Below are 144,179 nucleotides of genomic sequence, written 5' to 3'. Positions count from 1 at the left end.
TTGGGCTTGGCCACCAGGCTTGGCAGCTAGAGCCTTTACCTGCTGCGCCATCTCACTGGCCAGCATCTCCATTTACTAGTCTTATTTCCCTTACGATGCTTTGGATTTTTCAGCCAACCTGCACAGTTTCTGTAAGATTCATCCCTAGATACTTCACATATGCTAGTAGTGGCTTTGCTTTAATTTTGACTAATTTGCTGCTAGTGAATAGAATATGATTAATCTCTATACATCCATCTTGTATTAGCTGAACTAAACAGTTTACTGAGCCAAGGAGGGTTTCTTTATACATTTGCATAAGTGTTTCTCTGTAGCCAGTGATGTGGCCTGAGCATTGCAGCTGGCGTCCGCCCTTCCAGCCGAACACCTGCTCTTCCACTTTCCTGCGGTGTGACTCAGAGCAGGATCCAGAGTTGGAGCATGAATCTTAAAGGTTCTTATTAATAAAATCAAACCTGAGGCCAGTTATTGGGGTGAATGCTGGAAGATCAGAGAAGCAGAACAAGCCACAGCTACCTCGCCTTGCTAGTTCCTCAGGTGATCCTGTTTCCTCAGGCTGGAAGCTTCTGAGTCCTCATCCAAATGGAGCTCAGCTGAACTGTGTTGCTCCAAAGCCTGAATGCTTAACCAACCAAATGCTTAACTAAAACTACATGCTTTACTAACTTAGTTCCTGGTCCTCACGCTTATATACCTTTCTCTTTCTGCCCCCACTCTCTGGGATTAAAGGCTGAGTTTCTGGGATTAAAGGCGTGGGTCACCATGCTTGGCTGTTTCTAATGTGGCCTTGAACTCACCGAGATCCACCTGGCTCTGCCTCCCAAGTGCTGGGATTAAAGGCGTGCGCCACCACCGCCTAACTTCTGCTATGGCTTCCTCTGACCCATTTTCTAGTCACCATTTCTGGCTCTGTTCTAGTGGCTGTCTGTTCTCTGACCCCAGATAAATTTATTTCAGGGAACATACAATATTTCGGGGAAACACAATACCCACCATACAGAGTGGAGGTCAAAGTGGAGGGCCGGGTATCTTCATGCTGTTCCTTCTCTTAGCAGGTGTTAGGGGTTGACTTGATGTCCTGGGCCTTTGTTAATCCACTCACGTTTACTGGGAAGATGAACCAACACAGCATGGGGCATCAGCTGTGGGTGTCTCTTGGTCATCCTAAACATGCTGAGATCCTCACACGTGCACCCAATAAAACAAGAGCAGCACTTAGTCCCCCAGACCCTGGCCAGACGAGCTGGGCCACAGCATTTTGCACTCATGGCTACCACTCTTCCCAACCCCGGCTTGGTGGCACACTGGAGGAGCCCACTCTTCCCTCTGGGCGCCTTGTCTTGGGTAGTTTGCTCACTCTACCATGTCTCCTCAGCCAAGGGATGCAAGGAGGGAGTCATAGACTAGAGTGCTGTCCACCTCCAGCCCAGCTGGGGCAGACATCAGGAGAGCCAGCTGATACACAGTCAGCTCTTCTGGCAGCATGCAAGGTGACTCCTCTGTGTGCCAGGCAGACAACTGAGACGTGGGCAATGCCTGCGTGGAGTGGCCATGTCTACATGCCCTCACTCTTACCCGAGCTCTGGTAGGGTCTGGCACCCAGTGGAGTTTGGCTGGGGTCGGGGTCGGGGCCGGGGGTGGTGGTGGTGGTGGACAGTGCTCTTCCTGGGCCTCCTAAAGCCTTATCTCTCCCCATCAACTGCATTCTTACTGTAACTCTGGCAGCACTAACCTGGTGCAGTGCCATGAGACACTGGTGTTCTGGCAGGGCAGCCTTTGCTATAGCCTCCTGCCAGGCCTCCACAGACCTTCCTTCAGCCTCAGGGCCTCCAGCAAGGATAAAACTCATGGATTTCCAGCTGTCGGGGTGTCTTGAATCTGGCAAGAAGTGTACACTGAGTCACAGGGTATGTGTTGGACCCCAGACAGACACCCACCCTCTGCAGAACTCAAAGCTCAGTGCCTCTGACACCGGCATCACTGTGACCCACGTGGCGTCTGCCACCTCTGCAGGTGCTTGAGAAACAGGTCTGGGTCAGTGTTCTCTGAGCAGTTGGTCTCCCACTTCCAAATCGGAGTCCCATGCTGAGGAGCAGGCGGTGCTGTGCGGGCGGCCGGGAAGAGCTTCCTTCCAGAACAGGAGAGTCTTGGCTCCTGCCAGGATCTCAGTGCAGCTGGAGCCACAGCAATGGAGGGGCTGGCCAGAGATGTCCTTAAAAGGGCAAGGGCCAGTCAGCCTCCAGCTCCCAGGAGGGCAGGTGGGGCCATGGGGCTTTTGGCTTTGTCACTCTGAACTCTGTGGCAACAGCTGCTCTGGTCCTTTTAGAACTCCTGGATCTCTGAGACCCTGGACATCAAGAAGATACTCCCAACCCACCCCTTCCCATGCCTGGAACTGCGGAGGGGCAGAGGGGCGGAAGGCGGTGTCTCTGTTCCGGGAACCGGTTCCTAGAGGCCACCTCTGCCTACCATTGGTCACTGAGCAGGGCCATCAGTCACCTGCCAATCACACGCCTTGCTGAGGGGACTGGGTCAGTCCACACCAGGCTAGAGTGGGAGGTCATTGATGCAGCCTGCTTCTGACCCCCTGTGAACTAAGCCATGAGGACAGTCGTGGGCTTCCAAACCCCACAAGGCAGCCTGAACCTCTCTGCCGCTCTGGCACAGTCCCCCACGGCACCTGGCTTTGCGGGTGCCGTCCCTGGCCTGTCCCTGTTCCTGTCATGGTTCTCACCTGGCAGGAGTGTATTGCCGAGGGGCTCACGCAGCCGCCATCTCCGTCCCAGCTGGACCCTGCCTGTCTTTCTCTGCCTCATGTCTATCTACATGGGTGCCCGGCACAACTAAGGATGACGGGCAGCTAGGGAAGGCAGATCCCCGCATGCTGGGTAGAAGGCAGAGACCCGGCACAGCTGCCCACGCGGAGGTTGCCCTTGAAGTGCGGGCACTGTGGGGCCAACTGCCTTGATCTCCACAGGTGTGGTTGGGTGGGGCCTGTTTCTGAGCCTTCAGCCCCCCTCTCCTTCCTAGGTGACCCGTGCCTTGCGTGGAGATTTCTCCCTGGCTCTCCATCCTGGTCCGGTTCTCTCTTCTATCTCTTCCTTAGTCTCAGAACCTGTAGCTGACAGATGCCCCTTGGCCAGGCCTCACCTGCCTGGCCTCTCCAACACTGACCACAGAGCAGCATCCACGAGGGGACAGTGGAACCAGCAGCACCATGAGGACTAAGCTCCAGGCTATCCACTTAGAGGCTCTCCTGCCTGGCACAGATGCTCAGATGGGGCACGCTTTCAGGCAGGGACCCAGCTTCCCATCCCTCTCTACAGGAACCTCATGGAAAAAGACCCAGGGATGGTCTCATCACACAGATTGGGATCAAAGCCCAGGGGGGAGACAGGAATCTATCTATTGGCATACCCCACCTCCCCCTACAAACATGCTCTTCCTGTGAGTGAATTGATCTGTGTAGTTGATTCTGGCTGGCAAGCCCACATGGGAAGAACTCATTCCCTGTCCTGACAGAGCCTGAATTCCATCTTTCCTTTTGAGGTCAGGGTTTCAGCAAAACTTGGCAGCTGGGATTTTCTGAAGGCTCAGTATCTCTCCAGGGGACCAGCAGGGCCCCTCCACCTACAACCTTGGCCTAGCCCCAGGCCCTGGTTGACCGCCTCTCTGCCTCTCCTAGGGCCAGTTCAGGAAGCCTGGCCACTACCCTGAGTGCTGGGGGAAGCAGCTCCAGGCAGTGGTTCCCTGGGGTGAGGGAGGCACAGGACTCAGCTGGCCACTCTGCCCTCAGGCTGCCTGCTCCCATTCCACAAAGTCACACACACAGCCCAGGAGAACAGTCCAGGCTGCTCCGGATTTACTTCTGGCATGGATCTATGTTTCCTGAACACAGGATTCCTGGCAAAACCTCCCTAGAGAACTGAGAGCCTCTTGTCATTGTTCCTGAGCCACAGGAACACAAACTGGAGATGAGGAAAAGGACCTTGAAAGTGCCTAAGCCTCAGGGCCGAGCTCAGGCTCAGCCTGCTACACACACTTTGGTTTTCCCAACCACAGGTAAGGACAAGTCTTGTCTTCCTGGATCTTGCTCTCTGCCGGACTGGAAAGCCAGGTTTCCAGCATCCTGCCCTTGGACCCAAACTTCTAGAAAGGCAGGCCAAGAGCTTGTGGAGTGTGTGGTGCTGGGGCTCCCTACTAGCTGCACTGGAGGCCTGATTATCCTTGTGGGCCATGTCTGAGCATTGGCAAGTGCTTTCCAGGGGTTTAACCCAACCCAATACTAGGTCCCACCCCAGCCCAGAGGCAGACTCTCCCGTTCCCAGGTTCCAGAGTACCAGTTCAAAAGGAAGCAGGCCAAAAGCACAGGGTACCTCCCTTGCTACAGATTATTGTGGGTGGGAACATCCCCAGGGATGAAGCACACCTGGTGCCGTGTGGGCAGCCAGCCACTCAAGGAAGACCTTGTCATGATCATCCCAGCCAAGCCCCCAGGCATGGAAACAGCCACAGTGTGCTTCTCCACCAAGTTCACAGGGCGGTGACTCAAGCAGCTTGCAACACTGTCCATCCGTCTGCTATGATGGCCATATAGGTATGGAGGTGAGGGTGAGTGAGGAGGATGACCCGTGAAGTCTTTCTGACCTTTCACTTGCCTGCCTAAGCACTACTGCCTGGGCAGTGTGTGGGGCTGAGCACCCAGCTCTGGCCCCGTGAGCTCCTCATGTTTGGAGGTCAGCTGGCTTCCAGAGGGTCATGCTGGCTGCCCCTCATGTATAGAAGAATACCCTTCAGTCCCTGAAGCAGAAGGTTGATAATGGCTTAGCAGATAAGGGACAGGAGCTGAAGACCAAGGCTGCCCCTGGGTCAAGACCTGTGAACCCAGGCCTCTGTTGGGCCTCTGTTGTTAGGGTAGGCAGCTGCAGGAAGGTGCCAATCCCTCCCCTGAGAGAAGGACCACCAATCAGTAGGAGTGTAGCAGCGTTTGTTCCTTGTGGCCCCTGACTGTGGGCAATCTCCCCCAGCCAGGGCCCTCATTCAGTGCTTACTGTTGAAAGCACCGGGCTGTGAGGTGTAGCCTCTTCTGTTCTGGCCCCAGGGCACTTTCTTTTGATGTGTTCTGGCCCTGGCTATAAGCTTGGTTGTCTGTGTTTCTATGGAAAATTATAAAGACTGTGTGATCCCATGGTGCCCATCTAAGTACTAGGAGGGAGTACCAAAAGCATTCTGGGAAGCCAAAGCTATCTCTATGGACTGGCCAGGGCCACCTGCCCAATGTACTTGCAATAGCAAAGATTCTTGTGTACCCAGCTCCAAGCTTTAACATGGTGCTAGGTGGTTTTGTCAACGAGACACAAATTAAGCACATCTAGGATGAGAAACCCTTGAGGAAAATGCCTCCGTAAGACGAGCCTATGGACAATTCTGTGGAGGGATGGTCCTGACTAATGACGGATCGGGGAGGTGCCGTCCCTGGGCAGGTGGTCCTGGGTTCTATAAGAAAGCAGGCTGAAGCCAGGTGGTGGTGGCACACGCTTTTAACCCCAGCACTCAGGAGGCAGAGGCAGGATCTCTGAGTGGGGCCAGCCTGGTCTACAGAGTGAGTTCCAGGACAGCCAGGGCTACACAGAGAAACCCTGTCTCAAAACAAAATAACAACAACAAAAAGAAAGAAGGAAAAAGAAAACGAAAAGAAAGAAAGCAGGCTGAGCAAGCCACAAGGAGCAAGCCAATAAGCAGCTCCCATCCATGGCCTCTGCTTCAACTCCTGCTTTGACTCCTTTCAGTGATGGAGCGTGACCTGAAATGGGTACAAATAAACCCATCCCCCCTCCTCTTGGCCATGGTGTTTTATCACAGCAATAGAAACCCTAACTAAGACAAAGGCTGCGTGCTTTCACCTTTGGCCCTGCTAATTAACAGCTGTGCCTCAAACCCAAATCCACCTGCTTTCCAAGCAAAGCTGAGGAGGCAGAGCTATTGTTCAATGGGGACAGAGTTTGTAGGGTCTGAGGAAAGGCTGGAGGAAGACCCCAGACTCAAATAGTATGTGAGAGCCAAGAATGTTTATTTACTATACTAGCATATGTGGGGTTGTTCACCTGGACAAAACGGCAACGAGCCCGAGAGGGACATGCAGGCTCCTTTTGAGTATGGCTGAGGGGAACTGCAGGAACAGTTGTGTCATCTCAGATATGATTGGTTAAACAGCGGCAGTTATATTAGTATACTTTTGATTGGTTGAGGTTTCATCTTAGCATTTTTGGACACATCTGCACAAGCTTGGGCAAGTTCGGACGTGACTCAGAAGGGGATGCTGGATTTGTCCTTGAGACCTTGTGAGACTGGCTCAGGCCTTGTCCTCAATGTACATCCCCGTCCCCGTACGAAAGGTACTGTGGATAAATGGCCTTTGGTGGGAGAGACCCCTATTTTGCCCTTCTTAGAGAAGTGTAACCTAAATTCAATGTGGGGGTAGGAGAGTTGAACCCCTTCAAGTTTCAGTTTTATAAGGTAAAACCCATTCAGAGGCATATTGATGACAACTGCCCAATCATGAGAATATCTTGACGCCCCAAACTGTGCCCTTAGAAAGGACCCAGATTGTATGTTTCATATGCATTTTATCAAAAGAAAAACCCACCACAAGCAACACTAACACCCACCAACCATATCTAGGAGATGACCATGCTGCTTCTGAACATCCTGGGCTGCAGGGATCCCAGGAAACCAGGCTCACATTCCTGGTGCAGGAGGGGAGGGACCGAGGCACCTCCCCCCAGGCTAGTAGCCACGTCAGCATTCACCACCTGGAGCAGACCCAGCCTCAGCTCTCATCTTTATTTATGTGGCAGTCACAGCAGCCTCTCTGGGCTGCTCTGGAGAACAATGCGCCTCCCAGCCTCCCGCTATGTCAGGGCAGAGCCACTCAGCACAGGGATGGGCACTAGATGGATGTAGAGGTCAGAAGCCCAGTGGATGACTCCAGCGAGAGTCAGTGTTCATTCTGGTGGGGGCAGAGGACAGATGCTAGGCTTTCCAATGCCCAGAGTGCCCTTGGTGTGGGGGCCGGTGACCTCGTACAGGGCACTGGACAGGCAGCCCCTCACTCTAGCCCATAATTTGGTTAAAGTGCAAGCAGCAGAGTGTGAGACACAACAGGTCTATTTAAGGAATTCTCCCTCAACCACTGACCCAAAGACACAAAAGGGACAGCCTTGGCTCAGTCAGTGGGGGAGGGGAAGCTCCCTGGCTTTTACCGTGCTCACTCACTTTTTCATGTTGCAGATGCTTATGAATCTAACCCGCCCAAGCTCCTCACAGCACCAAAGCGAGCTGGCCACTTGCCCCAAGCTCCTTTCCCAGCCCAGCTAGCTGCCAGACTCTGAACTTCAGCACACTCTTCCTCTCCCTACAGTTCAATTGCACGTGCACAGCGAGCTCTGCTTGGTTTTGAGTTTCACCGGACGTGCGTGGGCCACAGGGTACATCTCTGGGGACTTGCTCGCTCTACCACTCAGCCTCCCGTTCCTAGGCAGTGTCCGTGAGAATATGGCCATCCACATTTAAACCACAGTAGGTCTTTGCACTGAGCTGCTTGCTCTAGCTCTCTTCCCTTTGGGGAGAGCACACAGCTGTGCCTGGTTGCTAATGGACACAGAGGGCTTCTGGGACACCTGAGCACATGCTTGGGGGGTCCCAGGAAGGCACACAGTTTTCTCATGTGTACTCTGCTGCTCCCCAGCATCGGGGGGGATGAGAGTCACCTCCCTCTGCTCCAACGTTGTACTTGTTTCTGCAGGTCTGGCTGTAACACAGCTCCCATCACAGCCCAAGTACGCTGGTTCCTAAGCAGAGACTGACCAACTCCTCCCAAATTTGTGGGACAAGCTGCCTAGTGCCTGCTTGTGATGCATGCCCATTTCTCTACTGGGCCACTGGTCTTTTTCTCGATTCTGCGGGGAATTTTTATTTTGCATGTAATTACCCTGTCAGTTTTATGTGTCAGAAGTATGCCTCTTCATTTTATAACCCTATTTTTCAAACCTCCCTGTAACAGTTTATTTGTCTGCATGGCTATTTTTTTACTTTATTATTATTATTATTTTTAATTATGTGTATGTAGGAGGGTAGGTGCACATGTGAGTTCAGGTGCTCCTGGAGGCCAGAAGAGGCTGTTGGATCCTCTGGAGCAACAGTGGGGCTAACCCCACCCCTTTAATAGCAGAGTGTACTTGCAGAAGTCTCTATCACTAGTTGCTTTAAGTAAAACTCTGAGGGCCCCTCTTGCCCCATGACACCCAGAATCCAAAAGGACACTGACCTCTTGAGGGGTAGAAGGGTCTCAAGGTACTCCCTTCACTGAAACATTGAGCTGGGCCTCATTAGCTAGGAATACTCAGCCACTATATGGCTGGAAGGACAGTGCTGGGGCAGGGCTGGCTGGCTGAGTCAGCCAGATGGATGGCCCTGCGGACATAGGCCTGCGATGGCCCTGGGAGATTAGAGCTACCTAGAGGTAGGAAGATCCTCAGACCTGTGGCCTGCAGGCCCAGGAACTTGGGAGTCACCAGACACCTAGAAGAGCCCCCATGGAAGCCCCAGGCAGCAGCTGCAGCAGCTCCCTGGGTAGCTGACAGACACGGCGGCAGCTGCGGCCTGGCCAGGCTCCCACCCTCTCTTCAGAGCAACTCTATGCTGTGGCACTGCAGGAAGAAAATGTGTCGGCAATAGGGAGCCCCCAGGACACAGCAGCTGAGAGCACAGCTCCAGGCTACCTGGGGCTGCCGGCCCACTCGATGGATGCTGAGACAAACCCAGAGCTGCAGCATGACTCAAAGCAACCCCGCCTCACCTATGGCCTGGAAGACTGTATTCATGCAGCTGTAACCCTTCATCACTCTGTGTGTGTACAAGGACAGTGAGGCCCATCTGCACAGAGCGTACATCTGGGGAAGATCAGTGAACTGTGCTGCTTCTGTGGCCAGGGCCCAGCCCCAGCATCTCTCTCTGGACAGACAAGGTAGCCTCTCCCATGTCACCTGCATCCTGCGTGCCGAGTTAGGGCATTATGGTAGTGCTGTTCATTCACAACTCACACTCTCCTCTAGTAGACATTCCACATTCTCCCCAGGTCTCTGGGACTCAAGTCTCCCTCCTGCAAAGCTGGGTCCTTCCTATTGTCCTTCTACACCCCTGCAGCATCCCAAGCACAAGGGCTTGCTGCCTGCACTACCTCCTCCCACTAGCCAAGCCACACAGTTTCCTTAATGAAGAGTAAATGTCATTCTTTCAATGCTGAGTTCCTGGGCAGGACTTTGGGTGGTGCCCAGAACCTCTGCTAGGGAAGCCCTGCCCACACTCGGGAGTCTCAGCCCTGGTCCAGGTGGTCCCGAGAATCAGAAGGAACTTTCAGAGTACAGCTGCACCTGTGTTCTGCCTTCTGTTCCTCGCCACGCTGGGAATGCAGCCAACAGCTCAGACCCTCCAACGGCAACCCACTGCTGGGGAGGGAGCCGCGGAGGCAGGCTAGGAGCAGGAAGGAGGACGTGGTTCCTTTCCATCCTGCGGAGTGACTGTTGTAGCAACTGCTCAGACTGACTCACTTCCTCCTTCGCAGCCTGAGAGGGTGAGTGATCAATGCTCTGCTCACTCTGCAGCAGCAGCGGCAGCATCGAAGCACTAGCTGTTCAAATGGCTTGCCCATCTTAGGAAAACATCCAGGGCCCAGACGTAGCATGTAAGTAAAGGAGGAGGAAGGAGAAGGGAGGCTTCTTCTCAGCATCCTATCTGTTCCTTCTCACCCCAAGAAAAGTGCCCTGAACGCAGGGTCTCTACACCCCGTCCTGCCCAGTGTACTGGTCCCCCAAGAAAAGAGCTTGACTTGGAGAAGCTGAAGCAGGAGAATCACACATTCTAGGTTTGGCTAAACTCTAGAGCTGGTTCAAAGCCAGTCTAGGAAACATAGCAAAACACCGTCTTAATACAAAATACAAAATGGGCTGAAGATATGAGCAACGGTAGAGCCTAGCACTCACAAGGCTTGAGCCTTGGTATCACACACAAAATGAGAGGAAAGCACCTACGCACGTGATACCTGACAGGTGCAGCAGACACAAGAGGAAAGGGTTCCTCCTGGTGCCCAGGCCAGCCTCAGAACTGACTTCACATGAGAATATGACAACAAAGTGAGACCACCCTAGCAGGAAAGGACACTGCAGCAGAAAGTCTCCAGGCTTCCTGGACCTTCCTGAACCCAGCAGGGCTCCAGTCAAGAAGACAGTTCAGGAGAGGGGTCTGGGACAGGGCTGTCCAAAGGCAGAGAGACACTCTACCAGGTACAAAAGGTTCTAAAAGGTCCACAGAGCAAGTAAAAAACACAAAGGGAAAAACTATGGCATCAATGTGAGGTGCAGATCCAAGGTGGCCTGGCAGTAACACACATCTGGGTCAACAGAACCAAGAATTCTCCAGCTGCCAACAAAACCAACCCAGATAGGTTCTGGCTGGGGATCTTTGATGATCAAGGAGCCGTGGCGAAGTGTGCAGCATTCAGGTGCTGCAACAGAGGTGAGGAAGGACAAACCCAGATGATCAGAAAGGACTGTGCTGGCTAGCATTGCTGGTCAGAGCCTAGGAGAGGGGGAGGTCTAGGACTTGAGAAGCAGGCTTTGCACTCCTGTGCCCGTGACTGTAGGAAGGTCCCAGGGAATCTTTTTTTTTTTTCCCCCCCGAGACAGGGTTTCTCTGTGTAGCTTTGAGCCTTTCCTGGAACTCACTTGGTAGCCCAGGCTGGACTCACAAGAGATCTGCCTGGCTCTGCCTCCCGAGTGCTGGGATTAAAGGCGTGCACCACCACCACCGCCTAGCTGGTCCCAGGGAATCTTAAGCAATGAAATATGATGTGATCCGATTGTCACCTTTAAAGGACCAGCTGACCTCGCAGTAGAGAATGACGGCATGGAGGGGCATGTGCGGGAAGAGATGCTCCACGGGAGGAAGTCACATGGCTCTCTGGCTGTTATGACAGATGTCTTTACAGTGGCCTCCAAAGGCATCTGGCAAGTGGTTCATGCGGGCATCACCCAACTTCAAATGAAAGGTCCTCAAGAAGCTGCAGAGGCCCTGAGCACCCCCAGGCTTCCCTGAGGAAGGAGGCGAGGCAGCCCCTCACACCAGGCTTCTGCCTTGGCCTTGCCCCCCCCCCCCCCCCCCCCCCCCCGCTGTCCTATCTCCCATAGACTGAAATCCTTCCCTAGCCAGCCTCACACTGGCAGAGGCCAGTGCCTGGGGTATATGAACCAGCCCTGCTTAGCATCCCAGGATGCTGGGGAAACACTCAGCTTGCAGGCAGGGAGGGGGGGGGAGGCGGGGAGGAGGGGGGGCTTTTTACATAGAGGTGGGTTTGGGAAATCTGAGGACAGACCCAGTCCAGGAACAGTGTCTATCCTGAGACCACCAGGGATGGAAGAGGGTCCTCAAAGCCCAGGGAGAGCTGGCAGGTTAGTGTGGGAGAATGAGCAGTCAGAATGTGAGTACAAAGGAAACAGGAGCCAGGGCTCTGGGAGGAGCCTTTCATCAAGTTCATGCTTCCCTCCAGGCTATGGGGGGTTGCGGGAGAGGTGGAGGGGTGCTGGTATGTGGACAGAAGTGGGAGTGACAGGGTGCACCTGCTGGGGTTGGCCATCTCCATATTCCAGCTGCAGTCTCCAGCTGCAGTCCAGCTGCTTGGGGCAGACCAGAGGTGCAGGGCTATGCTGCACTAGGGCCTGGCATTGCTAGACAAAGCTGACATCTGGCTTGCTGGAGAGGGTTCTAGGATGTCTTCCAAAGGGACAACAGGACTAGGAGCCGGCTCAACTGGGAGGGCTACCAGTAGTCTGGGGCTCCCTGGCACCAACACCAAATAGCTGAAGCCACGGAGATGCAGATGGGGAAGGGCGGTGGGCATTTCCTCTCTGAGACACTTCCACTCAAACGAAGGCACAGGGTCACAGGGTGAGTGACCTAGGAACAGGGCACTCAATGATGTGTCTGCATAGCCCTTGCTTCAAACCACACCTCGGTGTGTGTGAAGAGCAGGCTCCCATCAAAAGACTGCCTTCCCGTGAATTCCAATTTACACATGCCAATGCACATCTGTACACATCTGATATGAACACATGCATACCTTTCTATATGTTCAAGGGCATATGTATGACAACATACACATGCACACATGTCAGAGGCTCCTGGAGGTGGCTCCAGCTTTATATCATGGCCCTCTAACCTTTTTCCAGGATGTCTGGGTGTGACTCTAACATGGCCCCTTAGGGAGGTCTCCATTAGGCTCTCCCAGCTTCCATCAACTCAGGGCACATTTGAGCTAAGGGGTGTGAGAATAAATGGAGGAGTCAGGATACAGGGAGATGAGAAACTAGTGTCTTAAGATGTCACCAACCTGGACCAGCCTGTGATCCTGGAGCTGGAGAATAGATGCATTAAGCCCAAGACAGAGGCTCTTCGCCCTCTTGCTTCCAGAGGAGAGACCTAGACTTCCAGAAAATTCCAATGGCAAGTTTTCTAGGAAGAAGGAGAATTGGAGGAGGGCCACTGTAAGTGGAGGGCCAATCTCTGGGAAGGACTCTGTCCAAGGACAGTAGGAAAGACCCATGGTGCAATGTTCCAATATTCTGAAGCCCCCTGAGACAAGATGCTGCCCTTCCCCATGGCTGCTAATGGAACTGGTGACATTAAGCCATCCAGCTCTGCCTACTTTTCCTGAAACAAAGACCTGGCCTCCTCACCCGGGGCCAGGGTCAGACACTACAATACACTCAACCTTGTTGATAGAACAGATATTTACACTAAAGCAATTTTTGCCAAGAGAGGAGGCAGCTGTGGCTTATGTGTATCCTCCCGACCATGCAAGCCCTGTCCAAGTGTACCAGCCCCAGCTTCCCAGAGGAAGGAGCTGGAAGTCCAGAAAACCTTGAACTTGTGGTAAGGGAGTTCTGCAGCCTTGCTCCTCTCCCTGTTCTGACAATCCTTTCACAGGGTAAGTCCTCTACATTTGGGTGTAAGGATGGACTCCACATATGATGGAGTCCAAAAATGCTACCCCAGCAGGGTCTTCTGTCTTCCCACTGGTCACAAAATGTATCGGACACTATACAAGGCAGAGATGGGCTGGGGGATGGTTCAAAGGGTAAAACATCCTCAGGTGGGAGGACCTGAGTTTGAATCCCCAGACCAACATAAAGTTGGGCATAGTAGCTCACGTCTAATAATCCCACTACTTTAATGGAGTGATGGGAAGAGAATCTCTAAAAGCCTGCAGGCTAGGGAGCCTGGTGTGCACAGCACAGTGGCAGAAATCCAATAGGCCCAGTCTCAAACAAGGTGGGAGGGAAGAGAGAACTGATACCCAAGGCTGTCTTCTGGCCTCCACACACATGCCTTCATGTGACTTCAGCAACATCTGATAAGTCCATTCACACCCCACTGGGTAGCAAAGCCAACAGTTAGAAGAGGAACCACCTGGCCCACCCAAGACACTATGAGGGGACACATCCCATTACTTGCCAGGATGCCCTTCTCCATCAACCCCAACCTCTGGGTCTCTGACAGAACACTGTGTGTCCCTCGGGATACAAATTAAGACACCACACAGCACAGCCTAGCTTCTAGGTCCTTTCCTTGTGACCCCCATCTCCGTACCTTACCAACCCCTAAATATCCTCTGATGACAAGGACTGTATTGCTATGGTGCAAATCCCAGCCCACTCTTTGCAGAACTTGATCTTGAACCTTCAGCTTCCTCCCCAGTTACAATTAATCCTTGTGTTTGCCACATGGTTCGGGAGGCTTGCCCAAGACCAGCCCAGCACCACAGCAAGCTTGGTCTGCCCACAGGCTGGGCTCTTAGGAGACACTGACTGCTCTGAGCCTGACCCTCAGGTTTCTGAGTCACTCAATGTTCAGTCTAGCCTTCTGGAGTGTCACTGACACACCTGCTCACTGGACTGTATACACTCCCTCACTCTCACTCACTGACTCACTGGCGCTTTATCCTGCCTCAGGTAGAAATTACGTAGCAAGGGCTGGATGGCCAGGAACACACACCCTGACCTGCACCAGGCAGCAATGTAATTTAACTTTCTCTCGGATGATCTGGCTTCCCCCAGAGCAGAGCCAGAGGCAGGACTCCTGCACAGGCAGTCCTGCTGCACTTACGAAATCCCAGTGAAGGAGTAGGCCAGGAAACCAGAGAGAAGGGGAGGCCAGTCTCAAAGGTCAGTTCTTTAGCTGTCCATGGCCATGGACAGCAAAGGCTCTGTCTTCAGGGAACCAACCTCTTGTGCCTGCACCAAATATGGGCCTCCTTTGCGACGCTGCTGTCTGGGAGTGGAGAAGGGGTCCTCCCTACCCCGCCTCACTGGAGATACCTAGGAGAGGATCAAGAGAGTTGCAAGCCCAGCTGGGCACAGAAATGGCTGGAGATGTGAGCAGACACAAGAGACAGATGCTTGCAGAGCTGTGGAGAAAAGTTCTGGAGTACAGAGTCTTTGAAGTGCTTAGCCAGAGACTGCAGAACTCTGCTAGACACTATCCCAGCTGTACTCTCTGGGGGACAGCGGGTAGATGACAGAGTCACCCCTGGAACAGCCTGGGAGAGGCTGCAAAATCGTGGGAGCCAGATGAACTCCCAGGTGTGTCCACATGCCAGCGCAGGGCAGGGAGGTGGACCACATTCCTTCACTGTGCTATCCCTGGCTGGAATCCAACTCCCCATTTCTTGTGCTTATGATGCCAAGGACTTGCAGATAGATTTTCACAGTCACCCAAACAGTGCAACTAGGGAAACACAGATGGACAAAACACAGTTTTCCAAGGTGACGAGGGAAAGCCAATGTGAACACTGCACGGCCTTTGGATTCTCCAGCTCTGAGAGCTGCCAGGTCCTCTTAGTTCAAAACACTCTCCCATTTGGAAGGTGAGAGGCCTGCCTGAGGCTACTGGAGGCACTGGTTGGGCAGAGACAAGGTTTCCTCTTGTATGAGGGGCATACACCTACTCCCCCATGTTCAGAGTCTGTAGCTAGAGTTTTCCTGGTCCTACCTGGCCCAGGGTCAGGACAAATCTCTCTCACCCACCAGTCCCGCAGCTGCTCAGATCAACCAAGTAAACACACAGAGACTTATATTGCTTATAAATTGTATGGCTGTGGCAGGCTTCTTGCTAACTGTTCTTATATCTTAAATCAACCCATTTCTATTAATCTATAAGTTGCCACGTGGCTCGTGGCTTATCTTAACATCTTCTCATAGCGGCAGCTGGCAGCATCTCTCTGCCTCAGCCTTCCACTTCCCAAAATTCTCCTCTCTCCTTGTCCCACCTATACTTCCTGCCTGACTACAGGCCAATCAGTGTCTTATTTATTAAGCAACACATTTAATATACAGAACATCCCACAGCAAGAGTCTGCTCCAGACAAGGCTTCCAGACATCACCAGCATGACAGGAGGTTGCTGAGTGCTGCCCCCAAGGCTATGCCTCCCATGGGCCACTCATGACACAGATAATAAGAGGAGACCTCATGCATGGTATGGTGGGTAGGTCACTGAAGCCCTGAAGTACATCACATGCAGATTGTCAGGAGTCCAAGTAACCTCAACTTTTGTTTGCTGTTCTTGGTGCCCACATTCTTTAGCCCCTAGATACCCCACCTTTCTTGTTTTCACTGGTGATGTGGCCACTTCACGTGGCAGGAGCTGGGCATATATTACTCAGCATTACCTGTTCCATACAAGTCCAGAGTTCATTCCCAGCCACAAATACTCAGAAAGAAGATGGGGTCTCCAAGCCTGCACACCAGTCCCTGGAAAGGACACTGAGCCCTCCCAGCACAGAAGCTCTTGCCTTTTCTAAAGTGAAGGCTACATCTCCACAATCCAAGGAAGGCAGGGCCCAGATCAGAATGTTCTGGAAGACTAGGGAAATAATGAAACGTGTGCTAAGTAAGGGTAGGGGTTACAAATTACAAGGAAGAGAAGCCACACTACAATCTGTAGCATGGGTTATGCAAGCCACACTGGCTACAGTATTAATCCCAGGGCAGGCAGGGATTAATGCCAAAGTGGGCTGCTTTGCCCAGAGTCAAATGTGACAAACAGGAAGGCTTTTCACCTGCCTGGACCTTGGTCAGGGTTTCCTGAGACAAGATGATAGCATCAAGAGCCCAAGAGTACAGGCAGCTTTGTTCCTTGCTGGGAGTCTCCTGTGCTAATGACGTCAACAGGATAGATAGGGCCCCTGGAGCTAGCTGGTTGGCAGGTGCTTGGACCTCAGACACTACTCTTACCCCAAAGCCCAGGGTTTATTTGTTTTCATGAGGTTCTAGTATAACTTGAATAAAGCTTTTCTCTTAGCTATTCCCAGAAATGGGATTCTTTCTAGAACACCAGAGAAAACAAGATACAAAGGGAGACTTTAGGTGGCAAGAAAGCCAGAAACAGACAGTAGCAGGATGTGGTGCTCTACTTTAGCCCAGGCTTCTGCTCAGGGCCCTGGTCAGTGAGTCACTCACTGGTAGTCGACTGGCACTTGGCTGGACTCTTGTGAGTCAGGGATTTTAAGTAGGTCCTGCAGGACAATAACTTGTTACCACCTCGGCAGACCTGACAAAGTGTCTGAGCAGGTACACGTCGTCTACAGCCAAAAAAAATAGTTGCGTTGATAAAGGCCTTGTCTGGACACAGAGTTTTAACACCTGTCCAGGCCCACAGACTCTTACAGGCACAATGCCCTACAGCCCCACCAGATGCAGGGAGATGAGTAAAGGGAGATGAGACAGACATGTATAGTACTCCTGAACCCTATCTAGTCTACAGGCAAGGCAATACCCCACACCACAAAAAGTTTAGCCTGGGGCCCCTTAGTGCCACAGTAAATGCTGGTTGGAGTATAAGTAACATCACCATGGAACAATCAATCCTTCATGACTGTGCCACTCACAACTCGGGTGAAAAGGGCAGACCTTATGCACCAAATGGATGCTCAGTGGCCCAGTTCTTACTCAAGACTACAAGAACATGCCATATTCTCAACTCTGGGGCTTCTCTCTGAGGGAAAAGCTAGGAGGATATTGATTCTTTCAAACTGTTAGTCTTTTTAAAATGTATTCTTTGAGAATTTCATATATGTGTATAATGTATCCACATCATTATCATTCCCACTCTTACATTCCCCTTCAATTCCTCCCGGATTCCTCCAACACATACCCTCCCAGATTCATATCCTTTTTTTTTTTTAATGACCCACTGAATCCTATTAGTCTGCCCATATGTGCAGAGCTCTGGGATCACCACCAGAGTATGGGCATCCTACTGGTGGCCACACCCCCAAAGGATGCCTCTTCTTCCACTATAAATGGTCCCTCTTCTATGTGTTTCTATTCCTGCAGAAAAACTTGGTGGGCTTGAACAGATAGAATAGGGTAATCTTGCTAGACACAGCATGTGTAACATATATGACACATCACTCATTCAACCTGCCCACATGCACATGGAGGTGTACATACATACACATAAAGCCAGATAAGCACACAGACATACACACATCACAGAGACAGACACATACAGGAAGCCCTTCAGGCATATGTGACATCACACACAGATACTTAAGAATACAGACAACACACATGAAGACGGGCATGGAGACACATGCAACATCTGTGACTGGCTTTGTTGATTTGTCAAAGACATCAGAGTCCAGGGCTGTGTCCACATTTGATTCAGGCAAAACAAAACCAAAACCAAAAAGCCAACCTGTTTGGAGTCAGGGTAAGAGACTGTAGGGAGATCCAACAAGGGTCGGAGGAGGGGCGGGGCAGCTCAGCAACCACAGCTCCTGAAAGACCTCTTTTCTTTTTCCTTGGTTCCCAGGGAGCCAGGACCCTGAGGATGAAGCTGGTCTGGGGAGTGAGGACAGCCCCCAAGAGGCTGCATCGAGGGTGGGAAGGCTTGAGCCAGTCTAGGCATGGGTGACTCTTTCTGAGGTGAATCACAGCCACATGACAGAGTTCTCCAAGAGCAGGCTCACAAATAAAGGCCACATGCTCTTGAGCAGCTTTAAAGGTGCCTTTATAGACTTGAAGGCCTCTGGGAAGGAACAATCTCTACTCTTGTGAGCGGGGGAATTTCCTCTATGCACAAGGATGCTCATTCCCTCTCTCAAGTGGTAGAAGGCAGGACATCGGTACATCAAAACGAGGAAATGTCCTGAGCACAGTGCATTGTGTGAAGAGGTTTCGCTGTGCCCTGATAACATTGTCTTGTCCAAACACCAGCTGTGCTGCTTCCGGGGCCTGGGCCCCCACTGTCCTAGTTGTCTCTTTTGAACCTGCCATCCCTTCTTCCTCCTCTAGCAGCATTTGGTTGTAAGACAAAAAGGAAAGAAACCTCAGAGGCATAGCAGTTGCAGTGTTCTCCCTCGGCCCCTCAGGTGAGGTCTTATAACCTGGGCTGGGTTTAATATGCAGAGGACAACTGCAAGGCCCCAAAAGCTGTTATCTCCAGGCCTGACAAGCCTGTTTCTGGCTCTCTCTGGCTTAGGTCAGGGGTGTGTGTGTGTGTGTGTGTGTGTGTGTGTGTGTGTGGTGTGTGGTGTGTGTGTGTGTGTGTGTGTGTGTGTGTGTGTGTGTGTGTGTGTGTGTTGGGGGCGAGGGGCAGGGGATTTGTCTTGATCCAGGCAATGATTTATTTCAATTACATAAAATTGCAAACAAACACTGAAAAGGAGGCATATTTGGTTATTCCAGACAAGGATAAAACAGGAAGCAGTGACCAGTGAGCAAGCAGGTGAACAGGAATAAACATTAATTTCACAAGCTGATCTGCAGGTACTGAGTAGATCGTCTAATCTGGGTTTAGTATTAATAAGTCCATCTCTCTCTCTCTCCCTTCTTTCTAAATTGGCACCACATCAGGCAGCCACAGGAGCCTATTACAAGTCAGCACATGCCTAAGTGCTAGCCTAAGCAGGGCACAGAAAGTTAAAGCCCATGGAACTCGCTGCCCAGGTCTTACTTCCCTTCTTTCAGGCTGATGGCCTGCTGGGAGCAACAAAGCAAGCTTGCTGGCCAGAGGCTGGAGAATGCTGAGGGTCTCAACGCTTCACCACCAGAGCCACAGTGTTCTGGAGTTCAGGGGGCCAGATGTGGACGCTGGCCCAGGAAGAGGCAGATGACACCAGTTGTGACCTAGGGCCAACACAGACAAGCGCAGATATAAACTAAAGTGCTGCCACTGGGGCTCGGCTGTCCCCTTGAGTAGAATGTGGCTAACAATGCCACCTCACAGAGTGGCTCTGAGCAGTCAGTTGAAGCAAATTAAGTACAGAAAGCCACCGTTCTGTACAAAGCTTCTGGAATACCCATGACAGGGAAAGCTTCAATTTCACTGCAACAGTGACACCATGAATATGCCTCATGATGTGCCTAACACTGCACTGTGATCCAGAGTCAACCAATGTGGTTCTTAAGTACAGAGCAAAGGGCTCTTGCCAGAGGGCTGGTTCCTGGGATCCCACAGACTCCCAGAAACTGGACACACACAGTTCATAACACAAAAAAGAGCAGATAGTCATGAGGCACACCAGGGAGATAGGATAGCTAATGTGACTAGAGAGGCAAACCTGAGATGTTTTCCTTAGGGGTGAGCAGGTAGACGGGCAACAGTCCCCACCCTGGTAGGAACATGCTGCCTCTGAGTTGGCCCATGCTATTAAGGTACATGTTTATGCAAAGTAGCTGGGCAAAGGCAGTAGCCAATAGGAACCCACAGAGTGGGACTTGGGTATAGTCAGCAGGGAGGACAGGAAGAGGAAATGTCCTGAGCACGGTGCATAAAGCAGTGGGGATACAATACAATGTATGAGAGGAGCCCACACACTTGGCTGCTCAGGAGCATGTGGCCTTTACTTGTGATGTATGCTCCTTGGAGAACCCTGTCATATGGCTGGGAGTCACCTTGGAAAGAAGAGCCATCCATGCCCAGGCTGGCTCAAGCCTTCCCACCCTTGCTGCACCCTTTTGGTCCTGGCTCTCTGGGAACCAAGGAGGAAGAGGCCTTTATCCTGGGGAGGTGTTTGTGGACACCACAGCTCACTGCTGGTCTTGACATCATGATCTCTGATCATGTATAAGGGTAGAAAAAGGCAGCATGATCAAAGACAGATACTGTGCCCATCTGATGCTCAACATAATCATCTTTTTATATTTAAATGCAAATCCAAAGTTGTCCCTGCCCCCACCTTCCAACACCCATCTATCATAGAACATGCATTACAAAGCCTCCCACAGCTGCATTCAAGCTCACCCTACCACTGTGGGCCCTGGATAAGTCTGGCCTTCTGCCTCTTCCTGCTGCCAGGAATGTCCTTCATGGACACTCACAGAATTATTCTGCAAAAAGATGGAGCTATAAAAATGCCTTCAATTAAAAACCACATTAGACTATGTGTGCGGGCATCACTCTTCCAACTGCCAGTCACTGTGCCAGGTGTGTTCTAGGAACTTTAGACTCACCTTTGTGGAGAACAAGAGGCAAATCAGGGGGCACATCTGGGCATAATCCTTAGAACAAGGGCTACTCATGAGGGCAAATTAAACAAAACAGAAAGCAAAATATACATCAATTTCTAAGTTCTGAAAATCGCATTTGTGACGACATGTTAAAATGACAATTATAGCCGGTGGTGGTAGTGCACGCCTTTAATCCCAGCACTCGGGAGGCAGAGGCAGGTGGATCTCTGTGAGTTCGAGGCCATCCTGGTCTACAGAGCTAGTCCAGGACAGGCTCCAAAGCTACAGAGAAACCCTGTCTCGAAAAACAAAAACAAAAACAAACAAATAAAAAAGAATTATAAAATTGAACAAATAGCCCTTGGAAAATTGCATATCCACATATCCAGATCATTGCCTTATACTCTATGTAAAAATACTTGAGCTTGAAATGGTGGCAGATTCCTCAGCCACTCAAGAGGTTGGGGCAGAAGGACTGCTTAAGTCCAGGAGCTCCAAGCAACACTGAACCATACAATGAGACCCTCATCACACACACACACACACAAAAAAAAAACAAATCAAAGTGGATGAAAGCTCTAACGCAAAGAGAGATAAGCATAATGTCAGATGAAAACAAAGGAAGGCTGGCTGCCTTCATGAGTGCAGGAAATAAAGTTAAGCTGGATGTGATCAAAACAAACAACTCCTCTATGTCAGCGGACACCATAAACAGTGGAGTGACAATAAATAAGCACTTGCAATCCTGAGTCTGCAGGATCCTGAACACGTGAAAACTTCTGCAGCTCTGCAACAAAAAGCAACAGCCCAACTCAGAAAACAAAAAGCACATTCCGAGGACCTCGGCAGACCTCTCCGCAGCAGCCATGCTAGTGGCCACTAGAGGCAGCACTCACCATCAGGGATGAAAACAGAAGCGGTTACAGTGAGACCTGATTCACAGCTACTGTCATCAATGGTCTATCAGTAAGACAGAAAAGGGAAAGTGTTGACAAGGAGGGGGTAGATGAGGACTCCCTGCCTTGCTGCTGGCGAGAAAAGAGATTGTGTGCAGCTGCTCTGTGGGCAACAGTCTGGCAATCATCAAAAAGTTAAACATGGACTGGGAAGATGGCCCAGTGGATAAAAATTTGCCATAAAAATGTGAGGACCAGAACCCAGATCCTTAGAAACACCAGGTGGATGTGCCAGCTACCTGTAATTCTTATTACTAAATCAGGGGATCCCTAGGGCAAGCTGGCTGGCTAGACTAGCTAGAATCTGCAAACTCAATATATGTGGTGGAGACTAGAGGGAACATCCGACATCAACTTTAGGCCTCTAAACTCACACATACACACATGTACCTGAACACAACACATTCACAGGTATGTGCAACCACATACACAGTTAAACATAGTGTTACCACATGGTCCAACAATTTAATACACTCAAAGAACCAAGGGCAGAGACTCAAGCAGACCTTTGTGTACCCATGTTCTTGGAAGACTTATTCACTAGTAGCTAAAAGGTGGAATGAACCCAAGTGTTCAACAACAAATGGAGACAAAACTGTGGCCATATAAACATGGCTGTCCAGCCATGAAAACAGTGAGGCTCTGACACATGCTCAACACACACGGACCCTGACAATATTCAGAGGAAATAGCCAGACCAAGTGGGACAAAAGTCTCAGTGAAATCCAGTCACACCAGAAGAGGAATACAAGGGCTGGGAGAGAGAGACTTGGGGAGTGGGGAGTTGTTTACAGGATTTTTTTTTTTACCTGAGATGAGGACAAAGTCGTAGAGTAGTGATGGATATATGGCTGAGTTCTATACTTAATACAGTGATTTATGTTAAATTTATTTTGTGTCTTTAAAAACATTTTTAAAAACCACAAAGACAGTTTTTATTGTATAGCACACTCTGATTTCTTATCTTAAATCTCTGCATAAATCTAAATGTGAACACGTTTGGAGCAGAGATAGCCGAGACCATACCAATTGTTTCCTGCCTGCCCCCCCACCCCACCGCACCCCCAGCTTGGGAGAGTATCCAAGGACCTTTCAGTGGATCCCCACCATCTTCAGAGCTCACACTGTCCTAGTAGGATCCTGAGTCTGACACTACACCCTTTGCTACCCTAGGACCATTATTCAGGATCATCCATGGGTCAAATAAGTCAGTCTTTCTGGGACACTCGAAGCAGCTACACTATGGGAAGATGTAAAGCAAATGTCACTGCCATGACTTCTCAGGAAAGCAGAAGTCTTCAAAGACACCTGCCAGCCCTTTCTGTTCAGTGTGATGTCACAGCAGCACACAATGGCAGGTCTGGAAGAACAGGTACAGCAGGCAGTCTACAACCTTTTCCACATTGCTCCTTGGTCACGGACTGACTTGCAGCCTTGGCGTGGTTTTCCTCTGGCCACAGACTTGCTATTCTATGCTCTAACTTCTGGTACATGGGCTGCACATCTCTGTGACTAGAACTCTTGCACACTAGGCCTATCTCAGTCTCATCCCATGAAGAGGAGAGACAGGTCTCAAAGCCATCCCCAGAGATGTCACATGACTTTGTACAAGATCTGCTTTCAGGTCTGACAGAGCAGATTCCAATGCTAATAACAGAGCCAGAGAGGCTCAGTGGGGAGGAGCTGGTACTGCCTGGCTTTTATTCTGCTAGGTTTCCCACCTTCTCCTATAAGCTGGTGATGCCAAGGAAGAAGAGCTCCTAAACTCTACAAATACAAGAAGGCTTCTTTAAAACAGTTAAATTAAAAACACATGTATGTATCACTTTACAGATTTATCTCTGATTTTTAAACACACAAGGGCATATGCTTCAATGTATATTTTTTTAGTTGAGTGGGTTTTCTTCAAGTTACCAGATAAGAAAAAATTAAGGAAGCCATGCTTTCCTGCTAGCTTTGAGTGAAGGGCAGGGACACTGGCCTGAGCCCTTTGGTATTCACAAAGGAAACCCGTGCATAGCAATTCTAGGAGAATCTGCCTGGGAACACTTGCCTAGAATGTAGCTCAGAACAGAAAGAATGATCAAGTCCTTACCCTTATGACCATCTAATAACCACCAAACCACATGGTATCCATAGGGCTAGTGGTTTCTTCTATCTACATACAGCTAGGTTTTTCTTAGCAGAGAAATCTCAGCCATCCTGAAGGATGCACATGTCAATCACAACAGCTCCTCCCCCTGCTAGGATAGCAAGCAGAAAGAAGGGAATGCCATTCTGAAGTGTGTACTCATTCATCCTTACTAGGGACCTGACTTACAGAGCCACCAAGCACAGATGGACCCTCATCTGCCTCACACCTCCCTGGCTCTGCTGAGTTAGTGCTCCACAACAGGCTGCCTTGTGAGATCCAAGCAGCCATGCCTTTCTCTGAGTTCTTCATTCAACATAAAGTACATGTCCTCTTAAAAGACAATGAAGTCACTCTACAACACCACACACAGAGAAACAGCTCAACGTGTGTGCTGAGGCTACCACTGCACGGGGACATAAAGATTCACTTCTTCCCTTACAGGACGGCCAAGCTCAATGTCCTGCAGTAACTTGCCCTGCTTTGAAGGAAGCAACCCAGAGAAAGAATGGCATATGCTGACTTAAATGGAATTCTCTCACACACTTCACTATCTGTGACAGGTGCAGCATGTTTTCTTTTGTCCTCTGTCAGTGTCTCAGAACATAAGCTGGAGACACACACACACACACACACACACACACACACACACACACACGAGTGCAGAGGCAGATGGGTGGCTTCATGGAATTTACTCTCATATTTCTTATCTTGAGGCCATTTTCCCATGCTTGCTTTAAGTTCAAAAAGGGCCAGAACAAAGTAAGGAAAGTGTGTTTTGCTACATAAATGACATTGTTAATGTACAAAGGACACCAACTCCCAAACTCCAAGTTTATATTTCACGATGTGATAGTTAATACTGACTCAACTTTATTCAGAAATAAAAGCAGCACCAAAACAGAGATCAAATGTCCAATGTCAAGTGAAATACTAGGTTCATCTAAGGGTTACCAAAACAAGCCTGGGTAGTGGGGGCGATAGTTACTAGAGAAAGATGTTGGCTATTACAGAAATGCTTCTGGGAAACACTGATCACATGGTAGACAGTGATCTAAATTCCCATTAGAGTGGCCCTATTGGTGTGGGCAGCCTCTCGGGCAGCAAGAAGCTCCTCTGAGAAAACTCTGGAAGAATTTCCAGGTGTTAAGAGGGGACCATCCTGGAGAACGCAACCTTTTTTGGTCATTGCTCTGGCAAGATGAACCATAACCAACTATTTAACAAGCATGGCCTTCCAGGATGGAAATGCAGGATGCTTACCCATCATGTCTATCTCTAATCAGCCAAGACCTGTGGTCTCTAACACGTGACATACAGCGACATCTAGTTGTGAGCACAGAAGGTAAAGAAGGCCCTGGAGAAGAAGGGCCACCGGCACTTTCACCAAGCCCCTGGTAGTCAAGCACACCTAAACACTGCAGTCCAGGGCACGGAGGTCTTCCAGGAGCTCCTGGGCAGCATTCTGCAGGTGGGAGTTGCGGCTCTTGGACATGGCCAGGATGCGCTGCAGGGGTAAGGAGCTCCGCAGCTCCAGGGCCGCCTTGGAGAAGACCTCTGGTTCTAGAACCACAGACTGGATGAGCCGTAAGGCATGAAGGCATACTTCTGCATCTGGATCTGGGGAGAGGAGACAATCCTGGTTAAAATCAAAGCCTCTTGAGGAAGCCACCCCTGAAGGGCTCTTTCGGAACGACAGGTCTGACAGCTGAGAAAGCTGTGGGCTAGTCCAGAAACAGAAGGCCTAGCTTGCTATTTTCATGACTGAACACAATTACCACCTTTTATAAACCGCCATCTTCAAATGTCATGATTACATAATGTAAAACACTAAACTAAAGCATAGAGAGATGGCTCAGCAGTTAAGAGCACTTGCTTCTTACAGATGACCTGGGTTCAATTCCCAGAACCCACATGGTGGTTTACAACTATCCATAACTCCAGCTACCAAGTGAGTTCCAGGAAAGGCGCAAAGCTACACAGAGAAACCCTGTCCCCAAAAACCAAAAAAAAAAAAAAAAAAAAAAAAAGGAAAGAAAAGAAAAAGGAAAAGAAACTCATTAAGGAGTTTGCTTTCTTTGTGGCAAAAGATAGCCACTGGGCAAAATAGTGCCCTTGCTTTGACTGCTTGACAGGATGTTGTATAAACTGGATATAAAAACCCATAGGAAAATGACCACTGAATTTTGCCAAAACAAGGCGAGATGGTCCTTCAGTTTCCTGCTTTATAGAGGAGACTGCCAGATATTATGCAGGACACAGGGAGAAGCAACTGAGAGACTCTAGGTCTATAGGCTGTAGATGGATGCCCCAACATTGCAGAAGAACTTTGGATGACTATCCAGGTTGCCAAACTGTCGCTGTCATTTCTAGAATTATACAAGTTGCTTACAATGCACTTCCTGTTTACTTAGGTAATATTATATACTTCTGGGGTCTTTGACGTAGTTGAAGACTAGATAGTTATAATTTTCCTTAGTTATGATAAAAGATGAATTAGATATAAAACTTTAGACTCACAAAAATAGGATACATGATAGGATATTTAATTTTGCCAAATACAAATTGACTAGATATTGTAACTGTAATTCTTGCTTGATAACTGTTTATTATATGTAATTTTACTATGTTAAAGTTAAAACATTCCTTTTTTATTACACAGAAAAGGGCAAGTGCTGTCTTTCTGTACATTATGAATATGTGTGTTGCTCTGATTGGTTGATAAATAAAGTTTTGTTTGGCCAATGGTGAGGCAGAATAAGATTAGGCAGTACATTCCAAATAGAGAGAGAGAAGAAAGAAGAGTAGAGCAGATGCCAGCCCAAAGCCCAAGGAGCAACAACTTTCAGCAGACCAGTAACACCACAGCCACGTGGCAACATATAGATTAATAGAAATCAGTTGCGTTAAGAGCTAGCTAACAAGAAGCCTGACCTACAGACCATACAGTTGGTAAATAATAGAGCCTCTGTATGTTTACTTGGGATCAAGTGGCTGTGGGCCACTGGTGGGAGAGATTCATCCTGACTGTGGGGGGGGGGGGTGGGGGGCACTGGGGCGGGAAGGACCAGGACCAGAGAAACTTATGGCTATATAGATACATAAATAGTTATAGTTACAATCTTCTCATATCTTAGCTAGAACCATGTACTAGAGTTAGAATCTTCAAGATAGGACAGCTATTGGCGTAATCTCAGTAATTTGCCATTTACTTATGTTCTGGACATTTCTGGACATTTAGCATGTCTTTCTTGTTTGAGGTTATTCTTGTTGGTTGTAGTTCCATTTTTGTTTATGTTATTACTCTTTGTTTTTCCTGGACAATACTTGATAATCATTCTTATTGTATATGGTTTGCATTAAGTTTAGAACCTTCTTATTTAGACAAAAAGGAAAATGTAGTGGTATTCGTCCTGCCCATGACCTTGAGCTATAAGGCCCAAAGGAGGCAGAGCTTCCTGCCATTGTACGTGACCTCTTAAAATGAGAGGGAGAAGGGTCACACTCCCAGTCAGATCAGAGGACTACTTCAGTTGTCTACTCTGTTCTATATTTGTGAGTGTATTTCCTCAATTTACCTTAATAAATTTCCCTAATACTCCTTAATCAGACTCCCATGGATTTATCGCTTTATCTTTATTTTTACTTATATGTGTATGTATATTCCATGTGTGTACAGGTGCCCATATAGGCCAGAAAAAGGTGTCAGATCCCCTGGAACAGCAGTGAAAGGCTGTTGTGAGCCACCTGATACATGAGTAATGGGAACTGAACTCAGGTTTTTTGCAAGAGCAGTAAGTACTCTTAATTGTTAAGCTATCTAACGGTTACATTAAAAGAAACAGTATGGGGTAGATGCCCTCTTATGGCCTCCATGGACACTACACACACACACACACACACACACACACACACACACACACAAGCAAACACATATACACACAGAAATAAAGACAAATTTTAAAAAAGTTTTTAGAAACCACATAAGCACAAGAGACAGAGAATGCTCTGTGTATGGAAGAAAGTCTCTAGATGCTTTCTGGAGATGAACATAAGAGTCAAAGGAGCCGGAGCCTCACCTGTAATGACAGTTCTGAGGAGACCAAGGCAGGACTGTCCTCTATACATATAATTTAGCACATAATTCTACCAGACTTTCAAAGAAGAGCTAATACCAATACTCCTCAAATTATACCACAAAACAGAAACAGAAGGAACATTGCCAAATTCATTTTATGAGGCCACAGTCACCCTGATATCCAAACCACACAAAGACTCAACAAAGAAAGAGAATTATAGAACAATACCCCTTATGAACACTGCTACAAAAATACTCAATAAAACTGAAAACTGAGTCCAAGAACACATTAAAAAAGATCACCCACCATGATTAAGTAGGCTTTATTCCAGAGCTGCAGGGATGGTTCAACATATGAAAATTTGTCTATGTAATCCGCCATATAAACAAACTGAAAGAAAAAACCCTGCATATCTCATTAGATGCTGAAAAAGCCTTTGAGAAAATGCAACACCCCTTCATGATCAAAGTCTTAGAAAGATCAGGGATACAAGGGACATACCTAAACATAATAAAGGCAATATAACAGTAAGCCAATAGCAACATCAAATTACATGGAAACTCAAAGTAATTCCACTAAAATCAGGAACAAGAAAAGGCTGTCTATTCTCTCCATATCTCTTCAATATAGTACTTGAAGTTCTTGCTAGAGCAATAAGACAACTAAAGGAGATCAAGGGGATAAAAATTGGAAAGAAGTCAAATTATCCCTATTTGCAGATAATATGACACTATACATAACTGACCCCCAAAATTCTACCAGGGAACTCCTACAATTGATAAACACGATAAACACCTTTAGTTAAGTGGCTGGATACAAGACTAACTAAAAAAAACAAACAAAAACCAGTAGCCTTCCTATACACAAATGATAAATGGGCTGAGAAAGAAATAAGGGAAACAACCCCCTTCACAATAGCCACAAACAACATAAAATACCTGGGGGTAACTCTAACCAAGCAAGTGAAAGACCTGTATGACAAGAATTTCAAGTCTTTGAAGAAAGAAATTACAGAAGATATCAGAAAATGGAAAGATCTCCCATGCTCATGGATCAGTAGGATTAACACAGTAAAAATGGCCACCTTACCAAAAAGCAATCTACAGATTCAATGCAATCCCCATCAAAATCCCAACACAACACTTTACAGACCTTGAAAGAACAATACTTAACATCATATAAAAAAAACCCCAACAAACCAAAAACCCCAAGATAGTTAAATCAATCAATTCTGTACAATAAAAGAACTTCTGGGGGTTGGGGATTTAGCTCAGTGGTAGAGCGCTTGCCTAGCAAGAGCAAGGCCCTGGGTTTGATCTTCAGCTCCACATACATAAACAAACAAATAAATAAATAAATAAATAAATAAATAAATAAATAAATAAATGAACGAACTTCTGGAAGTATCACCATGCCTGATTTCAAGCTCTACTACAGAGCTATAGTAATAAAAACCGCTTGGTATTGGCACAAAAACAGACACATTGATCAATGAAATCAAACTGAAGACCCAGACAAAGAAGCCAAAATTATACAATGGAAAAAATAAAGCATCTTCAACAAATGTCGCTGGTCTAACTGGATGTTAGCATGTAGAAGAACACAAATAGATCCATATCTATCACTCTGTACAAAACTCAAGACCAAGGGGATCAAAGACCTCAACATAAATCCAGATATATGAAACCTGATAGAAGATAAAGTGAGAAATAGCCTTGAACATATTGGCACAGGAGACAACTTCCTGAACTGAACACCAATACACACAGGTACGAAGATCAATAATTAATAAACAGGACTTCATGAAACTAAAAAGTAAGGCAAACTTCTGTAAGGCAAAGGACACCATGTATAGAACAAAATGGCAGCCTACAGAATGAAAAAAAAATCTTCACCAAACCTCCAACTGACGAAGGGCTAAATTCCAAAAACAACTCAAGAAACTAGTCATCAAAAAAAAAAAAAATCAAATAATCCAATTAAGAAATGGGGTACAGATCCAAACAAAGAATTCTTAGTAGAGGAATCTCAAATACTTAAAGAAATGTTCAACATCCTTGGCCATCAGGGAAATGCAAATCAAAATGACTCTGAGATTCCATCTTATACCTTGTCAGAATGGCTAAGATTAAAAACACAAGTGACAGCTCATGCTGTCGAGGATGTGGAGCAAGGGGAACATTCCTCCATTGCTGGTGGGAGTGCAAACTTGTACAGCCACTTTGGAGATCAATGTGGTGTTTTTTCAGAAAACTGGGAACCAATCTACCTCAAGACTCAGCTATAACCACTTTTGGGCATATACCCAGAGGATGATCCATCATACCACAAAGACATTTGTTCAACTATGTTCATAGCAGCTTTATTTGTAATAGTCAGGAACTGGAAACAACCTAGATGTCCCTTAACTAAAAAATGGATAAAGAAAATGTGGTACAATTACATAATGGAGTATTACTCAGCTGTTAAAAAAAATGACTATTGTTGGGTGTGGTGGCCAACACCTTTAATCCCAGCACTCTGGGAGGCAGAAGCAGCAGAATCTCTGTGAATTCAAGGCCAGCTTGGTCTACAAAGCAAGTTCCAAGACAGCCAGGGCTGGAGAAACCCTGTCTCAAAAAACAAAAAATAAAAAACTAGACTTTATGAAATTTGCAAGCAATTAGATAGAACTAGAAAAAAATCATCCTGAGGTAACCCAGACCCTTTGAGACAAACATGGTATGTACTCTAGTCTAAGTGGATATTAGCTATAAAACAGTAAAGGATAACCATCTCCAATCTGCAGACCCAGAGAAGTCAAGTAACAAGGAGGGCTAAAGGGGGGACACTTGGATCTCCTTGGGGAAGGGGAAATAGATTTCGAAGGTAGACTTGGGGAGCGTGGGAATGAGAACAGGAGAGATTAGGTGGGGGGACACGGAGGGGAAGAGTATTGGAAGAGACAACTGGAAAGGGGAGCTATTTCAGGGTGAAGTAGAAACCTAGTGCAATGGACACTCCCAGGAATCTGCAAGGATGACCCCAACTAAGACTCCTAGCAATAGGGAATATGTAGCTTGAACTGGCCATCTCCTGTAACCAGGCAAGATTTCCAGTAGAGAGATTGGGACACCAACCCAGCCACATAACCTTTGACCTACAATTTGTCCTGCCTACCAGATGTGCTGGGGTAAAGTAGGGGCACAGAAATCGTGGGAGTGGCCAACCAATGACTGGTCCAGCCTGAAACCCATTCCATGAGAGGGAGTCCATCCCTAACACTGCCTGGGGCACCAGGACCCAAAGGGAGCATAGCCTAGAGACCTAGGATAAAACCAAACGTAACTGGTCAAAAAAAAAAAAAAAAAAAAGTCAATGTAATGAAGTCTAATGATACTCTGCTACACTCATAGATTGGTGCCTAGCCCAGTAGTCATCGGAGAGGCTTCACCCAGCAACTGATGGAAAGAGACGCAGACCTACAGCCAAACATTAGGAGGAATTCGGGGAATTCTGTGGAAGAGGGGGAGGAAGGGTTGTAGGAGCCAGAGGGGTCAAGGACACCATAAGGAAACCCACAAAATCAACTAATCTGTGGCACTTAAGAGATCACATTGAATCAACAGCCAGGGAGCCTGCATGGGGTTGACTTAGGCCCTATACATACATGACAGTTGTGCAACTTGATCTTCTTGAGGGACTCCTAATAGTGGGAGCAGGGGCTGCTTCTAACTCTGTTACCTGCTTTTAGGACCCCTTCTTCCTCCTGGGTAGCTTTGTACAGCCTTAATACAAGGGGAGGTATCTAGTCTTACTGTAACTTGGTATGCCATGTTTGGTTGATATCCATGGAAGGCCTGCCCTTCTCTGAATAGAAATGGAAGAGGAATGGATGTGGGTGGGCAGAAGGAAGATGCAGGGAAGGGACTGGGAGGAGAGGAGGGAGGGGAAACTGAGGTCTGAATGTTAAAATAATAAATCATTTAAAAAATTTAAAATAATAAAAAAGAACACACGAAAATAATGGTAATAATAAAGAAAATTATGCAAAATGAAAAAAATTATTAGCCAAAATAAGAAACTAGAAGACAAGGAAATAATATAAGACTCAGGAAATAATAGCATCTATAATAATGCAAAAGATGAATGTTAATCTGACTCAAGCTATGACTGTTCTGGGATGGTGGAATGATGGAAGACTCTCTTCTATTGTTGTTACCAGAAGTCAACAAGCAATGCTGAGATTAAGTTTCTCAGGAAGGCTGTCACAGGGAAAGCCGGAGAAGCCTAGCCCCAGTACCAAGTAAGAAGCAAGCAGCAGTGTCCACAGGGCATAGGAGAGGGACCAGCAGGGCTCTAATATGGAAATAATAAATGAATTTGCACAAAGCTTTTAAATAAAATATGAATTAATTTAATGAGAACCCTATTTCTATGCATATATTCTGTATATTAGATTTCATATTCCAAATCACATGCAAATTAACTTAATTGAGAATATGCAATGAATGTGTAATAAAAAATTCTTCACAATCACAAAAAAAATCATCTCTGTCTATATATTAGTAATAGTTTACGATCCTTTTTCAACTATCCAGTGTGTTTAACAACTAAAACTTATCCTAAAGGAATCCAGCAGGCCTTGCCCCTCCTCTGAGACAAGGCCATGTGCTTCAACGGAAACCATACTCATTCCCACCAGGACTTCCAGACAATGGCCACGCTCTCAGGGAACACATGTGCAATCATCCTCCTCTGGGATCACTGGCCACTTTCACGACACCATGGATACCTAAGAACACAGTCTGATCCAGCAGCAGCCTGAGCCTTGTGCTTCCAAACTTTAGAGAACAGGGGGAAAAGGTAATGAGTCATCCTCCAGAGCCCCAATTCATGTCCAGATCCTGCCTGCCATTTGCTTCCTTTCAAAAGACTCCAGGGATCGGCTGCTGTTGCCACATTCCTGCCCTGCCTCACACTGCTCCTTTACCTTCCAGTCACAATGCCATCTCTTCTTTCCCTCAGGTGGCACCTCAAGGTCACCACTGCTTTCCACATTGCTGCTGCTCAGTTCTTATTCAGTGCGGACATGGCTAACCTCCACTCCCAAATCTCCTGGAAGATGATCAGGAAGATTGTTCCACGGCTTCTGCAGCATGTCTTCCTCAACGGTCTTTTTCCATGCACTTGCCTTTCCCGGTGTCCTTCTCTCCCCTTTTCTCCTTAGGTGACCTCACCCATGACAAGTCTTCAAATCCCACATGCTTACCAGTGATGCTCAACTTCTCTAACCTTCTGCTCTCTGAATTCTGAACTTCCTATTTACAAACCTGCTGGAAAGCTCACCTTGGGCACCTGATACCACATCTGCTTGAACAACATCAAATTCCAACTCACAGTTCCCCATGCTCCTCCCCAGACACCCACAGACAGAGAGGTGGGTATTGACTCTCTCAACCATCAGATGTGTTGCCTGTTCTTCCTCCCAGCACACCCTAGAGCCCAATTTGACCACGCCCCAGACGGAGCTCCCTAGCCCACTGAGCTGCAAAGGCCTTCTCAGTTAACACTTCCACTCCTGCATCTTCCTGTGGCAAGAATGATACTTTCTAAATGGAACTCAAGCACAGCCTTATGGATGGCAGGAGAAGCCTTGACCAACCAGCTCTACTGCTTCCCCACAGTTGCCCTCATGTTGTGTGGTGCCCTTTATAAACACTAGGAGAACTGGCTTGCCTTTGCTTTCCCCAATATGCCTCTGTCCTTTCACCCAGTACACCCTTCCCCTATTTCAAATGCCCTTCCCCTCAAGTTCAGCTGAGCAGTTTCATCAGTGACATGCACAGCACCTGAAACTATCCCTCCATCTTCACAACAAAATCAATGACCTTTTAGTCCATCACTGTGAAATCTGCAGTCAGTGAAATCTACTGCCCTGGAAAACAAACAGCTGGGGCCCTGGGCCCTCCTGGGCGGGGGGTGTCTTAGGACTGGGTTTGCACAGGGATCTGGCAGCTGTGACAGGGAAAGGAAGGATTCCTATCATGCAGCATGCTCTGAGTACTCTACATAGCAAAGCTGGGTTCTCAGGAAAAGATTTCAGGGCCTGAGGAAAGGGCATCCCTGACTCACCTAGAGGAGAAATTGGTGACAGTCACAGCCCACAGACACATGCCACTAAGGCTGAGATTTTGTCTTTAGACAGAACATTTCTGCTCCTCCCCCACACTGTACTTCACACCAATAGCAACTCCAAGGTACAGTAACATGGGTGTCTACAGCTGAAAGAACTGACAGACACAGATCCCTTCTCAGGTACAAGTCCCAGGAAACCCAAAAGGCAACAGGAGAAGAAACAAGAGCCCAACATTAGGCTCAGCTAAATCCCAGCTAGATAAACAGAAAATCTCAATGTAAGGGCCTATTTCTCAGTTCCTGTTACCCAATAAAGCATGCCTGCCCCACACAAAAGCTGTCAGAATCAAAACAGAGTACTCTGCTGAGCTGTCAATCTCAAACCAAAATAATCAATGAAGCTTGGATGGTATGAAGGAGGAGGTCTCATGATGGTGTGCCTAATGGCAAGAGCCATTCACAACAGACTGCTGAGACCAGTTTTGCACTGAGGTCACTGTAGCCTTGCCCAGAAAGTAATTCTACAAGAACAGCCTGCCAGCAGTATGCTGAACATTGGATTGTCGTCACTGTATTGATCCTTGTAGCCATGGAGTATTGTTTCACAAGATCTTATGTAATCTTCACTTTACTTTTGAAAACTTCCCCTTGTTTCAGCTCTTTAATATGCCACAGTTTACTAGGACACACCTGTTCCCATTGCAATCCTCTGCTAGTCTCAAATAAATGTCATTATTCAGGAGCATTGCTCTGTTACTTACTAACCAGCTTTTAACTAAAACTTTACATGGCATATTAAGAAGAAAAAGAAGGGGCTGGAGAGATGGCTCAGCCACTGAGAGCACTTACTGCTCTTGCAGAGGACCTGGGTTGAGTTCCCAACACCACATGGCAGCTCACAACTACATGCAGTTCCAGAGAATCAGATGCCCTCTTTTCTAAGTGTAGGATGTGCATAGACATACATACAGGCAAAAACCCATGAAACAAAATAAAACAAATAATAACAAATAAAGTAAAACAATTCTTTAAAAAGAAGAGGAGGTGTGAGGAAAGACTGAGCATCAGATACAGATGCAGACACAGCACAGGGAATTTATATAGCTGACTAATTTGCTCAGGGCATCTCTGGCTGCCACAGCAATACCACACAGAAAGAAGAGTGTAAACAAAAGAAAGTTGTTCATCACAGTCCTGGAGGCTGAAGTCAGAGAGGTGGGTGCCAGCAGCTGGCTCCTCCTTTAGGCCTCTCCTTAGTGTGCAGCCGGCATCTTTTCCCTGCGTCCTCATACGGCCGGCCATCTGCATCTGTTCTTTTCCAGGAACAGCAGTCAGACTGGACAGAGGACTACCACAGTGAAATAATTAACCTAATTAACTCTGAAAGACCCTGTCTCCAAGTACAGTGACCTTCTCCAATCAGGGCTTCAGCTTATAAACTTCGTAGAATGAAATTCAGACCATGGCAGACTATAATAGAAAAAGTTGAGAGCCAGGTGTGGTGGCACACATCTTTAATCCCAGCACTTGGGCGGCACAGACAGGCAGATCTCTGTGAGTTTGAGGCCAGCCTGGTTTATAGAGTGAGTTCCAGGACAGGCAGGACTGTTACACCAGAGAAACCCTGCCCCGAGAAATAAAACACAACAAAACAAAAGTTGAAAACAGATGGATTTAAACAAAGATGGAAACTCCAAGAATGGATCAAATATCACATCATCTCCTTTCTTGCTCACCAACCATCTATCTTCATTCCCTAAAACTTATATGACTTTTTCTCATCTCTGTGACAAAATATCTAACAGAAACAAACTGAAGAAAGATTCCTTTTGACTTGTGGTTTTGGAAAGTCTAGTTCATGGTTGCATGGCTTTGTGTGCTTGGGCAGAGCATCGTGCTAATGGGAGCATGTAGTGGAGGGCTTTTTAACCTCATGGTGTACGGAGTAGAGAGAGGGGAAGAGGCCAAGGACAAGACACTTCCCAGGAACCTTGTGACCTACTTCTGCCAGCTAGGCCTCTCCACCAAAATTCCCAGACCCTCTTAAAACAGCACCAGCAGCCAGGGACCATGGGGCACAGGGGACAGCGTTCACATTTGGTGCACACCACTTCTACAAAGGAGCTTCTCTCTTTTCCCACCAGACTGAAAGCTTCATAAGAGCAGGGCTTCGGCTGTCCTGCCAGTGCTTAAGAGTATCCATCGCATGTGCAATAGTCAGAGTAAGGCTCATTTACCCTGTAAGGAAAGAGACTCTTACAGTGGATAAGGCTACTGTAACAGAAATACAAAGAAATTAGAGGATGAACAAAATAACTAGGTATTGGGTCCAAATGGCAGTGCTGCTGACAACGTCCTGAATGACAGTCAGGACTCAGCTCAGGCTGAACTCTGACAAGGTCAACAGAAGGATTGTTATCGGATAAACAAAAGCCTAAACTCAACATTCCTCAGAAACCTTGTAAAGTGGGTTTCTGTCTGTCAGAAGAGGCCATCACTTCCCTTATCCTCCCTTTCCAGCTAACCGCCTCCAGCAGGGGCATCTAGTTCCTGATTAACTCAAACAAGCCTGCAACAGATTAAAGTGCCCAAGCCAGTTCCCAGGCTGTTCTGGCCCACACCACACCTCCCTTTACTCTAACTTCCAGGCTGTTCTGGTTTACACGCCTCTCCACCCCCCTGCTACCTGTCCCCTTAAAACTGTCAAGGCTCCTCCCACTTTTTTTTGCTGTTCTCCCCTGAGATGGCCCTGGCTGTTTGATTCCCCAGTAAGCCTTTCTTTCTACCTATGGAATGGTCTAGCTGTTGGTTTTACTGCGCCCTTGCTTACTCTAGGCATGCTAAAGAGATGGCTTGTGTGGACACCACAAAAGATAAAACATACTACTTAAGTAATGTGACAAACGCAGCCAATGGTGAGCCAATAGGAATAAGCTCATAATAGCACTGTAAGAGCTCAGTCACTGTGACAATATTTGAGGGGAGACAGATTATGGAGGGAAAATATCATAAACTATGTAGATAGGGAGTAACACAGAACTCAGTGCAATCAGGCAAACCTGGAGCTTAGAGACAGGCGAGGCATGTGAATGACAGGTGGGGATCCTTTGTCACTGAAGATGAAGATAGGATTATTTCACAAGGGTCTAAACAGGCCTCTCCCTGTCTCCCAGAACTCCTCTGAGTCTAACCACCAGGCAGAAGTTAATGGTGTTAGAGTGTAGGTCATCTATGGATGGCTTTTAGAAGTAAGGCCTTGGGGAAGTGATTCAATCATTAGGATGGAATCCAGAGACGGACCCTGGGAGTTTCATTAGAAGAGACAGACACACAGACACAAAAATTATGAGATACAGGGAGAACAGCAAAAAAAGTGGGAGGAGCCACCACAGCTTAATTTAGCTCAGGGGTCCCTCATAGAGCTGATAGGACACTGAACCTCAAACCCATGAACCAGAATAAGCATTTTTTTTTTTTCTTTACAAATCAGCCTGCCTTGGATATTTAAGTGTAGTGACAGACCAATACAATGGTTTTAAAGCAGCCACCATAAAAGTTCCTCAGTGAACAAAGGTGTAAAGTTTAAGAAATAATCTCAGCAAATAAACAGAAGGTATCCAGAGTAACAAAAGGAGAAGCTGGAACTGAAAACATAGTTACTGAAATAAAGGTATGTTTGGGTGGAGAGAGAATAAAAGGGACAGATCGAGAAAACCAGGCGGCCAGGGAGACAGCTCAGTGGGTAAAGGAGCTAGCCTGACAAGCCCAGTTTGATCCCCAGAACCCACATCAAAAGCTGGATGTGGTAGTTCACACCTTCAGGGTGGGACATGGGTGCCTGTGTGCCCACACACAGAAAAACAAATGAAAAAGACCAGTGAGGGGTGGGGGTGGGAGAGACAGGAAAATGGAAAGGAGCCAATGTGAGTTAGCAAGAGAAAGACGATGTTAAAACATAAAGGGAACTGGTGAGATAAAATGTTCATCTCACTGAATACAACAAGAGAAGTGACCCCCCCCCCCCCCATGTAGTGACACTGGGCTTCTCAGAGGAAGTGATGCTGCACTTCCCACAAATTGAACAAAAGAGAACTGTCAGTTCTAAATAACTGTTTCCAGGGGAACAGTCTTAATAAGAAGGAGAGCTCTAGTCATGCTCAGGTAAGGGAAAACTGGGTTCCTCGCCTGAAGGCCCACTCTAAAAGAATGCCTAGATCACACAAAAACTTGTGTAGGCAGCATGGTTCACAGCAAATGACCCAAGTGCCCATCAAACAATGGTGGACATCCATACTGTTGACATTATGTAGCCATAAAAAGGAATAAAGCACTGACCCATACACATTATAACATGAGTAAACTTTGAAAATGCCAGTGAAAGAACATCAGGGGAAAACCCATCTGATGTGGGTTAACAAAGCAGGCAGTAAATTCCACCAGAGCTAACTTCCTGGTTCCTGTAACTATCTTGCCACTGTGTAACTCACTAACACTCATGTGAAGCTAATATTGGTTGGCAGTTTGATTACATTTGGAATCAACTAAAACTCAAATTTCAAGGGCATGCCTGTGAGGGATTTTCTAGATCAGATGGTTTGAAGTGGGAAGACCCGGCCTAAATCTGGGCCACACCTTTTATTGGCAGCCCACATAAAAGGACATGGAAGAATGAAGCTTTTGCTTTTGTCTACTTGCCCCATTCTTAATGGCAAACTCATCTACCCTATTGTTGCAGGTGGTATTAAATCCAACTTCTTGCTGGGATGATGGCACACATCTTTAATCCCAGCAATTAGAAGCAGAGACAGGTGGATATCTGAGTTCCAGGCCAGTATGGTCTACAGAGCGAGTTCCAAGACATCCAGGACTACACAAAGAAACCCTGTCTCAAACAAACAATCCAACTTCTTTAGGAACCCAATGTAGACTGAAAACGAGCAGCTATCCAGATATTCTCCCAGACTCCAGCACCAGATTGGGATTGCAGAGACATCCAGTCTCTTGGACTGAACAACTTCCAGATTCTTGGCCTTTCTCTCTATCATAAGGCAGCCATTGTTGGAACTATCCAAACTACAGTTTCTAAACCAGTTTAGTGTCTGTCTGTCTGTCTGTCTGTCTGTCTGTCTGTCTCTCTCTCTCTCTCTCTCTCTCTCTCTCTCTCTCTCTCTCTCTCACACACACACACACACACACACACACACACACACTCATTCATTCTATTAGCTCTGCCCCTCTAGCAAGCCCTGACTAATAAAACTAGACTTGCAAGTTTTCTAGAACTCTAAGCAATGAAACAGGAATAGAGTGGTGGGAGGAAGGAGGAATCTTGGGCAAGAGAAAGAGAAGCTGTGCTGTAATGAGGAGGGAAAGGCTGGCAAAACTTTATGGGGCTGGTGAGAGTTGCTGCCCATGGACAAGGATTAGTGGTGTGTATAGTGTGGACTTCAGCAGTTAATTACAGTTTTCTCGTATGGTTTCACTGAAGCAAGATTAGAGCCTACAGACGATGACCAAGTTCTGACACTCACTTCCCCTCATCCCCTTTCTTCAGTCAGTCAACCTGTCAGCAACTGAAGTTCTTATCTGCTTTGTGGATGAGTTTTCATCTGCTCTTAAAAACTGTGTAAATGGTTTCTATAGTTATGAACAAAATTGCTGAGAAAATATTTAAAGAGAAGAACCACTGAGTTTGCTCATGGATTCAGAGGTTTCAGTCCATTATCCTTGGCTCTGTTGATTCTGGGCTTCTGGTGAGGCAGAGCATCATGATGTCAGGAGTACGTGGCAACAGTTACTCACTTCACAGTAGACAGAAAGCAAGGGATGAAAAAATACCATCCCGCAAAACACACTTTCAATGTTCCACTTTCTTCAGCTGATCCCTACCCCCAGAAGTTTCTAGAATCTTCCCCAAAACAGTGCTACTGACTGGGGATGGTTCTTTTAACACCTAAGGTCTTCATAAAGGCATTTCACATGTTATGATTCTGCCCTTGGGACCCAAAGGCTCATGTCCATCACAACACAAAATACCTTCAGTCCATCTCTAAGAACCAACATGGTCTTAACAGTTCTAATACTATTCAGAAAGCTCAGTTCAACATCTCCTGAGACCCAAGATGCAAAGCACCAAGTGAACAGCCTATTCCAGATGAGGAGGAAGAATGTATAGAAAGGAGGGACTGACCAAAGACTGAAATCAGGAAGGGAAATGGTAAGTCCTATAGCTTCTATGTCTACCATCTAGAGCAAGTGATGATGGAATGTGGACCTCAAAAATCTTGAGGCACCATACCCCTATGGCCTTGCCATTCACAGCCTACACAGTCTCTCCTGAGGGCTGGGTCACCTCATTACCTGCAGCTTTCTTTCCCTGGCTCCTCTAACTTCTTAAGGTCTCCATTTCATGTTTACACTCCCATCCTCTCACGAGCTTCTTGTGAGGATTCCAACTGTGCTACATATTACCTGGACTCCTAGGTTTTCCTTTGAAATCTGGTGGATACCTCCATGAGCCCATAACTCTTGCATTCTGCTTGCCTGCAAAGTCGGCATCAGGTGGATAACAAGGCTGCCACTGGTTCAAATAGTAACCATGCTCCCTTTGAACCACAGTTGCAGCAGCTTGTGAGAGCCCGCCACTGGATGGCTGAGGGGAAACACTTTTCTAAGTGATGGTACTCCAAAAGGGTGTCTCAGAGGCACTGTCTTCTGGAGGGAAAATCTCAAGTGAATTCATTTTTTCATGCCCTTGAGCCTGCCACAGCTAGGACTAACCCAATTTCTGAGACAACATCAAGTCATCTTTCCTATCGTCCCTGTGAAAAGGAACTTTATAAAGGGCAATAGTCTCTTTTAACACCCTTACTCACCTCAGGCCCAACTTTAAATTTGCTTCTCTGGCCAAACGCTTTTCAGATCTTTCTGCTCTCTCTTTCACCCCTAATTCTCATTGCAATTTGCTTATGAGCAGTCAGCAAAGCTCTTGATACACCCTAGCCACTTTGAAACCTCGTTAGTCTGTCACCTGTGAAATTAGCTTACTCTAAGTCTTAGGGCATGGACAAAGCACAGACAAGTTCCATACCACAACGAACATGAGTGGCATCTGGTCCAATCGCTAACACAGTCTTTATTTCCACTGGAAGCTTCAGAGCACAAGGCTCTACAGCTTAGCATTCCTGTGGACTAATGCTGGTCCTCTGCGTTCTGTTGAGAGCATTCTAGTGTCTCTCTAGCCTCATCCCTCCTGCACACCAGCTGTATAGGCTGAGAAGCATAGGTAAGGTTTATCATAGGCAAAGGTTCCACCCCAGCACCAGCTTTCATTTTTCTGTAGCTGTGATTAAAATGCTTGAAAGAACAACTTAAAGGATGGACTTTTGTTCACAATTCCAGTCCACAGTTCATGGTTGATTCTGTGCCTGTGGTGAGGCTGTGTGAGCATATGGTTCCTATTTCCCTGGGCATGGGAGGAGGGGGTTGTGGGATACAGAACAAGGTATAGCCCCTAGGAACTCAACCCTAAAGATACTTTCTCCACTTATGTCCCACCTCCTAAAGTTTCCAGAACCTCCCAAAGAAGTGCGACCAGCTGGGAACTAAGCCTTTAATACATGAGCCTTAGGGGGAAATACTTTATGTCCCTATGGTAACACCCAAAGAACACAAAACGAAACAAGCTGCTTTATTACAAAAGCCCAAACAATCAAAGTATGAAGAAACTTCTGCTTGTGTGTTTTTCCTCTGGTTCCTCAATGTGTATCATCCCCCACTCCATCCTCTGTATCAGAGGGGCTATTTTCTCTACACGGTCCTTTCAAGAATCTCCTGACATGGGACAGGTTCCCTGTTGGTATTTCCAGTGTCTAAAGCATGTGGGGGTGTGAGGGCAGAGCATGGGGCCAAGAACATGAGTCAGCAATCTGGGGCAAATATGGCAGGAGGGCACTGACAACTGTGGCATGATTTTAGCATCTTACACAAAAGTGCCCATAGCAAAGACACTGGTGCCTCTGATGAGAATGGTGCTGTCTTGGTCACTACTGTCACCAGCTCCAGCAGCATCAGTTAGAAGACAAAAGGTTTTTATCTTGTCCTGGCACATTCCCATGTCCCTTTTTCTGCCTCCCTGCCCACCATGGTGAAGAAGCTCATTTGCCATGTCCTTACTTCTGTGCTGCTCTGCCCCAGCACACAAAGCTAAGGAAAACAAATCCTCTTCCATCTTTTTCAGATGGCCCTCCCAACCAATGGGAGTATGCTACCCTAGAGAGAAGCAACACAGAGGACTACTCCCAGGGCTGAGGACATGGCTCAGTGGTTAAGAGCTCTTGAGGCTCTTGCAGAAAGCCTGAGTTCAGTCCCCAGCACCACGTCAGGCAGCTCGAAACTGCCTGAAACTTCAGCTCTGAAAGGGAGCCACTTTTTGAAAAGAAAACCCATGTTCACAAACCAAACAAAACGAATCGTCTTAGTAATCATTAATAAAAACAAATTACAGCAAATGCTAGAGGATGTGGGGGAAAAGGAATCCTTATTTATTTGCTGGGAGTGTGAACTGATATAGCCATTATAGAAAGCATCGTGGAAGTTCCTAGAAAGGGAGGGAGGGGGATTTCTATATCACCTGGCTGTATCCCTTTTAGCACATATCCAAAGGGCTCTAGTCCTTCTACAGGAATGCTTACTTATACATGCTTATTGCTGCTCTATTCACAATAGCAGAGAAATGGAATCAGCTACATGTCTAACAACTGCTGAATAGATAATGAAAATAAGGTACATATGAGGCCAGCAAGATGGCTTGTGAGTAAAGGCACTCACTCCCCTTGAAGCCTGAAGACCTGAGTTTGATCCCTGTGACCTACATATTAAAGGAGAGAAACAACTCACATAATTTGTCCTCTAGCCTCCTCATATGCACCATGTCCATGTGTATACATGTAAACATGTGCATTAATAAATAAATGCAATAAAAATATCTAAAGAAAAATAAAGATTAAAATGTGGTATACATATACAGTGGAATTTTATTTATCCAAAAAGAAAAATGAAATTTGCAGGAAAATGATTGTGGGGAACAATTTGTATTCAAGCCATAACAAAACCTTACCCTGTCTCAGCTGAGAGCTGATGAGAGAAGAAACCATACTGAGGATGCAGGAGGCCCTAGGCTCTGTCTCCAGTCTTCTTCTCCTAGCCCCTCTGCCATGTGACCTTCTGCCCAGCTATAAGTCCTTTCTGTATAACAGTGATTCCCAAGGTTACATCTTCTGGAGCACCAGTACCTTCCCGACTTTCAGTTCATACACCCAGCTATGGGAACAGCTAGCTGATGTCTTGGACTTAAATGAAGCAATCTAAAATCCTGGTTCTTTCCTGCTCCTTATAACAGCATTACCATTCCCGCTGGCCCAAGCATGTGGTATTGAACGAACTCCCTTTGTTCTTCTGGATCACTCCCCAAGCTCTAGGCCACACTGGCCCTCTCGCCTTACAAGGTCCCTGTGACTCCTCTTAGTTCCCTCGCAGGAGTCAGAACCAGCTCTAGCCAAGGCCTCCTCTGTTCAGAGTATTGCCTGAGTCTTTACAGGCAAGTTGGTCCATCAGTCCCTCTGGGCACCCTCTCCTGATACTACTCTCTGCAGCTACACTGGCCTACAGTCACTCCTAAAATGCCCACTGCTGCTCAGGTCCTCGCCAGTGTCCACCCATCATCCTATTCCTCGGCTCATAGCCCTCTACATGGTTTGTTCCACTCAAACACAAAGATGAGCAGCTTCGTGTCTTTCTCTAGCCCACTTCCATTTTTTCTCGTCACTGTATGATAAACATTTCCTGTTTGTCTACTGTCAAACCTCAGGATATGAATTCCTGAGGGAAAAGCTCAGTTTTGCTCACTTAGAATACTGCAGTAATAGGTGGGGCTGGCCCCTCTGAGTGCCACCCTGACAAGAGCCACCCACAGCAAGACTCGCCACAGTGCTAGTAAAGCAATGGAGACTCTCACTTTACTCTGGGAGAGACAGGAAACATGACCCAGAATGCTAGCTCTCTCACCAAGCCAGCAACTTTCAGGGTAGCAGCACAGGTATCAACCAATGACAGATCAGTCATACAACAGTGAGATTCCCTAAGAAATATAAAACAAGGGAATGTGGAAACGGTTCCCAGTGAGTGGTTTCAAGAAGGATTGTGATGGTCTGGGAAGATAACAAAGCAAATCATTTAGACACTTAGGAGACATGCTGGTAAAACCAGCTATTTTATATTTTTAATGTTTTCTTTCCCAAATTCCAAACAACACTATTCTTCACACGTTAGAGTAAATTAAAACCATTTTATGATGGAATGTAGCCTCCCGACTTACTCCACAAGCAGTGCTTTCTGCTTCTAAATCACACTCTAGCAACAGATTCCTCATTTCTCTCCCACAAATCCCTACTTTTCAAGTGATACTGCAGTTAGCAGATCACACGGAAGGCAGTGGAAGAGGGGCTGCTTAGCCAACTAGGCAGAGAGACAAGGCTGCTCTTCCAAACACACTGGCGTGGCAGGTGGCTCCATTGTGATGCACGTGCAGAGCCTGAGTCCCACTCCAACACATGCAAGGCACATTGAAGTGGGCAGAAATGCCATGGGAACAGAGCTCTCAGGATGGTATGCCATCTATTAAAGTGGCAGCAGCATGTAATTTTCACATTTCACAATAGATGTAGGTTTCACTAATGAATTCAGCCTGGTACAGAAAAATACACCAGCTCAGGCAGAGGGACCAGGACAAGAATGGTGCCTCCTGGGTAGGCAGAGCAGGGAAAGCAGTGTTCCTGTTCGCTGAGTTGGCTTCCTAGTAGGAAAAAGGAGAAGTTCCTCTCAGTTTCTTTCTTCACACAGCCTGATGGATCATGCTGGGACAGGGTGTCAGGCACCAGCAGGATTCTGTGGGGAGAGGCCTTTAACACACTCCCTGGCTACTGTGCTCCTTCTGGTCCTGGACCTTATGGAATAGGGAAGGCATCTGAGCTAAGAGGCAAGCTTCATTGCTGCTTGGCAGTGGACATGATGAGAGGAACCACCTCAAGCTTCTGGTGCTTTGGCTTCACGCCACAGTGGACTGCTTCAACTGCAGAGAATAAACCTTTCCCCTTAAGCTGTGTTTGTCAGAATGCTGTGTCACAGCAAAAGGAAAAGAAACCAAGACAGGATGATAACAGCAGCAGAAGGCCAGAAGTCCACATCTGTAAGCTTCCTGATTTCCGATGGGTGTAACAGCATCAGCATGTGGCTAGAATACATTAAACAGACTATTTCCTAACCCACCCAAACAGAAAAAACTAAAGCCAATAAGCCAACAATGGAGAGACAAAGAATTACTACTGTTAGCCACTACTAAATTAATCCAGAAGAGAACAGGAATTTAATGGAGTAAGGAACAAAAAACAGGGTAAGTGGAACATAAGCCAGACCTACTGAAACAAGCCTATATCTCACGATATTTAGAAGGCTGAGGCAGGAAGATCACAAGTTCAAGGCCAACTATACAACTTAGTAAGATCCTGATTCTAGTTATTAAATGTTTTAAAGATTTGGGGAGCTGGGCAGTGGTGGTGCATGCCTTTAATCCCAACACTCTGCTGTGGAACAATCTTTGTATACTATAAATATGTATTGCTCTCATTGAAAATAATAAAGTCTTTAAAAAGGGTGTAAAGTAATATATAAGAAAAAAGCCACACAAAGATGTGAAATACACAGAGAGTCTGCATCCTGTATGTTATTATGTTTTAATTATTTTTTTGGCTGCTAAGAGACATTAGATCATGAAAGCTGCTAGATTAAACTAACCTATATATTTTAAAAATAATTTCAATTCTGTAGGCTGTCGCTTTATCTTGTTGACTGTGTCCTTTGCTCTACACAAGCTTCTCAGTTTCAACAGGTCCCATTGATTGTTTCTCTCAGTGTCTGTGCTACTGGTGTTATATTTAGGAAGTGATCTCCTATGCCAAAGCATTCAAGACTACTTCCTACTTTCTCTTCTATCAGGTTCAGAGTAACTGGATTTATGTTGAAGTCTTTGATCCACTTGGACTTAAGTTTTGTGCATGGTGACAGATATGCAGCCTTTTACATGTTATGCCAGCACATGGATTGCCATGGGATAATGCTCTTGTACACTGTAAAGATGTGTCACTCAAATTGGTTTAATAAAATGCTGATTTATTGGTAGCCAGGTAGCCAGGCAGGAAGTATAGGTGGGGTGAGAAGACTAGGAGAATTCTGGAAAGAGGAAGGGCAGAGTCAGGAGTCACCAGCCAGACACAGGAAGCAAGATGAGAATGCATATTAAGAAAAGGTACCAGGGTTGGGGATTTGGCTCAGAGGTAGAGCGCTTGCCTAGTGCAAGGCCCTGGGTTCGATCCTCAGCTCAAAAAAAAAAAAAAAAGAAAGAAAGAAAGAAAAGACACCAAGTCACGTGGCTAAACATAAATAAGAATTATGGGTTAATTTAAATGTAAGAGGTAGTTCGTAATAAGCCTGAGCTACCGTCTGAGCATTATAAGTAATATTAAGCCTCAGATTCACTTATTTAAGAAGCAACTGCTGGGTATTTGGCAACAGGCAAGCAGGAAAAAACTTCCACCAACATATGTTACTTTGGAGAAGAGGTTATGCTTTTATTTCCACAGGAAATGAGAGGCTGTGTGGATTCATTCCAGGTTAATATGGATCATGTATGATAAAGAACCCCTGAAAATCCTGACTATAAACATAAAAGAAATAAAACTAGAAAAACTACAAAACATGTAATGTATATTTTATCTGCTCAAACATAAAACAAAAAAAATCATCTTTGGCTAATTTGTGTACAACACACAGTCTATCTATACTTGTATTAATACAGACATGCGTGTTACTGTTAAAAATTTATGTACTTTCAGAACAAGGGGACCAGACACCAATGAAAATGGATGGCCCAGGTGATCCAACATTTCAGAACGCCTCTGTTACAGTTTGTATATCTAGAACAGTTTCAAGGCTGTTGGCTGAGATGATCCAGCTCACAGACTATTCCAACCAAGACTTGGCCATTCTAAATTTTCTCAAGGTTCCCCCAAAGATTTCAGTGCCCCCAGACAACAGGAAGCAGTCTAAAGAAAACAACACCCATATTCCCAAAAGATGGGTTATGGATGTTTGTTATCATTTAAGGGGGATTGATTACAAATTGTTATTGGTCGTAGTCAAAAAAAAAAAAAAAAAACTAAACAAAAGAGATAAATTCAAAGATCTCTTTCTAAAGAAAAGAAGGGGAACATAATATGGAAATGATAGGGAAAAGGCGTAGATTATTAAATCTACCTTAATCCAAAAAACAACTATTTATCTCAAAATATTTTTCACTGGTGTGGAGTTTGGGTTATTGATACAAATTTAAAGTTATTTTTGTTATACAGTATGTATGTTTCTACCCTTGTTTGGGGTATCATGTTTATGCAGCTTATTTTAAAATGTAACATATAATTAAAAAATATAAATTAATCACCATCTGAAATAGACAGTCATGTTAGGTATGTTTTCAAGGTCATACAAAGATATATTTAGATAGAGAGATGATCTTCAAACACTTTGAAGACCTAAGGATATGGCATTTAATATGTTTAATAACCTAAGGCTTTTCATGACAGTGAGACACATCTGCTTCTGACAGCACCCATTTACTTCAAAAGAATCAAAGAACCTCTGTATGAAGTTTACTTTCTTTATGGTAAAGGTTACCCATTTGGGCAAAGAAACTTCCCTTGCCTCAACTGTTGACTGTATACTGTCCAAACTGGGCCAGGAGGACACAAAAGAAAGCAACTGCCAAACTTTTCCATGACAATGTAGGACAGTCCTTTAAAATTCCCTGCTTCTCAGAAATATCTGTCAGATATACTAGGCCTGTGGGCCAAAGTTAGATATCCCAATGTTACAGAAGAACCTAGGGTGATTGTCCAGGCAGCCAGATGTCCCTGTTGTTAACATTTCACCCTTCGGGTCTTTGATGGTGTTAAAGACTGAATAATTAAAGTTTTCCTTAGTTATGATAAAAAGGTAAATTAGATATGAAACTTTAGACTCACAAAGATAAGACAGATAATAGAATTTTTTCTGATTTTGCCAAATGCAAATGGACTAGATAACTGTAATTCTTTCTTGATAACTGTTTTTGCTGTATATAATTTTACTATGTTAAAGTTAAAACCTTCATTTTTATTTATTTAGACAAAAAGGGGGAAATTCTGTGGAATAATTCTTCTGTACATTGTGTAAATTATGCTGTGGTTGGTTTAATAAAGAAGCTGACTGGCCAATAGCTGGACAGGATAAGGTTAGGTAGGAGAACCAGACTGAGGACAAGGAAGAAGGGTGGAGTCAGAGGAGTCACCAGTGAGACATGAAGAGGAAACAGGAGGTGCAAGATGAAAGAGAGGTAATGCCAAGTGGCAGAATGTAGATGAATATAAATGGGTTAATTTAAATTGTAAGAGCTAGTTAGTAATAAGCCTGAGCTATTGTCTGAGCATTTATAATTGGGTCTCCATGTTGGTTATTTGGGAACTGGTGGGCAGGAAAGAAAAGTCTATCTATAGCACTCAGGAGGCAGAGGCAAGTGGATCTCTGTGAGCCAATGCTACACAAAGAACCCTTTCTCCAAAAAAAAAAAAAAGGCTTGGGGATATACAGTGAGTGGCACGTTTGTCTAACACATATAAGGCCCTGGTTCAACCCCAGTACCAAATAAATAAATATTCAAGTCCCAACTACAGAATGGGGGACACTTTTAACAGACTTAGTGTGATGATCTGAATGAGAATGGTTCCCATAGGCTTGTATATTTGAATAGTCAAGGATGTAAGCTCTTAGTCAAGCTCCAGTGCCATGCCTGCCTGCCTGCTTCCATGCTCCCTGTCATGATATCATAAACTCTAAGCCCCCAGAACTATGAGCCCTCAAATTAAATGCTTCTTTTATAAGATGTCTTAGTCATGGGGTTTTGTCATAGCAATAGAAAAGTAAGACACGTTGTATGCTGGAAGTACAGAGATGAAAAGCGGGTATGATATCCAGCAATAAGCCTGATATCAAAGCAGTCTGCATTCAGAAATGGTAGCAGGGCCAGCTCATCAAGAGGACACAACAACAGAGAGGACAGGGTTTTAGCAGACAAGCTTCAGAGGAACAGGGCAAAGTAGCACAGAAATAATGGTCAAATGACTTCAATCATCAGTAGAGCAAGTGGAGAGAAAACCAGCCAAGACATACAAAAACAATCTACAAGCATCATCAACTAACAAGAAAGCATTAATATATACAAAACCCCCACCCAAAAACACCAGAACATACCCTTCTCCATCACGTGTACTCAGGACAGTTACAGAATGGACCAGACTTTGAACTATAAAACAAATTCAGAAGGACTAGAATCATGTTCTCTGGTACAAATTTAGGAGGACTAGAATCATGTTCTCTGGCACAGTGGCCTTATATTAGAAATCAGTAACAGAAAACTAGCAGAAAAACCTCCAAACATTTGGAAATTAAAGATGCCAATTTAAATTAGAGTATATGCCAAAAAAGCCAAAAACAAATAAATGGTGTCCTAATTCTGCTAAAGTTAAGAAATATACATATTTCTAATATCTGCCATGGTATGCTAATAGAGCACATTATGATAAACACATTCACATATGCTGATTAGTCGGGTGTAATAAATTATTCACAGCATCAGCCTCATTGCAGATCAAGGCTCCTCCAGGGACTGCCCAGATGCAAATGATGACCTAAGAAGACCACAAGCTCGCACAGGCCACAAGTCTCTTGTACTCAAACATGCTTTGAGTGCTCTCTTCCATGCTCTACCCTGTGGCTGTTGACAGGGTAGAGTGCATGGTGGAGCTGTGGCTCCTGGGGACTGGAGTGCTCCACAGGAGCAGAAGCCTCCCCCCAAGAATCTGTGAGCAGTGCTGCCTTATCAGTGTGAAGCCTGGACAATGCACATGAGAAGAGGCCTCAGAAAACAGAACCTGGGCTACCCCAAACTCCAATCAAAGTGGCCTTAATATAACCTCCAAAGACTGAGAAGTTCATTTGTTTGATAACAATGATGGAACCCTGATATGGGGACATAGCTGAGTAGGGAGCAGGAAGCATAGAAAGACTGGGAAGGAGGCACTATATTAGGGGAAGACTGTGAAGGAAGGGTATTGAGGGCCACGTGATAGCGTGTGTAGAGGATGACAATCCATACTATTGAGCTCCTCTGCCTCTAACTCTACATGCTTTTCTCTCAGTGCAACCTTGAGATGATGGATGGTCTGATTTCCTTAGGACTAAGATGTTTCAGATGGAGGTGGTAGCACAGTTGCTAGCAGCCTTGATAATCTCAAAGGCCAAGCTGGTATTTAGCTCCTTGCTCTACAAACCATTTCTGGTAGTGAACAGGAATCCAGGCAGCCTCTCATTATTGAGATCATTAAGATAGATAGGGGAGGGGGCAATGCAATGGAGACCTGAGTTTGATCCTTGTAACCCAGAGAAAGGTAGAATGGGAGAACTGGTTCCTTCAGTTGTCCTCTGACCTCCACATGAGCTGTGACACTCACCTTACTCCCTCCCCAGCACACATACATACATCATACATACACACAATTTTAATAAGAAAAAAGGAGTTTGCTGTCAGGTTCTACTGATAACTCTTCTTGCTGTGGTTGAATCCATGACACGAGCAGTGTGAGGAGGAAGGGCTTACTCTGGCTCACTGTTTGTGAGGACAGAGATCATCATAGGGAAAATTAGGCTACTGGACACGTCCCCTCCAGAGTTAGAAGACTAGAGATGTGGATATTGGTGCTCTACTCTACTTCCCCCTTTTTATTCCGTCAGAGCCCCTCAGTTAACCCAATCTAAAATTCCCTCAGAGACAGGCCAGAGTTTTGTCTCCTAGATCATTCTAGAACCTGTCAAGTTGATAATATTGATTAGATCCTCTGAAACTGAGGCTCTGGTTGTGAGCCACCATATGAGTGCTGGGTCCTCTGAAGGAGCAGCCAGTGCTTTCTGCTGAGTCGTCTCTCCAGCAGTATTTTCTCTACCCAACTCTCTTTCCTTTTCCTTTGTGGGTGTGTATGAAGCTCAGAAAACAGAACCTGGGCTATCCCAAACTCCAATCAAAGTGGCCTTGATATAACCTCCAAAGACTGAGAAGTTCATTTGTTCGATAACAATGATGGAACCCTGATATGGGGACATAGCTGAGTAGGGAGCAGGAAGCATAGAAAGACTGGGAAGGAGGCACTCTGTTAGGGGAAGACTGTGTCCTAGTCTCTGTCCTTTAGACTGGATACTCACTGATTCTCTCTACTTCTCTCAGATCTGCTGTTGGGCCCACCTAGAAACATCCTCTCCTTTCTGTTTCTACTTTTTCCTTGTGGTTCTTTCGGCTTTAAGTTCTTTTTCAAAATTATTACACTCATTTATTCATTGGAAAGGCACATGCTACTACATGCCTGTGGAGATCAGAGAACAATTTGCAAGGGATGTTTTTCTTTCATCATGTGGGCCCTCAAGCTTGGTGGGTCCTCAAGCTTGGTGGGCCCTCAAGCTTGGTGAGCCCTCAAGCTTGGTGGCAAGCACCTTTGGCCAATGAATCATCTTACCATCACTTAATTTCTTAAGTTCTTACAGCAGTTTAGTTCACTGATTTTTCATTTTTTTCTTTTTTGATATAAGCACTTAATCCTTCTACTATGTACTGACTTAAATGCATCTCACTGGATAGCAAGGTAAAGGTGCTTGCAACTTAGAGCTGAAAACCCAAGTTCCATCCCCAGATCCCACAATGGAAGGAAAAAAAGTGATTCCTGAGGGTTGTTCTCTGACATGTTGAAGTAGTATGTATGCACACACACTCGATATACAATACATACATACATACATACATACATACATACATAGAGAGAGAGAGAGAGAGAGAGAGAGAGAGAGAGAGAATTTAAATGCAACTCTTCCATTTTGATGTGCTATTTTTATCACCATCTGGCTTCTATTAGGACTACCTCTCTTACTTTGTGTCTGCCTGAGGCAGTTTACTGACTTCCAGCTTCATTCTGCTCCACCCTAAAAAGACACTCCATATGATTATGGCTGTCTAACATCTGTGGAATTTTCCTGATGTGTAGCCCATAAACTGGCCAATTCTGATGGGTGACCATGTGTGCAGGAAACACACAGATATTCCCTAACTGGACACAGTGTTCTATGTATTCAGCAGTCAAATTATTCGCATCCTTGCTGAGCTTTTGATAATGCTGATCTGTCAGTTACTGCCCATGGAGTACTAAACTATCCATCATCACTGGAGCCACTTCTGATACTTCTTATAGTTTTTCTTAAGACTATGTACTCTCATCATTCAAGCATCTCCTTTGCCACTGCCTCTGATCACTGTCCTGTGCATCTTATACCACCTATCCAAGACCACAAATATCTCAAAGCATCCCTTAGAACTGTCCATTGCTACCAATGGCTTATGGCTAATAGGTTGGGGGTTTTCTTCTGTCTAGAATGTTCTTGAAAGATATTTGATGGGTGTTACGATTTGAATTCCCTACAGGCTTATGTGTTCCCAGCTGGTGGTTTTTCGTTGTGCTGGGGGTGGGGCAAGAATTTAAGAATTAGGGCCTAGCTGAAGCAAGTAGATCACTGTGGGCATGTCTGGTTCCTTTTTCTCCCTGCTTCCTGTCTGCCATCAATGGGAGCTACTCAGCCACCCCTACCTGTCAGGAAGAACTAAAAACTCTGAGACCAGGAGCTAGATAAATCTTCCTTCACTTTAAGTCATTTACATCAGGCATTCTGTGACAATGAGAAGGGTGATATACAAGAGAGAGATGGTATACAGATCATGGTTGGCAGTTATTTTTTTTCCAAATAAGAGATCACATTATTGCTCTGAGAGACAACTATCAATCCATGATATTTCTTTTAAGGTTTTTACCTTTTATCCACCTGCTTCAAAGGTTAATATATTTAGTGGTAGTTTTTTTTCAGAATTATTTTTATTTTATGAGTATGCGTGTCTGCATACATGTGTGTGCCTGCAGATGTCAGAAGAGGGTGTTGAAGATTCTAAGAGGCAGAAGAAAAGGGAGTTCGCTGTGAGGTTGTCTCTCCTAGGAATGTCAGAAGCTACAACCCATGAAGTCCCACCAACATGATTGCCTAAAAATGAGCTGAATAAGGACAACAACAGACATGCCAAAGTGGATTAGGGAAAACCAAGGAGTATTCAACACTACACAAAGAACTACAGGCAACCAAGAAATGCTGAAAGTGGGGAGAATAGTCATTCCCAGGAAGAACACACCAACTGTTAATTATCCAGCACCACGGATGCTGGGTCAGTCCTGAAAACAACTTAACATTTTACACACTGAGTAGGTTGTACTTGTGTATTTTGGAATATATATGTATACACATACATGTATATAACAACAATTAATGAAAAGGAGGCCATGAATTTGAAAGAGAGCAAGGAAGGATAAATGTGAGGGGTTATATGGAGGAAAGGGAGAGGGAAATGATGTAATTATATTATAATCTCAAAAAATAAAAGAAATATTTTTTTAATCCTGGAATGCTATTTGTAAGAATTCATTAAGACCTTAGCTAAAATAAAAAGTTTCTCCAGAAACTTTTTCTAAATGGTTCTCCTGAGAAATGCAGCCAAAAAGATGTGAGGGAGATGAATGGACAGACTGGCAGATGGACAGTGAGATAACACAATTAACTCTAAAGATTGGCATACAGTAATAAAGACTGCCAAGTACCAAAACCACAGGCAGGAAATGGAGACCTGGGAGAAACAACACACAGTTTCAGTCTAGAAGCCATCAGATCATGACCTAGCGCTAGCATTTCTGGTGAGGCAAGAAAGGGCCAGGCTCCAGCTCAAGCAGCAAGCCTCTGTGTCCTCCACAGGCCTCCCTCTGACTGGGCAAAGCTCACTGCACCAATCAGGGCCCTCTGCTTTACTTGAGTCTACTGATTCCAAAGCTAATCTCATCTCAAAACATCTTTTGTGAGAATGTCTAACTAATGTATGGATACAGCAGCCTAGTCTAATTGACAGGCAGATTAACCACTACAGGATCCAGCCAGGTAGTTAAGAAACAAGCCTTCAACCCAACATGAATATCAGCCTGGCTATTCATTCTTGAAAGAGACTTCCCTACTGTACTCAAAGGTCAAAGAAATGTGTTTTCCTGAAGACCAGAGTTGGGGGAGCACCTCTAGTAAGGACCTTTGGGTGTTCTCTATCAGGCTATTACCTAGAATTGAACTTAGGCTTTATCTCCTGTTCTCTGAGCCCTGAGCCACAAAATCTGAAGGTCAAATTTGAGTAAGAAGTTCAGTTATACTGATACTTACACCTCTAATCCCAGCACACAGTAAACTGAGGCAGATGGATCACAAGCTGGAAGCTAAATTAGGCCACAAAACAAGTAGTTCTCAGTTAATATCTGCCCTACTCGAGTTTTATTCTTTAGCTACATTTCCCTGTTCTAGTTCAAAGGAGGATTTTTAACAATATTTTCTCTCTCTCTGCTCTTGGTTCAATGAAGAAAGCTGGTCGATGATCTGTTTCCTTCTGTTCCTGGCTCCCAACTCACGCACTGGAAGACGGACCACAAGGAGACCTACAGAAGGTTCTCACATGAGATGATGGTGGCTCAGAACAGGGAGGGGAGTGGTAGCTACTACTCTAACCCCAGGTACAATCTGAAAGCACAGTCATTAGGACTCCAAAAAAACTAGATCTCGGTGTGACAGATTAGAAAGAAATCAAGAGTTTCTGGGAAGTTTTTTTCGTTTTGTTTTTTGTTTTGGTTTTTTGAGACAGGGTTTCTCTGTAGCTTTGGAAGCTGTCCTGGAACTCACTTTGTAGACCAGGCTGGCCTCAAACTCACAGAGATCCACCTGCCTCTGCCTCCCGAGTGCTGGGATTACAGGCGTGCGCCACCTCCCGGCTCTGGGAAGTTTTAAACAGCCTGATAAATTGAGAAGGAAAGTTGCAATCAGTAGGACTGGGAAGACTGGGCAGACTGGTGTGGAAAAGACTGGGAGTCTGGTGCAAACACTGGATGTGAATGTCCATTCGATGTGCATGTGGATTCATCCAACAGCTGACTCTGAGACTGAGCTCTGGAGGAAGGAAGGTCTGAGCTAAAGACACGGTCTGGAAAGCTTGCCGTGCTTCAGATCACTCAGAGAAGTAGATATGAGATGGGGTGTGAACGCCATGTGCCCATTCAGCACTGTGTCCTCGGGCAGGGGATGCAGCAGCACAGCTGCAAGTGGGACTCTAACACTAGTCCATATTAGCAGTTACATAACACGGGTCACCACCCAAACACACATTGTCCTCATCAGCTATTTGCTAGAGTTCTGTGCCAGTTCTGTGGTTTAAGAGGAATGTGGAGAATTTGGACCCAGCCTGGGAAAAAGGCAGCCACGTAGATGAACAAATGAAAGGAAACAAAATCCAGCAAAGGTTAGAGGGAACGAGATGAGCTTCCCAGAGATAAGCACAGCAGCAACTTTTCTCTGAAGCAGAGGGTCTGACAACTCAGAAGTAACTTGCCTAAGTCAAGCAAAGTAAAGGGGAAGAAGTTTCCACAGGCTATGTAGATCAGACACAGGAGGGAGAGCCACCACCTGCTGTGCTAGGGGTAAGACCCGAGTGGACTCCCACTGCAGAGATCCAAGAAGTGAAGTTCTAGCAGATTAGATCAGTTCACCAGTACAAAAGCTTCAATTCACATCTGTGTAGTGAGTCTGCCGCTGTTCTCTTTAAAGCATCAAGCGCTGTAATGGGATTATATGATAATGCGGGGACTGATTTCTGAGTTAGCAAGCTCTTTGCTTCAGACTTTTCAAAAATTATTAGAATCTCAAAATCAAATACATTTTCACAAACTGGGTCTACTTAATGGCAAAAGAGTATAGGCAGCCAGTCTTCAAAATCTTTCCTGGCCCAAGGTCACAGGGTCAGGCCCTGAGAGCAACAGCATACTCGCCATGCACAAGCAGTACCGTTTCCCAGGCAGCCAGTGTGTTCCTGTTTCCCTACTTGATGACAATACATGTTCTCAGCAGGGCTGGGGCAGCAGCTCAGGAGCGGACTTGCTGAGCACACCTGCAGCCCCAGGTTGCAGTACTGGCAGCAACAAAAACAAACTGACAACACATGTTAAATTAAAGTGGTATGAACCAGAACCCACATAACTCAGAGATGGTGTCTGGGACTTGAGTCCAGCATGCTTTGTTTGAAAGCCATTGAGTGAGATGAGCTTGCAACAGATCCCAGGATCTGGCTGTGTTGCTATGTTCAAAGAACAGGAACTGTCTTCAAGGACAAGAAATCCTGGGATGCCCCAGTAGCAAAATGGTACATTAAGAGACCTTGGGAACCACCCCCATTTTGTCCATGACCCAAAGTCAAAGCAGGAAGTCTACCAGCATCAGAGAACACCCAAGAGAGAAGCATAAACTCAGCTCAAGTGCTGAGATTCTCACTCACCCCACTAACACTCTGGATTAGCACAGCTAGGGCATCAGAGAACACTTAGCTTCATCTCTTCCTTCGTGAACAAACAAACCAATCACAAAGGCTGCTGGAGGGTTACTGGTGCAAACTGGATTAAACAGAGCCAGGCATACTGATTGAGAGCAAAATTCTCTGCAAAACCAAGCAAAGCCAGTTCCAATGGCTACTAAAGTAGGCCGTCTCCAGAATGGAGGTTTATGGCCCTGACTAGTGCCTGTAGAGCAGCTAGGGTAAGGGACAGGGCCACAGAGCAGGCAATCAGTGTTCAAACCCAGCTCCACTGCCACACAGCTGCTAACCTCCAGCATGGCACTTGGCTTCCTCGCCTGAGAAACAGGCAGTAATGCCTTGCCTTACAGGAGACTGACAACAATAAATCAGTACAAATGTGGTCTATGTGCTCAGTTGGGACTTCCTCTTCAATTCTCTTCTCCCTAACCACCTCCCCTAGCCCTATAGGCTAGTACTGTGGCCCTGCACACAGATATTAAGGCCAGGAATCACCTGGTTTCATGATGTATTCTCAACAGGAAAAAAAAAAAAGCTGTTTAGTTGAGTATCTAGGCCTGGGGGCATGTGGATCTAAAGCTCCCTAACTAGCCCTTAAGCTGTGGAAGCCTAGGTTTTCTCCCCACTTGTAGGTTGAAAAGCTATATGCTACATTTTGAAGGCTGCTGACAGAAAATACACTGCTGTCTGAGACAAAACTTCTTAAGTCATAGCTACAGCTAGAGTTACCCATGTTTGTGCTGGTTCACGATCCTATGCCACAGACTATGCACAGACTGCATCTCAGTACAAGGGACCCCAGGCTCAGAGAATCCACATTTCTCCACATAGATAGTAAGTAGCATGCCTGGCCTGTGTCCTGGAGTTAAATATCTTCATTATAAAGGTGCCAAACACATTCTGTTCTAGAGGGAGAGAATATCTCTACACCCACTGCAAGGATGTTCACTCTACATACATCCCTCAAATGATAGCCAGAAGCCAAGGAGGTCAGTTCACCCTGTTCCTAGGACATACAGACACAGGAGAATTCCCTACACATCTGGGCTATAGGCTTAAAAGACTTAATATTGCTAATATGTCGAATCTCCCCTAAATAAATTACAGATTCAACAGACTCCCAATAAATTTTCTAAAAGGGTTTCTTTTTAGTAATAAGTGACACGTTTATTCTCAAACTCATGGTAACGGCCTTAAAAACAGCCAAAACAACTTGGAAAAAAAGAATCTAGTTAGAGGATTTATGCTTCTTCTTAAAAAAGAATTTATAATGATTTATTTATTTATTTTTTATACACACTGGTATTTTCTTGCCTGCATGTTTGTGTGAGGATGTTGGATCCCCAGGAAATAGAACTACAGACAGTTGTAAGCTGCCATGTGGGTGCTGGGAATTGAATCCAGGTCCTCTGGAAGAGCCGCCAGTTCTCTTAACCGCTGAGCCATCTCCAGCCCTTGAGGATTTATGCTTCTTAAGATGACAACACCATCAAGATTGATTCAAAACACATGAAAAGTTGTTCAATACTATTAGGTCTTAAACCTTTAACAAATGGCTGAGGTGCCTATTTAACATATCAAAGTAGACCCTGGCCACCAGTTTCCCCAGCATCCCTCAGTCCCTACCTGTTATGGGTCCTGGCTGATATGCCCTGCACCCTACTCTACCCTTCCCCCAGCTGCTCTTCCCTATACAATCCAGCCATTTTGGCTGCACTATCCTTTTTCTTTTTTCTTTTCTTTTCTTTCTTCTTTTTTTTTTTTTTTTTACTTATTCTTTTGGCCTTTGGCCTCTTGGTCTCCTGGCTCTCCCCTCCCGCATCGCCTCACGTGACCCAGCTCAAGGTCATTCTGGGCTCTCCCAGATGTCTCTGCCTCTGGCAATGCTCTTCCTCATATCTACAGTAAATCTTTGCCTAGGAGCAGTTTTGTCCTCCTTTTTATTCTTTTTAAAAAAGACTTATTTATTTATTATGTATACAGTAGCCTGCCTGCATATATCTTTGCAGACCAGAAAAAGGCACCAGACTTCATTATAGATGGTTGTGAACCACCATGTGCGTGCTGGGAATTGAACTCAGGATCTTTGGAAGAGCAGCCACTGCTCTGAGCCATCTCCCCAGCCTCCCTCTTTTTTATTTCATTCAAACACTATTAGTAATAATGAAACAATGAGGTACCAAGACATCCCTACTGGAATATCTAAACCTAAACAGTGTGAGCAGACCAAGAACTGTGAGGACAAGCAGCTGATACTATACCTCTGGTGGGGATGTGAATGGCAGAGCAGTTGACAGTTTAAAAACATGAATATGCCTCTTCCATCTGACCCAGCCATTCTGTGCCTAGGATCCACCCAAAAGAAATGCCAGCACATCTCCATGTGCAAAGAAGACTCCAGCATCTATGTCTGTAACATGTCAAAGCTGTATAAACAGCCCAAAAGGTTCATCTACATAAGTGAACAGTGTGTGACAGGAAGCAGTGAACTAGTAAGATACAATAATCACTATAGAAAATAGAAACTAAACTGGGTGGTGGTGGTGCATGCCTTTAATACCAACGCTCAGGAGGCAGAGGCAAGTGGATCTCTGTAAGTTCAAGACCAGCCTGGTCTATGAAGTGAGTTCCAGGACAGTCAAGGCTATTACAGAGAGAAATCCTGTCTCGGGGGAAAAAAAAAAAAGAAAGAGAGAGAGAAAAAAAGAAACTAAACTACAATGTAGAAAAGAGGCTCTGTGGAAAGTGAGGGGCAGGTGGGAGAGAGGGAATGTGCCTTGTGGGATGATGCTTTTGTTACCTTGACTATGGTAAGGTAGATACTTATAATCAAATGATCTTTTTTCATTTAAGATATATACAATTATTGGATCTCAATAGAACTTTTAGAAAAAAATATATTCATATCAAGAGTAACTAAAGTTCAAAAACATTAATTTGAATTGTGAAAAAACAAAAATTCCATTTTTTTGTCATTTGAATATTTGAATGACATGTATACCTTTTATGCTTTACGATTATGAGGAAATTGGGACAAGCTTTTAGGCTAAATTAGTGGTAAAGGTAAACAAGAAAGGAAGCAATAAGGAAAGTTTTATTTTATTTACAACTCTGAAATTACATCCATATGCAACTTCATGTGTCTCCCATTTCATTTTGCCCAGACTTCTGGACTTTTCCTTCCATGTCCACCACATATCTACTACTCTGTTTAGAGAAGGAGCAGGTTGGTACTCTTTCATAAAATAATCTTTGTGTCAAAGGTCACAATTAAAACTAAAACCAACAGGTAAGAAACATAACTAGGAACCACTAACATGCCAACTGGCTTTCTAGAGTAGGAAGTCACAAAGCAGAGATAGGCTTTGAGAACCCAATGTCTGAGGGTACCAAGGCTTGAAAGTTGCCACCATGAAGAGTATTCCTCTTCCATTTCTAGAAGCCACTCCAACAAAAGACAGAAGCCATTTTAAATAGTAAACACTGTAAGATAATGGCTCCTGATTTCTAATACACCAAAACCTCCTCCAGCTGTGGAGGTAGAGCATATGACTATACAAGAACATAGCTGAACACTCCTTACCACTTAAAAGCCATCGCAGCAAAGGGATAAATCCAGGACTCTCACTGATGTATTTCAAGCCTTTTGAATTGATGCTCACATTGTATAGGGACATCAGCATTAGACTGAAACGAAAAAGAATACAGTGTTGACATGCTGGGCTATCCACATTGTATTTCACCTTGAATTCATGCCCTACTCTGAAGGACATATTTACATCTCAGATGACCAACGATAGCATACAGGTATAACAATTACAACGTGGAAGACATTTAATGGTTTTTATCTGCAGAAGGCCATAACATCAGGGGAAGTTTTAGCAATAACATTTTGACACTACCTTCTGTGTATAGAACCACAGGCAGAAGAGTCTCAAGGGAAACCTCACAATGCTATTTACCAGTGTTTTAGCCCTTGCAGTACCAAGCCTGTATTTATATTTAGGCAACTTCTCTGTTTATACGTGTACTGTGTTCTATGGGTTCAGTGAAGCCATCTAAAGACTATTTATAGCTCTAATCCAAGGAATGCATGGTGGTCTGAATGGGAATAGTTCACAGGCTCCTATGTTTAAATTCCTGGTCCCCATTTGACAGAACTATCTGGGAAGGATTAGGAGGTGTGGCCTTGTTGGAGGAAGTGTGTCACTGGGAGCAGACTTTGAGGTTTCAAAAGACTTGTGCCATTCCCAGTGTGCTCTCTACTTCCTGTTTGTGGGTTGAGATGTAAACTCTTAGTTGGGGCTCCTTTGCCATGCCTGCCTGCCTGCTGTTGCCATGTTCCCCACCTTGATGGTGACAGACTCTTACCCCTCCTGGACCATAAGACCCAAATTCCTTTTGTGAGTTGCCTTGGTCATGGTGTTTTATCACAGCAACAGAAAGTCACTAAGACAGAAGTTGATACCAGGGAGTGGACTATTTGCAGTGACAGATTTGACCATGTGGGTTTGGAGGCTGTGGAAGGCTCAAAGCTCAAAGTTCCAAAACTTTGGGGTAGAAAAATGGTTGATCATCATAAGCAGACCTTAATGAGTCATCCTAGTAGGAGCTTGGAAGACAGTGCTGAGTGCAACAAGGATTATGGAGGCCCAGCTCAAGAGGTTTCTTAGGGGAACAATATTAGCAACAAGGCTAGAGAACATTCTTGTGATATTTTGGGCAAGAATGTGGCTGCTTTCTACTCTCATCCTAAGAACTTGGCTGAGGCTAAACTGAAAAGTAATGGACTAATTTCTTTAGTAGAGGAGATTTCAAGGCAGCCTATTATCAACTCTGTCTCATGCTTATTATATAATCACCTTTATGCAAGTCTACAATGAGAAAGAGCAAGCAAGGCAAAAAGAAATAAAAATGCAAAGTTTGAAGAGAAAAAGAACAACCAGGAAATTTAATGTTGGAACCAATGCTTGTGCTGAAAGAGGTAAGAAATTTAAGAAAAATCCTGAATCACACTGGAATAAAGGGAAGGGTATCTCAGGGCAAGACTCCAGTCAGATAAGCTTCTGGGTGTGAAAGGAAAAGGCCTAAGGAATGTTCTGCTCCTGAAAAGGAATGGCAAATCAAAGCTGCTGCAAATGTGATTGTAGAGGGCCAAGGCTCACTCCAAATTGGTAGTCATTATCCATGTGGTGCTAGCTTTCATGCCACAAAGGACACACCAGTAAAGGGATCAAGGAATCTTCCTCTGTGGTTACAGAGAGCTGCTGAGGTTAGGCATGTGGCAGTAGAATCCCTGCATGGAGGCCCTGAGAAGCTGTCCTATGAAACTATGAAAGTGAAGTCTGGACTGCATTGGAGGTCCCAAGGTATTGGAAATGATATAGCCATGAAACATCTGCCCAGAAGAGCTGCAGAAAGAGATGGGACCAGCCCAAGAGTGAGAAGTGTACTGTAGGCAGCAAAGCTGGAGGAAGAGCCACCTGAGCTCTTTGACATCAGACATGGAGCTATAGGGTTTGGAATTGCCCTGCTGGGTTTCAGTCTTGCTTTGGTCCAGCATTTCCTTTATTCCTCCATTCTGGAATGGTAATATATATTCTGTGCCACTGTATGTTATTATAAGTATATAATTTCCTTTTTTATTTTATAAGGGGTTACAATTAAGAGATTGCTTTGAGTCTCAGAAAAGGTTTTGAACTTTGGACTTTTAAACAGTGTTGAGGCTAAAACTTTGAGAAACTTCTGAAGTTGGACTAAATGCATTTTACATTATGATATGGCCTTGGACCTATGAGAGCCAGACAGTGGAATATATTTACTTGAATGAGAATGTCTCATTAGCTATTATGTTTACTTGGTCCCCAGTATTGGAGGAAACTGTTTGGGAAGGATTAGGAAGCATGGCCTTGCTGAAGAAGGGGTGTCACTGGTGTGGGCTTTAAGGTTTCAAATGATTCCATGTCATTCCTAGTGTGTTCTCTGCTTCCTGTTTGTGGATTAAGATGTGAGCTCTTGTGATGATTAAGACGAGGCTCAATCACCATGCCTGCTTGCCTGTTTCCATGCTCTTTGCAGGGATGAACTCTTATCCCTCTAGAACCATAAGCCCAAATTAACCCCTCCTTTTATAAGTAGTTTGGTTATGGTGTTTTATTACCACAATGGAAGAGTAACCAAGACAGTATGCGGCATGTAACATCAGCCAGGCCAGGCCAGACCGCTTAACCCACAGCAGGAAGAACCCACTCTATCACAATCCCATCATCTGAACAACCAACCAGGCAATGACCCCAGTAAAACAGGATTTTCCACACTGTTCTGAACAACTGCCAATTCAAGTGTCCAGTGGAAGCTAGAAACTATACCCCTTTAGTTTCTGGAGGTGTTATATAATATAGAAACTCCCAGGTCCTTCATACTGCTAAGCAATAAAACAGGCCAGACAACAGTTTTGAGAGATGGCTTCCTCAAATAGATAAAAGTGCTTGACACACACACACATCAGGAGCTGGGTTCAAATCCCCAGAACCTGCATAAAGGTATATGTAGTGGAGCACATTTATAATCTCAGTGCTCCTACAGCAAAATGGGAAGTGAGGACACGAGAATCCCTAGAATCCCTCACAGCAGCAAACAAGAGACCCTGTCTCAGAAAGAGGAAGCTGAAGCTCAACACCTGAAGTGATCCCATGGCCTCCATATGTGTGCCATGGCACGTACATGCTCACATTCAAAAGCATACATGTGCTCCGTGACATGCACATACCTGTATTCCACAGACACCATACATACACACACAGAGAAGAAAGGCTAGATAACAGCTAAGGTGTATCCAGTGGCAGAGCACTACGTAGCATGCCAAGGCCTGGGATCTCATGACAGCACTGGAGGGAAGGCCAGACAAATTCCATGTACGACCTTCTGACACAGGCACACGCAGCCACGTGAACTAAAAGCTGCAGTGCCTCTCCTGTTTCCTTTTGCCCACATTGTTTAGTCATAAAACTTCATTTTAAAATTGCAGTGAGCTTGCAGGAAACAATCAAGTCAAAAGTGGGAGGTGAGTACAGACCATGACAGATTCCAGAAGCTGAGAGCTTCCATTACAGAGCTTTCATGTGGAGAGACAGAAGAAAAGCCAGGTAGACACAGATGCAGTCATAGGACATGCTGAGAACCAGAAAAGAACACACTTTCAAGCCTGGCATCAACCCAGTCAGCAAGCCTGAAACACTCACACCCCAACAACTTAATATACAGTTTACAGTAGGCCCAGAAAGGGAGACTCCCTAGTCTTCCTGGGCATTAAAAATCAACCAGGTCTTCCAAGAAGCACAAACACAGTCCTAACAAATGTGGGTTTGTACCACAGACCACTGTATAGTGCATGAAAAAATTACGATTACACAAATAATAGCCAGCATAAGGACAGAGCCAGAACCAATAGTTTTCAGACATTAGAGTTATCAACTGCAAAACAGAAAACAGATCTCCTAAGTAAAAAACATGGCTAGTTTTGGGTTTGTTTGCTTTGCTTTATTTTTTAAAACAGGGTCTCACTATGTAGTCCAGGGTGGACTGGAACTAGAAACTCAGATCAGGCTGGCTTGGAATTCACAGAGACCAGCCTGCCTCTGCCTCCTGAGTGCTATGATTAAAGGCGTGCACCCCTATACCCAGTAGTAAAACACAACCAAGAAGCTAGGGCTACTATTATGAACCACCAGGCCAAAAAAAAAAAAAAAAATTGAACCTGGGTTGGGGGGATATCTCAGTCTGAGATATCCCCAAGAGTAGATAACATTAAGAATGCTGAGAGTCACTCTCAGAAATAAAGACTGGCTAAACTACCTGGAAAGGGCTCAGCCCAATTGAACAACCTGGAAACAACACTCCCCATCCTGTTGAGCACCTGCAGGCCATGCAATATGCTTCAGGTTTCCAGTTTGGTGAGCTGTCACCCATGGTGGAGTGGGCTTTGGTGATACAAATGTCTTTGGGTCATTTCTGCTCCTATAAGTAACCAATATTCCTGTAAGTGACCTCAATAAAACTCACTGGTTCATTGAGTTGAACTTTGATGGCATCTGTACTTTGGTCCACGTGGACTCCCTATCTGGAGTGAGTAAATGTGTATATTGCACCTCTTAAGAAATATCTGTCATGCAACAGTACATCTGTAATCCCAGCATTCATACAAAGAATTTCTAAAACTGTGGGCCAGCCCCACACACATCAGAAAGAAAAAAAAGACACCTTATCTCAAACAAGGTGGAAGATGAAAAATGACACTTAAGCCTCTACATGTACATTGTAGTACGCTTGCCCACATCCACACACATGAACTTGCACACACATACATTGCATGCATGCACGCACACGCGCAGCGCACATATGTGCACGCGCGCGCGCGCGCGCACACACACACACACACACACACACACACACATACACAGAGTACACACCGTTTTTTTTTTAATGGATATCAGAAGTAAGGCAATATGTGCTTTCAAGGGAACAGAGGAACCACTGTAACCTCAGAATTAAAAGCTCACCAAAAAGAAATCACAAGAGATTTTACCCCAAAACAAACCTGAACTACAAAACTTTGAAGAATGAACTTCAGAAAAAAAGAAAATGACCTCAAAAAAAATGTTCTGAGCTACAAAGAGAAATGGGAAAGGGCACCATGGTCCAGGGATACAAACAAGGAAGAAAACACTGGTGGTAAAGGCAGTAGGAATAATGTCTAACACTGAGACTAGCCTTCTTCCAGCAAAGCAGGACACAGTCTACATACACATGTGGACCAGGATGTAAGGACTGAGTCATTCTGAGGTCTTTCTATTGTCAGAAGAGAAAGGCTTTCATTACTTTCAAGTCTGCACCAAACATATCCGAGCACACTTTAATGGGAGCTAATCACTGAGGCAGAGAAGCAGAGGTCAACTTTTAATACCCTAGGGGGAAAAATGAACTCAGAAAAGAAAGGCATCAGAAGTAGAGTGAAGGAACAAGAAAAGAAAACAAGGAGGAGATGGAGACATTGAGGGAAAAATTCAAATAATCCTAACAAAAACAAGACAAGATGGAAGGAATAAAGCCAAGGATTTCAATAGTTGAAAATGTTAGCAGGCAGGATTATTTAGCCAAAAGGCAAATTGTTGGACTGGAGTCCATCACCACATAACAATGTAACACACCTAAAACAAAAGTTCACGCAGAGGGTGGAAGTAAAGGAATAGCAGAAGATACACCAAGCAAACACTAACAGAAAGAAAGACTGAGGCAGCAAAATTAATAAGCTAAATACAGAGCACTTTCCAGACAAGAAGGGTGACTGCAATGCCAAACACCCAGTTCTTCAGGAAGCCATCATTCTAACTTGGCATGCATCTCATCTGGCTCCCCAAAAATGTGCAGTGGCAAGCTGGTGGTGGTGGTGGTGGTGGTGCACGCCTTTAATACCAGCACTTGGGAGGCAGAGGCAGGTGGATCTCTGTGAGTTTGAGGCCAGCCTGGGCTACAGAGTGAGTTATAGGACAGCCAAGACTACACAGAGAAACCCTGTCTCAAAAAACTTTAAAAAATGAACCACATTTTCTTTATCCATTCTTCAGTTGAAGGGCATCTAGGTTGTTTCCAGGTTCTGGCTATTACAAACAATGCTGATATGAACATAGCTGAGCATTCCTTGGGTATATGTCCAAGAGTGGTATAGCTGGGTCTTGGGGGAGATGGATTCCCAATTTTCTAAGGAAGCGCCATTTTGATTTCCAAAGTAGCTGTACAAGCTTGCATTCCCACCAGCAGTGGAGGAGAGTTCCCCTTGCTCCACATCCTCTCCAGCATAAGCTGTCTTCAGTGTTTTTGATCTTAGCCATTCTGACAGGTGTAAGGTGGTATCTCAGAGTCGTTTTGATTTGCATTTCCCGATAATTAGGGATGTTGAGCAATTTGTTAAATGTCTTTCAGCCATTTGAGCTTCCTCTGTTGAGAATTCTGTTTAGTTCTATAGCCCATTTCTTAATTGGACTGCTGGGCATTTTGATGTCTAATTTCTGGAGTTCTTTATATATTCTGGATATCAGCCCTCTGTCAGATATGGGGTTGGTGAAGACCTTTTCCCATTCTGTAGGCTGTCCCTTTGTCTTGTTGACCGTGTCCTTTGCTCTACAAAAGCTTCTCAGTTTCAAGAGGTCCCATTGACTCATTGTTTCTTTCAGTGTCTGTGCTACTGGTGTTATATTTAGGAAGTGATCTCCTATGCCAATGTGTTCAAGACTTCGTACTTTCTCTTCTATCAGGTTCAGAGTAACTGGATTTATGTTGAAGTCTTTGATCCACTTGGACTTAAGGTTTGTGCACGGTGACAGATAGGGATCTATTTGCAGCCTTCTACACATTGACATCCAGTTATGCCAGCACCATTTGTTGAAGATGCTTTCCTTTTTCCATTGTAGAGTTTTGGCTTCTTTGTCAAAAATTATATGGTTCATAGATATTTGGATTAATATCAGGGTCTTCAATTCAATTCCATTGGTCCACATGTCAATTTTACAATGGAGTACTATTCAGCAGAGAAAAACAATGACATCATGAGGTTTGCAGGCAAATGGATGGATCTAGAAAAAAATCATCCTAAGTGAGGTAACCCAGACTCAGAAAGACAAACATGGTATGTACTCATTCATAGGAGGATACTAGATGTAAAACAAAGATGCCACTCACAACTCCAGGGAGGCTACCTAGAAAACAGGACCCTAAGAAAGACACAGCGATAACCCAATGACAGAGAAATGGATGAGATCTACATGAACAACCTGAACATGAGTGGGGATAATGAAGGGCAAGGTTTGAGGGAAAGAGAGCTTAGGGGAGCAAGAGATCCCAGCTGGATCAAGAACAGAAAGGGAGAACAAGGAATAAAAGACCATGATAAATGAAGACCACGTAAGAATAGGAAAAAACAAAGTGCTAGAGAGGTCCACAAAGGTACCTCCACTGTAGGCTACTGGCAATGGTCGAGAGAAAGCCTGAACTGACCTAGTCTGGTGATGGGATGGCCAAACACCCTGACTGTCATGCTAGAATTCTCATCCAGTAACTGATGGAAGTGGATGCAGAGATCCTCGGCCAGGCCCCAGGTGGAGCTCCAGGAGTCCAATTGGTGAGAAAGAGGAGGGACTGTAAGAGTGTGAATTGTTGAGACCAAGATTGGAAAAAGCACAGGGACAAATAGCCAAACTAATGGAAACAATTGAACTATGAACCAAAAGCTGAGGAGCCCCCAACTAGATCAGGCCCTCTGGATAAGTGAGACAATTGAATAGCTTGAACTGTTTGGGAGGCACCCAAGCAGTGGGACCTGGACCTGTCCTTAGTGCATGAGCTGGCTGTTTGGAACCTGGGGCTTACACAGGGACACTTTGCTCAGCCTGGAAGGAGGGGACTGGACCTGCCTGGACTGAATCTACCAGGTTGAGCTGAATCCCCAGAGGAGTCTTTGCCCTGGAGATGGGAATGGGGGGTGGGCGGGGGGAAAGGCGGGGGCAGGAGCAGGAACGGGAAGTGGGAGGACAGGGGAACCCATGGCTGATGTGTAAAATTAAATTATAAAACAAAACAAAACAAAACAAAAAAACCACTTAAAAAAAAAGTGCAATGGCTCAACAGGTAAAGGCACTTACTTCCAAATCTAATGACCTGAGTTTAATGCCAGGGACCCAACACTATGGAAGGAGAGAACAGACTCCCACAAATGTCTTCTGACCTCTAACATGCATGCATGCTGTGGCACATACATATGTATGTGTACCTACACATTAAATGTAACTACAGTTCTTAAATACATACCATATTAAAGTATATCAACAGAACCACAAAGCAGCCAGTGCACAGCAACAGGATCTCACAGTACCTGGTACATTACACTGATTCTCTGATTCACTATGCAATTAAGTTTTAAAATTTTTTTAATTGCTTTGAAATAGAATCTGAATACATAGCCTGGGCTGTCATCCTCCTGTTTTGGACTGATGTAAAAATTATTTTTTCAAGTAAGTTTTAAAACTCCAAATAATATTTGAAAAATTAAAATAATGTCTCTGGGCTGGAGTGATCACTTAGCAGTTAAGACCACTTGCTGCTCTTTTAGAGAAAGAGTTCAGTCCCCAGCACCATTTCGGGCCCCTCAGAACCATGTGGAACTCCAGAGGATCCGACAATACCCTCACTCAAGTATACATACCCACACATACAGTTTAAAAAGTAATTTTCCCCTCCCAGCTACAAAGAATGTCTCTATAAAAATAAGCTAAATAACTTAGTAGGAGTAAAATCAGGCAACAGTTAGAATAGAACAATAATGAATACAGAGCATAAAACTTTTAAAGTAAAGCTAGTAAAACGCATACAGTTTTGGGGGGAAAGTCAAAACTTTATGAGCAGCAGTAATGGTAGTCCAGGTTGCATGGCAACAGCCCTCTCATTTGTAGTACTATGAATTCTGGACACAATGAAAGAACACTCTCTTAAGAGGATCTGTAAAGCAAACCCCCCCCCCAATGCTCTATGGCCATAATTTTTCAATATAATTAATATAAAAATTCTAGGAGGGCTACAAGTTTATAAATAAAGGTGGAATGGGCAACAGCACCATGCCAGGATGTACTGCAGCCTGGAGCAAGAAGAAATCAGGAACACTGATGCAGTCTATTTAAAGAGGCGAAGAAAATGATGGCATGTGCATACACACCACAGACAACACCTACTACACTTTTCTGATGGAATGCCAGGCTTCCCCAGGACTTTACTCTGAGAAAGGCAGGCTCTTGGCTTGTCTTTACCATATCACAGACTAGCACATGGATACAGAAAGATAGTTACACCAGTAACTGAGAACTTCAACAGGGCACAATGCACACAGACAAGGTCTTCCTTCTTCCCATATGTCCATGGACAAGTTTCAAAGCAACAGCAATACCAGGAGTCAGAGAGACAAAAGACACCAGCACTTTCCAGAGCAGTGTCTAAAGTTCAATTTTCTATTGATGTCATAAAACATCATAGCCAAAAAAACTTGAGGAGTAAATGGTTTACAACTCTCCATACTCTGTTGGAGGTGAGGGCAGGAACTCAAACAAGGCAGGAACCTGCAGGCAAGAACTGAAGCAGAGGCCACTGAGAGTTCTGCCTGCTGACTTTCTCCTCCTGACTTGATCAGTTTGCCTTCTTATAGTATCCAGGATCATCAGCTTAGCAGAGGCATTGCCCACAGAGAGAAGGGCTCTCCCACATCAATCGTCGATCAAAATAATGCACCACAGCCTTGCCCACAATCAACCTGGTGGGGGCATTTTTTCAATTGAAGTTGTCTTCCCAGGCGACTCTAGCTTGGGTCAAGTTGACATAAAGCTACCAGCACAGCAAGGAGTCTCAGTCCTCCCAACAGGCTGCAGGCCATCTGAGTTTCATTAGCAGTATCACAAGGACTACAAAGTTGCCCACTAATAAACTATGTGGTAGGCTTTTGGGCTGCTCAAATGCAGTGCTCCTGGAGAAGTCAGCCCTGAGACCAGCTTTCCTGGAGTCTCTCCTCAGTATCTCAAGAAGGGGAAAGTCTGTACTTCAGGTCACAAACACACAATCACAAGCCTTCCATCTTAAACTATTGTTACCAATTGCTGCTTTTATGAAGGTCACAAGAGCAGGCCTGAGTAACAACAAGAGCCACACTGTGACCCACCAAGCTCAAAACATCTCTCAAACATTTTTACAGAAAGGAGCATGAAAATAGACCCGCCAATCTTCTTGAGACCTCAAAAAGCAAAGCTACTAGGTGAGGATGACTATGGTTCAGGAAAACCTTGGCAAATGTGTCCTGCTGATTCATCACTGACTGTCATATAGCTTGAAAGTGGCAAAAATTACTCATATATCAGCAAATGTCTTGGAATTTTCATATTTTTCTCAGATCAGTTGTCCTTAAGATGCTAAAATGGAACCAATGCAATTTTGACAGATGTAGTGTCACCTGAGCCCGGTGTCTTTGTGAGGGTACAGGTCTGGGAAACCAGAGACCCCAAGTCATGAAGGAGCTACCACCTAGAAAACTCTTGTTTCTTGTGCAAAGTGCTTTCTCTATATGACATTTCCATTCCAACAAAAACTATTTATAAATGATGATCAAGTTTCTAATTGTCAAGTGGCCCAGTATCTGCTCCCCTGACCCTATTATAAACCCAGCTGACATTAAGAACAAAAGGAATGAAGGCAAAACAAAAAGCAAACGTGTTGCAAGATCTGTCTGTTGTTAACTCTGTGGCCTTAAAGTGCTTAGCTGTACCCAGATTCCCTAGTAGAGCAAATCTTTTGTAAGGTAAGTGTTCTAAGATTCACCTTAAGGTTTAAAAGAGAAAAAAAAATGTTTTCAATGGGAGGGGATGGGCTTGGAAAGCCACCCAAACAATTCTGCTTAATGAAATGGAAGCTATCTGCTTCAGGGGACAGGCCTGCAACAGGGCAGAAAGCACTCCCCTGCTCTTCTCCAGCCTGACCTGCAAGTGCGTCACCAGAAGAGAGAGTGACACAACAAACCACCTTCTTCACTCTAGATCAAGACCTGCTCCATGAGCAAGAAGCAATAATAAACACCCCGTACTAGAAACGAGGCAGCCAAAGATGGAAAGAAGAAAGAAACGAACTTGACAGACTCACTCATCCTCAGCCAGCTGAACCCAACAGACAAAACAGCACCATCGACCAAGTCTAAGGCATAGAAACAAGCTTCTCCTCAAAGACAGCATGTACTGTGAGAGAGAACTGGTTAAGATGTTTAATCTTGCTGGGACTGGAGACAGGACCCAGTGCTTACACACTTGGCAGTACTCTACCACTACACTCCACACCTAGTCCTGGTCAGATGGTTTATGGCAGAAACTAACAGAGTTCTACTCAGTTTCAAAAGGAGCACAGCAATGAAGTACATTTTCTACTGTGCTGGGGCCCAGTCCCAAGACCTTGCGCATACTTAGCAGCCAGATGCTCTACCACTAAGCCAGCCTCAGCTCCAGTAATTAACTACTTAACATACTTACTTAGATTTGGTGTCCCCAGCCCTGCCAACTAAGAACCTAAAACTGTGATTTACACCTGATGGGCTCCTAACATACTATCTATATGCAAAGGCTCATCCACTGTGCAACACCAGCCCTGCTGGTTACAAATCTAACACAACGCTTTGAATATCAGTTTTCTGGAAAGTAGTTGTTATGGTTTGGACCTTCAGTGCTACCCAACGGCTATGTGGTAAAAGCCTAGATACCAGCCTGGGGCAGTACTGGGAGGTAGTGAAACTTCTAGAGGATGGGGCTTAAAGGAAAGAAGGTCATTAGGGATGTCACGGAAAGGGGTAGCCATAAGCTGAGTTTAAAGTGCTCCTCACCTGTAGGGAAGAGATCCCTGCCAAGTGTCATGGAATAGGGTTCCAGGGAAGGACTAGTTCCTAAGTGACCACTTGGTTCTCAGCTGAAGGCTCCACCCCAGGTACCAGCTGAGTTGCAAGCCCAATAAAGTGAATCCCCTATGGAACCTAAGTAGCATTTAGAATGTATGACAGAGAGGGGTTCCAGAACACACATACATGTAGCAAGGGCATACACAGACATGGGCAGGAGGGAGAATTTTACAGGTCTAAGACAGTTTTGGTTGCCTGCTTTCATCAAGTCAAATGGAAATACCAGTATCACATGACAGCAGGGGAGAAAAGAAATCAGGAATTAAGCAAACTTATACTCCTTGGGAAGTTCCTGAAACTTAGGGAAGCCTCTTCCCAGGTTATATAACAACCACTGGAGGATGAGCCAAGCTGCCTACAAGTTATGCAAGGAACTGAAGGAAAGTAGTTTTTGTGAGTCATCATTCCTTCTGGGGTCAGAAACTCAGTGATGGGGTTGTCTTTGAGTCATCCATGTTTCAGTAAGCAATCCCAATAAAATTTGGTTCACTAAAGGCTAGACTTGGATATAATTGTTCATTTGGTCTGTTGTCAGTGCCCTATCTGGGCTGAGTAGGCATTTGTTCCTATACCCCCCACCCTAAAAAAAAGTAATACAACAAAGCCATCCTTTACATTTTGGCAAAGAATCTATCTGCAGTCTGCCCCTATAATGAGAACTTAAGAAAGGCTGGATTTGAAAGCAATGGAATTGTTTGGTGGAGGGAGTGTGAAGGCAGAACAGCATTCAGGTTGTGACATGATTTCTGGCCACTACTCTTATTTAGGTCTACAGTTAAAGTGAATGGCAAAGATGTGATCTGATCCACAAGTATGAGGCAAAGAGAAAGCTACTTGGGAATGCTGTGGGCTACTGGAACCTCAAAGTCTGCCCCTAGTGATACATCTCAACCAATAAGGCCACACCTCCTAATCCTGGCTAAACAGTTCCACTAACTGGGGTCACATAGTCAACCATATAGCACCAATTTCATTCAAACTACCACACAACCACTGAACTCTCTCTTCAACTCAAGATTCTTTTAGAAGGTTTTACATGTAAAAACCAGCAACTGGGAGAAAACTGAACCCATTTCTGGGCCTGAGGCACCAACTCTGAAAGTGAGTAGCTTTTGATGTGATAAGAGAGCAAAAGCCCCAGAAGAGAAGTGAGTCACTGACATTTAAAAAAAAAAAAAAAAAAAGCTCAGCACAGCATAGCAAAGGCCCTATTCAAGAGGACTTAGGCTGCTGTCAAAAGCAAAGCGACTTCAACAGGGGAGAGCCTAAAAAACAGAGAGAGAAGGCAAGCAGCTTGCATGGAAGACAGCCAGCCACGTGAGGAAGCCACCTGAGGCTGGAACATGCCAATATCCCGCATGGGATTAGAAGCTGACTGTATACAAACCTGGAAAGCTGCTGGGAAAGGAAGCCAATGTGATGGCTCTGCAGGCAGTTCTGCAGACAGCCCCTTCACCATCACTGCCAGCACCAAGTGCTCACTGAGATCCACAAGCACAGATGCCAAGGAAGGGAGGCAGCGAGGCTGCCAGAGAACCAGCACTCACACAACGCTTACTGGGATGCTGAAGAGGATTAGCTGGCCCATAAACACTGACCTTATAGAGGACACAGAAGAAAAGGAGGCAATGGGTCAGCATTCAGGACCCACACAGACATCAGCACATCACCATGGAAACAGGTGATGGATAAGGGGTACAGACAGGTAATTCACAGAGATGGGACAAGCATGAAGAAAAAATGCTTACCTCACTGGTATTCTAAATCAAGGGAGGGAAGCAGGTAGATGACTGACTTCTCAATTGACTGATGATACATATATTCTCTATAGGAATAAATAACAAAATGCTGACAAGGATGCAGGAAACAGTACACTGGCAGCATCTTACAGAGCTGTATGTACTTCTCAAAAATCCCACTTCTGGGGAAACTCCTAGAGGAACTCACACATAGGTCCACAGGGATATTTACCAAGTGTTCACTGTAGCAGCATATGTGTAGAGAAACAAAAAATATCCTAAATGTCCTCAGAGGCTGAGAAGGGTGATCCAAATGTTAGGACTTCTGCAATTATTGAGACCCCAAAGAAACAAATCAAATTCATAGTCAAGTTTTAACACTATCATAAAGAAAACTACACGCCACATTACAGCACACATTGTCCATGCACATAGAAATGTCAGCATAAAACACCAGGGCAAACTACAGTGTGTGCACACAGGATGCCACAGTACACACACCTCTCATCTCTACTGAACACAACTATAAGTTCTGAACATAATGTCGGAAACAGCTACTTGAGATCGAGGACAGGTAACCAGCTGAGGAAATGAGAACAGAAGCATGCCAAACAACTCGCTTTCCTGGACCTGGACTCACACTACACGGAAGGCTCTAGCTCAGTCTTAAAGAGAAGAGAGAGGTAAGTCTACTGACAGCCACAGTGATAGCAGGAGCCCCAGGCTGCAGAAGGGGATGGATGCTTCCCCATCCTGAAGATAGCTATAGGCAGAGTTAAGCAGCAGCCACAGTAATACTTTAGGCCACATCAAGCCTCAGCGTTCTAGATGGGGACTAAAAGGGGAGCTCTAGGGGGACAACAGAGCATCATAGGCATCATGGAGAGTCAACTGCCGAGGAAAGTGACCCCACAGAACTATCTGTACATTTCCAGCCTCACCTCAAGCTGGGTGTGTGGACCTCACCCCTCATCATATGCAGCATTATTCCCGGGACCGCCCACGGATCCCTGGTACATAGGGCAGCTCCACTAGCATGGGAAACACCAGGTAAAGGCACTCTAGACATGGAGTTGATACTGAAACAACACTTCGACTTGTAACTCAAATTTAACTGGACTGCTGCATTTTTTCAAAAGCTTTAAACATGAGGCTTCTAACATAATATTCCCAATTCCCAGGATGTATCCAAAATTATTCAGCATACAAAGAGAAAAAGAAAATCTCAACAACATGGGGAAAAGATAAGAGACACTAAGGCCAAGATGGCACAGATGTTGAAAGTATCTGTCACAGACTTTAAAGGGGCTACTGAACTAAGTAAGATAAACCTGTAATACATAAGGCACACACTTGGAAGAATGGCCCCAAATTTTCTTGCCACAGGGCTATATGTCAGTACACTTGCCTTGTGAAAAGCACTAGGTTCCATTCCCAGCACTGCCCCCCCAAAAAGAAAAAAAATATTTTCTGGCCTAATCCCCAAGACTATATATACATCATACTCTGATAAAGTTAAATTATCTAGCAAAGGAGGTTCTAAAGATGCAATCACCATTACTAATCAACAGGCTCTGAGCCGATTAAGAAAGTTTATCTAATATGCCTTTCTAAATACATGAGCCCACAGAAAGCAGAGATGACTCTGGCTAGGAGCAACAGAGAAAGTCTGATACACTCTGTGATGGATAATCATTATCAACTCAACTGGATTTATAATCACCATGGAAAAACAACTCTAGGATGTTTCCAGAAAGGTCTGAGGGAAGACCCACCCTGAAAAGAAATGGTACTATCCTATGGTCTGGGGTCCTGGACTGTATAAAAAGGATAAAGCAGGCTGGTGAGGCGGTTCATTGGGAATTTCCCACTAAGCCTGGGTGGCCTGTGTTCAAGCCTTGGAGGGAACCACACAGTAGAGGGAACCGATGCCCACTAGTATGGTGATATTGTATTTGTACTGAAATGTGATTTTATTTGTATATTAATAAAGTTGCCTTGGGGTCAGAGCAAGCCATAGCAGAAGCTGGGCAGTGGTGGTGCACGCCTTTAATCCCAGCACTTGGGAGGCAGAGCTACGTAGGATCTCTGTGTGTTCAAGGATACAGCCAGCATGGCGACACACACCTTTAATCTCAACACCAACCATGAACAGACAGGAGTCATGTGGCTGGGATTACAACCAATCAGAAGGTAGAACAGAAAGTCTATATAAAAGACAGGACACAGGAAGTAGGTCTCTTGCGGAGAGGAAAGACAGAGCAGCAGTGAAGGGTAAGGTTTTCAGCTCTCAGCTATTGCTCTGACCTCTTGGGCTATTAACTCTGCAATTGGCTCTGTATTTCTTATTTAACAAGACGGTTACATCTACACATTAGCTGTCCTCTAAGCTCTCCATGCATGCGATGCCATGCACACAAGTTCATGAGGAGCACACGTGTATACAAACATAAATAAGTAAATAGTTAAAAGTACTTTCAAAAGGAGAAATCGAGTATCAGCATTCTCCATTTCCTGACTCTGGATGCCATGTGACCAGCTGCCTCACATTCCTGCCACAATGCCGCCCCTGCCATGAGGACTGCACCCTCAGACTGTGAACATCAACATCAAGCTTTTGTCACAGCGACCAGAAAGGTAAGTAATACCGTGCCAAGCATAAAAACACTGCGGCATGATATGTCGCATGGGAGAAAGATGCAGTTAGCCCTGGACAGGATTCAGCTGGCCAGGTGAAAGAAGAAAACAAGGAAGCAGATTCTTCCAGAGCCTCCCCAAAGTGCCCACCTGAGCACCACCTTGACTTTAACCTCATGATTTGCCCAGCAAAGGACCTGGTCAGGCCACTTCAGATCCTGACCTAAAACACTGTGAGATACTAAATGGAAGTTTGTCATGATTTATTAGAATGATTTTTTTAAAAAATAGCTACAAATTTTAATAACTGGGTAGGAAAATGCCATAGCAAACACCCACCAAAGTTCATTCTGAGGCCACTAGAAACACAATCCTGAAATATTTAGGGTCCATTGATTATTCTAAGAGGTAAGTGTTCCTTATCTTGATTCATTATTTTCCCTGAAATACTATTTAACCCAACACTCAGGAGGCTGAAGCAGGAGGAACAAGAATTCAAGGCCAGCCAGGGCTATACATCAAACCTATCTCAAATAAAATTAGATAAAATGTGACCTAAGATATAACACATCCCTTATATCCTCAGGCAATTTGTTCCCTGTTTTTTAGAACTACAGCTAGGTCAACTGTGTTTACTTGAAGAGAGGTTCCATGTTGACTCCCCATGGGAGCCTTACCCTCTCTGAGGAGTGGATGGTGGGGGGTGTGTAGGAGGTGAGCAGCGGAAGGAGGGGAGGAAGGGGGAACTGTGTTTGGTATAAAATGAAAAAAAAAAAAAAACTTTTAAATAAAAGGGTGGGGAGGTTCCATCAGCATATTCTAGACACTATGGAAGTTGAGAGATCGTGAGCCATTATCTACATACACTTTGAGTTTAGTGCACTGGCCAGGCTTTAAGTCCCCCAGCAGCTGCAACATGGTATCCAAGAGCACCCGACTGGAATTCACCAAGAACTCACGACCACATGCAATGGCAGCAACATCTGCAAAAGACAGAACAAAAGCATCAAGACCACAGGCACAGCACAGAGCACATAAGGGTGGATGGAGAAGTGACTCCACAGGTTCTCCTCCAACCTCCACACATGCATACATACAATTAACATTATAAGGACTGAGCAGTTGCATTTACATATTTGGAACACACATACACACACACACACACACACACACACACACACACACACACACACACACAAAATGACTAAAGAAAAACAGACTGGGCTGGGGAGATGGCTCAGCTGTTAAAGGCTAGACTCAAAACCAAAAATATAAGAAAAATAGACCATGAATTTGAGAGAGAGCAAGAGAAGACACATGGGAGGGATAGGAGGGAGAAAAGAGAAGGGGGAAAATGATGTAATTTTATTGGAATCTCAATAATTTATTTAAAACTGAAAAAAACTAATGTTAGAGCCAGGGCTGGAGCACAGTGGTGGAAGGCCTGGTGGCGTTTGCATGCACAAGGCCAGCCAGCCCAGTCAATCCACAGCAACATGGAAAAATTAATATATAAAAATCTTAGAGGCTGGGCATGGTCATATATACTTATAATCCTAACATTTGAGAGGCTGAAGCAGGAGGATTCCAAGTTTGAGGCCAGTTTGGACTATTTAATAAAACCTTGTCTCGGAAAAAAAAAAAAAAAAAAACTCATGTTGACAGGGCAGTCACTACCAAATGCTTCTAAATGCACAACCAGAATTAGGAGGCAGGGTATGCAGTTATTATTTGTGCGTCTCCCTAAAGCAGGAACACAGGCAGAAAACTAAGTTTTCTACTTGTGAGTTAAGTGGGTCACTCTTCACAAGATCTTTCTTCCTCTGCTCCCTTACTCAGGCTGTCCTACACTGAACAATCCCTCACTTCACATGTGCTAAGACTTGCTACAGTCCAGCAGATGCCAGGATGTAAGGCATCAGAGCAGGTAGGGTCCTCCCAAAGATGAAGAAACCCTGTCTAAAGGAGTTGTTAACCTGGGAAGTGGGCCATCTTGTCTTAAAATCCAGACTTTTACTGCTGCACTAACCTGTCATTAGGAATTGTGATAGTGTGAATAAGAATGGTTCCCATAAGCTTAACCACTAGGGAGTGACACAATTTGAAAAGATTAGAAGGATTAGGATGTGTGGCCTTATTGGAGGAGGTGTATCACTGGGGATGGGCTTTAGGGTTTCAAAAGCCCATGCCAAGCCCAGCGTCCTCTTCACCTGCGGATGTAGCTCTCAATTACTTCTCCAGCACCATCCTGCCATGTCTGCTGCCATGCTCCCAACCATGATGATAATGGACAAAGCCTCTGTAACTGTAAGAAAGCCCCTAATTAAATGCTTTCTTTTATAAGAATTGCTGCCGGGCAGTGGTGGCGCATGTCTGTAATCCCAGCACTCTGGAGGCAGAGGCAGGTGGATCTCTATGAGTTCGAGACCAGTCTGGTCTTCAGAGCTAGTCCAGGACAGACTCCAAAATTACAGAGAAACCCTGTCTCGAAAAACCAAAAAAAAAAACAAAAAAAAAAACGAATTGCCATGATCATGGTGTCTCTTCACAACAATAGAACACTGACTAAGACAAGAACAATGACTGGACAAGTAAGAAATTAATATCAGTTTTTGCTTATACTATGGTAAATTGGTAAGAGCTGCTCCAGTCTTCCTGGGGCGGGGGAGGGTTCTACAAAATCACAGCTTTTTATAAATACATCAGAGCGCTAAGGCTTGCTGTGAAGCGCCTAAGGAAAGAGGCTGGGACTTCCAGGCAGAGATTAGGGACAAACAAGCTCAACCTGGAGCAGATGCTCAAAGCCACATAAGCCAACCACAACAAACCAGATCAAATGTTTAACTTGCCACAAGGAGAGCTGCTGTGTGAGGCATAGGCTGTGTGACTATGGAAGAAGGACAGGACTCCACTCCCTAGCTGGGGTGGTATACTACCACATGGGTTTACTGGAAGTCTCAGACCTTCTAAAAGATGAAAAGGAATTGGGAGAGCGTTTGCTGTGTGTAAGACTGGAGGATCAGCTTGACAACAAGAGGAGCTGTGGACTGCTAGTCCATGGCCTCCACAGTGCTGCCATCCCCGGCTGGTGGCTCCAGTAGCTGAAAAGCACAAACCTATGTCACAAACTAACCTCAACAATGCACCACCAGTCTGAAACCTTTTTCAGGCAAACCTCTAAGTCCCCCTTTCACATGTGCACTACTGTGATTTTAGCCAAGTGAGCTTGAATGCTGAGCAACACGATGCTCCACCCTCTAGCTACCTGCCTCATGGCACAACAGCCAGAAATTCATGCAGCTTAAATTCTCAACCTAGCAAAATGACAAAACACATGGATTATAGACCTCTGAGGTCACTTTTACAGAGAACTAATCAAATGTACAAATGCCTTCTTTTTAAATACAGCCTTTAAGGTCTGACACTCAGGAGGCTGAGACAGGAGGACTGAGTACAGCTGCTATGATGAATGGGCAGAGAGCTGCCCTACTTCAGATAAAGTGCCAGTCACGCTAGTGGACTGGACTCTCAGCATCCACCCAACAATAACTATCACTGGAGGCTGGAGAGATGGCATAGAAATTAAGAGCCCTGGCTACTCTTCTTGAAGACTTGAGTTCAACTCCCAGCACCCAAATGATGGCTCACAACTCCAGTTCTAGGGAATCCAACAGCCCATTCTGGCTTCCACAGGTACCGGGCACATATGGTGGCGCATAGGCATATATGCAGGCAAAACACTTACGTTGCAGGATAAAATAAAAAATAAAAATAAATCTTAGAAAATGAGTAAGTACCACCAACTTTTAAAGGGATTTTTTTTTTTTTTACTGTCATCCAGGTATGGTAGCATCCATCTATAATCCCTGTGCTCAAAAGGCTGAAGCAGCAGGATCACCTCAAGTTTGAGTCCAGTTTGTCTTAGATTTAAAGGAGGGGAAGGGGAGGAGAAAAAGAAGTCTCCATAGGCCACGGCTGTCAGTAAAAAGATAGCACAGGGCTGGAGAGATAGCCCAGTAGACAAAGCACTTGCCACACAAACATGAGGACTGGAGGTCAGATCCTCAGCATCCCTATATGGGCAGGCATGGCAGCTTCCTGTAATCTCAGCACTCGGGAGGCAGAGACAGATCACTGGTGCAAGCCGGCTAGCTAGACCAGAATCAGAAAGCTCCAGGTTCTACAAAATCCCTGCTATGATAAATAAAGTGGGGAGTGACCAAAGAAGACACCCACCATCAACTCAGGCCTCTGCACACATGGCACACACATGCCCTTGCACATGTACGTATACAAACATGTGAACACGCATACACCCATAACAATAATGCAATGAAAAACAGACAATTTTGTCTCATATTAACAGTAGACAACAATCCTAAGAGTACATAGGATACAACAGAGAAGAAAGGTGAGCACTTTGCCCATCTCAGGAAAAAAGAGCTTCCCCACCCACTGGTGCTCCCTACCCACTATACTAGGAGTCACTGGTCTCTGGCTTATTGCTCACAAAACTTTTGAAGGTTTGGAGTGTTACTTTTTATTTTAAAGATTTGGAGTGTTACTTTTTTTATTTTTAAGACAGAATCTTGCTATGTAGCCCATAGCAAGTTGAGGTTGGTCTCAACTCTTAATCCTCCTGCTTCGGGGCCTCCTAAATCTTAAAATTGAAGGCTTGTGCCACGTGCCCAGCTCCTTTATAGTTTTGCTAAGAAATTCTTTTTTAACACTTCTTCGGTGATAGGTTCTATTTATTAGCTTCCAGGAAACATTTACTAAAAACAAAGTTTTTAGAATCCTTTAAGTGGAGTTTAATTTAAGCTTAGCTCACAGCTTTCGCTTTAGGCAGACATGAGTAAAACAGAAATGATTCCAAATGAGAAGTAGTTAAATGGACAATCTGAGGCTTTTATTCTCTTATGTCTGTCAGATGAGTGTAGCGGTGCACGCCTTGATCCCAGCACTCAGGAGGCAGAGGCAGGTGGATCTCTGAGTTTGAGGCCAGTCTGGTCTACAGAATGAGTTCCAGGATAGCCAGGGCTACACAGAGAAACCTTGTCTTAAAAAATCAAAAATAAATAAATAGAAATAAAAATAAATAGCAATCAAATGAACCTGTGTTTCCTTTAGATCAGTTATTTCTAATAAGTAATGGTGACCACAAGTCCCTGTGTGCTTTCCTATCCTGGAGACACCTGACACTTCTCCCAGCTTACTGAGGTAGACTCCAGGGTAAACAGTCTTCCAGACACTGACACACATACTCACACAAATCCCTAACTGTAATTACCAACCCTGATATATGGCACTATGTCTGAAAAGTTACCTACTTGTTACAATTCCAGCCAGTGCAAATACAAACTGATTTTCATCAGAATCAACCTCCCTAACGTCCCCATCCAATGACTTCACAAAACTCTCCATCGTCTGACCAGTGATGTTGAAAAACTTCAATGCTTTGTCCTGAAAGTTTAAAAAAAAATAAAAGAATACAAGTATCACATCTTTCCAAAGAAGCCAGTGTAACAATATCACAAATGTGCACACCATGCAGAAGGACAGGTTGCAATTCCAGGAGCAATCATAGAAAACCTGTGCCACCACTCAAAGTTCCCAGAGAGGGAGCAGTCAATGCTGAGACTCATTCCTGACCACAGTGGAAAGAATAAGTGACTGGTCATCCCTAAATGGGACATCTGTATCCTCCACCACCACCACCACCACCACCACCACCACCACCACCACCACCACCACCACCACCACCACCACCAAGGCCAGGAACTTCACACTAGACTGGGTGGAAAGAATGTCAGAATTGGAGGGTAAAAAGGATGGCTGTGAAATGCTGTCTTCTGGACACTCATAAACTCACAGCAGCTGTGGCTACCTGCACAAGACCTGCACAAATATGCCAGTCCACATTTTAGCATGGATGAAAGATGGATTTACGGGGTACCATGCCTCACTGAGGAGCTACTAACCACTGATGGCTGCAGGGGGTGTCACTGTTCTTCAGGACTGTGGGCACTGGTAGGTCCATACTCTACTGGATGGCTATACCCATACATATACACAGCACAGACTTAGTGAACTATGCATTTAAAAAGGAAACAAAGTAAGAAATAGGAGGGGGATTTGAGTTATCTACGACTGAGATATACTGTGCATGTGTGTGTTTGTGTGTATAAAATTGTCAAGAACCATTTAAAAACAAGGCGTGAAAACAAAACCTGAGGAAATGGCATAGGAAACTTCCTGGGTGATAGAATGTTCTAAGACTGGACTACAGGGATGGTCTCCCAACTCTAAAAATTTTCTAAGAAACCAGTCAGAACTGTGTAAGTCTAGTGGGTAAATTACAATATAGAAATCATCCTTATTTTTAAGACAAAAATCTCATGCAGTCCAGGAAATTACACTTTAATAAAGTTCAACAAACTTTTAAGGACATTTGAGTCCTCCCTCAAGCCAAACACCACGTCCTCTAAGCATTAACTGATGTAGATCTGGCTTCCTGCCAAGCACCCTGCTATCCACTCTGTCCTTTCCCCAGAGTGGAACCCAGGCGCAGCCGGAGCTCCTCTCAGCTGTCAACTGTACCCTGACACCATGTGTCTCAGTCACACAGCTCTGACATGCCTCCCCCTTCCCCATCTGCGTGAGGAGAGCTGCACACCCCACTCAAAGCACTTGAAGACGCTAAGCCCTCTACCTACAGAGGTTGAGGGAATGGCCCAGCATCTGCTTACCTCCAGGCACAAAATGACACTCCAGGAACAGTACATGAACTCTCCACTTGGTCAAGTGACCTCCCCTCCTAAAACAAGCCAGACTTCTCACCCTATACCTGTGATTTGACTGATTCTGTCTTCTTGAACTGTCCTTACCATTTTCTGCCATTTCTACCTACTCATCAAGACCCATTTCAAATTCCTCTCCTTATGGGAAGTTCCCTAACACACACACACACACACACACACACACACACACACGCGCGTGTGTGAATTTTGTTTATTTTATATATTACCCATGAGGTAAAACACATAGGAGTACTGTGAACACTGTTAAATTTCTTACACAGAAACCTTAAAGTGGTTAATATATCAAAGGCTCCCCTTGGGTGTCAGGACAGAGGATGGTGCTTCATTCCACACATCCCCAGAGCACCAGGTGATACAATGAACACAGCAGACACCTGGCAACCATCTGATGGACTAGAGCAAATTTACATCCTGGCAGGCTCAGCTGCCAATGTCACAGGCAGACATGCTGTCTCTTCCAGGTCACAAGGCACATCAACAGTGCCCGACAACTTACTCCCCCCAGAATGGCTTTGACGACATCCTCACTGCTGGAGACTCCCCAGAGAAGGGTACAGGTAACTGCTCCCATTTGTGTACAGTACTCTGCCTGCTGGAGGAGCTGCTGTTTCGCCTCATTCAGCTGCTGTCGAAGGGCCAACTTCTCCTAAATTCACAACAAATAGAACAAGAAAACAGATCACTAGCATTCAATCTCAAAAACCTCTATTACACCTCCTCTTTCACAAAGATACTTACTAGAGAAAAAGCATTAGGAATTCTAGAAAACAGCTGCAACTAGAATCCAGCCCTTCCCGAGCTTCAATCCACATCTAAACAGTAAAGTTCCAAGCTTAGAGATGAACACATGGCTGCTTTACAGCTTATGGATAACTGCAAAGAGCTAAATTCATCCATTCAAGGAAAGAGAAAACTAGAGGTGGCTTGTGTGCTGAGTGACCACATCCAGAGCAGTACTACCAGACTCGGAAGCAAAGTAGCAACCTAACATGCAGCCTACACTGCACATCATTTCTAGTCAGGGAGCCTGTTGTGCCAAATATTCATTCCACTAGCAGACACTACACTGAGTTTAGAAAAACAAACTGTAGAGCGGCTCCTTCTAGGGCAGTGTTTCTCAACCTGTGGATGATGACCCTCTCACAGGGGTCACTCAAGACCATCAGAAAACACAGATATTTATATTAGGATTCATAACAGTAGCGAAATTACAGTTATAAAGTAGCAATGAAAATAATTTTATGATTGCAGTTACTATAACATGAGGAACTGTATTAAAGAGCTGTAGCATTAGGATGGTTGAGAAATACTGATCTAGGCAAACACCAGGCAGGAAAGGTGTGAAGGTGGGTACCCAAATGTGCTCAGGCCCAAATGAGTGGATAACAAGGCCACTGAGGTCAGGGAAGGTTTCCTGCCCTCCCTCCAGCAGCTTCTAAGAACACCTAAAGCTAGGCCAGTCTCTGACAGGACCATTAAGGGAAGAAGAGAACCATTCTCCCAATGATCCTCACATCAGTACATCCCAAGGAGTTCTCTTCAGGTGGTCCTCCCCAGTGACCATGCTTCTCTGGTGTTAAAATTCCCTTTAAGGATACAGCATTTACTGAGAGATGACTGGGACAGGGGTATCCCTCAGTCATACAGCACTTGCCTACCATACATGAGGCCCTAGGTTCCACCCCCAGCACCACCAAGAGGGGAGCAAGAAACTGAAAAATATAAAAACCTATAGGTAAATTCATTTCTATCAAATATAATTAGTTTAATCACAATTTTAATTATACTAGATGGTTGAGTTATTTTTTATTTTAAAGAAATCAATATTCAATAATGAAAAGAGGCATTTTGTCTGGGGTTTCAAGAGAATGGGTGTGTGTGTGGATGGCTCAGTGGTCAAGAGCATGGACTCCTCTTGCAGAGGATGCAGGTTAATTCCCAGCACCCACACTATGGCTAACACAATGCCTGTATTCCAGTTCCTGGCACCCTCTTTTGACCTCCATGAGTACCAGGTTCACATGTGGTACACATAAATACATGCAGGCAAAATACCCACACATATATAATAAAAATAAATAAAAATTCTAAAAATCACAATGTAAACTATATGCTTTTCAGGTCTGACTTAATGACATTGCAGTCTGGATTCCTAGACTGCCCTGCACACATCTGTAACTGAACTGACAGACAGAGCAATGGGCATGTTGATATGCATCACTACACTTTGTTCTCATTTCTTCCTCCCATCACACCCACCATCAATAGCGGAGAAAAACAGATATACCCATACTTGCTCCTTTCCAGCTAGCTTTCTTCACTCTTACACAGACCATGAAATGGTACCATCAACATTCAGGTTGGGTCTTCCATCCTAGCTAGATTAAGGCAACCAAGACAATTCTCCACCAACATGAACTGATCTTGGCAACTGCTGCTCTCTTCCCAAGTGATTCTAGGTGGTGTCAAAACAGCTTACAACAGCATACTTGTAAACTGTCATGCCTTTTAAACTTACTGAAAGCATACTGGGAAATGGGAGGCCCTCCCTTGTCTCAGACTCCAATGTTTTTGTCCAATGTCCCCCTAAACTCCCTGTATTGGGTCAGCCCTCTCACCCGAGCTCTGTAACAAGAAGGAAAAACAGCAAGCAGCGAAGGGGATTAAAACATTTTGTCCTTGAGAACATAGGAGATGAATCCTTTCCAACAGAGGTTATTATTGTTGATCCCATTGTATAACGTGCCTGCAGTGGGAACTAAATGGAGGACCTTCTACCCAGTAGCTCCAGCTGCCTGCTTCTTCCCCAGTCCATTTCTGCTAGGTGTTGCAAGTCTCCACTGGATGGTAGTACCTTTGTTTGCTCTCAATCAGGCTACACCAGTCACGTTTGATGGTGTTATCTCTTACTGTTTGTTCTTTTACTTGTGATTGATATTCATTCTCTCTCTCTCTCTCTCTCTCTCTCTCTCTCTCTCTCTCTCTCACGCATGCGTGCGCGCACACACACACACACACACACACACACACACACACACACACACACACACAGAGCTCAGGGACCACTATGGAAGAGGGAACAGAAAAGTTTTAAGAACCTGAGGAGTAGGGTTTGTAGAAAAACAGTATCTGCTGGACATAACAGTCCAGCTGCACACATGAACTCATGGTAGCTGGGGCTACATGCACAAGGCTTGCACAAGGTCAAGTCAGCTAAGATTCCAGCATAGATGGGGAGGAACTCATAAAACCCCACCCCTATCTGAAAAGCTTTTAACAACTGATGACTGCTGGAGGAAGTAGAATCACTTTGCTCCAGGAATATGGCCCCTGAGAGACTACGCACATACAGACAACACCAAATGGACTCAGTGGGTATAAAGAGAGGTGGGAGACAGAGTGAGAGCAAAGAGCATGTGCGGGCTCAAGAGTGCACATGAAGCTAAAAGTGAAAGTGGAGCAGACATGATAAGAGAAGAACTGGAGAGGAAGGAACAGGTAGTAGATTTGATCCAAACACATTATATGCATGGATGAATACCACATAAAATGTTGTTTAAACTTTTAAAACAATTATCAAATATAGAACCCTTCTAAAATCTTTCTATAGCTCATTTCAGATTTTATCTGGATTATACTACCAGCTAATTTTTCTTTAAGAGGTTTCTTGAAGGGCTGGAGAGGTGGCTCATCAGTTAGGAGCATATACTGTTCTTGCAGAGGACTCAGGTTCCATTCCACATCAGGTAGCTAGTAACTACCTGTAACTCAAGTTCCAGGAAATCTGATACCCTCTTCTGGCCTCCAAGGACACATGCACATACATGCACACAAACTCACACAACAACACATACACATAAATTTAAAAATAAACTTTTAAAAGCTTCTTAAAGCACTGTATTAATGTTCGCAACTTCCTTTTTAGCATCCTAAAAGTAGCAACTCTTTCCTAACAAATTAAAAATTTTAAAAATAAAATATTAACAGAAAGCTGGCAGTCTCTATCCTGGCTGGTTTGCTAATGGGGAAAGGTATATGCCATTGGATAAAAGTGCATGGAGCCAAACATACTGGTGAATGTCTTCCATTCCAGCACTTGGGAGGCTGAGATAGGAAAAATAAAAGTTCAGTGCCGGCCTAAGCTACATAGAGTTGAAGGCAGTTCAGGCTCCATATCAAGAGGAAGAGCAGCACCTTACAGCTGCCTTTCAGTAAATGCCTGTATTGAATAATAGAATGATCAGGGTTTCAAACCCTTCAAGTATTATCATTGTCCTAGTACTCTGACCTCAGTGGAAATGAGGGAATATTTTAGCTTTGACTATTTTTCTATTTCCAGTGAACAGTCCACTGGTTGACCAGGGATAAGCAAGCTAGCTATAATAAGGCCACTTGTCTCTGGCAGCTGTCTTTCCTGTAGCACTGTCTGTGCTCCATGCCCGGGCCTGTACAGATCATGAGGCAGGACTAGAAGCTTATTTTAGAGCTGAGGAACCAGGAAAGAATCCAACAACTAGACGACTGAATTAGATTACTGCCAGTAAGTACTTCAGTATGGGTAGAAATCATTACAAAAAGACTGAAATGACTGAATCCAGCATGTAAAAAAAGTAGGGAATCAAAACCATGAGTGTGCTCGGCAAGCAGCAATTTGTGGGGGTTGAAGGGTCCTGCACAGGGGCTTTGATAAAGCTATAATGAAGCAGTTTCCTCTTCTTCGGTGCAGCAACTTAGTTGGATCATGGAAAGAACAAAGTTGGGACTGGGTAGCTCTTGGGGTGCAGAGGCTGCTTAGAGGAAGAATCTTGGCAATGGCAAAACACCTCAGCACTGTGGTATAGGCACAGCTATTGGGGATACAGAACACTTGTGAAGGACTTAGCTGCTGTATTTGTTTGGGGGTTTGTTTATTTCTGAAACAGGTCTTATGGAGCCCAAGCAGATCTGGAACTCACTATGTAACAAAAGATGATCTTGAACTTCTGACCTTCCTGCCTCCAACTTCCAAGTGTGTGGTATATACCACCATGCCCAGTCTATGCAGTACTAGAGATCAGGGCCTCATTCATGCTAGGCACTCTACTAACAAGGTATAGGTCCCAACCCACTTGAGTTTGATATGCTTGTTCACAATGTGATCCTTCTCAGTAATGACCTGGTACACTGTTCGCCTTTTGTCACTGACCAATGCCTGACAGAACAAGGTAAAAGGATAAAAGATGTCTTGTCCATCAGGGTTTCAGAGTTTCAGCCCATAGTCAATCCATTCCATGGCAATCAGGATAGCAGAGCACAGCAAAGTTGCTCACCTCATGGACACCCGCAAGCAGAAAGAGAGTAGTTCTGTGCTTTCTCCTTCTTGCCTTTGAGGTCTGTGCTTTATTCCATCTGGGTTCTCAGACTATTGTATGACACCATAGCATTCAGAGAAGCTGCTCCCCACTTAATCATTTCTAGAAACATCTTCACAAGCACAGCAGAAATGTACCTTACAAATGTCCTCAGTATTTCTCAGTCCAAGTTGACAATCAAGATTAACTGTCAAAAGTCCATCCTCTGTCAACTTGACACCCAAACACACCTCCTTAAACCACATCTCCTAAAACCATACCTAATTTCCAAAGGTAATGACAAGGCCATACATAATTCATAAAACATGACAGAACCATCCTATGTGTACCCCTAAATACTTTAGTTCATTTTCCCTCAGTAGCCCCAGAATTGCTCAACAGACAAGTACAAAGTTTCCTGAGACTCAGGACAAGCTCTCACCCGTGAGCCCTTATAAGACCAAAAAGAGAGTTTGAAATTTCCCAAGTACAAGGCAGAGTAATGACTTCTATTCCAAAAGGGGCACATAGAAAGTGGGAGGATACCAAAGCAAGATGGGTGGGAATCAGCATAGAAATTATAAGCTCCTGCAGCTCCATGGCTGGCATCCCAGACATGAAGTGTCATGATCTGGGTGCCCAAAGGCTGGGTCAGCCCAGCCCTACAGTGTACCACTGCAGCCACAGGGCTCTTCCAGATTGACCTTGCTCACTGTCTAGAGCTTTCCTTGGCAGACAGTCTAAATTCCTAGCATCTTCAGCTTCTCGAGGTCTATCCCACCACAGCTTCATCTATTGCTCTCCCAAGAGCTACATCCAAGTACTCCTACCACTGTCATACATCACCTGGCCTCCCAACATGCCTTTGATGTCTGAGTAGAAACCTCTATGACCTGTCCTGCAAAAACAACATCAAATTGAGGACAGTAAGGTCTGCCACTAGCTTAAGCTATAGCCAGTTCCCAGTATAGACTAATTCACTTAATATTCTCTAGTCTGGTTCCCATTTCAACACTCCTAAGCAGAGTCTTTACTCTGTGTGTGTGTCTATAATCATTCTGGTCTTCTGAATTCCTCCACCAGAATCACCCGTAAGTTCTACTTACAGAATGTTAAGCTGTGCTGGCCCATAAATATCTGGGTAATTGAGGAGGTTGGAAGAATCCAGGTAGGGCATGACTATATTATATCTTGGTAGGTTAGTTCTTGCCTAACATGCACAAGGACCAAGGTTTGATCTCTAATATCTAGCACAAAACAAACAAACGGGGTATAATTCCCCAGGTCATTCTGCAAAAGGGTACTTCTGCAGGTCAATCTTTTGTTCATCTTTTCAGTGAACTTAAACGTCTATGCTCTTTTTTTTTTTTTTTTTTTTTTTTTTTTTTTTGAGACAGGGTCTCTCTACATAGCTCCAGCTGTCCTGGAACTATGTAGAACAGACTGGCCTCACACTCACAGAGATGGGCCTTATACTCCTGACTGTAGGATGAGTGGGCTCTCCTTGATCACTGAGATGACCTCAAAGCACCTTATCGATTGACCTGGTATATACAATGGTGCTAATCTCTAATGATTATTCATTTATTAGTCCCAACTTTAAATGTGACTTTTTTTTACCAATTTTTTTCTCTATATGCTCATTGTAAATCTGGCTAAATGGGTTTGTTACACAGCAAAATGCCTGTGGTAGCTCAAATGCTGAACTACCTTAGCATTTCCTTTTCCAAGGATTGGAAAGATTGTAAGAACCACAGGGCCACAAAGTCCACTGAGAAACTGTCTTATAAATATGACAGGGAAACTATATCATTGAAATGTCTACAATATGGCTTCCTAAACATGACCTGAACAATTCCAATACTAGTTGACATACTAATGTTAATGAGGAAAGCTCACAAGCCCACCCATCCCTAGATGAAGACTACAAGAAATTTACAACTGCTGACAGCGGGAGAATTAGTCTTCTCCAGGGAAACGGCCCCTAACTGACTATCCAATACCAAGTGGTCAGCCCTAGAGCCACATAATGCAAGCAACACTAAACATGCTCTTGTGTTTATTTGTGTGTGTGTGTGTGTGTGTGTGTGTGTGTGTGTGTGTGTGTAACAATGATAATTAAAGAAAAACAGGTCATGAATTTGAGGAGCAGGGGCTGGGGGACATGAGAAGAGTAAAAAAAGAGGAGGAAGAAAAATTATGCAATACTTTAATTAAAAATAAAATAAAATCTTCTTTCATATTACTCAGCCAGGCACCTTTGAACTCAACTCCCACAAAGTCTTAGAGCACTGACACATGAGAGACAAGCTCTTTGCCATACTGGAATATGAATGGAACAGCCCTCTAGTCTAATTCCCTATAGAACCCTTGATACCATCTGAAACCTCACGAGTACAGTCTCTACTCTGCATTTCTTTTTTTAAATATGTTTATTTGTTAAAATTTTTTCCATTTTACATACCAACCCCAGTTCCCCCTCCCTCCCCTTCTCCCGCCTCCTCACCTCCCTCCCACTCTGCCCCCATCCACTCCTCAGAGTGGGTAAGGCCCCCCATGGCAGTCAACAAAGTGTAGCATACCAAGCTGAAGGAGAGCCTAGCCCCTCCCCATTGTATCAAGGCTGAGCAAGGTATCCCACCACAGGGAATGGGCTCCAAAAAGTCAGTTCATGCACCTGGGCTAAGTCCTGGTCCTGCTGCCAGGGACCCCATAAACAGATCAAGCCACGTAACTGTCACTCACATTCAGTGGGCCTAGTTCGGTCCCATGTAGGTTCCTGAGCTGTCAGTCCAGAGTCAGTGAGCTCCAACTAGCACCGTCAGCTGTCTCTGTGGGTTTCCCCATCAAGATCCTTTTCTCCTTCTCCTTCTCCTTCTCCTTCTCCTCCTTTTTTTTTTTTTTAATGCCAAATGCCATTTATTGAAGGAGGGAGGAGGTCTTAAATACAGGCTTACAGCACAATGGGAGAACCCCGGAGGGCAGAAGTTCGCTTCTGATGTTTTGTTTTGTTTTGTTTTGTTTTTTGGAGTTGAGGATTGGACCCAAGCCCTGCTCTACCATTGAGCTAAATCCCCACCCCCGCTCCTGATGTTTTACAATCTTGCATCTAAGCTGTTAACACCCAATATGCTGGATACACAGAAAAGGAGCTTCCCTTAAACTAGGAGGGTGGAATCTCGCAGGGAATTAGTATAGGAAGGATATCAAGGTCAAGTCGGCAAGCAAGGCAACAGTTACCCAAAACAGGGGCCAGGGACCCCCCACCCCTTTTACTAAAAAAATGAGCTTCTGACTTAGGTTGCATGGGACATCAGCAGGTCACCTTACCTGTCATAGAGACACCTGTCCAGGCCACACAGGCATTCTGTCTTAGGTTGGTGAGCGCCCCCCAGGCATTACCCATCTCTGAATACTCATTATCATACAGGCTCAATCTTGTGAGAGCTGCAGAGTTAACTGTTGCCAAAGATCTCTAAGTGGCGCTGGGCTTGCAATCTGTGTTCGACACAGAAAAGACCAACAGAAGTCTTAACCCACCCATAGTCAGTAGGCTAAAGGCAGCTGAGCCATTCCCTTCCTTAATGAGCCTTACTGCAAACTGGAGTCCTTGTAAGATGGTATCCTGAGAGCAAATGGAACTTGAGTTTGTAAATTTAAAGCTTTCAAAGCCAATCGAAATGTATATAACTATTGATTTAAATCTGTCATGTCCCATAGAATGAAAACTTAGTTAACTGTGGTAGCTACTTTTGCTGCCAGGGTCTCCACTGTGCTAGCTGTAGTAACCAGTTATGAAATGGCAATCCCACAAACAGTAGTAGCGGTGGTCATCACTGTTATAACAGCAACAACGGCAGCAGCGATGTCAAATTCTCTTCTGGAGCACGTGGGTATCCATTGGCATGGGCGCAACTCCAGGAACTCTACTCTGCATTTCTTCTGAGCTCCCACCACAATCTTCATTAAGCTCTACTTACAGTATTTTAAATTTTTTTTCTAGCTTCTATGTCCAGTTTTCCAAATTCCTCCTACAAACTAGTTTCAAAGGCTTACAAACCACATGACCAGGTTTAATCACAGCAATGACCCCGCTCCCAGCACCAATACTCTGTGTAAACACAGTATTTCAATTGCTAAGATGAATGCCTGGGAGAAAAAAATCAAAAGGAGGAAAAAAACTCATTTTGACTCACAATTTCACAGACTTCAGTCCATGGTCACTTGGCTCACTATAGCTGTCCTAGAACTCACTATGTGTACCAGGGTGGCCTCAAACTCACAGAGATCTGCCTGCTCCTGCCTTCCAGGTGCTGGGATTAAAGTGTTTTAAATGTCTATCAATTCCTCCTTGCCTACTGGTCAACTTCTAGGCCATAAAATGTTTAGTCTGAAACTAACCAGACTACCTTGCAATTTATCACCTGGTCTTAATAGATTATGGCAAAACTAAAACTTCAGTCTAATCTAGGCTTACAATTAAACTCTTCCTAGCATTTGCTAGTATTAAAATATAAGCCAACTCTCCCAGTTTTCAAAATACTACAGCCACACACATTCAGAATTTCTTAACATGTGTGAGCACACAGGCAGTATGACCTTGGACCAGCTATTCAACCTCGTGTACAATAGTAATACCTGTTGATATGCCTGGGATAGGAGAAGCATGCGGGACACAAATGGCTGTGTGCCTGCTAGCAGATAGCAAATATCCAAAACATACTAGCTGTCATGTTCAGCACTATTATTGCTTTATTGTTTTAAAATAAAAAGGTACACAAGCCCAAAATTTTATAAGTGGCAGCATATAACTAGTTTCAGAGGAGATGAAATAATGTATGCCATCCATTGTAAAAAATCTCAAAGAATATTATAGGGACTACTAGAGTGGTGGCTTGGCAGTTAAAAGCACTCGCTGCTCTCACAGCGGACCTGGTTTCAGTTTCAGCACCCACAAGACAGCTCATGGTGGTCTGTAACTCCAGTTCCAGGGGCTCTGGCACCCTCTTTTAGCCTCCAGGGAAACCAGTCGCACACATGCTGCACAGACATACATGCAGGCAAAGCACTTGTACACATAAAATAAAATAATTTCTAAGGAAAAATATAATCTCTTCCAATAGTAAAATAAAATACAATTCCTTTTTCTTAAGTACCAATAAATCATACCCAAATTAATTAGAAATACTTCTAACTTAATGTATCTATCTCCAATATTTTTTTTCAGATTCTTACTATGTTATAAGCATATAAATTAAAGCAGACTTTTATTTTGTTTGAGACAGAGTCTCCCTACATAGCTCTAGTTGCCCTGGAACTCACTCTGTAGACCAGACTGGTCTCTAAACTCAGAGATCCACCTGCCTCTGCCTCCCAAGTGCTGAGATTAAAGTGCTTGAGACATCATGTCCAGCTGAAGCAGATTTTTAAATACAAAATTTAAAAGGAAGACAGAGAGATACTCAGCAGGTAAAGGCACTTGCTGCCAAGCCAGAGCCCCCATGGGAGAAAGAGAATCGACCCGCACAAGTTGTCCTCTCACCTCCATACAGAAAGAAGCACGCACAAGCCTGAGTACATACACATACACATACACATACACACACAGACGCTCTCTCGTGCATACATACACTCTAAATGTACAAAAAACTAATTAAAAGGAAGTGAATAACCTACATGTTAAATGGTTATTAACTCTATTAATAATTCATCTACCTTCTAACCTACTTAAAATACATACATTTGAAACTACAGTCTCCTGAGGGTTAACAGAGAAAATGTGAGACTAGTCACACCTTACGAGCAAAAGGCAGCAAACCAACAGCACCTTCTGGACCAGTCACGAGCAGGAGCCTCGCCTAAGTGCCTACCTTCTTCTCCCGCCCGCTGTCTGCCTGTGCAGTTTCTAGTCGGGCTTTGAAGTGTTCACAGTCCAATCTCAGCTGCTCTAACTCTTGTTCTTTGCTTTCCAGGTCTAGAAGAGACAGAAAAATACTCAAGACATGTCAAATCACATTCAACATTCTTACAGGCCTGTTTCTAAGCCCTTGCGGGGAGAGGGGGAGGGAGATGCTGGGGAGTAAACCCTGGGCCCATGCACACTATGGTACTAAACTGCCTCCAGTCCCAAAAGAAATTCTGCTGTTATCTTACTTGGTGATTTTTAAGACCTCATTTACTGCCAGACATGTACTCAGGGCTTCAAGAAAATGAGTTATTTAAAGGACTGAAGGCAGAGCTGAGAAGCCCGACTGTCTCATGGCACAAACCTGTATCTGTGCCATAAAAAGCAGAAGGCATCTCATGAGTGGCTGGTGCCAGCAGAAGCTGACTCACAGAGCAAGTCCCACCAACTGGCAGCCTGACTCAATGGGAACAACTGCAGTAGTAGTCAATGGAGGCGGGAAGCAACAGAGAACAAGACCAGAAAATGCTACAGTGAGGGGGCAGTGACGACGTAACACTTCCTCTCCACCATAATCATTCAGCTTATGAGTCAAATGCCCAACAAAAAAACCAAAAGACACCCACAGCAATAAATCAATGAAAAACATTATCAACTTTAAATACAGTCATACTGCAGAAATACTGGTGCACAAGAAAATTGGACACTTTATTCAAAGTTTTAAGAGTTTGGTTTCAAGACTAAGAAAAAAATTTTTTTTTCCAACATGTACCAAGATTTGAGAACAAGTATTAAGAGTACCTAAAGCCTAATGTGCACCAGGATCCCAGGGGACTTGGGTCTAGTGCATAGTGTGTGGCTCCATGGGTCTGGGTGAGCCTCAGAACTTACATTTCTTCTCTGTAATTTTTTATTAATAATTTCATGAATGCATGTAATATATTTTGCTCATTTCCACCGTAATTATCCACTCTCATGCCCATCCCACTCCTGATGACTGCCTTATTGCCAAGAAGTCTCAGCCTGCTCTCATGTCTTTGTTGCTGCTGGCTTTTTGGGGTATTATTGTGTGTGTATGTGACCTTCTGAGTTTAATTAGTGTTGCATGAACAAGGATCATGGGCAACTTATCAGGGACTACACCACTGAAGAAAATTATTCCCCTCCCCCCTGCAACCAGTAACTGCCAATAGTTCCTCAGGAAGGGGTAATGAGAATTTACATTTATTTTTATTTTTTAAAGATTTATATGTAGGGGGCTGGAGAAATGACTCAGAGATTAAGAGCACTGGCTAGTCTTCCAGAGGTCCAGAGTTTAACTCCCAGCAACCACATGGGTGGCTCACAACCATTTGTAATGAGATCTGGTGCCCTCTTCTGGTCTGCAGGGATACATGCAGGCAGAACACAGATAGATAGATAGATAGATAGATAGATAGATAGATAGATAGATAGATAGATAGATACTTTTTAAAAAAGATTTATATGTGGGGACTGGAAAGATGACTTAGTGGTTAAGAACACTAGCTGCTCTTGCAGAGTTGCAGAGTTTTGTTCCCAGCATCCATATGGCAGCTTATAACTGCCTGGAACTCTGACTCCCATTTCTGGCCTCCTTAGCACCAAGCATGAATGTGGTACGCATATATACATGCAGGTAGTCACATATCCACATAAAAGGTAAATGAATTTTGTTTAACCATGTAAGTGTTTTGCCTACAAATATGTATGTATGTATGTGCACCATGTGCATCTGGTGCCGATGGAGGGTGTCAGATCCCCTGGAACTGGAGTTACAGACAGTTGTGGGATACCAGTCCTCTAGCCTTCTGCAAGAGCAGAAGTACTTTCAACCACTGAACCATCTCTCCAGCCTGATGAAGCTATATGTCTAACAAGGTTCCTGGGTGAGACTTTATGGAAATCATACTTTAAAACCATCTGCTTCAAGTCAACAGCCCCAGCTCTCTTCATCAGCAACAGGAAAGGAACATACAGTAGACAAGTGAGCTTAGCTACAGCAATGTGAGAATATGCATGGAGAGTAGTGGGATTTGGGTAAGGGAGAGCTCCTCTAAGAACATAAGGAAGACCATACACCCTCCACCCACAAGGAGGAAAGGTTTACAGGCTGCTGCTCCATGAAGTGCAGGGCTTTGGGCTCCCGAGATCTGAGAAGGCAAGGGGATACTTGCATACAAAACCCCAGCGACTCCCTAGAGCTGCTTGGCATCCCAAGCATTCTGGAGAAAGAAACAAGGTCTACATTTCTTTGAGACCCTGTCCAAGAAGGAAGAGTAGAACCCAAAGGTCAACAGACAAGTTGGAGATTGTGAAACTGGCTGGCAAGCTCATATTCACATTTCCTAGAAGCATGCAAGCTATACTGGGCTATTTATTCTCCCCTATGTCAGAGCTTTCTTCTGACTTTTCAGGTACTACATGAACTCTATTTTGTCTTAATAATCATGACCACACAAGAAATCAATGAGCAGCGAAACTTTATGCCTTAAAAATAATATTGCTGAGTATGTAACCATGCTGAATGTTAGTTACACACACATATGTACATTATAATCATATGACTTAAAATACATACCACATAACTAGACAGAAACTAAATAATTATCTTAGATTTTTTTTCTTTACAGCTAACTCTTAAAGTCTGCTTCTATTATTGAACTGTGCTACTCAAACACAGCCAAAAGGAAGTGGGTAATTAAATCTCTACAAATCTTGTCATGTAAAAATATACAGGGATTAATTCTAACCACTCAACGCTTTCGTTATGGCAAATTCTTCTTTGTGTGTGGTTTTTGTTGTTGTTATTGTTGTTGTTATTTGTTTTGGTTTTGGTTTTTCTGAGACAGGGTTTCTCTGTGTAGCTTTGTGCCTTTCCTATAACTTACTCTGTAGACCAGGCTGGCCTCAAACTCACAAAGATCTGCCTGCCTCTGTCTCCCGAGTGCTGGGATTAAAGGCATGCGCCACCACTGCCCGGCCTGTGTGTGGTTTTATGTGAACTTTCTACAGGCTTAACAAGGCTTTTGTCACAATATGGAAGCCCAGAAAATTCCAAGCCATTGCTCCCAAGACTACATAGCCAGCCAGCCGTACACCAGGTATATCGGCTGTGTCAGACTGCCGCCTTGTGGCCAGATGGGAGCATTGCTTGCAACTACCACCACCAGGACATGTGACTGCCATGTTTTGTTTTATGCAGCACCCCAAGTGCCTAGAAAAGTGTGTGGAATGTTGCAGGCACTACTTAAATATTTTTCACACAGTAAGTATCATTTGTTTATACATTCTAGACCTTTATCACCGAGTAGAAAAATACAGGTTTGGTTAAGACAGAAGATCTTCCAGGAAAGGCACAAAGCTATACAGAGAAACCCTGTCTCGAAAACAAAACAAAACAAAAACAAAAAAACAGAAACAGAAACAAAAACAAAAACAGAAGATCTTCTCCCTTAAGAATAATATACTGCTTTTCAAGCTGGGCAGTGGTGGCACGTGCCTTTAATCCCAGCACTCAGGAGGCAGAGGCAGGCAAATCTCTGTGAATTCGAGGCCAGCCTGGTCTACAGAGTGAGTTCCAGGACAGCCAGGGCTACACAGAGAAACCCTGTCTTGGAAAACCAAAAAAAAAAAAAAAAAAAGAATATATTACTTTAAAGCCAGGAGTTGTGACCCACGATTTTAATCACAGCACTAGGGAGGCAGAGGCAGGTGGACCTCTGAGTTCGAGGTCAGTTTGTCTACAGAGTGAGTTCCAGGACAGCCAGGATTACTCAGAAAAACTCTGTGGTGCTGGGGGGGTGGGGCAGGGTATACTACCCTTGGCCAGGAGTGATAACACACTCCTTTAATCCCAGCACTCAGGAGGGCAGAGGCAGATCTCTCTGAGTTCCAGGTTAGCCTGGTTTTCAGAACAGCCATTAAAAAAAAAACAAACAAAAAATATACTACTTTTGCAAATTTTTTACCTAGGAACAGAAATAATATATACAATGATTGATATACAGAACTGAGATGAATTACCCAAACTCTATATGAAAACAGGGAAGAGTCTATCACACAACCTAGCTGTTTCCACTGCTTTTGGTATTCAAAACAGAGAAGAGTCTCTAGCTACATAAACTGGATGGAGGGCAGCACAGTAGATAGACTAGTGATACACAAAAGCCATTTATACCACAGACTGTTTCAACAGCAACACATCTTCTGGAACAACTATCACTCTGGCTTTGTTTGTGGGTTTAGATGACAGAGTCTCACTGCATTTTCTAGAATTCAGCTGCCTCAGTCTCCCAGGGCTGGAATTATAGGTATGCACCACCACCACCACCACCACACCTAGCCTGATAGGTTTGAGTTTGGGGATTTTATGGTGGTGATGATGGTAGTTGGCTGCTTGCTGACACTGTGGATTGAACCTGAAGTCTGATGAATGTCTGGCAAACCCTCTATCACTAAGCTATATCACCAGCTCTCTTTTCTCCATTTCAGTCAGGGTTTCCCAGTTAAATTTACTCCGTTGTCCTAGTAGGACTCAAAATCACCATTCTCCTGCTACTGCTCTCTCCAAGTATCTGGCATGGCATGCACTACCAGACCTAGCTTTGACAGTTTTGAAAACATGAGAATGACTATCTCTGCATTCAGCCTGTTCAGAGAGGAAAGAGAGCTATCAGTGAAAAGCAAGGGTTCTGAAACATAGACCAAAAAGTTAAGATTCCAATAGGGTCTGGTTTCTCTTACCCTGTTACCTGGCATGTTCATAATAAATCATCAGTCATTTTCCATTCATGTGAAATGCCTTTTACCCAATAACTGTCTGAAAGCAAAAAATACTTTGAAATAACCATTAACTTTTTCTTTCCTTCACTCTGGCAGGTTCAGAAAAGTGGGTCAATACTGACATGCTCCATCTTTATTTTGAGCTGAGATTTGGGTGGTATATTTATTTCCCAGCACATGTAATAAAGTAGGAGTTGGGTAGCTTAGAACAGCCAAAATGTATGTCTTACAAGTCTAAGGACTTTCAATCCAAAGTCCAGGTGTTGGCAGGGCCAAGCTCACTGTGAGACCTTTGCAGGGAGGACTGATTGTTCCTTGCCTCTTTCTGCCCAACATTCCCTGGATTGTAGAAGCACTTTTGCAGACCCTCCCTCCACCTCCACATGGCCTCTTCTCCAGACTGCCTTCCCTTTTTGGCCTCTCTATATTTTCACACAGACCCCACTCCACAACTGTGTTCAAAATTCTCCTGACAAAAATGTCATATTGGAAAAGAAAAAAAATATATTGGATGGACTAGGGCCCAACAGGCCTCACTTTATTTCTGTGAAAACCTTTTTCTGTGAATCTAGGGGCTAGACTTGAAGGATCTTTTCAGGGAAACACCTGACAGATACTTCTACAACTTGCCAGGGTTTCATCAGATTATCAGCCCCTTGTGAGACATTCCTACTCACATGGTTTCCCAAAGCAAACAGCCATCCCCAGAAGGATTCTGCATTCTACAAGGTTCCCAGAATAAGTGGTTGCAGTGGCTCAGGGGCTCCCAAACTAAAGACCCAAATCTGGGCCACTACCAACCAAAGATTCCTATTCCAGAGCAGCTGTTAAGTATCGCAGGTTCACAGACTAATACAGTGGTCTTCAGATGGCCACTACATAAGTTCACCTGCTAACACTGCTTCAGTCTAGCCAACCCATTGCTAGAGTGGACAGACAGTACAAGAACAACCTACATTTTCCAACATGCTAAACTGAAACCCATTTGCCTACCATACCAAATGCTGTCCAATCTCTCTTGAATAAACTACTTCTAGGATGCCTTTAACTGTCTAAGTCTACTTCTTCATACAGTTGTCTTTGGCATCCCCCACTCCATCCCCTTAGGGACTCTGGTGGCCTTTTCTAGTTATGTGGCACCTGTGACATACTTCCCCTTAGATTGTCATTGTGTTTCTTTTCATTTTCCTTATTGTTTCCTAAGATTACAACCATCTCATGTACTTGTGGATTCCTTCAAGTAACCAGTAGAGGGCCCTCACAAACCAAGATCTTCAGGCTCACAAACTGTTCTCTGTTCTCGTAGTATTTAAAAATCCCAATCACCTGCCCCATTTCAAATCATGAGACTCTTGGATGTAAGGGTAGTGTGGCTTTGGCATTTCACCCCACTCCTCGGAAGGGTTATCTGGCTGGCTAGGTGGGAATCTCCTCCCTCACCATTCCATGTGTATCCCTTCCTAAACTGAATACCCAGATGAAGAGGACAACCTCCCTGATTCAGAAGGACCATTCTCAGTCAAGGACATATGTAGTGGGCAGCCATCCCAGCATTGGCCTGGAAGTTCCAACCCCCATTGAGGCTTCGGTAATGGTCACACCCACAAGGCAGGGCGGAGGAGGAAGAGGAAGACCAAGGATCGGGAGGAGGGCTCTCTCTCTTGGTTCCGGGACCCTGGATGCTGGAGGTAGACCGAGCAGAGTTCTCCAGAGAACACCACTGGAGTGCGCTACACCTTTGCCAGACCCTGCAACCTACCCCTTCATTTTTAAGTTACCCCACAAAATAAACCTCCCTTTTAACTACGTGGAGTGGCCTTAATAATTTCACCAATAGACATATAAGCAGCTGCGCTTCCCTGCTAGAACTGCCAAACAAGTTCCCTATCCTCTTAAGGCTCTGCTCTGTGAGGCTGGCTCTGCCCAGGACCCAGTTGCCAGCAGCCAACCCTTTATAGTACCTCCCAAAGACAACTGAGGGCACCAATCACTGCAAGAGACAGGAGAGTACAGACTATCTCAGTCATGGACTCTGACCTATTAGCTGGATGGTCTTATATGGTTACTGAAAGCCCCAATGTTCTCATTCCCCGTCTCACTCTCAATTGAGGTCTCAACATGATAAACAACAGTGAAGGACTCTTTACAAGAACTTTCCTCCAATGTTTAGTACTGAAGGGTGTTCATAATGTTTTAATGGGAGTATTTTATATTTATACACTTTCCAATTTGACAGCCCTCAAGTCAAGGCTATTCCAAGTTCACTATGTGATAGTGCCTGAGTCACAGCTGAAGCTGCTGGGCTGAAAATCTGCCAGAATGCTCTTTCCATTATGCCAGAAGCTCAACAAGTTTCCCAGATGGAAAATACTCTTTCTTCAAGATTCCTACAATACAGGTACCATTCAAACCCTTTAGAAGGATTAAGTCATCTCAAACATGCCACATCCTAGGACAGCAGTTCTCAACCTGTGGGTCACAACCCCTTTGAGGGTTGAACAACCCTTTCACAGGGGTCACCTAAGACCATCAGAAAACACTGATATTTACATTATAACTCATAACAGTTCCAAAATTACAGTTATGAAGCAGCAATGGAAATAATTTTATGGTTGGGAGCCATCACAACATGAAGAACTGTATTAAAGGGCTGTAGCATTAGGAAGGGCGGGAACCACTGTCCTATGAGACTTTGGAGTGGGTAGCATAGTCCTGGATTTCTTACTCTGAACCCTGTAACCAGGCAAGTGCTCTACTGTCCTTAGATGAATGCTTTCTAGTTCCAGGAAACACAATGAAAGGCTGGTCAGCGCCCTCCTTATTCCCATCGTGCCCGATCCTAACTTAGAAGGCTGTGGCCTCACTTCATCACCAGAACCAACCCATCATGTTTCCCATGTTCCTGCTGTTCCATCCATACAGTCAGAGTCCAATGGCACCTAGGACTTGCCTTGAGAAACACTCATTACTTCCCTCCACCCAGCCAACCCTTCACACTCATCTCATAGTCCAGCTCAAATCGTTCCCCCAAAAACATCACTTGATCAATCTTGGTATCATTCCATTTAGAAGTTCCAAGTGCCTCTCACCTCAAGTAAACCCCCTCCCATCCTCTATAAACATCCCACATTTACCATCTTTACTTCTGCTATACCCAAGTCCTTCAAAAGCAGGAAAATCAGCTCATTAAAAAATAAAAAAATAATAAAAACAAAAAAACCTTTACCTCCACTTGTGACTTTCACATATCTTTTCTTTTCCTTCTAAAGAAAAAAAGATTTGTGCTTTGGCAGGGAGAGAGAGTTGGCTCAGTGGTTAAGAGCACTGGTTGGTCTTTCAGAGGACCTGGGTTCAATTTCCAACATCTTTATGGCAATTTACAACTGTCTCTAACTCCAATAACAAAGGATCTGAAACTCTCTTCTAAGTTCCTCAGGCATGACACACAACATGGTATACACACACATGCACGCAGGAAAAACACTCATACATACAAAGTTATATTTTTTTATAAAAAAGAAACTGTGCCTTTTCTTCAGTGTTTACTCTTCAATGATGCTTAGACAAGACACTGATCAGTATTATTCCAAATCACTACTTACCTTTCCAGCTTCTCAAAGGCAATTGTCCTGATAGCTCAGAACCAGGTTCTCCATGCTATCTGATACACATCTCATCAACTCAAGCACTCAGGCAGCCAGGTGGATCTCTGTGCATGAAAGGTCAGCCTGATCTACATAGTAAATCCCAGACTAGCCAGGGCTACCTCAAGTGAGACCCAGCCTCAAAGAAGGAAGGAAGGAAGGAAGGAAGGAAGGAAGGAAGGAAGGAAGGAAGGAAAACTCAAGAGCAAAAACTAGGTAAAGGGTGCTCTAGAAGGCCATCTCTTCAACCATGTCTCAGCCAGAAAATTGAAAGTAGTCAGGGTAAGCCTAAGTTGAAATTTTACAATTCCTCCCCGGAGGAAAAGCACAGCGGCCATGCCCAACATAGAGCTCATGTCTGGGCAGTCAGAGCAGACAGCCACTCTGGACAAGGCTTACCAGCAATACAAATGCTTCACAGCAATAGTAAGGCCTGTTTAGGTCCCAGTGTGGCAGCAGTTTGCTAGTTGGTCTTTATCCTAAGGACAAGGAGCAGCTATTTTAACAGCTGAACCTGAGGAGTGAAATGATAGAATCACACACAAAAAAGCCAGGCTGGAAATAGTAGACACTGCCTAGAGGCAAGTACAAGGATCCCGCCAAAGCAGGAGAGATGAAGACAGGCTAATACAGTCATAATGCATCTCCAAGGAAGAATATACAGAACTCACTGGAGAAAGGGAGAACTCCATGCAAGGTGTCAGATCTAGGGTTGTTCTCTAAGGAGACCAAGGCAGGCTAGTGATAAAAAGCACAGGGAATCGTAAGTCAGACAGAAGAAAGTAAAAACAGTCTTGCTAAGTGAAAAGATGCCCTGCCCATTTGACTGGCTAGAACAGCGGGCATAGACAGAGCAAGCTGCCAAATGAACAGAAAATGGTATGCCTCCCATTAACTGCAAAGTGTCACAGTGCCCCTTTCTTGGAGTGACTGCTCATTTCTTATTCATCAAATTTATGTTGAATCAGAAGCGAACTTCTGCCCTCTGGGGTTCTCCCATTGTGCTATAAGCCTGTATTTAAGACCTCCTCCCTCCTTCAATAAACGGCATTTGGCATTTAAAAAAAAAAAAAAAAAAAAAAAAAAGAAGAGGAGGAGCAGATCAAGATCATGATGGAGAATCCCACAGAGACAGCTGACAGTGCTAGTTGGAGCTCACTGACTCTGGACTGACAGCTTGGGAACCTGCATGGGACTGAACTAGGCCCGCTGAATGTGGGTGACAGTTGTGTGGCTTGATCTGTTTGTGGGGTCCCTGGCAACAGGACCAGGACTTAGCCCAGGTGCATGAACTGGCTTTTTGGAGCCCATTCCCTGTGGTGGGATACCTTGCTCAGCCTTGATACAATGGGGAGGGGTTAGGCTCTCCTTCAGCTTGGTATGCCAGACTTTGTTGACTGCCATGGGGGGCCTTACCCACTCTGAGGAGTGGATGGGGGCAGAGTGGGAAGGAGGTGAGGAGGAGGGAGAAGGGGAGGGAGGGGGAACTGGAGTTGATATGTAAAATGAAAAAAATTTTTAATAAATAAATAAATTTAAATTAAAAAAAATCATGTTGAAAACTCCCCCACTTTCAGAAGGAAAAAAACACGACCTACCCTGAAGATTACAGTGACACATAGAAATAGCCTGACTCCCCACTAGCCTCAGAGGTGTGGGTAAGGTATGTCTAAACAGTGTTCTACATTTATTTAAACTTCACTGTTAACAGGCAAACAAGACTGGGTCCACTTTCCATTCAGATTCTAGTTGCCTCTTTACACATGCAGCTCCACCTTGCCATGAGTTTTCAAAACATTGCTTGAGCACTTAGGCAGAGACAAGAATATCCACATTTTGCGGCCAGCCTGGGCTCCACAGAGAATTCAAGGTTAGCCCAGGATATATGGTGAAGCCATCTCTAACAAAAAACACTGCTTCATTTCCAAACCACCAAATTCCAACCCTGCCCCCAAAGCCTGATAGGGCCTCCCCATTCCACTGGTATATGGTCATGCATAGCTCAATAAGACATAAACCTGATCTTGTCAAATGCAGATCTGTTCCTGACTAGGTTAAGACAGACATTTAGAGTCTGAATGGTAACAGAACAATTGGGAAAAGATGCCAAGTAAGCGTAAGGGCAAGGCAGACGCTGGAGACACAGACACATCCAGCAGTCACCAGCATCAAATAGTAACTAAAGCTGTGTGTGTGTGTGTGTGTGTGTGTGTGTGTGTGTGCGCGCGCGCGCATGAGACGGCCTTGGAGGCTACAGCGAAAGTGGGCTAGGCTGAGCCTCAAGCACCTGCACTGTCTAAAGACTATTGAGAAAGGTAAATGGGCAAAGGAGACCTGAAGGACATCACCATAGATGAGAAAGTGACAAAAACCCTGGGAAGGCCAGGAACCACAAGCAAACATGACTGATCAAGTTACCACAGAGTCATATGGGGCCCTCAGACTGACTTGGAAGAATACTGACCCTAGTGAATTTTGCAGAATACTGGTTCATGATGTCACAGAGAAATAATCAACCAGGAGGCTAATGATGTAATTTGCTGCCAGGCAGCATTTTCCTTTTCTGGAAGAAAATGCATAAAGAAAGACTAATAATCTCAAAACTTGCCAGCTGAGCATGAGATCAGAATGAAGCAGCTAAGAAGTCAACAACCAGGAACAGGAAGAGTAAAGCATCCACAAAGAATGGTGGCATACCCAGGGAAAGGCAACAGCCCTGTAGCTCTGGGGGAGAATGGTTACTGGAGCCCAGTAAGAGGTAGACTGTGAAGGAGGCTACTAGGAGAGAGCACGTGTTGTAGAGGACTGCAACCACCTGAATAAGAAGCAGGGGCAGAGGGCAGATCAGTATACCCTTCCATCCACTCCCTCTTTGCTCAGCCCTGCCAATTCCAGTTAGCAGGGAGTCGACCTCCCTGAAAACAGTACAGGGCAGAAAAGTTAACTGATGGGAAGCCTCCTGAAAGACTAGGGCGTGGTGCCATGTATTCATGCCCATTTGCCCTCCTAACTGGATAGGGCTGGCTATCTAGAAACCCATATTCTGATCCCTACTGGCTTACTCCTCCTTAGGCAGCCTGATGGTCCCCCACTCCCAAGGTCATCATATTGCTGGTTTCATGTATTACAGGGTAGGGCTGAACACAATATGCAGAGGAGGATGGCCTTGAACTGATCCTCGTGCCTCCACCACCCAAGCACTAGATTACAGGTACCACCATGTCTGGCTCAGAAACCAGCATATTTGAGTCAAGATACCTCCTTACCCAGACTTACCTCTGGAAACATTGCTCAGGTCTTTGGGGTACACACTGTGAAGCCACACTGTGAGGGCTGACAGTCAAATGTGAAGTGAGAAATCAGCTTTAACCACCAAAGACAAATCTAATGGGAATGCAGACCCAGCCGGGAAAGTGCTGACTCGAACTCCAAATACCTCCAAGAAATTCAACAGGGCTCTGAAGTATGTGATGTACTAGTGTCAAACGTCTGAATGGGCAAGTCCTAGCAATCCTGGACTTAGCTCAACACTGAAAACAGACTCCCCCACCCACGTGAAGACATACATGAGGGAAGACTCACTTTTTTCTACCTTCTTTAACTTGTGGAAACTTTCCATTAACTCTCCGTTTAGCAGTCTGGGTAAGAAGTCCCGTATCTGCATCACTTCAGTCGTCAGCCGTTCCAGGTCCTTCCTTCTAACTCTAACAAATTCTTCTTTAGAGTCTGTGTACTAGAAGAACAAGCAGGTCTTCACATTGTAATGCTTCTCTTCAGATGGCCAAAACCAGCACCCCAAGTCAACTCGCTTCCTTTCCTTCCAAGCCTCTTACATTCGTAAGTACCTCACCAGTTAAGTTCACATATGTACCTATGCCTGCTCAATTTGGGGTTTTGGTTTGGTTTTGGCTTTGTTGTTTGTTTTTTGTTTTTTTTAGAGGGAGGGTCTCACTATGGAACTGGTTCCCTGGCTGTTCTGGAACTATGTAGACTCTGCTGGCCTTAACTCTGAAACACTGTGCCTGCCTCTGCCTCCCTAGTAATGGGGGTTACAGGCCTAGTCCACTACCCCTGGCACCTGATGCACCTTCTGCTACACATATATGGATATAGATGTGTGTGTTGGGGGGTGGGGGCATATACAGAGAGTCAAGGGTGATGATGTACACCTGTATCCCTAGCTTTTCAAGAAACTGAGGCTGAAAAATGACTCTGCCCAAGAGTTCGAAGCCAGCCTTGAGCAGCAGCACATCAAGACTCTAATTCGGTAAGAACACAGATAACGGAAGAGGGGGTGTAAATACTGAAGAGGGGAACCCGCACCCATGAGCCTACAAGCCAAGGAAAATGCCTGCAGTTTAAGGTGCCCAAGGCTGATCAGCTCCAGGGTGGGATAGGCATGCCCTGCAACCCTAACATTCACCACCACCAGCTAACGGCGTCACACCGGAAGTAGGCACCAACGAGGCCCTCTCTTGACCTGAGTCACCAAGCGCAAAACCCGAATGACTGAGTCCCCCGCAAAGTCTCACGGCCTGTGACCTGGACCACGTTTCATCTTGACCGAAGGCCTTCAGAGGACTCAGGGACGGCGCCTCGAGTCTCCCGCCCCGGGCCGCCCTCGCCCCTCGCGCTGCCTGGGCCGGGGCCTGGGCCGCCTCACGGCCACGGGGACATCTCCCCAGGCGCTGGGCCGGCCCGGAGAGGGGCGAGCGTCGGCATCTCCCCGGTGCAGGACACCCGACCATCCCACTGACCCGGCAGGCTTCCTCAATACCGGGCCCCTCGCCCACGTTCGTGGCCATGGTCGCAGCCTCTGCTTCGTGCGCCTGCGCGGAGCTCTCTCCCACGCAGGTCAGAAAAAAGCGCGGGAACGGGAAGATGCTGGGACCAGACGGGAAGCCGCGAGGTTCAAATCTCGTCAACTCTGCGCAGCGTTCTCCGCCTTCGGGTCCAGGGATAATAAGGTTGGCCCGAATCTACTGCTGCGCTTCTGCTTCGGCCGTGCTTCAAATTTGTCACCTGCAAAATGAGGCCTGGGTGTCAAAGTACGCAGAGTCCGCCCTTTCTCGTTTAGAGAGAGGATGCCACAGCTAAACCCACGTCCTCTGTGTGAGAAACCGCGCGGCTGCCGGCAGAACACCGTCCCTCGGCCCAAAGCGCTTCTGTGTTGAGGGATGCATTTTTGTATCCACGGGGAAGTTATTTTGGCCAGGTAACTGGGGTCTGAAATAACCGAAGCTGGATGTAGTGGCGCATACCTATAATCCCAGCACTTGGATGGTTGGAAGGAGTTCAAACCCAGCCTTGCTACATGGCAAGGGAGTCTAGCCTGGGATACATGCGGGGTAAAAAATCAAAATTAAATAACCAAAGTTTGGAAGAATATCCTAATCTAATAATTACCCCCAATGTGCTACTGAATCCACAGAGTATATGTTTGATGATCTAGGGTTTTGGATGTCCCTAAAGTTAGCCCAGTTGTTAAGACTTCTTTCTTGAATGGAGAGGGAGAACAAGAGGATGGGAGGGGGGGGGTAAAATAGAGGTGGGGGTAAGGAACCAGAGGAGAGGAGGGAGGGGAACTGTGGTAGGTATGGGTATGTAAAATAAATGAAAAAAATAATTTAAAAAAAAACAAAAGACTTCTTTCTTGTGGGATTAGTATGTTCCCACTTGTGCTGGCTAGTTTTATGTCAACCTGACACAAGTTAAAGTCATCTGAGAGGAGGAAACCCCAATTCAAAAAATGTCTCTGTGGGGCTGTGGTGGCTCACGACTTTAATTCTAGCACTTGGGAGGCAGAGGCAGGTGGATCTCCAGGTTCGAGGCCAGCCTGGGCTACAGAGCAAGTTCCAGGACAGTTAGGGCTATACAGAGAAACCCTGTCTCAACATCCAAATAAATAAATATTCAAAAAATAAAAAATAAATTAAGAAAATGTCTCCATAAGATCAGGTTGTAGGTGGGCATGTAAGAATGGGGGGACGGGTCAAAACAGGCTTTCTCTGTGTAGCCCTGGCTGTTAATCCTGGAACACTGTCTGTAGACTAGACTGGCCCGAAGTCAGAGATCTGCCTGCCTCTGCCACCACCACCCGGCTATAAAAGCATTTTCTTAATTAGTGATTGATGGGGGAGGGGAGGACCCACCATATTGTGGGTGGTGTCATCCCTGGGCTGGTGGTCCATTGTTCTATTATAAAGTAGGCTGACCAAACCGTGAGGAACGAACCAGTAAGCAGCACCCCTCCACGGCCTCTGCATCAGCTCCTGCCTCCAGGTTCCTGCCCTGTGTGAGTTCTTGTCCTGACTTCAGTGATGAATAGTAATACGGAAGTGTAAACTAAATTAACCCTCTCCTCCCCAAGTTCCTTTTTGGTCATGGTGTTTCATTGTAGCAATAGAAACCCTGAGACACCACAGCTCAGAACTTTGTGCTTTGCACGCAGGAGGACTTCAGAACAGCACCAAGTTCCCTCCCCGTTAGATTCCCAAATCTCCCCCAGCTAGCTGCCAGGGCAGGTCATTTCCCTCCATTGTCGGGGGACATCCCTGCACCTGACCCAGACGCTGTGGGTATGGGTTTGATAACTCCCCATTCAACAAGCCTGCACCTGTCCGGAGACGCTTCAGGAAGGCTTGCTTGCTCTCTTGCCACTACACACCCCTGAATCTGTCCCAGGAGTGGACTGCTCTCTCCACACGACACCCCTTACGTGCCCATCTTGATGCGGCAAGGATGGGTTGCTCTCCCTCCTCGCCAAACCCCGCACCTGTCCTAGAACGCTGCAAAGGTCTCCCTCTGCACCTGTCGCGGGACATTGGGGTGGGCGTGGGGGGACAATCACTCTATAATGCTGAGCCTGCATCAGGACTCTAGGCACTGGGGGATGTGGAGACGGAGAAGCACTGCCCCTGTGTAGTCCTCAGGCCTGGGCTTCCTGAATGACGGCCTTCCTTGTGGGTCTCAATGCTGCGCAGGAGAGAGTTCTGCAGACACTGAGCGAGTGGAGGTCGCTGGAGCGCCGCTCCCCGGACAGAGCTTTGTTAGCTGTGCTTGGACTCTACACTGCGTCAAACCAGCCGTAGGCGGCTTCCTAGCGGAAATCTGACTCCAACTAACCTCGACGCCAACGGCCCAGAACTCAGACCACCTACAGGACGTAAGCCAGGCAGCGCGGTTGCGGCGCCTACTCGCGCCACAGCCACGCGGGCTCCCTGGGCGCGCTACGAGAGGCGCGTCTGTGACGCCATCACCCGCGCGCCGCTGCCCGTGCGCAGGCGCAGTACAGACTGCTCGGCCGCGAGCTGCACGCGCGCAGCCCGGGGATGCTGGAGCGGGCGCGATGGCTCCCGCCATGCAGTCGGCCGAGCTCCAGTTCGCCCAGCGGCTGGCCTCCAGCGAGAAGGGTGTCCGCGACCGCGCAGTGAGGAAGCTGCGGCAGTATCTCAGCGCCAGGACGCAGAGCGACACAGGTGCTGGCTGGGGTCCGCGTCGCTGTGCTCTGCGGCGAGGGTCGCGCCTGTGGGTGCGGGTGCGGCTGCTGCGGGCTGTGCGGCGGAGCTCCAGGTTCAAGCTCAGCTAGCCGAGGCTCATTTTTTGTTTTTGGTTTCGTTCCTTGGACAGTGCCTGCAGGCGCTGGTGTGCGGAAGAGAGTTAAGGCTGCATTCCAGCCCCGGAGGAACTCTGGCAGTGTAGTGTCAGGACCTGTGGCTGTGGAGCATGTGTGAATGCGGGAATGTGTACCAGTAGTGTGGAAAAGTGCAGGGGAAAGTTTCTCCAAAGGAAGCCGCCTGTGTTCTGCGAGGTTTGACAGGAGGAAACCAGCTAGGCATACGCAGCAAAGAGTTAAGGGTGCCCTGGGCCAGTAAAATCAGAAAGTTGGCGCGCAGGGCGAGTTGAGATGAAGTTGAGCCTGGAGGCAATGTGGCCAGATCACAGGCTTTCTCATTTGGATTTCAACTGCCGTGGAGTGCATTTCAGGGTTTTACTTAAGTGATCCAGAATAGCTTCTGTAAGTAACTCTTGAGTGAACACATAGGTCTGGACTGCAACATACTGTGGAGGTTTTAGGTTGCCGCCAGTTGGCTAAAGTTTAAGTTACTAAATCTGCATAAGATTGAAGTACGCGGTGGGGGGAGGGGGGAGGGGCTGGAGAAATAGCTCAGCGGTTTAAGCCCCAGTATCCACATAGCAGCTCACAACCAGTTCGTGGAGAAGAGTCGCCCCCTCTGACCTCTGCTGACACCAGGCATGCACGTAGTGCACATACATAGAGGCAGGCAAAACATACACCTAAAATAAATCTTTAAAAGTTTTTTTTTTTTTTTTAATTGAAATCCGCCTCATATGATAGCTGTCACCCTTAATCCAAGCACTTGGGAGGCTGAAGGCAGCCAGGGCCACAGGACAAGCAAGATTTTGTTTTCAAAAAAAAAAAAAGAGAGAGAGAGAAACTTTTGTGAGAAATCTGATAGAGGAATAAAAACTAAAAAAAAATTTTTTTTTAAATTATTACGTGTGTGCACGTTCTGGCACTCATGTGGAAGTTAGGTTTTGAAAGTTGTCTGTCTTCCACCCTGGAATCCAGAGGTCAGACTCAGGCGGTCAGGCTTATGCACCAAATGCTAATTACCCACAGAGCGGTTTTTGGCAGCTGCAATCCCTCCCACCCTCATAACACTTCTGTTAAGGACTGCCGCCCCCCCCCCCCCCCCGGAAATTCAGTTTACTCTCATGTTTACAAGTTTCCTGGATACATGTGCTGGTAGTTCCTATGCCTAACCTGGTAGCCCAGGTGGGCTTTTGCTACCCTCCCCTCACGTTAGTGCTACTAGCCTGGTACTCCACCTGGCTGTCCCATGAGTGCCTCCGTGTCTAAAATGGGATCCACTCCCCCGAAACAACTATTCTTTCCTGCTGCTCCTCCCCTACGGCTCATACGTCCTTATTTTTTCCACCACACAGACCCACCACATTGCCATGGACTCTTCTTCATCCCCACCCTGTCCTGCCTTCTCAATAACCTGAATTACTCTGCCTTAACCTTTATCTTACCTAAATTTCTGTCCTGTCTGTTCCCTAACTGGTCTCCTTTGCTCCATTATGCCTTTTGTTTTTGTTTTCCAAAGACAGTTTCTCTGTGTATCAGCCCTGGCTGTCCTGGAATCCAGGCTGGCTTCAAACTCCCAGAGATCCGCCTGCCTCTACCTTTTGAGTGCTGGGATTAAAGACTTGCACCACCAAGCTGGGCTTCCATTGTGTTTCTTTAATCTGCCCTCCACAAATCAGCCCAGGTCATTCTCCTAAAACAAATCTCATGGGACCACTGCTTTCCTTGAAGGTCACAGTCTGTCAGTCATGGTGTCCTCACTTACTTTTCTAAGTCGTTGGTAGTCAATAAAACCTTCCTTGTAGGCTGAGGACACCAAGCCCACTTTCTCACCTCCATGCCTTTTCATTTCCTGCTTGTTCTGCAAAGAATTCTACCCCTTCTCCCTCAGCGGTATCACTTCTGAGAAATCCTGCTTTAGTATCTCTCCCACCTCCGGGTTACCTCTAGAGTTACAAAATATGTGTCCCTTTTGTAGTACTTAGATACATGAGGTGGGGGAGCTATTTGTTTGAGACAGGGTTTCCTGTAGCCAGGATTGGTCTCTGTTAGCTATGTAACTGAGAATGACCTTGAACTCCTCATGGTTCTGCCTCGGCTCTGAACAAATAACTTTGTTTCTGAATTCTATGGCTTATATCACTCCCCTCCCCCCAGCACTGTAAGCATCAGTCGGTTTGTTTTCTTAGCCATAGGTAAAAGCACATGGAGCCTTAGGAGGGCCCTCAGGAGACAAAAGCAAACAAGTACACTACATCTGGACCTCAGACATCCAGAGAGCATGCTTCTCAGACCCCTTTGGAGACAGGCCCAGGACTTGGAATACTAAGATGTCACAAGGACATCAAACCATTTGGCTCAAACCAGTACCCCAAGATCCTTCCTGGTTAGCACCATCCCACCAGATTTGCTTATCTTGTTCCCCTGTTCATCATCATGGCCAGTTTGTGAACTATAGAAGGCCTTCAAGAAAAAAATAATAATAATTGTAGAGGGGGCTGGAAAGATGGCTCAGTGGGGTTAGAGCACTCTTTTTTTTTTTTTTTTTTGCAGAGAACCCAGGTTCTATTTCCTGCATCCACATAGTGGCTCATAACCATCCATAACTCCAGTTCCAGGACATCTAACACTCTCTTCTGACCTCTGCAGTCACTGCAGAATGCACATAGTACACATAAATGCAAGTAAAATATACCTATGTATAAAGTACTAACTACAGGGGCCAAGAACATGGCTCTATCAACAATGTGCTTGCCACATGCCCAGGGGCACCTGAGTTCAGGTGTTCAGCATTCATTTAAAGGCCAAGTGAAATCCTGGTGTAGCCTTGATGGCTAGACAGTCTAGCCAGATTGGTGAGTTCAAGGTTCATTGAGATAACCTGTCTCAGAAAATTAGTTGGAGAGCTATTGAAGAAAATACCCAGCATTGACTTCTGACCCATACATATGTGCATGCAAATAAGTAAAAACTGCGGAATGATTGTTGATGGTGGGACAAGAAAACCCAAGTATCTGGCACTGCTGTGCCCCGTCATAATAGAAGCACGAGTTGCCTCACACTTGCGTCTCATTGACAGACTCAATTTGTTTTGCAGCCTTGCATCTTGTTGGGAAATCTGATGTTAGTCTTACTGAAACAGAAAGCTGTCTGTCAGCGGCATAAATAGAGAGCTCTGTGGTCTCTACTGTTGTGAGATGGTCACTGTGTGTTTCCTGAGTCTTGGAGTATTCCTTCATAAATGCAGCAAACATTGGGAAGCCCCACGTGTCATCGGGCGCACTGTCCTTGGCATGGTGAATAGAGCAGTGGGACACGCACTTAAGACCTCAGACTTAAACGTTCAATGTTTCCTAAAGTCGGGGTGCGTCTCAAAACCAACCCTGTGGGAGTTTCATTTGTGTCTTTGCTTCCTCTTTGAATTAGTCTTGGGGGGGGGGTGAGGTATGGGTGCCCTCACACATAAGGGAGATACATATGTTACAGCACACATTTGGGGGTCAGAAAACAACTTTCTAGGGTCAGTTCTCTCCTCCCATTTTTATGTATGTTCAAAGGCTGGAACTCTGGCCCTGAGGTTTGTGTGGCAAGAACCCTTTCCTGCCAAGCCATTCATTTCCCCAGCCTGAGCTTCCTTTCTGATGGCATATAAAATGACTGGATTTGTGGTTGGCAGTGGCTGGAACCACTGAACCACTTACTGTGGAAGTAAGTGCCTTTTCTACTGATGGAGTTAGGGCTCTCCACGAGACAGTTATAAAAGGGGGGAGGTTTTGACTGTGCCGTGGTCTGGAATATGACACTGTCCCCATCCAGAATGGCTACTGTGTTCATTTTGTGGAGAGGGTTGCTGTTGGACATTCTCAATTCAAAACTCAGTGGTGTTTCCTGTGTCTTCATGTCTTTTATATTCATGCCATTCTTTTTAAAATAGCTCAATCTAAACTGTTGTCAGAAACTAGGTTATATAAAGATTTAAAATTTGTCCACAGCCAGGGGTGGTGGCACTCACCTGTAATCCTTGAACTCAGGAAGCAGAGGCAGGCAGATCTCAGGTCAGCCTGGTCTACATAGTGAGTTCTAGGCCAGCCAGAAATACATGGTGAGATCCTGTCTTTTAAAAAAAAACAAAAACAAAAACATTTTTTGGTCAGTGATGCCTGTGATTCCAGAACTTGAGACTGAGGCAGGATGGTAGTAAGTTCCAGGTCAGTCTGGTCTCATAGAAAGACCCTGTCTCAAAATAAAGAGGAGGAGGGCCCAAGGATAGTTACTTAGTGATAGAGTGCTTGCCGGGCATGGCCAGGACCCTGCTTTCAGTCCCCAGCACCTCGGAAAAACTTACCACCAAGAAGAAAGCATAGCTTCGAGAGCAACTCTCAACTAAAACTGCTTCCGATATTTACTGCATCTTTGGGGATTTCCAAAGAGTCAAATACTGTTTCCCATACCTCTTTAAGTACTTAAAAAGTCAGTACCTGTTTTTTTTACCAACTAAACTCCTAGGTGAAAATAGGATTTTTGTACATATATTGAAAGTAGATATTTAGAGTAGAGGACTTGAACAGACCAGGGATTCTTAAAATTTTTCTATTCACATCCCTTTACCTGAGAAATTTTACAGGATCCCAAGTATATAGGCATATAAACTAGGTATACAAATGAAACATTAAGTGAGAGGATTTTATTTTTAAAAAGTCTGTCACATATATAATTTTACCACCTATTATGCATACTAATAAGATAGAAGTGCTTGTTTTTGCTGGGCCTGGTGGCCCTTGGGAAGCAGAGGCAGGTGGATCTCCAAGTTCAAGGCCAGCCTGGTCTACCTAGAGAATTGCAGGACAGAGCTAAATGACCTTGTCTCAACAAAGTAAGACAGAAAGAAAAAACAAGAAGTGCTTGTTTATTTTCCCGTAAGGAATTAGATCTTCTTGGTTGAGCATTGGATGCTTGCAGGACTTAGAGCTACATCATCACCACTGTTCAGAGTTGATTTTGGACATTTGAGTTACAACTTTCAGTGTAGAAAACGTCACTCCATATTGAATATATACTGTGAAATAGCAGGAATGTGTTGAGGGCTGGTTCAGAAATTGTTCTGCCCTAAACCCAACCCGAAATCAGTTCATGATTGAATGAACTAATTTTTTTAAATGAAGCTCAGTTAGCAACTCAAACAGCAACCAGGAAAGACGAGGTCTCTGTAGTTCAAGCTGGCCTTGAATTCACTGTGTAGTATTCAGGCTGGCCTGAACCCCCTGGCAGTCCTCCTGCCCCATCCTCCCAAGGGCCAAGATTGTAAAGTATGAGCTACCAAACACAACTGCTTTAAAATCAAGTAGTTTGGCTCAGCAGATAAAGGTTCTTCCACACAAGCTTGGTGACTGATCTGAGTTGGATTTCCAGAACACAAGTTGAAGTGGATGGGGAGAATCAACTCCACAAAGCTGTGCTCTGACCTCCACACACATGCCACAGCACACACACCAGCAGTGACAATTTTTTTTTCAGGGGGTGATCTTCAAGACAGGGTCTTTGTGTAGCCCTGGCTGTTCTGAAACTCGCTCTGTAGACCAGGCTGGCCTTGAACTCACAGAGATCACCTGCCTCTGCCTCCCAAGTTCACCACCACTACCCGGCACAAATTTAAGTTTTTAAGTGAACTGTTCCAACACAGTCCAGTGCAAAGATACACTAATTTGATACATGCTTCAGAGTAACAATGCAAAAGTAGTGAAATCTTTGTTTTCCTTACGTTTGTCTAAGAGCAGAAGACCTTGTGTTAGTTAGAGTACAAAGCTGCAGTGTGTCACCTACAGTCGTCAAAAGTCTGCCCTCAGGTGTTACAGGCAGTGCTCATTGGCATTATGTGGCATCGTGGCATGCAAAGTGCAAATGGACATGTGTGTTCATAACTGGGGTCTCGTACATACAAGGCCAAGCACTGCCAGCAACACCCTGGGTTCATTATGTGTTTAATTTGAATTAGATTTGATGTGTGTCCAGAAAGTTTTTATGGTGGGAAACTTTTCATGACCCCCACATTCACTTTTTCGGGCCTGTATAGTGTCACTGCTGCCCGTGGCTTAAAAGCTGCAAGATGAGGGTCGGGAGATAGCTCAGTCGAAAGCTCAGGGACCTGAGTTTGATCCCAGAAACACATGAAGAAGAAGCCAGATGTGGTGGCACACACTTGAAATCCCAGCTCTGGGGAGGCAAACACACAGAGATCCCTGGGGCTCACTGGACAGCCAGCCTAGCCTACTGAATGAGTTCTCCAGACCAGTAAGAGACTTGTCCAAAAAAAAACCAAAGTGGATGGTGCCTGAGGAAAGCCCAGTGTTGTTTCTCTGGCCTCTAGCATATATAAACACATGCAGGCGTGTGCACACACACACACACACACACACACACACACACACACACACACAAGAAACTGGAATAAATGGGGTGGGCAAGGGAGCTGGAGAGATAGCTCACTCCTTGAGAGCACTTGCTACTCTTCCAGAGGACCTGGGTTCGATTCCCAGCACCCACATGGCAGTTCACAACTGTCTGTAACTCCAGTTCTAGGGGATCTGACACCCTCACACAGACATACATGTAGGCAAAACACCAATTCACATAAAATAAACAATTAAAAAAAAAATAAGGGCAAGTTAAAAAAAGAAAGTGAATCACAATGACATTTACCACTGTCAAGTCTGTTGAAATTGACTTTATTTCATCTTAGAAGCCTCTTCCATCCTGTGGAAACTTTGCCTGTGATAGCTGTGAGCTGTCCAGAGGTCCTGGATGTGCTGACCTGTCACTAACCATTGGCTTTCCATATTGGTGCCCTTTAAAGAACCATCTGGAGATCTGTGGACACAGTTCAGTGGCGGAGCACTTACTGAGCATGTGTGAGGCCCTGGAGAGAGTACATACTGTGTTGTTTTAAGTGTGAAAGGCCACAGTACAGATTATGATAACACACACCCAACACACATAACCATGCTATTCTGACATAGATGTAATTGTGCATGCAGGAAAGGTCTTCAAGGGTAGGTGGGTCCCAGTGTCCCTCTGGGGAGAAGCCAGTGAAGTAGACATGCTTTTGACTATGACTTTTGGAATTTTGAGGATTTTTTTGCAAAAATGCAAAAAAGTGTGGGTATTTGACCTGAGGTGGGGTTGACTGCTCACTACACACTTGGATAGTAAGGGAGGACTGTCCAGCATCCGTGCCACACTGGAGAGGTGCCCCTGTGCAGCAGGAAACCAGTGATGTCAGTGACACCAGTGACACCCATTTCTCTGAAGAAGCTCTGCTCCACTGGGTAGTCTCTAGTCTCTCTCCCCGTGTGCAGGCACAGGGACGGCTTGTGTGCAGAGACTGATCAGAGAGGCATGCATCCCTGGAGCCTGGGCCCGGGAACTGTGTAAGGAGGCTAATCGCCTTTCTCTGACTCGGCTTAGGCCCTCACTGCTGTCACTCCTGCACACCTCACCCCACTGCCCCCTGTACAGCCTTGCCCTGAAATCCTAGTTAGTCCTGCAACGACCAACAGGCAGCTGGCAAAGCCTGAGTGCCCGGCCCTGGCCTTCCGTGGAACCCTAGCTTTAATTCTGTGCTGTGGTTCATTAAGGGTTACAGCTTTCCATCACTTTATGGACAGTTCTTGAGGTGTCAAATCAAAGCACAAAGCCTGTGTGGAACTCTGTCTCCTTCATGTACCCCACCCCACCCCACCTTTTTTTTTTTTCTCTTGTATTGAGGATCATTTCAAATATATGAAAAGTATTTCCTTAGGAAATGTGCTTTGATTAGCTAACTCTACTATGGTTTCTGTTATCCTGGTGTTTGGGCTTTGTGGGTGGTTTCTTTGTATGAGACAGTCTTGCTATGTACGTAGCCTTGGCTGGGACTCTGCCTGCATCTGTAAGCGGGATTAAAGGCATGTGCTACCACACTTGCCATCTTGGTTTAAAGTGGGAAACTGTCACAAAAGAATCAAAATGCAACATTCTAAAGGTATTGAAAGGAGACAGGCCTCTTTTGAAAACCTTTTGGGGGGAATGTTTGTGAGGTGCGTGTGATGCATGCACTTGTGAAAGCCGTAGGAGGATGTATTTTGGACTCCACTATCTCTCTACCCTATTCGATAAAGATGGGGTCTCTGAATCTGAACCTTTGTGTTTCTGCTAGGCTGGGTTGACAGTTTGAAATCACAGGCGCACATAGCTTTTATGTGCAACTGAAGACTCAATCAGGTCCTCCCTCATGCTTGCCTCACAGATGGTCTCACCTACTGCACCATCTCCCCAGCCCAGTGATTCTTCAGTAAGTTGGAAATCAGTCATAGAATAAAGTTTGCTCACTGAGTACACTACAGAACCATTAGTCACTTACAAGGGTTCTTTGTCATTTTAACATTGTCTTTGGCAGTTAATAGCACACCGGATTCAAATATGTACTTGATTATGTATGTAGTTGGGTTTTTGGTTTTGTTTGTTTTTACTTTTTAAAGGCCTGCCACCAGCTCCCACGTGGAAACTTATTTTTATTTATGAATGCCTGGCCTTAGCTTGGAAACCTTTCTAGCCAGCTTTTCTAAATTAACTTAACCCATTTCTCTTTACATTCCATTCCTGGGCTTTTACCTTTCTTTATTGTGTGTGTGTGTGTGTGTGTGTACGTACGTACGTACGTGTGTGTACACATGTCTTCCTTCCCTTCTTACTCCATGGCTGGCCCCGGGTGTCCTCCTTTCCCTCATTATTTTTTCCTCCTCTTCTCTCTTGAGCCTAGATCCCTCCTCCTATTTATTCTGTTTGCCTGGCAGTCCCACCTATTTCTCTCTCCTGCCTTGCTATTGGCTGTTCAGCTCTTTAGTAGACCAATCAGGTATTTTAGACAGGCACAGTAACACAGCTTTATAGAGTTAAACAAATGCAACATAAAAGAATGCAGCCAGGCAGTGGTGGCGCACGCCTGTAATCCCAGCACTTGGGAGGTAGAGGCAGGTGGATCTCTGAGTTCAAGGCCAGCCTGGTCTACAAAGCTAGTCCAGGACAGGCCCCAAAGCTACAGAGAAACCCTGTCTCGAAGAAGAAAAAAAAAAGAATGCAACACTTCTTTGCATCATTAAACAAATATTACACAGCATGAATGAATGTAACACATCTTAAACTATACTCCACCTGTGTGAGGTAGAACACAGAGGCAGGAGGATCATGAATATCAAAGCCAGCCTGAGCTAAGTAACAAGACCATTGTCTCAGAAAGCTAAGCAAACAGCCAAGCATAGTGATGCACACCTTTAATCCCAGCACTCGGGAGGCAGAGGCAGGCAGATTACTGTGAGTTCAAGGCCAGCCTTGTCTACAGAGTGAGTTCCAGGACAGCCAGCGCTGTTGTACAGAGAACCCCTGTCTCAAAGAAAAACAAAAACAAAACTTGTTTTTATTCATCTTGTCTGTGGCAGGGTACTGCTGAAGAGACTGTGTTGTTTTCCACTCACGCAGACAGAGACCTTGTGTGGCACGTCAGCCTAAAGTGTTGCTGCTTCTCCGGCCTCATCATCCATGGCCATCTTTGCTTCCTGGCACCTGGACTAGGCCCATGACCCCTCCAGGGCATGCCACTTCAAACAGGCTGGCGCTGTTTTAAGAACTGCCCAGGAAGTGATGGCTGGCACAATGAGAAGATTGAACATGGCTGGCTTTTGCCTGTAGCAGGACCCTTTTAAAAGGACCCTTCGGCAGAACTGTAATGCTCACTGGCCCATCGTCTGCCCTTGGGAGTGGTTCTGCCACTTGACGGCGTTTAGTGACTGGAGAACCTTGCATCTTTTGTAGAACTTGGAATTTTCATCATTAAGATCAGTGAAGCTTCCTTTCTTCCCTTATTGGTTCAAGGCCTGCATGTGCTTGGCAACTGGTCTACCAAGTGTATGGTATGGGTTAGTTTTATTGTAACACTTGGTGATGAGGACTTGCCCCCATTGCCACCCTCCTCTGGCTGATAGCGACACATGTGCAGTCGTGGTTACCTGTGTACATGGCATGCTTGGAACATTAGCCATTGGCATGAGGTGTACTTGAGGGTTAGGGAAAGGTGCGCAGAGGAAGGGACTGTCTGCAGTGAGTTTGCCGCTTGCATAGTAGCGTCTGTAAACATTTGAGGGAAGCGTGTGGGCTCTAAGGTGGTGGTGCCGTTCTCTCTCCACAGGAAGTTTCAGTCAGGAAGAACTCCTAAAAATATGGAAAGGACTCTTCTGCTGCATGTGGGTACAGGACGAGCCCCTTCTGCAGGTAACCAGCCCCCGGTCACATTCCTGGGCCTCTGCCACGGCGGAGAAGGCCGTTTATGCTCCACCAGTCTGCTGCCGTCCCCCAGCAGACGGAAGCGAATGCCTCAAGGAGCCGTTGTCTCAGCTCTTGTCCCCTCAGGAAGGGGCAGCAGGCACTTAGGCTGTGCTTTCAGACAGACCGGACATGCTAGGTCATAGATTCCCCTGTTGCTCTCATCATTTCGTAGCTTCTATGGTAGGTTTTACACAGCATTTTTAATGTTTCCGCTTTCTCATACGTTGATGCATGGTCAGAAGCACAGCGGGGGAGGGGGGGGCTGGGGAATGTCCCAGAGGGCCTGGTGCCCAAGCAAGCAGCTAGGCCCTGTGGCTAAAGTGCCGTGGGCAGCACTGGTGGCCAGAAGACACAGTCGAGTTTTTCTCCCTGCCCTCTGAGGCTGCCACCAATACAACAATAGAAGAGTTTGTTCTGCTGTTTGAATGTAGACACACGCACGCACGCACCTCAGTAGCAGGGGGGTATGGGTCACAACACACAGCCCCAGGGTAGCGTCCTCCTGGGTAGCACTTGCCTCATATAGGAAGCCTTGCTACTTTTCTCAGGACATGTAGTGACTTATCCCAGTTCACCGTGTTGGTTCCACTGAACATATTTTGAGTGGGATAGCAGGGCAAAATATTGTAAGATTATATTCAGAAGTAGCAACAGGCAGCTTTAGTGGAGGAAGAGAACTAACAAAAAGGAACATCCTTTTCAAGTCTTGGAATTCAGTCAAGATGAATAAGGAACTCTGGGCACAGGAGCTGTGAGCAGGGTCAGTAAGGGCGCTCATCTTCAGGTAGCTGGAAGATGGAAGGCTTCTTCCTAGGCCCAGCCCCTTAGTTCTGCCAAATGGATCTACTGTGCCTCCACATGCTCTCCAGTTTTGCCCAGAGCTCAACCTAGAGGAGTCTGTTGACACTCCAGCCGACATGACCAGGTCTAGCAGAAGACTGGAGTGAAAACCCTATTTCACAAGCACCAGAGGGTGGTACTGTACCTTCTGGCTTTTACGATAGATTGTATTTAGTTTATATGTTAAATCCAGGGATGGGGTGTGGTAATGCACACCTTTAATCCCAGTGCTCAGAGGCAGAGGCAAACAGATCTCTGTGAGTTTGAGGCCAGCTGGAGCTATGGAGAGAAATCCTGTCTCAAAAGGTAGGGGGTGGGGAGGGGGCAGAAGTTGGCAGTGAGATTATTTCTCTGGAACCATTCAACCTCTTAACCAGAGACGCTTTCTTGAACACATAGTGTTAGATTTTTTTCAGAAATATCACATTAACCCAGTAGTTGACTAACGTTTGGAGTTTCATATTTAATAAAACCCAGGTGTGTCAGCCACAGACCTAGACTAGGCGCAGGCTTTCTCACCACAGAGGGAGGTGGGTACAGCCCACAGCACTGCCGCCGCCACAGTGTGACCACCTAATAACCGATGTTTCTCCCCAACCCACCTTTGCAGGAGGAGCTAGCGAACATTATTTCCCAACTCATCCATGTTGTTAACAGCTCCGAGGCTCGTAAGTCCTGCTGTTTTCCTGGCTTTCTGATTTCCTTGTTAGCAGGGTTGGTAGCTCACCTGGGGAACCTAGTCAGTGCTTCCCTCCCGTGAAGTTGGGTCCTCGAGGTGTCAGGGATGTGGGAGCCTCTTGCTAGCATTGTACAGATGTCACGTGCTGTTATTTTCAACACTGCTGTGCCTGATGCCAACTGCTAAGTGAATAGGGATTGTGTGGCATCCAAACACTAATCACCACTCCTCCAAAGTCTCCAAATTCAGGTTACTCTCACACTTAGAAGCGGTGGCACATATGCCTGTGCATACAGTAACCTGGCAGATTCATCCTGGCCAAGATTAGTGCCACCATGGCGATAAATCACTGTAATAAAGTGTCAAGTAACCCATCTCTGCCTAAAAGAAAAGATGAGTTTTCTGAAGTTGGGCAGCAGCTCGTTCTGGTTGGCATTTCCCACTCCAGTGACCCTGGCTGGTTCTCTTAGTTCTAGCTGACTTGCAACATGTAAAATCTACATTTGCTGTATAGTAAAGATTTCATTTGTTAATAAACTGTGCTGGGCATGGTGGTACATTCAGAAGGCTGAGGCAGGAGGTTCGTGAGCTCCAGGCCAGCCTGGGTAACAGCCCAACTCTATGTAAAAGGAAGTGGAGATATTCAAAAATCAGTAAATAAGGAAAGACTTCCAATTTTAAAGATGGTAGTTCTGTGACTTAAATAACGTGTTCTGTGTCTCACTCAGACAACACCTAACATCAGAAAAAGATCTGCATTTATACACTGTAAGGATGCTCATCAAGATTAATAGCTTGGGATTGATTGTCAGGTGCAGCTGTAGCAGAGCGGGCCCGTGGGTGCCTTTAGAGAACTCTAATACAAGGGTGAGTTTGAGGTGGATAAAGGCCAGTGCTCTGGGGAGCACTCTGATTAAGAGATGCTGATAGTATCATATTATAATGTCCTTACATAGCTATAAGGGAAATTGTGCGCATACTCTATCTGTCCAAGAAGTCTTGAGATAGATAGGTAAAGAAAACCAGGTGTGTTTTCAGCCACTTCCTTCTTGCTGTGTGCTTATGTGGTGACTGAGCCCTGAGAACCCCTTGCTCTTGCAGAACACCTGTTCATTCAGACCTTCTGGCAAACCATGAATCGAGAGTGGCAAGGGATAGACCAGCTGCGGCTGGACAAGTACTACATGGTAAGGTGGTGTCTTCCTGCACACTGACTTGAGCTTCTACACGGAATGTTCTGTTAGAAGACCAGCAGAGGGCTAGGGGTGCTGCTCAGCATTAGACCCCTTACCTGGCGTTTTTTCTCACTCTTTGCTCTTTTTGAAGCTGATTTGGAATTTGCCGAGAGGGTTTTGGAGGGGAGTTTTGGTTGGTTGATTGGTTGATTAGTTTTGGTTTTTCACAGGGTTTCTCTTTGTAGCCCTGGCTGTCCTGAACTCACTATATATAGACTAGGCTGGTCTTGAACTCAGATATCTGCCTACCTCTGCCTCCCAAGTGCTGGGATTAAAGGTGTACACCACCACCACCTGGCTAATGATCTTAATATAGCTTGTACACACTAGAGTTAAGAAGGAGAAAGGTTTTTTGGGAGAAGGTCAACAACACCCCAGGACATGGCTGAGAGGTTCTAGGACAAGAGCTGACCTACCAGCATTCTTGAGACCTGGCTTCCATCCCCAGCAAGAGAACAATGGAAAGCCAGGCACGGTGTGGCAGAATGCAGTGGTCATATCTTGAGTTTTGTTTTCTGGGGTTGTGAGGCAGAGTCTGTATGCTGTGCAGGCTGGTGTCTGGCTCTTGGGTACAGGCACATGATGTTTTTGATTCAGAGGTTAAATAGATTTAAGGATGCTGTCTCACTTTGGGGATCCATTGTTGGGCTCCTTGTTCTGCCAAGATGTTGACTCCTTTTTCCTTTTATTTTCAAAATGTCAACCTTTAGCTGATCCGCCTGGTCCTAAGGCAGTGCTTTGAAGTTCTCAAGCGGAATGCCTGGGAAGAAAGGTTGGTAAACTATTTACATTAACATATGGTGACATTAAAAGCATGTCAAAGTTGCTAGATGACTCAGTGGTAGAGCGCTTGCCTAATGGGTATGAGCCCCTAGTTTTGATCTTTAGTGCCCCCCCCCACAATCCTTATAGAATAATAGGGTCCTCTAAGATTTCAGGTAATAAAATGCATGAATTGGCTCATCTATGCCTACCACTATGTAGTGCTATGAAAAGCAAAAGAGATCTGATCCAAAGGGGATTTAAAGCCAGTAGAGTGGTAAAGTCAGTTGATACTCATCAGAGTAACTGTTTTCTTCCCCTTAGGCCTCAGAGTGATTGTTATGCAGTATGAACAGTAAACTCATTATTTTTGTCTGCTCTTTGAGAAGAGGGAGGTATCGGTGATAATGTCTTTTTTATAAAAGCTGTGTGGTTGGTTTATTTTTTGATGTTCTCTAGCCAAATCAAACTTTTTTTGGACATCTTGATGAAGGAGATCCTGAATCCTGAGAGTCCGTCTCCCAATGGAGTGAGATCCCACTTGATTGACATTTACTTGGATGAGCTCTCCACTGTGGGAGGGAGAGAGGTGAGAAGCAGCGCCGCCAGCCAGCAGTGTGATGGGACCACCATGCTCGGGGTCACCATGGGTACTGTCAGAAGGAGCCACCTCTGTAACTTCTCCTGGAGTCGATTGTGTCTCAGACAGCTGGTGGACTTTTAGACTATGCCTGTATAGCAGTCTTACCTCTAAAGTAGGATTGAGCCACGCGCAGCTGCTGGAGGAGCTGAGGCAGGAGAGTCAGTTGCCAGGAGTATGAGAGCCCCAGGTTCAGGCATGGGGTACACATACATCTGTCATCTGAGCATGGAAGCAGCGAAATCTCACCTTCCAGGGCAACCTGTACTGCAGAACAAGACCCTGCCTCTTCCCCCTGTAGAAAGAGTTAAAACCAATTTACAGAGTCCGGTATAAAGAAATCAGGATATACTGAGAATTTTAGAAGCTGTGGGGGAAAGGCAGTAGATAACACTATGCAGATTATACCCAATATAAATAGATAAAAAGCTGGGAAGATAAAGATGATTATCTCAGTTAGGGGATATAAACAATTTTTACTATTCTCTTTGACGTTCTGTAGTGAAGCTTGTGTATGTATATTAAGTAAAAGAAATTATAAATGGTGTATTTTTAAGAGAGGGGCGACATGCACACACACTATAAATTGATGAATGAATGAATAAAATTTAAAAAAAAAAAAGCCTTTGTCTCATGCTCTGAGATGGCATCCACATAGAACTCATATTTTCCCTGCAGTTCTGGAGATAGCCAGGGCCCACTGCTGGGCAGGTTCCACACCCAGCTGTCTCAGGACATGAGTCCTGCAGCACAGCCCTGACCAGTTGATGGTTGTTTGGTTCACTGAACTAAAACACCCACGAGACTAGAGAGAGACTAGCCTGGACCACTGGGTAGTTGATCTGACCTGGGAGGGGGCAGGAACATGCCCGAAAAGAGAAAAGTCTATCTATCCCTCATTTGCCCTCTGTTTTACGTCTAAATTTCAGCTTTTAGCGGATCAGAACCTCAAGTTAATTGATCCATTCTGCAGAATTGCTGCCAAGACTAAGGAGTAAGTGGCTCACATGTCTTCACTGCTTTCATTGGTGCCTGAGGGTGGGGTTCTGTTGTGCAGCACAGTGCCAGGCAATTATCTAGAATAAAGAGCACCCATTCCAAATACCTCTCACAGGCCTGAAGTCAGGCCAGCTCAGGCTACACAAGACCCTGCTCAGGAGGAAGGAAGGAAGCAAGCAAGCAGAGGTTCTGGTCCCTGCCACAGCCCTGGGCTGGCCACTCCAGGATGCTCTCCCACACTCAATTCCTATCTGTCCTGTGTCATGTGGTGGTTCCTTGAATCTGCAGTGGACCTGCTTCGGGGGTGTCTTTGAATTTCTGCTGACCAGTGGTGGGCACACTGGGCCCCAGGCAGGCACTTGTGCGCGCGCACGCGCACACACACACACACACACACACTTACACACCTGAGCTGTTCTTGGCTTTGCTCCTCTCTGCACAGGCTCCAGTTGAGTGTTTTAATCCCATTCTCTCTGCTGTGCTTCTACCCTCAGCCACACACTGGTACAGACTATAGCTAGTGGTGTTTTTGAAGTCATTGTAGATCAGTCTGCTTTTGTACCTGAAGAGACTGTGGGAGAGCAGAAAACCAGAGTGGGAGATGGTGGCCTCCCTGCCGAAGGGATCCCTGCAAACAAGCTGGCCTGTAGAAAAGCAGGCAGTGGGAAGAAGGCAGGTGAGAGCATTTCTTTATGATCTTTTCTTTCAGGGGGGCCAGGGGGTTGACTGGGTTTCACTTGTTTGTGGATATTGGTTTTGTCTATGGGTGTGTGCATGTGTGTACACTTTCATGTGGAGGCCAGATGTCAGCACTGGGAGTCACTCCTCAGGTTTCATGCATCTCTTATTTTGCGATGGGTTTCCTTGTTGGCCTGGAAGATGCCTAATTAGGCTAGAGTGGCTGGCCAGTGAGTCCCAGAGACCCACCTCTTTCTGCCTTCCCTGTCCTGAGCTTACAAGCCTGTGCTACCATGCCCAGCCTTCTTTATGTGGATTCTGAGGATTGAACCCGGACGCTTGTCCTTGTGTGATGTGTACTCACCTGACTAAGCCTCCCCAGCACTTTGCTGGCATCTCACTGAATGTGGCCTCCCAAAAAAATGAAGCAGGGTACATAGAGACATGTGTGCACAAGGAGCCCCAGAGAGAAACCCAACACCACTCACACTGGCCCAGCTGCTTCTGCTCTCCTTTGTGACGTGTTTGGCCTGTGCCTGTGAGATCTTCCCTGCAGTCAGGATCACAGATGTGTTTCTGTGGTCCCCTCTGGCACACAGCCTCCTTCCAGGAGTCTGTAGTTGTTTGGGGGGAGTGGAGTTGTTCAGTGTGGGGCTAGTACTGGGCTTAAAACCTGAGCTTCCCATAGAGAATGGAAAGATAGGCATTTTTAAGAGACCAACCCGCGCATCTCCCCAGACAGCAGTTGCTGGTACCTTTTTTATTTTTCTCCCTGGTAATGGGGATTGAACCCAGAGCCTGAAGGGACTTGAGCCACATCTTTCCTTGAACGTCAAGATTTTTGTCTTTGTCCTTGGGTATATTTTGGCAGCACTGGGCGATTGCCTCGGAGATGGAGTCGTTGGCAGAAGAGAAAGAGACAGCTGTGCGGCCTTCAAAGATTCAGGGTCACCTCTCCAGGTGGGGGCGGCTGTTGCTTTTTATAGAATGTGGGTTGACGGGGGGTGCTTGGCTGGAGAATTAGGGTCAGAGCTCATTAAGCCATAGGGCCTGAACTGTAAAGTCCTTTATAATCCCTCTGTAATTAATGGCACCATTCTTAGAATGAGCTTGTTGGGAACAAATTTAAAAGAAAGAGACTTTAGGTTGACATGGGGTCGCACGCATGGAATCTCGGCACATAGGAGGGTCTCAAGTTCAAGACTAGCCTGAGCTACCTAGTAACTTCCTGTTTCAAAAACACAAAAAGAAACCAAGCTTGGTGATAGACACCTTTAATCCCAGCACTCAGGAGGCAGAGGTAGACAGATCTCCGAGCAAGTTCCAGGCCAGCCCAGGCTACATAGAGAGACCCCATCTCAAGAAGAGAGAATAATAAGTACGTGAGGTGGGATTTTGAAAGACACTAATCCTCATTTTCTAGTCATGGTTATCTGATTTTCTTTGTGCGGCAGCTCCAGCTCTTCTGGTACTGTTCAGGCGTTTTTTATTTGATTTTTGAAGCAGGATCTTGCTATATAGTCTAGGCTGGAGTTTATAGCAATCCTTCTGCCTCCCAAGTGCTGGCAATACAGGCATGCAGCACCATGCCAAGCTCGCAGTTTTGGTTTTGATTAGTTGGTTGGTGGTTTGTTATAGGGTCCCTCTATTATGTAGTCCTGGCCGTCCTAGAACTGCTATATAGACCAGGCTGGCCTTGAACTCAAAGAGATCCACCTACCTCTGCCTCCCAAGTGCTGGGATTACAGGTGTGCACTGCCATACTCTCAGTGTACCTAGTTGTACTTTCAAAAAAAAATAAGAGTATTATAGGTTCTAAGATTGAAAAGCTGGAGGAACGTAAGAAGCTCACCAGGCAAATTTTGCTCTGGGTATGAGACCACAGTCAGGAGAGGACTATTCCCAGGAGCACCTAGAAGACGACTCGGAGAGGCTGGATGTTTGACTACCATTCATGTGCCTTGTCTCTTCTTGGTAGTTCGACTATAAGGCAGTTGCTGATCGACTCTCGGAAATAGCCAACTCAAAGAGCACCCCTCCCTTCAACCGGAAGCGGCTCTGCAGACTGATCAGAAAGTGAGTAGTGATTGAGAGCCCATGGCCATACCACTGGACCAGCCCTCTTCACGTGCTGCTTTTTTCCTTCTTTTAAAATTGTATTTATTTTTATTTATTTATTTGTGTGTGTGTGTGTGTGTGTGTGTGTGTGTGCGCGCGCGCGCATGCGCGCGCGCCTGCAGAGGCCAGAAGAGAGTGTGAAGCTGGAGTTACAGGCAGTTGTGAGGCACCCGATGTGGGTACCAGGAACCAAATTCTTTATCCTTTGTAATTTTATTCATTAGCAAAGTAGCAAACATGTGATCCAAGGTCAGGGAAAGAGGCAACCCTGTCATCCCATACAGCTGTAGGGTGGTGGTGCCAGTATACTCCTCCAGTGCCACCTGTTGGCGTACCAAGGGGTTCAGCTAGCCTTTCACTCTCACCTCCCAGCAGGGTTGTGCCAAAAGAGTCAGGTAATCCGGTAGTCAGCATCTGTGTCTCTAGGACCACGGTGACATAAAAAATGATTGGCCAGAAAGCCGGTTGCTGTGTTCTCACTGACTGCAGATAACAGCTGTCTGGTCGCAAGCACTGGCCTGAGCTTGTCCTTTATGTTGCGAATGCCTCTAGAAGGGAGCTAGGGACACGGTCCAATGTGTGGGAACATGAGGGCCAGAGTTTGGATCCTCAGTCCCCATGGAAGTTTTGGGCAGCTGTGGAGGCCCACTTGTTTGGGATGCAGAGATGGGACTCTCAGCAAACTAGCTAGACCAGCCAAGTTGGTAAGCTCTGGGTTCCAGTGAGAGACCCAGCTTCCATGTGTAAAGTGGAGAGTGGTTCAGGAAGATACCAGCGTCAACCTCTGACCTCTATATGCACATGTGCTCACATGTAAGCATGCACACACACCAAAAAAAAAAAAAAAAAAAAAAAGGCTTCTAAAGAAAGAACACTTTAGAAGATAGCATTTATAATTTCCCATGTCTTATAGGTGGGTCACTAAAGGTATGCCAGGGTCTCCAATGTGGATGCTGGAGTGACCTGCCTGCCCCACTGACCCAGCCTAGCCCCATGCACATCCTTCATATCCTCAGCTTTGTTTATTTGATCTAGTGCTTTAAGTTGCATAAAGAGAAACCTCTGCCAGTCTCCCCTGGACATAAGCAGTGCTGAGCTGTCTGCCTTCCAAGACAAGTGAGGAAGGCACTGGAACTCTGGGCCTTTTGTATGCCAAGAGAGACTCTGTAGCCTCTGTGTCCCTTGTAGTGTTGGTGGAATTGGGGTGCCTTTGTCCTGGGTTTTTTCTTCCTGACTCATCACATCCCTAGGTAGAGCTGTTCCTAGCCTCCTCTCTGGAGGAGAGGATGAGAAATGTGTGTCCAGATTCTTGCTTTATGTTCAGGACCTGTGTCTTGAACTCTCTGAACTCCACGTGTTCTTTTCTTTTCAGGTTCCAGGACCTCTCTGAAGGTAAGAAGAGTCGGACTGTAAGTCAGAATGTTCTCACCCAGTGCACACCCTACCAATGGCATCCCCGCCAGATTCTGAGGAGTGGGGCTGCAGGCCTTCATGGGGAAGTGACTTATGGGGTGGCCACCGTCAACACAGTTCAGCTGGCATATCTAAGCGACTCCCCAGGGGAGTGCCACAGGTGCAAGACCCCTTGCACCCACTTTCCATCCATCTGGTGTTTCCTCTGTGTGGGTATTGTGGTGTTTATTTGAATTTTTATTTGTGCTTTCTACAGCTAAGTTTTTAATGGGGAAGGGAAGGCAGAAGAGGTGATTAAGAGCACTGGCTACCCTGTTAGAGGACCCGAGTTCAATTCCTGAACCCACACAGAGCCCTCTTCTGGCCTCTGTGGACACCGGCAACACACTGTACACAAACATGCAGGCAAAACACTCGTTGTTGTTTTGTTTTAAACTGGGCTAGGAAGATTACAGTTCTTTGTCAAGAAGAAAATCCTGGTCTCTCAGGACCTTTCATTTTCTTTTAGGATGCATGTCCCCCAGGGTAAGCTGCTGTAAACTTGGTAGATCTGAGTAGGCCAGTGTTGTTGGTTATTTTTATTCTTTGCTCTTTGGGGGCCCCATCACCCAGCTCCCAAATAAATAATACACGGAGGCTTACTATTACTTATAAAGTGCCCAGCCTTAGCTTGGCTTGTTTCTAGCCAGCTTTTCTTAAATTATCCCGTCTACCTTTGGCCTCTGGGCTTTTTCATTTTCTTAATTCTGTGATCTTACGTTCACTCTTATTCCATGGCTGGCTGGCTGGCTGGCTGGCTGGCTGGGTAGCTGGCCCCTAGCATCCTCCTCTCCTTGTTTTCTTACTCTTTCCTCTTTCTCCTCCCAGACTTCTCCTTCTACTTATTCTCTCTGCCTGCCAGCTCTGTCTGTTCTTTCTCCTGCCTTGATATTGGCCTTTCTGCTCTTTTATTAGGCCAATCAGGTGTTTTAGACAGGCACAGTAACACAGCTTCACAAAGTTAAACAAATGCAATATAAAAGAATGCAACACATGTTTGCACCATTAAACAAATATTCCACAACATAAACAAATGTAATACATCTTAAACTAATAGTCTACAGTGAGCCAGCTCTTCTGTCCTTGTGCCCTGGGTGGGCTCACAGAGCCAGAGGGAATGTAAAGCTGACTAGCCTGAGAAGCCTGCCAGTCATCATCCAGTGTGTATTCTGGTCAAGAGCCTTTGCATTCATTTGGAAAAGCAGTGGTAGTGCAGGTGATGCCGCAGAAGTCAGGCTCAGGAGTCTTAGCTGGGGGGTGAGGGAGGAGCCCAAGACCTGGGCTGCCGCAGCAGACGCAAAAAAAACCTCAGAAGCTGACCAGTGTCCCTTTGGCACCCAGCAGGCAATAGTACTCAACTCAGTTTTGCTGAGGACATTACTGCTGATGAAAATGGTCACGCCCTCAGTCAAAGAAGGCACAAGAAAAAAAGAAAGAAGCTTTTAGAGAGAGCTGCCTTGGATAGGGAGAAAGGTAAGCTGCAAAGCCTTAAGTCTCAGGGCTGAGAAAGAAAGGCTCACCTCTTGCTCACATCCGGGTAGCTCTGTGCCCTTGAGCTCTGGGGACTCATGAGCCAGTGTTCTCATGAATCATTGGCATAACAAAAAGTTTCAATGTATGTTTTGGGATTTGGTTTAGTTTGGTGTGTTTGGGAGAGGGGAGGTTTGTTCTTGAAATAGAGCCCTCTTATGTAGCCCAGGTTTGCCGCAAACTCCTGATCTCCTGCCTCCACCCCGTGCTGGAGTGCTATGCAGAGCAGCATCATACCCACAGATTTCCTAGGTTCTGTTATTTTCTGTGCAGCCGCGCTGTTCTGATCTTGTGTGTGCAGAGGCGTCTGCTGCTAGATGGCAGCTTTAGGCGGCACAGGAAAAGAATAGGATTCCCATGCTAGCAGGGAGGATCAGCAGAAAAAGGCACTTCCTGCCAACCCCGAGCTCGATCCCCAGGACCCACGTGGCAGGAGGAGATGACCAACGCCCACAGGTTGTCCTGTCAACACCACATGTGCACGCGCACAGAATAAATAACTAGGGGCTGGGGGATAACTCTGGTTAAAGAGCGCTGTACTCTCGCGCCCGCATACCAGTTTAGAACTCTTAGTAACCCCAGTTCCAGGGGGCCCCACACCTTCTTCTGGCCTCTACGTGCAGCACACGTAGATATGAAGCAAAATAAAAATAAGTTTTAAAAACACAGAAAAACAAACCACGATTGAAAGCCTCTTGCCGTTGACTCTTTTCTGCCGAGATGCACGTGAAGCTTTCTGGTCCTAGGAGGAGAAGTGGGACTCTAGTTGACAAAGCTAGCCGAGGTCAGAACCTGTCTCAGCATGTGTCAGGCCCGAGGTACATCCCAGCATCACAAGAGGTCAGTCTCAGCTGGGCTCTGTAACCTCAGCACTCAGGAACCTAAGGACTGCTGCGCAGTTGACAGGCCCACTCGGGCTGCTGGGGCCACAGCCTGACGGGAAGTAGCGTGGAGGAGGGAGAGCTTGTGTGGGCTCACAGTCAGGGTACATGGCGGGAAGGCTTGGCAGTAGGTGCAGAAAGCAGTTGTTTATGTCTGAGCAAGCCAGGAAGCAAAGGGGACACAGGAAACTACAGAGTGAGGCTGTAAACCTCAAGGGCTTCCTCCGACTCGGCCTACCTCCCAAAGGTTCTACAGCCTCAGCCAAGTGCTCAGATACATGTGATGAGTATGTGTGAGCAGGTGTATGCAGGTTCACAAACACCAAGGCCAGGGGTCGACGTTAGGTGTCACCCTCCATTGCGACAGAAGCTCTCACTTGCTCTGGCACTCTGCAGCTTGGCTAGGCTGGCTGGCTGTTGAGCGTCAGGAACCTACCTGTTCTACCCTGGATGCACACCATCCCCAGCACTTGGGTGACAGGCACATGCCACCACACTTAGTGTTTTATGTGGGTGCTATGGATCCAAACTCAAGTCCTCTCACTTTGACAGTAAGTGCTTTGCCTACTGAGCCAGCTGCCCACCCCACCAATGGGGATATTTGAATTCCAGACCTTTACAACTCTGGTGAGACCCTGCCTCTAAAGGAGTGTGATGTGATGCAGTACACCTATATTCCTATCACCCATGAGAGGCAGTCATGATGACCGGGGTTTCCTACAGCAGCAGCCTTGGCTGTACAGCAAGTTTGAGGCGAGTCTGAGCTACATGAGACCCTATCTCAAAAAATAAATAACCTTGGCTACCAGTCTGCCCAAGAGTCACCAGCAGGGCCAGCCTACTCATTGGTCTGCATCTTTGTAGGAAACACAGTCTCTCTTGATGGTGGAGAGGACAGTGGAGGCAACATTCACAAAAAGAAAAGGAAAAAGAAGAGGAGCCACTTCCAGGCTGAGACTGAGGACCTGGATACTGTTGCCATGCCCCCAGCACAGAGCACCAATAGTGAGCCTGACACTGCCCGGAGGCAGACCCCACAGGGGTGTGTGACTGGACCTGCAGCAGACACCATGTCTAGCATCAGAGAGAACAGCTCCAAGCCAACACCCATCGTACCCATACACAATAAAAGGAAACGGCCAAGAAAGAAGAGCCTGAGGGCCCACAGAGAGATCTGGAAACCCACCACGTTACCTCAGGAGGATGTGTCAGAGAATGGCCCTGTCGGTGGCCATCCTCAGAGCTCTGCCACCCAAGTTGCTTCCTCAGGTGTCCAAGCTCAGAAGAGGAAACGGAAACTCGGAGCTCTCCCAAACAGCAGTGGTGCCTTGATGGTGCAGAAGGCAGGCACCCCCATAAGCCCTGGGGAAGATGGCCAGACCAGCCTGCCCCAGTGCAAAAGGCCACAAAAGAAGGCAGTGTCCAGCAGTCTTGACCTCTATGACCTGTCCATTCAGAAAACAGCAATCTTAAAAAAGAGGAAAAAAATGAAGCGGCCGTCAAACTTCATGGAGCACAACAGAGTGCTGGAGTCCAGCACCAGGCGGATCCAAGCCTCGGTAAGGTGGGAAGTGCCGGCGCTCGGGTGCTGGGCTCGAACGGGTGTGCTCAGAGGACTCAGTGGTCTGCTGGGGGTAGGACATAGGGACAGCCAGACCTCAGGGAAGCAACAGCTAGAATACACTGCTTTATAACGGCTCTCGCCGAGCAGATGGCAGCTTTCTGTCGAGGTGGTCAAGTGCAGTGATCCATTCACACCATACTCCCCACCTCTTCCCTCATAGACCCGACGTCTCGTTGGGTCAGACAGGCCTCCATCCAGAGCTGCTCCATCCCCTGCTGCTACCCATCCAGCCCCTGTGGCAAAGAGGAAGTCTGGGCCTCTTACACTTGTGGTTAATGAAAGGATGTTCTTTCTCGGTGAACTTCTAGAACTGTAAAGGAGGACCGGGCTCTTGAATTTTGTCATGTCTAGGAAGCACACTGCCTCTGTGCCCAGGTCAGCACATGTGGCAAACGTGCCACATCATGTGCTCATTGCTGTGGCCACCAAAATAGTGTCTCCCTGGCTTTCCAGGGAGACATCTGACCCCTGTTCAGCACCCGTGCTTACACATACTGAATTGCAGTGCCTGTGACATTGAAACCTGTCTCTGACCAGGTGAGTTCATGGATTAGAAAGGATTACTGAAGGAGAGCAGAGCACTGGGCTGGCCTTGGGATATCATCTCAGCCTCCACCCTTGCCCTGGCAGAGGCCCCTCCTTCCTTCATAGCCTGTTTCTCATGCCCTTGGCAACCGAGCTTGGAATTGGAGTGATTGCTAACTAGTTGGGGCCAAGGGAAGTCACTGCTGTCTGCTCCTGGGCTAGGGTTGCTTTGGGCCATGCCAGAAGGCATTATGCTTCAGCAAGGGAGGCACCAAGCTCCAGCCAAACAGCCCACATGGTGATTCCACACTCAGCTGCCCAGATGTGGGGACCCCCAAGCCAAAGCCATGTAGCAGCCTTACCTTCCACAGCGTACTTGCAGCCCATCACAAAGAGAAAAATGAGTTCTCACCTAACAGGTGGACCTTGAAAGGAATTCAGTCTGTAGGGTCTGTGTTAGAACGTAGTTACAAGAAAGCGGCCTTTACTGCTGAGAAGACATTGTGATCCCTGCTGGCATGGTGCCGAGAAGTCTGCTCCACTGAGCAGGAGGGTTCTTGGCAGAGCTACAGAAACAGTGGGCTGTGGGCTAAGGGGCTTGCTGCGCTGTCCTGGTTTCTTTCCCTGTGGATGTGAGTCTGGCAAGGTGCCTGTGATAAGATTCTCCCTCCTCCCGGCTGCTCATCCCGACAGGGAAGCAACAGGACTCTGAAGAAGCCACTGAAAACGGAGGATGACTTTGTGAAGTTTGACACCCACTTCTTACCAAAGCCCCTGTTCTTCAGGAAAGCAAAGAGCAAATCTGCCAGCCTTCCCCATGGTCCTGCTGTCCAGGTGAGCCCTCCACAGCACACCTCCACAGGGACATGCAGACAGGTGTACTGAGTTCTGAGGTGCAGGTGATGAATTCTACCTAGCAAGATGCTTCCGGGTACGGCAGAGCCCAGCTTCCTTCCTCACCTGGCCACCTGCGCTTGGATGTATAGGTGGGATAAAGTAGCAACAAACTCAAGAAAGGGGCACAGGGCTCTAGGGAGGGCTCAGGCACGGTATGAAATGGGTTGGCTCTAGGAACATCTCAAGCAGAAAGGCTCATCATTAATTCTGATTCATTGTTGGGATATCTAGATAACTTGAGGCCCTTTGCACAGAACATCGGGAATGTTGGTCTGTGGCAGGGTCCCAGTGGTGGAGCATGTGCTCAGCACATATGGCAAAGATTTTACATGCATATCCATTGCCCATTGAAATTAGACCCCCTTTAAGCCTAATCTAATCAATTGTAGGTGAGCTACAAGTTGCAGCTTAGAAATTCTGGGCCTGCTAGATGACTAGGCTGGTAAAAGGTCTTGCCACCCAAGTCTCACAACCTAAGTTTTAATCCCCAGAACCCACATTGTCCTCTGACAGCCACACACAGACCATACACACTAATAATAAATAGCCTTTCTAAAATCCTGGGACAAAATGAATGGTGTTTATTAACATATATCCTTGTAATTTGGGGTGATAAATTTGTAATTCGAAACATCTTCATCCTTCTTTGCATTTTTTTTTTTTTTTTTTTGCTGGGAATATAGTGTCCAGTTTGGGAAATCTATGCATGTGCAAAAGTGGTTTGTGAAGGTCATGGGCAGAAGTCTGGTGGTGGAGTCTATTTAAACCACAGCATGCTGCCCCATTAGCGTTTGTGTGTGTGCAGGTAGGAAATACTGCAAGAGCCTGCCCTGGGTAAGTTCAGAAAAACTCAGACAAGGGGGCTGAGCACCTGTGTTACCATGGTTACTCGTTTGTTGTTCTGCAGCTGAATAAAACACCCTCCAGCTCCAAGAAAGTCACCTTTGGATTGAACAGGAACATGACTGCGGGTGAGTGAGTGGGCTTCTGGGAAACTGCCTTGGGACCAACCAGCTCGAGCTGGCTCAGGGTTCTCCAGCAGCCAGAGATCCTCTTTTCCCTGTCTATTCCCGGGTCAGGCAGTTAAGCAGTGCCAAAGTCTCTTGCCTCACAGATCCGACATGGATTGCCAAGGGAGGGGGAGATTTCAGGGTTTTGTTTTGTTTTTGAGACAGGGAGTCACTATGTAGTTTTAGCTGTGTTTGGAGCTCATTATGTTGACCATAATGATCCTCCTGCCTCTGCCTCCCAAATGTTGGGATTAAAGGCAGGGAGAAATTTCTTGGGGCCTCCTGAGGCCACCAGGAAAAGGCTCGTGAGGTGAGAAGCTATTTTTCTGGGTTTTCTCTAGGTCTGTCCTGGAAGCTGAGAAACCCTGGTTCCTTAGCTATACCTGCCCAGGCTGTAGTTCAGGGCCACTAGTGGACCAGAGGGAGAGGGAGGAAGCCCTCTCCTTGCTGGCTTGGTAGCAGGGCTACCCACTAAGTAGTAGGACTGTTGCTACTATTACTTCAGAGAACCAAAGGACTCTTGTAAGAAGGTGGTGCTTGCTTAGTTTTGGTGCCTCTCCTGGATCTCGTTCTGTAGACCAGGCTGGCCTCAAACTCACAGAGATCCACCTGCCTCTGCCTCCTGAGTGCTGGGATTAAAGGTGTGCGCCACCACCACCTGCCCTCCCCCGCTTTTTTTTAAGAGACAGGATCTCAGGCTGGAGAGATGGCTCACCGAGGTTAAGAGCACTGGCTAGAGGGCCCAGGTTCAATTCCCAGCACCCACATAACAGCTCACAACTGTAACTCCAGTTCCAGGGGACCTGACACCCTCACACAGACAAATGTTTTAAGTTTAATATGAGTTTAAGACCTTATTCATGAGGACAGTAAGTGAATGTGTACACACACACCTTTGTTTGAGAGTAGGGGATGCAGGAAGGAGTGAGGAACACTTTCCTGAAGCTTAACATTCCGATCTGTAGAGCTGAAGGTGAAGACAGGTCCTGCTGAGAGACACTAGCCCAGGCAGCTGGCTGTCACTCCTGCCCTGCACACACCTCAGCAAACCCCAGGTGAAACTTGTTCCCCTCACTATATATATCTAGGTGTCTTCTGCATTTCTGGAACATGGGGACTGTGAGCCAGGAGCCCTGCACACCTGGGAGGAGCAGACATGACCTCCAACTAATAGCCTTTACTTTCCTTTGGGACAGAATTTAAGAAGACAGACAAGAGTATCCTGGTCAGCCCCACAGGCTTCTCCAGAGTGGCCTTTAACCCTGAGCAGAGGCCACTCCATGGAGTGCTGAAGTCCCCAACCAGCTCCCCAGCCAATACACTTCTATCAACCATGAAGCTACCAGCCACCACTCCAAAGAGAAGGCCAAGGGCTGCGGACTTCTTCTGAGAGCCAGAGTCCCTTTTTAAAGACTGCTTTGATACTGGATATTCTATAAATTATAACTTTTAAATGTGGGCTTTTTAATTATTTTACAAACCCCCGTGAATGGGGCAAATGTTCCGAACCTCCCTGCCAGGGCTGCAGGCCATGGTTCTTGGCTGAGTCCATGCACACTCTCACCAGAAGGACCGAGTGCTGTCGGTCTATGGAGCTCCTCTCCTCGGTGCCCCTTGCTGCATCTGCCACAGTCAGTTGCCTTTCTGGGCATTTGTAGTCTGTCTTGTGAAAGCATGTCAGCTTCAGGCCTGTTCTGTGGGCATTTGCCTGTTTCTCCTAGTGATGTCTCTTGAAACCGAATGAGCAATAGTGTGGTTTTTCTATGTGTGACCAGCAGGGGAGTGGACAGGTGTGGGGTGGAGAAAAGTCACTCTGTCCATGAGGCCTTTCCTCCTCTGCCTGGCCTGTTCCTGTCCCTGTCTTCCTACCTCTATAGCAAGCCCAAAGTGTCTTTTCAGGAGGGCCAGTGCCCCCCAGGCTGCGGGCATAGTTCTTAAGCTCAGTGAGTGAGCCCAGGGCCTCTGACTGCGCCTGCTTTTTTTCTCCCCTTCGATGAGGCTTGCACCAGTGTTGTCTGGGCCCCAGGCTCTTGGCAAAACAGGAAGTTGGCTGCCCGGGAGTGCATGCACTGACAGCTGCCTGTTACCCAGAACACACGCACCCGCATCCATAGGTTTTCTACGCCTGTTAAAGCTTGCATTTGTGCAAGACTTCCATTGGAACAAATCTTCTTTTCAGAGCAAAGCCTGCTTGGCAGTTGACCTCTTTTAAGGAAACTACCTTGGGTCTGAGAGGTGACGCCGCTCAGGACAGAGCGGGAGCACAGCAGGGAGCCCACATCCTGGTTTTGCAGGCTTGACTGGCAGGGCCTCGGCCCTGGCTCTCAAGCACTGGGCATCCCCGGGGACCACCTACTCTGCATCCTTGTGCAGTTTTCGCACTGCTGCCCCCCACTGCCCCCCCCCCATAGAGGACGCAGGTCACTACCACAGGGGTTGCAGAGTTGGTATGGCTGCCTCTGGCTTCTCCTTCACACAGTCAAGGGGTCCGCTTCCTGCTGTCGGACCAGCTGACTGGTGGGTGACATTCCTGATAGGAACGAAGTGGCTGTCTTTGGCCTGCTCACTAATCAAGTCTATCATTAGGCCGTAGAAAAGGGAGGTATTATGCTATTGTCACAATAGGTCATGTGCAGCGTAACTTGTGGTTGCATGGTTACAGTGTGCTCAGTTTGACAGTCATACTCAAAACTAAAACCTGTGTAGAAAAGGTTAGGCTTGAGGCACAAATGCTGTTAGCTTTTCATTCAAAAAGTTCACCATGTCCGACAGTTTTCTTTTCTGTTTTAAAAGATGGGTTATACAACCGAGTGGGTCATACGGCAGCAGTGGCAGAAACTTCCTCACAGCGTTTTCATGCCAGCTGCCCACCCTCAGGGACCAGTAAATATTCTGGAAGCACACACACCTGCCAAAAATCACTCCCAGGGCAGAGGGCAACCTCTGAGCGCTGGGTTTACAGGTGGGCACACATGGTCATGCCAGGCCAAAATTTTTGGTTTTATTTCTTTTTGTTTTTTGTTTTTCGAGACAGGGTTTCCCTGTGTAGCTTTGCGCCTTTCCTGGAACTCGCTTTGGAGACCAGGCTGGCCTCGAACTCACAGAGATCTGCCTGGCTCTGCCTCCCAAGTGCTGGGATTAAAGGCGTGCGCCACCCCCACTCGGTGTGGTTCTATTTCTTATGTGCACAATGCAGGAGGCGTTACCACGTGAAGGAATACGTTTAGAATGACATCTTCGTCCTTGATGCATGTTATTTTCTCAAGTAAAATGGCCAGTAGAGAAGCAAATCTCAGTGCTGGTGACCTACATAGCACTTGGGAAGATGATAGTCTCTTAGTAGTGTGGATGTGGTCATTTTTGCAGTTTAGTTTCAAACTTTTTTCTCCTCCACCCCGCAAGGTCTCATTATGTATCCCATATGGCCCCACACTGGTGGTCATACTGCCTCAGCCTCCCTCATGCTGGGACACAATCACCTTTCTAAACCTAAGCACAGGAGCATGAGGGGGATGGGGAAGCAGCTGCCTCTCTGGAAAGTGGGTGTGTTTTCTCTGGATCACATGACTGCCCGCAGCGATGCTTGTTTACCATCCAATTGTATTGTCACCAGGGCTTGTTGGTACAAATCCAAAGCCAAGACCAATTAAAAGAAATATGTTTTTATCCTCAGTTTTGTCTTTACTGTTGACTTGGTGTCTATAAAAATGGACCTCTCTGGAAACTGTTGCCATGCCAGGGTCTGGAAAATGCAGGCGTCTGTCCTATTTGAAAACAGGACATAGCAAGTGCCTGTCCGTCTTTTCCCCAGAGCCAGTGAGTGGGCTTGCTCAGGCAAGGCAGGTGGTTGATGCAGTCTGTGACAGCTCACTGCCATTCATTATGTCTAAAGCCTGAGTACAATTCCCCAACTCCATCAAAGGAAGAAAACACATGCACCCAGCCACAGTCCAGATGTAAGCTCGAAACTCACGTAAGATCAGCCAGATGTAAGTGACGTATACCAGGGGGACCCAGGAAGGTTATCTGTAGTGGGTAGCTGTTCCAGCTTTGACCTTGAAGCACCGTCCCAGTGAGGCAGCCGGTAACTGCCACACCTACCTAGGACCTGACCCTAGGACGTGGCAGGGACAGGAGCCCTTAAAACCTGAGATCCTGCCAGGCAGTGGTGGTGCATGCCTTTAATCCCAGCACTCGGAGGCAGAGGCAGGTGGAGCTCTGTGAGTTCGAGGCCAGCCTGGGCTACCAAGTGAGTTCCAGGAAAGGCGTAAAGCTGTAAAAAAAAAAAAAAAACAAAACAAAACAAAACAAAAAACCTGAGATCCTTCCAGGCCGGCCCTCTTGGTTCCTCGTGATCCTGGATGGGAGACCAAGTCAGAGTTCTCCAGAGAACCCCACTGGACTGCACCTCACCTCTCCCAGATCCTGTAACCAACCTTTTTACTGGCTGTAAGTTACCTCAAAATAAACCTTTTACGTGGAGTTGCCTTGTTAAATCCCCACATTATCTGTTATTGGCCAATCTCAGGAAGGATTGTGGGGGAAATGAAGATTGGAAGGCTCCTCCATGAGACAAAGTACCCAGAAAACCAGGAACCATTCATATGACAAAAAAAAAAAAAAAAAACATTTAGACTTGGCATGGTTGTATATATACCATTGATCCCAGAGCTTAGGAGGCAGAGGCAGACCTGAGTTTGAGGCCAGCCTGATCTACAAAGCAAGTTCCAGGACAGCCAGAACTGTTACACAGAGAAACCCTCCCTGTCTTAAAAAACCAAAAAGAAATTTTTTTTGGAATTTTCAATCATTGGCTAGGGTGTAACTCACTGATGGAGTGCTAGTCTGTGGGCAGCCATGAGTTCAAGTCCCAGACACCACCACCTACCACCACTCCCAGAAGACACACAAATTCCCAAGGGTTTTGTGATTGTGCATTTTGAGGTGGGAGCATGAGACACTCCCTTAGTCAAACTCAGCTGTGTAGAAGGGAGGAACATATTAAGGAAGGACCCCACTGTAGAATAAGCTAGCATACATTTTGCCATGCAGTGTTGAGCCTTCTCTGGAGTGATGTGAACTTGAGTGTGCCCAGACTGCAGTGTGATTCCAGGAGACCACAGACCAAATAGTGTATCCCTCTCAGCCCCAAAGCAAGTTCCCTTTAGCCAGGAAGCAGTACCTGCCCCACCCACTGCTTTGCCTTAGGACATTCCCTGGAGGATTGGGGTGGTTGGTGGCAGAATCTTCCTCCTATAATCCAGGCAGGCTTCAAACTTAGATCCCTGCCTCTGCCTCCAAAGTTTGGCAATGATAGTCATGGACCAAGACACCTAGACAGAGCCTAATGCTGAGTCTGACTGACTTTATCGCCCACTGGGTGGTCTCTGGCAGCCCTGGGGAGGGTCCAGCAGGGGTCATGACCTTTCTGTGGCAGGTGCCTTGCTGATGGGCTAGTTACCATAGTACCTCCAGCCTTAGCCTCCCAGATTTCCCAGGAAGCTAGCCTAGAAAAGGCCTTTACTTTCAGCTCTAGGGAAGTTCCCCAACCCCCAACACACACACACACACACACACACACACACACACACACACACACACACACACAGCTGGAGAGGCAGCCCTGGCAGTTCACAGCAGCTCTCAGTAACACAGGCCAGCATGCTCTCTAGGAGGACACCAAGGAGCCTGTCCTCACCCAGCCAGGCACTCTGGCACTCTGGGGACACAGCACATCCCAACAAGGCGTCATTCCCACAGAGCTCCTGCAGCTTGTCAAGTACAAACTGGCAGCTGACTTCTGTCTGAAGCTGTGGCTAAGACCTCAGAGGTCAGGATAGCCTGAGGTCACAGCCATGAGACTGGTTTGCACAGCAAATGGTCAGAGCCCTGGAGGGAATTTTGTTATGTTACCAACTCCCCTGAAACCTGAGCCAAGCCAGCGTTTTGTCTAAAAGCATAGTGCCCCTGAGTCTGTGGTCCCAGCACCAGGGAGGCTAAGGCTAGAGGATCTCAAGTTCAGGCCAGCCCAGGCTACCACAGGAGAATGAGTTTCCATAGACAAAATGAAGAAAATCAAACTCAAGATGGAGGAAGAAAGGTAACTGGGCTTGTCTCTTGGGAGCCTGCAAGAGTTCCCAGAACCTGTGATCTCCTGCATCTACTAGAGATCCTGGGGACTGGGCAGGGCACCTCTGAGCAGAACACCTGGCTCCCACCAAGCTTTTGGCCAGCAGGCATGGTGACATGTGGCAGCTGCTGCTCCTCCTGAAGATGAAGAAGGTGAGAACACAAGCCAAGTGCCCAGTGACAGGCACCAAGAAGCCCAGGAAAGACTTTCACTTTCAGGTTCTGAGGAGCAGAGGCACACCAGGACGAAGGAAGCACCCGAAGTGCCACCTGGGTCACAGACTCCAGCCTTGGCCACTGCGGCCCTCCCAGCTTCCTGGTTCCTCCCTCCCTCCCTCCCTCCCTCCCTTTCTTTCATTTTTTAAAGTCTTGACTGTGTATCCCTGCCTGTCCTAGAACTCGCTCTGTAGACCAAGCCTGCCCTGAACTCACAGAGATCCGCCTGCTTCTGTCTTCCAAGTGCTGAGATTAAAGATGCATTCCACCATAGTTTTTTTATCGACAGGATCTCACTATGTTGCTCTGGTTAGCCAGATACTCGCTATGTAGCCTGTACTAACCTCAATCCTCCTGCCTCAGCTTTCCAAATCCTGGGGCAACAGGCATGAACCACTTGACTTGGTGGGCACATTTTATAAATAAACAACTGGGTACAGTGGCATAGACATGTATCAATCAGAGGGGAGACCAAGGTCCTGGAGACAGGCTGAGGAAAGAAAGTTAGCCTCATTCCATGTCTAGTGGCAGGGATGGAGGGACTGCCCCAGAAGTCAGCTGTACCCACCTCTCCACAGTGTCAAGTTGCCCCTGAGGAAGCCAATCATGCTGGGTCCCTGACTTCTGCAGGATGGAGGATGGAGCAGGTGCTGGACCACCTGGCCTTTGATGGGCAGCGCTGGCCTTCCTCCCAGGCTCCGAACACACCTTTTGTTCTTAGAGCTCTCTGCCTTTCTGAACCCAAGCTAAAAATTGCTTCCATTCTTCCTGGAGTGACTCATCGCCTGGTGACTAATGCTTCAGTCCATCAATCTTTAAATCCTTTGTTATGTCTCAGCCCAGGGTCTCAGGAACAAAAGTTGAAGAGGTATTCAACCGGAAGTGAGCAGACGGCAGTCCTGCTTACGCTGTCCCTTCCAGAGGGTGGCCAGTATGGATTGCACCACAGCAAAGTGGCCGTGATAACTTTGGGGGAAAGTGGTGTGCCACTCATGTCTTCCCAGCATGCAATTTCCTCTCTAAGGCAGTTGCACAAGATGAATCTGAGGAGGAACTGCTTTCTGGTTGATAGTTGATGC

At 46.0% G+C, this 144,179-nt stretch overlaps 2 protein-coding genes across 5 annotated transcripts; one reads left to right on the top strand and one right to left on the bottom strand.

Moving 5' to 3' along the window:
• Window positions 1-24,503: 24,503 nt before the first annotated feature.
• Window positions 24,504-110,135, bottom strand: LOC118569968 (heat shock transcription factor 2 binding protein). Its single transcript, XM_036168282.1, has 9 exons — window positions 110,043-110,135; window positions 107,675-107,939; window positions 106,500-106,650; window positions 94,436-94,539; window positions 83,732-83,881; window positions 81,745-81,877; window positions 77,280-77,397; window positions 60,102-60,205; window positions 24,504-25,273 (listed from the first exon to the last, which is right to left on the bottom strand). Exons 2-9 carry the CDS (start codon window positions 107,720-107,722, stop codon window positions 25,065-25,067), a joined length of 1,017 nt encoding a protein of 338 aa, XP_036024175.1. The 5' UTR covers window positions 107,723-107,939; window positions 110,043-110,135; the 3' UTR covers window positions 24,504-25,064.
• A 79-nt stretch (window positions 110,136-110,214) lies between these two features.
• On the top strand, window positions 110,215-139,795 carry Rrp1b (ribosomal RNA processing 1B). 4 transcript variants are annotated; one of them, XM_036168331.1, is made up of 16 exons: window positions 110,215-110,395; window positions 120,749-120,831; window positions 122,336-122,393; window positions 123,506-123,591; window positions 124,350-124,411; window positions 124,861-124,990; window positions 125,971-126,035; window positions 126,535-126,716; window positions 127,590-127,678; window positions 128,697-128,794; window positions 130,209-130,228; window positions 131,633-131,761; window positions 133,564-134,258; window positions 135,542-135,682; window positions 136,653-136,716; window positions 137,952-139,795. In XM_036168331.1, exons 1-16 carry the CDS (start codon window positions 110,266-110,268, stop codon window positions 138,143-138,145), a joined length of 2,226 nt encoding a protein of 741 aa, XP_036024224.1. In that variant the 5' UTR covers window positions 110,215-110,265; the 3' UTR covers window positions 138,146-139,795. The 4 variants fall into 4 exon arrangements, with proteins under 4 accessions (XP_036024224.1, XP_036024223.1, XP_036024225.1 ...); XM_036168330.1 differs by having other exon boundaries at window positions 131,630-131,761; XM_036168332.1 differs by lacking the exon at window positions 131,633-131,761.
• The last annotated feature ends 4,384 nt before the right edge of the window (window positions 139,796-144,179 follow it).

This window comes from Onychomys torridus, chromosome 18, assembly GCF_903995425.1.
Source record: "Onychomys torridus chromosome 18, mOncTor1.1, whole genome shotgun sequence".
NCBI classification, from domain to species: Eukaryota; Metazoa; Chordata; class Mammalia; order Rodentia; family Cricetidae; genus Onychomys; species Onychomys torridus.
Note: the sequence above shows the minus strand (reverse complement) of the source record. Positions and strands in the feature narration are given on the sequence as shown.

Excerpts from the sequence above, each read along its gene's own strand:
- LOC118569968 (XM_036168282.1), bottom strand. The coding sequence starts at position 107,722 with ATGGCCACGAACGTGGGCGAGGGGCCCGGTATTGAGGAAGCCTGCCGG. Across the intron at positions 94,540-106,499 it reads GTTAAAGAAGGTAGAAAAAA|ACCTGGAAAGCAAAGAACAA; the intron begins GTGAGTCTTCCC and ends TGTCTCTTCTAG. Across the intron at positions 81,878-83,731 it reads TCAAAGCCATTCTGGGGGGA|GACAAAGCATTGAAGTTTTT; the intron begins GTAAGTTGTCGG and ends TTAAACTTTCAG.
- Rrp1b (XM_036168330.1), top strand. The coding sequence starts at position 110,266 with ATGGCTCCCGCCATGCAGTCGGCCGAGCTCCAGTTCGCCCAGCGGCTG. Across the intron at positions 126,036-126,534 it reads ATTGCTGCCAAGACTAAGGA|CCACACACTGGTACAGACTA; the intron begins GTAAGTGGCTCA and ends TTCTACCCTCAG. Across the intron at positions 128,795-130,208 it reads CTCTGCAGACTGATCAGAAA|GTTCCAGGACCTCTCTGAAG; the intron begins GTGAGTAGTGAT and ends TTTTCTTTTCAG.